Source organism: Micromys minutus (assembly GCF_963924665.1).
Source record: "Micromys minutus genome assembly, chromosome: 20".
Lineage (NCBI taxonomy): Eukaryota > Metazoa > Chordata > Mammalia > Rodentia > Muridae > Micromys > Micromys minutus.
The window spans coordinates 23,685,241-23,829,419 of NC_137955.1; the positions used below are offsets into that span (position 1 = coordinate 23,685,241).

General features: G+C 43.0%; 1 protein-coding gene across 1 annotated transcript; it reads right to left on the minus strand.

The window, feature by feature from the left end:
* Positions 1-1,194: 1,194 nt before the first annotated feature.
* On the minus strand, positions 1,195-59,091 carry OSMR (oncostatin M receptor). Its single transcript, XM_080933879.1, has 18 exons — positions 59,005-59,091; positions 44,707-44,791; positions 37,364-37,533; positions 31,984-32,155; positions 29,479-29,757; positions 28,053-28,188; positions 27,271-27,422; positions 23,245-23,387; positions 22,474-22,627; positions 18,493-18,569; positions 16,999-17,221; positions 14,391-14,570; positions 13,584-13,688; positions 11,884-12,057; positions 10,828-10,995; positions 4,640-4,721; positions 4,319-4,391; positions 1,195-3,687 (listed from the first exon to the last, which is right to left on the minus strand). The coding sequence occupies exons 2-18, from the start codon at positions 44,777-44,779 to the stop codon at positions 3,130-3,132; spliced, it is 2,919 nt and encodes a 972-aa protein (XP_080790005.1). The 5' UTR covers positions 44,780-44,791; positions 59,005-59,091; the 3' UTR covers positions 1,195-3,129.
* Between the last annotated feature and the right edge of the window lie 85,088 nt (positions 59,092-144,179).

The window sequence follows — 144,179 nt, forward strand, 5'->3', positions numbered from 1 at the left end:
GCACTGACACAATTGTATTTGTATACATTTATGCAAAAATGTTTAAATTTTTTTCTTTTATCTTTGTTTTTTAAAATAAAGTTTAAAAAAAAGAAATCGGAGGTGTGCACTAAGGGCATATTTGTATTCCAGCTAGATCATACTGTAATCCAGGCCATGTGTGTATTCTGGCCAGATCACATAGACCTAAAAGGTCTTTGGATGTGTTCCCTTTCTAGAGTAGCCATGTTGCTGGTTTAAAATTCCTCTGCACTATTATCGTCAATTTCTAAAGATTGAAAATTAAGATCTTTTATTTCTTTGTTTGGGTATGATATTTTTTTCTGCAAGTCCATTATTGGCATATAGAAAAAGCTGCTGGGTTTTTTAATGTTGATTTTGTATCCTGCAGCTTGCTGAATGTGTTTATCATACCTAATAATTTTCTCAAGGAGTCTTTAAGGATTGATGCCAAGAGTATATAAGGAACTTCAAAAAACTAAATTATCAATAAATGGGATGAGTAGACATTTTTAAAGGAGGAAAAAGATCCAAAAAAGTATAAAACCTTAGCCATCAGTACAAACCAGAGCTTTGGGATTCCAACTCAAGCAAGGAGGTGCCTGCTATGAAGAAAGACCATAAGCTAGAGAGATGGTTCAGTGGTTAAGAGCACTGACTGCTCTTCCAGAGGTCCTGAGTTTAAGTCCTAACAACCACATGGTGACTTGCAACCATCTGTAGTGAGATCTGATGCTTTCTTCTGGTGTGTCTGAAGACAACTACAGTGTATATAATAAATCTTAAAAAGGAAAAGAAAAGAAAAACGTTGATGAGGATGTGGGGTAGAGGAACCAATTTGCAGTGTAGACAGCTACAATGTCAGTGCTGTTTTCATAAGCTGCAGATAGACCTGACTGTACCACTTTACATGCGTGCCTACCTAGCAGATTACTTAAGTCAGCATGGCATAGAAACATATAGAAACATTTGTGTATCTGTGTTTATCACTACAGCTTACACTAGCTAGCTAGGGAACTAGCCTAAGGAGCCATCAACACATAGATACAGAAATTGGGGAATGTTCACATTGGACTTTATTAAGCTGTAAGTTGTATGACACTTGCAGGGAGATGGGTGGTACTGTAGTCATTACATTATGTGAAATAAGCCAGACTCAGCAGAATAACCCTTTGTCTCCAAGTGTCCTATTACATCTGTTGCTGTTGGGGTGAAGACCGTAACAAACATAGGAAGAGGACCATAAGAGGAACAGAGGAAAATGGAAAACTGGATGTCCTATGTTTCTAAGCACAGATGTGTGCTGAACAGACTCTTTTTTTGGGTTGAAGGGAGGCAATTCACATCCTTTTTTTTCCCCCCATATAGTTCAATAACTGTTGAGCTCTTATTCTGTTAAGGTTATTAAAACAATGTGATTGTGAAATATTTTTATTTTTACTTTATTGAAACAGCAAAAAATAACTGATGTTTTGTGGATTGTATTTTAAACAAAATTGAAATTTAAAAAATCACAAATCAATGTCATTAACATTTCTGGGTGCAAGTTTCCAGTGAGAAATCCATTGATGGAAAACACAAACAGGGCTTTTGCAATACTGAGCAATACTTGGCCGTCTTCTCCCACCTAGACTGTTCAAGACACTGCCTGGTCCTAGGTTAGGTTGTAGTCATGTTTTCTAGCAGAGGTTTGGTATTCTATAAAGAGAAGATGGTACAACCTGTGCAGAACAGTCGTGATTGCTGTTACTGTGTTCTGTGGCCATATGCCCTAGCACATGCTATAGCATTTAACAGCCGCGCATGTGCACAAAGTCATCATTCCTACCACGCTTAGCTAAGAACAAGACAAAAAACACCTCTCTACCTTGTTCTGCAATGTGACAAGCATTAAGAGGAAGGAACCAACGCATGTTCAGCTATTACATATAGTCATTCCTCTATGGCACTTTCCTGGAGTTAATTACCAAGATCAGGAGGAGTTCAGACCTTACCTAGAAATACATTGTGTACAGTGGGTATTCTGCCTGCCGTGCCCTAGTACCTGGTGCCTGTGAGTGCTACGAAAATTATTAATACCTTATTTAAGGAATAACAAAAATCTATAAGTTTAGTACAGATGTGTGTGTGTGTGTGAATATCTTCTTTCTGAGGTTGGCTGAATCTCAATGTGGAACCCAAAGATAGGACAAAATGTATTTTGTCAAAAGACATGAATTTAGAGCCAACACAACTGATTTCTTCAGTTTAAAGTTCTAGCTAAATTACACCCAGTAGTGGGGCTTTAGTATTTTAGCATGTCAGGAACATGAGACAATTCTTTTCAACCAGACAGCCAAACGTGCAAAGAGCAAAGATTAGTTTGTGAAATAGATCATCCAAATACAGCTTTCGTGGGGTGGGGTATATTATATGTAAAAGGCATCGCTCCATAAAATGTCCTTTTTTTATTTTCTGAGGTAGTCACAAACTAAGGAGGAAGACTGAAGTCTGTTGAACAGGCAGTCACCTGGACAGCAAGTCTGGAACCCTTTGCAATCCTGTTTTATGGCAGTAAGCTGGACAGTCTCCTGTCCGTTTGCCCAGCTCATTAGTTGGTGTCAGTGTAGAGTCTATTATAGCAGTGGCTGCAAGTTCTCACTTCAAGGTATGGCCAAAATCTAGCTTGTACCCTTTCCGTCAAAGGTGATAAATCTACACAAAGTAATTAGTCTTGTGGCATTAATCGAAACATCTGATCCACGTGTTTTACCCTTAAACTATTAAGGGTAAGTTTCCATGACAATGTTTCCTCACTGCAAACCAAAACCCAAGGGCCATAGCCGTGCTGTGCAGTCTTGAGTAGGTGGGCTCTGTGAAGTGACCAGTGTGTACCCTGTGTCAGGCTTGGGTGAGTCTGGGACAAATAACAAGGCCATGCTCCAGGGTCCTGCCGTTTCTAAGGAAGCCTTCAGGGTGAGCACCACGTTGTACAGTTCTGGTCTTCAGTCTGTCAGTCTGTAGTGATCATTGATAAATAGCATTGCAAATAATGAGCAGCCTGGAACCAAAAGCCAGGGCACTTGGCGTTGGCAGCTACATCCCCCAAAGTGCCTGTAGTGCATGAAGTGCCTCGGTGCTGCGCCGTGTTTACTGCTCACCTTGGCCTAAGAGGACCATTGAGGTCAAACTGTTATTCTCCTTCAGAGAAGGTGATGTGAAGCTCCCTGGAACTGCCATTTGCTGTTTATACTCTGAACCGTGCACCGCCATGGGTGGACTCGTGGCAAGCCTGTCCTTGTCTCCACACATGGGTGAAGCCAGCTGGGACACATAAACCAAGCTAGTTTCTTCAGTCGGACTTTCAACTAGGGACTTCATGTAGTCATTTTCTAATGCATTCTGTAACTTGTTAGGTGGAACCAATAGCCCTAGTTGGTGTGCTGTGTCCTTTAGGGGTCCTGGAATGAGGTGGTGGGAACCAGAATCAAAAGCTGACTGATCATAAGTAAAATTCTCAAAGAAGACGCAAGGCACAGGGCCCGAGGAATCCTTTTCTGTTGGCACAGATGGAAGCTTAGTGGGTACATCTTCAGCGTGAAGCTTCCCAGAGCCTACACACGGTGTCTTGCCGCCTTCTGCTTTGTTTATAACTTCGAGGACATCTGGAATGCAGTCTTTGACATTCATTATTAAGTGAGGATTCTTCTGCAAAGGAATCAAACATACGTAAGATAAAAGCACAAGAGGGAGTATCCAAGTGTATCATGTGTCCACTGTGTGTGTGCACTGAGAGTTTCGAATTCCTTCTTGACCATATGTTAACTTGAAGGTTGTGGCAAAAGCCAGATGGCTCACCAGTACAGAACAAGTCATTTCTGTCTTCGGAATTTGTGTCTGACTCCCAGGTGAATAAAGCCTTCCTCTCTCACCACTGATTTTTCTGGTAGCCCACAATGAGTAAGATGCAATCACATTTGTTTGATCTATGCTGGGATCGAAACCAGGGTTTCACTCGTGCCGGGCAGCACCTGTACCCTAGTTCAGCCTGCCTCGTCACTGTGTTTGTGCCTCTAATTTATTGTCTTTTCCTGAAGAGGTAGAAGAAAGCTTGATGAATAAAGCCCCAAACCATGATGAATTTTTTTTTGTCTCGAATACATACATGTGCGCGCACTTTCATCTTTTTGAAAGAGTCTCACTATATAGCCTTAGAACCAACTATATAAACCAGACTGGACATGGGCTCACATAGGTAGGGACCACAGGTATGAGCCACCATGCCTGGCTGGATTAGTTCTTCACAGGCATGGTGCACATGCAACATCCCCACATTTACCTTGGATTTTATGAGCGGCAGGATGCTGCTCCTGTATGGATTGGGAATGTCAGGATAGCACGTCTCCTTTACCCTGGAATTATAGTGAGAACAAGACTGAAGGGCAACCCAGCAGGACCAATGAGAGTGAATGCTCTTGAGCATCCTCAGAAATGGGTCTTCTTCCCATCTACTGACCCAGAAGGCAAACTAGTCAGCTAGATATCATATGCTCACCTGCATATCTTTGCTCTTCCCATCATTCTTCCCCATATTATTCCATATCGCTTCTGTCTCATGGTCTGCTTTTAACTCTTAGCTAAAGGCTTTCTCTCCACTTACCACTGACTTTTCCAGTAACACACGATGATGCTAAGTAAGACGCCAAGGGTCATGGGTAATATGATCTGCAGCAGCATGTGAGCTAAAGAAGAAAAGAGAAAGTAATTTTTTTTACATATGCATTGGCCTCCTTAAAGATCAAAAAGGTTATGAGGGTGAAGAATTTTCCATGTCACTGATATTTATCCAAGACTCTATGAGGTTTTTTTTGTTTTGTTTTGTTTGTTTTTTTAATGAGCTTTTATTAAAAATAAAAAAAAAAAAAGCACCACTTCTCACAAATGAATAGGTCTTTAACTGGGTGGAACTTATAGGGAAAATTTAATCTGAGTCTTGGCCTAACTAGAAAGAGAGAAGACCAATAAGGCTAGGTATGGTGGTGTGTACCTGCAACACTCCTAACATGCAGGAGGTAGAGCAGAAGTAGCAGGAGTTCAAAGCCAACGTGGGCCTTATGAGACACCAACCAATTCGGGGAGCCCTTTGCTGGGAGTCAACAGACACCCCATAGTTCAAACTCATTAAGTCTGATAGGAGACACCATGACCACCCACTTTCTTATTTCCTACCTGAGAATATGCTTGGCCCATGGGAATTGGCACCATTAAGAGGTGTAACCTTGTTGAAGAAAGTGTGACACTGTGTGGGCAGGCTTTGAGGACACCTAGTGCTCAGGTTCCACCCAGTGAAAAAGACCCTCCTCCTCCTGGCTGCCTCTGGATCTGTAGAATTCTTGACTCCTCCAGCACTAGATCTGCCTGCGTGATGCCATGCTTCCTACCATGGCGATAATGAACTGAACCTCTGAACCTGTAAGCCTGTCCCAGTCAAATGTTTGCCTTTATAAGAGTTGCCTTGGTCACGGTGTCTTTTCACAGCAAACTAAGACACTACCCTAGCTCTGCAGTAGATGGAAGTATTTTCCTGCCTCTTGCCTGGGGGCTTAACCACATGCCTTAGTTTGGCCAGTATGAGGATCAATGTGTCATAGCTGTGGTCTAAGGAGGGGCTTCAAGTATGTTGTATAGTCATTCTATTCTTTCATATACCATGAAATGAATATGCCCAGTATACAGCTAACTTTGGATAACAAGTAACTTTTTATAACGAGTAATGTTATATGACAAATACCTGCACTAGACCCAAGCCCAGAGGTCAGTGTGGCCCAGGTAGACAAGCCATGTTGACATGGAACCTCTGCCTAGAAGATAAATACCTGTTTGCCAATGAGATTCTAAGGTTGCTTATCATACATTAAAAATTGGCAGGCTGGAGAGATGGCTCAGTGGTTAAGAGCACTGATTGCTCTTCCAGAGGTCCTGAGTTCAATCCCAGCAGCCACATGGAGGCTCACAACCATCTGTAATGAAATCTGATGTCCTTTTCTGGTGTGTCTGAACACAGCTACAGTGTACTTATATACAATAAATAAATAAGTCTTTAAAAGTTTATTTTAAAAAAATGGCTAGGTACAGGAGTGTCTGGCCTTTTGGTATTGTGACAGGGTCATTCCCTATAAAGTACACACTCAGGAATTATGCAATAGAGTTACAAAAGAAATCACATAAATCATAGTATTTTAATAAAGTTGGGCCACATTCAGAACTGTTCCAGGGTGTGTGATTAGTGGGCTGAAGATTAGAGGAGACAAACCTTGGCCTATGTTCCTTTACCTTTTGCACCTTAGCCTCCTTTAAAAATTCTGCTTGATTTCTCAAATGTGACGAACACAACTTTTTTTTTTAAATACCCCTTTGTTCCAGTTGCTTGGTATTCAACTCATCAGTTGCTTAGACTGTGTGTAAAGAATGTCATAGGAAAATGGCTAGGAAGGCTCCGAGAACAGTGTGATGAACACATGGTCCTGCTCAGTCAGTGTGCCTCCCTCACCCTCCTCACCCCTCCTCGATCCTCATCCAGCCCCTGCCTGGAGTGGAAAAACAAACAAACAGAGATCTAACTACAAAATTCATACAAGAGTCATCTGCATGGTATAGACTGGAGGTAGTTTTATTCAGTGAGCGCAGTGTGCCCCTTTAAGCACAGCCAGAAGTTGAGTTTTCCACTTGCATCATGAAAGCCCTCAAAATGTTTTGATTTAGATGTTCAAATTTAGCATATTCAACGTGTGTGTGTGTGTGTGTGTGTGTGTGTGTGTATGTGTGTGTGTGAAAGAGAGGTAGATGGAGAGAGACAGAGATTGCATACAGTTCAATGAATTTCTTACTTCCTTGACACATGCATCTAACCAGTGTACAGATCAAGAGGAACTCAGACACTGTGTACCCCCAAGTACCCCCAGGCTGACACTTTCTCTTCCTGCACGCTGAAGTAGAACCTCACAGCAGAACCTGTGCCAGCCTCCTGTCACTCCTTGCGGTACTTGTATCACCAGATTAGTTTATAACTGTAGAAACATTTTCATTGCTGTGTGATTAGAGCAGAGGCGTCTATCTTTCTCACAGAACGGATAGTTGTGAGTCTCAGGAACTGTACAGATGTGGGCAGTCTATCCAAATACTCGTCTGTAGGTGTTGGTGGTGTATCTGAGTGTATACCCATACACAGACATTTCTTTAAGCTGTATATCAGGGAATGAGGGTTTAAGCCCCACACTGAGCACACACTTTCTTTAGGAGACACCTACACCACCGGTTTCCCTAACTTACTTTTGTGCCAACTTTTCCCTAGCTATGTCCCAAGTATAAGAGTTCCAGGTTCTTTACATCTTTGCCAATTTCTTGTTTTCTTTTTTTCCATCTGTTTGATTTCTACTACCATCAGGTGAGTTTTGGAAACACACTTTCAAAATATAACGTACTTCTGAAAAGCTAACCCCAGGTGCCTCCGAGGAAAGTGCAAGTTCTAAGTACTGCAAGAAGTAGAGCATTCCCCCACACCCAGCCTGCCAACAGCCCTCACGGCAGCTACTGCAGACTGCTGCATACACCCCTCAGAATGGCCCCACAGTTGGAGCTGTGGCTTGTGCCACCCGCCCTACATTCCACCAGCCTGAGAAAAGATCACATTGCAAAGGACATCTTCAGAGTGTGTCCTGCTTTTACACCTCAGCAATTCAAAGGAATCTTAAGTTGACCATCATCTATCTGGTAGGGAACTACCTGACCCAGTGTGCTAGTTAAATTAGATGGAAACACAGTTGCAAATTCAGTGGAAACACGGTTGCCACTGTGCAGAAGCAGAGACAGGAATGATTTGTGGGGCGGTGAGCTCCCCAGAGACCTCTAAACAGGCTCGCAGACCTCCTGCCTCACCATCTCTATTTACTAAGCCAGTCTGTTCAAAGTAGCAAATCACAAAGAAAGAGACTTGTTAAAAATTCCCACCATAAGGAGCAAAATTTCTACACACTTTGGTATGTCAGCATTGCATTTTGGGTACTTTTTAAAGTTTTATTGTTTAACCACATCAGTCGATTTCTAGCAAATGTAAGCATTTCTCAGTCCTAGTTAACAAGAGCACAGGTATAGTTAACAGAGTCCTATAACATTCTATTTCAAAAATGTGCAAAGTGTGTTGTGGGTTGTCCTGATGCTGTTTGTATTCTGATGTTAATTCTGCTTTCTAAAGAGGGGCTGCCCAGATGAGCTGCTGATCACATACTCAGATGATCTCATGTGAACCTTCTCCCCATTTTAACTTTAAGGTCAGTAAAGGCTAGAGCCTGTGATTGGGCAATGAAAGAATTGGGAAAGGTGGGATGGAAGGTGTTTGAGAGTCGGGACAGGTGGAGAAAGGAGAAAGGGAAGGGAAGGGAGAGGAAAGAAGAGGAGGAGGGTGGGAGGAAGTGGAAGCAATGATGGAGCAGAACCATGTGACCAGGGGAAACTGCAAGTATCAAAGGGTCTTGTAGCTGGGGAATAAGTTAGTGTAGTGCTAGGTCTGCCCAATCAAGGCTTACAGCTTATAATTATAGTAACTAAACAGTGTGTTTTTATATGGGCTTATTGGGGTTTGAAATTCCAGCAACAAAAGAGTCTGTCAGGGAAGTTGTAGATAATTGAAATACTTTCTTATCAATAACATCATTAATAAAGATGAGGTCGTAGGTTTACAGCAAAGATTAACGAAATCTTGAAAATATAAAATTATCCTTTTGTGTCTATGCATGTGCACACTCACACAAAACTAATAAAGTCAACGTGTGAAAGAAAAAAATATAGAAATAAATGTAAAACTCACTCTAAGAGCCGGTGGTAGCAATGCAGGCCTCCAACTCCAGCACTGGGAAGATGGAGGCAGGAGGACCCTGAGTTCAAGTTCATCCTCAGCTATGTGCCCTGTAGCCTGGGCTACATGCACCCCATCTCAAAAAACAAAAACAAACAAACAAAAAAAAACCCAAAATAAAACAAGAAAACAAACAAACAAAAAAAACCCTCTGCATCCAATGAAATGACTTCAAAGTGATACGAGTGCTCAAATAATCAAAACCACTGACTGCAGTCTTAATATGACTCAAACTATGGACAAAGGCTTAGAGGCATCAGAGGATGTTTTGGGCATTGCTAACATCTGCTGTTGCAACTGTATGCAGCTGTGACACTCTGTGACAAGCACCCTAATTAGTGTGTCTGTGCCATCCACAGCCCACATTTCAGTGAGTGGATGCTGCATGCAGGAAGCTGGGAACTTGCAGCTTGAGCCTATTGCTTCTTCCAAAATGAGTGTCTCCGAGGTTTCGTCAGCCTGGCCCTCCTGTGAAGTCTTTAATGGAAATCACCATCGCCCTCCACACACTTGCAAAATGCTCTGAATCCTAGTGTTGGCTCTGGTCCATCGAGAGAGGGTCCAGGAGTGGCTTCACCAAGACTTCCTTCAATCTTTTAGGGACTGCTCAAGGCTGGGTCTTGATTCTGAGACACCAAATCTTTTAGATTCGGACTCCATCTTTGCGAACCAGACCTAAGGTTGAGCTCAAGTAAACTATCACCACTTTCCAGGTACCCCAACAAATCTGCACCCCAGGTTACAAGCCTAGCCCTGACACGTCACTTTCTAATAACCACCAATGGGGGAAAACAAGTTAAGTTTATGGTTTAGCTCCAATCCTAACCAATTATGTTAAAGGCTACAAAGGCCCCACAATCAGATGTGTACCAGGCAAGATACTTGCTTCTTGCCTTTATAAATGCTTGCCTAAAACTAGGCTCGTGGGCCCACCTTCCTGCTGTGTCAAGGTTAGTCAGGAGCCTAAACTCTAATAAAGAGACTCTAATGCAATTGCATCAATCTCAGCTCCTTGGTGGCCTTTTGGGGTTCACAAACATTTCATGGCACAACAACTTCACATCAGAAAAGAATTTCAGGATGAGCCAGTTGAAACAGAATTGAACCTCATCTACCTTATTATAAATTTTAAGCATTAGGATTTTTTTTTAAAGTGTTCAGAAAGGAAATGCAAGCCACTCAAGAACATTGGTATGAGCTTCTTTAAGGATAAGCATCCCAAGGGTTTCTCCCCGACGCCCTCCATCTGGAGCCCGTTCTCTCCCTAACTTTCTGTCTGAGTTCCTGTCGGAAATGCAAAGCCCTTCTTTTGCTTCTCTTGTGACCGATCTGAGTTACTTTCATTTTACTTAAGTCTTTGTCTCCATCCATAATTGTGTATGAGAGAGAATTTGTGTGCATGCGTGGGTGCATGTGTGTGTGCCTGCTTCTGGTTGTCTTAACAATCAGACTCTAAAATTCTTCCTTTGAGGGAGTTGATCCAGTATTCATGGCCTGACCTAGTGCATATTTCCAACCTCTAACTCTTATCGGAAGCCTTAGCATAGCCAAAAGTTGCTGGTCAGCCCAGAAAAGGCAGCCAGAAGGAAGGCTGAGAAAGAAGGCGACCCACCATCATCCAAGGCCTGCTGGAGTGAGAAGCTGGTAGCTCTTCTGACATCAACTCTAAAATTTGCTGTGACTTTCAAGTCACCCTGAGACTGACTCCCAGAGCCAGACCTCCAGTGTCAGTGAGAAAGATGAGAACTTTCTAATTCATAACAGGTCAGGTCACTACAGATTTGACCTGGGGTCTGGAACGGAATTCTGAATAACACTTATGTGTGGAAAAAGAAGTGGGGGCTGGAGAAAGAGAGGAGAAATTATTGAAGGGTCCTGATCTGGAGAGAGCATAGCAACTCATCCCTGAGGGAAACATTTGCTTTGGAGAAACTCACAGCGTACATCTGGAGTTGTGACCTTCGAGAACGTTTCATTGGGTCCCTGGCCAGCACTGGTGTATGGAGTGATGAGAAACTCATAGAGTGACTCTGGCCGAAGGTTTCCCACAGTGAGTGTCTTCGTCTCCGAGTCATTGATGTCATATTTACAGAGCACTGAATCATCTGTGATTGGAAAACATTGTCAAGAAAATCATACTCAGGGTGTGGCAGAGGCCTGCTTGTGGTCAGCAGAGTGCTTACCTAGCGTGCACAGGTCGTGGGTTTAATTCCCAACACCATAGACACTGGACATAATGTCACATGCGTGTAATCCCAGTGGGAAGAGCAGAAGCTCAAGGCCATCTTTAGTTACCTAGTGAGTTCAAGCCAGCCTGGGATTCATGGCTCCCGGACTCATTAAGAAAAAGAAGGAAAGAAAAGATCGTGGCAGAGACCTTGTTGTGGGAGCCAGGTATTGCTACCCCAGCTCTCTCCATAACCTCAAATCAAATAATTTCAGTAATTTTCAAGGTCTGTCACAATAAACAAAATATCCACTAAGCAGGGAGTGGCAGTAACACAGGGAGAGGGTCCTGCCAGCCATGATAAACAGGGAAAATAAGCTGGTGTCAGAGATGTGGCTTACAGACAGACTTCTTACCCATAGTGTGTGGAAGGCCATGCGCTTGATCCTCAGCACCACAAACATATAAGTAAATCTAATTCCATTTGACAAAGCGTTTGGGTTGTTTTGTTTTGTTTTGTTTTAGGAGAGTCTGGGAAAGCAAGCGGTTTTCAAAATGGAAGGGCTTCTTTAGGGGCTGATGGTCAGATCCACATCATTTTGGAACTGAATTAAAATTCCTCTTTCTCCACTCACAGCCTTTTTTGTTTTGCTAGGTTGCAAAATGGCCTGGGAAGAGAATCAGCCTTGTCCCCAGCCTGGCCCTGTCACACAAGGGGCCTTTTCTGAGCCTTTCCCTAACTCTGCCAATGAACTCAGCCTCGCTTCCATGACCCCCAAACTGAGGTCTTCTGAGTCTAAGCAAACACCGAGAGCGTGAGCATCACCTGGAAGAGTCGTCTGTTCCCAGCTCTGGTTGCACTGCAGCTCCTTGGATTTCAAATACACGTAGTACCCTTTTATAAAACCAGGCTGGAAGTCGCTGGCATAATCCTGCCAGTTTAGAACAAAGGAGTCTGGGGTCAGGTTGTGAATCATCACTTCTGGATTCACCGAAGGAGCTAGGAAAGAAAGACGGAGCAAGAACAAGTCATAATTTGCAAATGGTCTCAGGACATTTAAAACTAAACACAGACCACAGGCAGCCCTGGATGCTGAGCTCCTGTCAAGGTAAGGGGTTTTCTCTCTTTCCCTGGATGTTGTGGACAAGACACAGTTCTGAGTGCTGGGAAGGAGCTGGACAATGATCCCATTTAAACCTTTCATAAATGAATACATAAATGCCACGGGCAGATTAAGTCATTTGTGGAAAAGTCAAGGGGGAAAAGTGAAAAATAAAAGGTCTATCTTAGGCCTGATGCTGGCCTTGAAGTCTCAACAGTATCTTCTGAACGACAGAATCTACAGACATGAAGAAGAGACAGAAAAGGCAAGATATGTTTAAAGATATGAGAGGAGATTTAGAGAATTCAGTTTCCAAAACAAGGCAATGTGTATTATCAGACATTCTGGGAATATACTTGGTAAATCCTCTCCTGCCCCACCCCTGCATACATACATTACACACACACACACACACACACATTTGTGCACAGTGTCTGCACACAGAGACATGTTGACTAATGGTATGCCCCTTGCTTTCCTCTCTGCTCACCATGAATATTAAATCAACCCCCCCCAAAAAAGAATTTTATGGTTAGTCTGATTGGTAAGACAATCAGGAACGTGCTTTCAGAGTTCAGAGACTACAGTACCAAGTATTCCATTGAGAAGAGCACACATCCCACCCTGGTGCTGGGACAGGAGTCAATGGTTACAGGAGGCAATTTCCTGGCCAATTCTAAAAGAAATGAGTTGGTTTTTTCTTTTTTCTTTTTAAGCTGAAACCTTTTGACCTAAGGAGTCTCTGTCTAGGATTCAATCCAACACATCATCATAGGCATGGGGTAGACCTTGCACACACACACACACACACACACACACACACACACACGTGCACTCGTATGCACATGATTATGGATGGAAACAAAGACTTAGTTAAAATGAAAAGTAATTCAGATTGGGCACAAGAGAGTGGACAGCAAAGGAGAGATTTGTGACTTAGAGCTACAAGATACTTGAAGATACAGTTTCTGGGTGAAAATCATTGCAATCATCCTAAACTGTCCAACAGTAGGTTAGGCATCTGCAGAGGAGTTTCTTCCCATCACGGAAGTAGCACAGGGGTTAGGTAACATTTTGTGGTATATATCAAGAAAGAAATAAAGAACTTGGTTGACTATCCCATGTTTATTTAAAAGAGTATATCGCCATAGAGAAACGGTATCAGTGAACACTATAACTAGCTGATCTATAACTATAACGCCCTTTGGGTGTTAAAATTAGCAACGATTCCATCCTCTTTTATTTGACGTTTTATACAGCTCCTGTAATGAAGATGTTTCATTTATATGATTTTAAAAACTTAATGCATTTTTAAAAAAATCAATGGAACCCCAACATTAAATATGGGAACGCAGTCTTTCTCAACACAGAACATTGGTCCTGCACAAGTCTTCCTGAGTCATGCCAAACGCCTTCTACTTACGCAGTTCCTGGGTGTATCCTCTCTGTTTCTCTACTAACCGAGCACGCTGTTCCGCAGATCTTTCGAAAATTCTGAAGTTGTAACGGACCCCTGGTTTAAAAGCGTCTGGGGAAGAGAAGTCAAAGGTTTCTAAGAAGACACGATGACATCATCTGAGCTGAGCAGGAAAGGATAGTCGGTGAGCAAGCGTTCCCAAGTAGTTTCTCTCTCAAGACCTTTCCGCTCTTCCCTCTGACGTTCCCCTTTTTCCACTAGGCCTTAGAACTTGCTGTTTTGCAAACATAGTGCTGTCTCCAGTCCATAGAGACTGCCACCTGCTCCCTCACCTGTGCTCTCGGCCCCTGAATTTTGTATGGGTCTCCATCACTTTCTGGATCTGTGCCTCCTACGGAAGCCACCCCCTTGAGCTCCCTTTGACCCCTCTAAACCAGCGGGCATTGTCAAGTTGTAGATTCGCCGCAGGAGGGGAGAGCCCATGCCTAGAAGTACTTTGACACTGAAACCCGATTCTGCTTCCATCAGCCTTAAACGTCCCCGCTCTCTCCATCTGCAAAAGCTTTCTGCGCACGGCTCAGACGCCCCTCTCATTTAGAAGGAACAGTTATCGAAATCTGCGCCATGGGTCTGCATTTCCTTACTCTGCTGCAGTAGATTGTAAGTGCAAAGGGCAGAATCCATCCCCAGAACGTCAGATCTCCACGCTGCACTTCAAAACCGCTAGCCCAGCACAAAGTATCCGTAGATCAGAACTGAGGTCTACGTTGAACTCTGCAAGGGGCATATGCAAGGACTGCTGAGAGCCCTCACCTGAGGTGATGATGGTGCTTGTAGTATTGGGACCTAGGTTCTGCCACTGCAGATCACAGTGTTGGTCCTGAGATTGCGCACACCAGTCCACAACATAGCCAATTGTGTCTCCAGATACAGGCTCCCAAGAAATATTGAATCCATTCTTTATACCTTTAATTGTTTTTTCATGGACCTCTTCTGTGTGGAAACAAATAGAATATTTCAGATTCAGATCATTGTGCTAATTTTTCTGACTCCCAAAGAAGGAAGGAAACCAGCTCTTGCAATGCTTTGCTTATGGTTTTGCTTGAAAATGTCTCTCGAGGGTTTCTGCACCTAAAGCCTTGGTTCCCAGATTGTGGCACCCTTTGGAAGTAGTGAAACCTTTTATATGTTGAGACTGAAGTTACACGACTGGGCAGGCTATGAAGGAAGACATTGGGACCCTGGCTCTGTCCTTTCTCTGCTTCCCAAGCACCATGAGCTACCCACAATGATATTCATCCTCCCCACAGCCCCCAAAGCAACAAACTAACCGACCATGATATCAGAGTCTACAACTATAAACCAAAACAAACTTTACCTTCTTATAATCTGTCTCCCGTTACTTTGTCATAACAATGGGAAGCTGACTAACACAGTAAGGACCCCTAATGGCTACAGAGGATGGAGTCCAGGGATTTCTCAGCATCCCTCTTCTTTAACTGTGTTTCAAACCAGCTTCAAAGCAGCAGCTTGCAAAGTCATGGAACCCTAAGCTTGGGATGTCTAGTGTACATGGTTTACTTGTAGTGTATTTGTAATGGCTCACTTTCAAAACTGCCTCCAGCCAGCTTAGATGCAGCTACAAGTGAACAGAAAGCACTGGAACCTTGCTGAGAAGCTTGCTAAGGACACTTCTCACTGCCACTAGCCAAACTAAAAGCGTAGAGTAGCAAAGGACTAGCAGCCAAGCTTTCCTGCTAGGCCATCCAACTATTATGTTTTAACTAAACAGGATGCAAAACATTGCAAAGAATCCAGCCCAGGTTTTGTCTGGGAAATGGTAGTGATGTGTGGCAGAGGGAAAGGTAAGACCTGGATGACCTGTGAGATTTCATTTTCTTAATTGCTTAGCCAAAGTGGAAAGGAATGGGGGAGACAAAAATGTGTTAGGGTGACAAAAGCTGTCTTCCACGACCCATCAATGGCCTTTCCCGATTCACACTCCATTTTGTAACGTCATGAAGTAAAACCTCCTTGTTCCCACCACCCTGAGTCTCCAGTGCTCTTAAGGAGTGAGGGTCCACATTCCTGACATCTCTGCACAAGGGAAGAGGAAATGTCAGTTCTGGTGTGAGACAGATTTCTTTCTTTCTTTTTTTTTTAACAACTTTATTTTACAAAGATTTCTTTCTTTAATGGAGGAAGGGGAGGAAGCTGTGTGGGTCAGCTTCAGCTGTGTACCAGCACACTGAAAAAACCATCTCAATACCTTTTACTTTATGCCTGGAACTGTGCTCCTGCTGTGTGACAATTTCAGGGTCAGGAAGATAAGCAACGTCTTACTTTCCTGCAGTGATGAACTAGTAACTAGAGCTTCCAGGTGAAACAGGATGCCCAGAGAAATCTGAACTTCAGGTTTTAGTGAAATTTTGTGGAAATGGGTAAAAATCTTCAGTCTCAAGGTTAAAGTGTTACCCTACTCCAGAGCAATAGAATGGATTGCACATAAGGCAGTCTTTTTAAAAAACAAAATACCTTTTAATGTGGTTCACTTAGCCTAAACTTAAACTTTACTGGGATAGAAGCATGCAGTCTTTCCTAGCCCCATGAGAAGGTCCTGGCACCTTTACAGCAAGACCCGCAGGACAGCATCACCAAAAGGTACATTAATGACCTCAGCAGGTCAGCTCCCTTTTGCCTTTTGTTATGGACAGTTTCATAGCAGGAGACTAGGGAGATACTATGCCCAGATTTTCTATGGCTCAGTCAAGAAGGACATTAATGTCACTCTTAGCTTTAGATGTGACATCACGTCTACTTTGCCCACTCCTTAGCTGGCTGAAAGATTAGCAGGTTATCATCTCGTTATTTTACAAACCTGACCATATGACACTGTCTCCTGAACGAGTACATCAGCTGACCTTATGATTCTCATAGGCTCCTTACCAGTGTTCTCTCTCAGTGCAGCCTTCTTAGGTAACAGAGGCTGGCCTCAACCCCATCCTGCCTCAACCTCCTGAGTGTCGTGGCTACAGACATGCTCTGTCATCATGGTTGTTCCATAAACTCTTTATAGGTGATAAAAGTTGGCAAACGTTGGTAACAGCACGGTAAATATGGCCCATATCTCTTAAGATAAAATCCTTAGGGCACTGCCTTGACTCTCAGGGAGAATTGCTATGAGATTGCATTTAATTTTAGATCACCCCTTAAGTGTGCAGAAGCACCCAAGGACAGAGTCTGCTGGACCACTGTAAAGGTACTGTAATATTGCAACCTGCTGACACACCCAGCTCTGAAGGAAATGCCTAACCACACACAGGGTTGCCTCAAGTTATGGCTTTATATGTCTGTCACTATTTGGAAATATCATCAGCGTTTTCCTCAAGAATGGAAGGCAAATCGACCAAGGCTGACTCACCATGTCCAGAATCATTAGAAATGACCACCAAGGACTCAGGAGATGCCCCCACGCTGTTGTTGGCTGTGATGCGAATCTCGTAAGGATGCAGGTCAAGGCTCAGGTTTGTGCCAAGGGCTGGTGGCCAAACAGAGTAGTGTTCTGACTCAGTTGGTTTGGCTTCATTTTCTACAACTATATTATAGGATATGATTTTGCCATTGGCCTGTGATTTTAATAGTGGCTGAAAAAGATGATAATTCTTTCAAAATGGGCTTTATTTTAAAATTACTTTTTCATTTCTTCCATCCCTTAGCTGCCCCATCCACATATATATAAGAACATATCCACTCATATGTATGCACACACCTATGTGCACGTACATAGGTACATAGGAACTACCACATTCACACATGCACACATATAAACATATTAGAACAAACATGTCTCCCTGTGTGTGCAAATGAGTGAGGGCATATACACTAGCACATTCATCAAATTAAATAGAGGAATCATCTCAACACCAAGCTTAGAATCAGGCATGTCAATCTAACTGAAGAGAGTGGAGCCAAAACCATTTGCAGATTATATTAAAGACTTATAGTGTATCCAGAGAGCAGGGACTGAGTCAGAAGTCAAGAGGAATATGTAGACCCCTTAGCTCCAGAGGAAATAAGATGTGGAAGGCAGCTGAAAGAAGACACAAGAGGGGGACCAGCACCCAGAAGTTTGTGTAAGAAGAGCCTGTGCCCGGGCCTCCTTTCACTTGGTCTTTTCTCACACTGACCTCTGTCCCCTAGTTCATATTCCCTCTTCTAGAGAATGCTCGTGGTTGCAGAGAAGTCCTGACCCTCACAGTCCCAGGTCAACATCCAACTTCCTGAGGTCTGCTCGCCCTGGAGCAGGCTATGTTGTTCTCTGTGGCCCCCTCAATCTCAGATTAAGTGGTAGCTGTCCTCTCAGGGACTGGACAGAACTCAGCAGAGCCAAACATGAGTATTCGAGGACCCGGAAGACTGTGCCAAACTCAAGGGGAGAAGAAACGCTGGTGAGGCCGTGACAATGGGCCAACCATCTCCTATTAACTACCATGCTTTGGCATGAGACATTGAGGAATCTCAGAGCCCTGAATACAAAGCTGGCCTTCCAGGTTGTCATGCTATGGATTGTAGGATAATGTTGATCTTCTATTATAAATTAATAGCTTGATTCTAAACCTTTGTATTTACATATCCATAATTCAGAAGTAGGGTATGTGACTGTAGACATGAGCCTTGCAAAGGTTACAGGGCACCTAAGTAGAACATTCAGAAAAGCATCTCACAATCAGAAACAACCGTCAGCCATCAGTTGGGCTCAGGGAAAATTGTAGCCCAAGCACTAGAACCAGGTATGGAGTGGGTCTTTCCCCCTGATAATCAGCCCTGTGAGGCTGACACGGTGGTTCCTCCTGGCTGGGGAGAGCACTGCTATCCAGAAGCAGCAAGACAGGCCTTCTGAAGCTGCAAGTCTTACCTTCCAGAACAAGGTCACAACAAGTCTTCCGTTCTCGGCCCGCACTTGTCTCCACACATCAAGAGCCTGTGAGGGGGCTGAAATGAACCAAAGACAAGTCCCAAGGTCATCCTGTCTGCAAAGAAGGTCAAACTTTGCATGTCCTTCTCAGCCAGTGGTTCTCAGCCTCCCTAAGGCTTCGACCCTTTAATGCCCTTCATACCTGGAGATCTGCATCCCCCCCCCAACCATAAAATGTCATTGTTACTTCCTAACTGTAATTTTGCTACTGCTATGAATCATAATGCAAATATCTGCTATGCGACCTCTGTGGGGGTCACGGTCCCCAGTTTGAGGGCCTCTATGCCAAGCGTCTCACTGTCGGTGACTTCCGTCCGTGGGTCCACAGCCACACTGCTCACCCAGAACTCTCAGTGTGGGTTTTAAACACGTACACGGTCTGTATTAATCGTTTAGGATGCCATATTACATCAAGAACCTGTTCATATAAATTTACAGTGGATGCTTTAAGGTGCTTTCGAAACAAAGCTAAGCCGCCCCAAACACAATTCTAAACTTGAAACCTACTGATCAGTGCTAGAGCCTCTGGAGGCCAGTAATGATTTTTTTTTTTTTTTTTTTTTTTTTTTTTTTTTTTGTGGTCAGAACAATTAAGAGGATGTAGGTCAGTTTCCCATTTTTTCCCTAGACAGCAAGAATTGCCACGTGCAAGGCTAAGACACTAACCTAGGCCTTTGAGCCAGCAATTCAGGGGCCCCGCCTGGCTTCCATAATTCCCTCTGCTGGCAACCTGGAAATACTTCCCTGACCCCCCTGCTTTCTGATCCTGTCAGCCGTCTCCTATTAGCACATAGGAAGCTGACCGACTGGTCCCCAAATCATGGCAGTATATACCGTTGCCATTGATATATTAGAAAGAGGAATCACTCTCTTCCCTGTCTGTCTGTCTGTCTGTCTGTCTGCCTATCATCTATCTATCTCTATCTTTATATATCTATCTGTCATCTCTCTCTATAGTCATGTATCTATCCAATGTACCTTTAATTTATTACCTATCAATCTATTGTATATCTGTATTTTTTTTTCAGTGCTAGGATTTGAATCCAGGTCCTTGAACCCCTAGCCAGCTGGACCACTCTATTAACTCAAGACTACACTGAGTAACTCCCTTTGAAGCTATCAGAGGGCAGATCTAATGTATTTCAAACAGTAGACAAAATTTATAAAAGGATGATTAGGTACCATGCCCGTAACTTTTATAAGCACTTCTTCCTTCTCTTTCCTGCAGTGTAGGCATCCTTATTTACTCCGTGCTCTAGACAAGGAACGTAAAGCTCGGAGACTGCACTGGTTGTTCAAAACGTGCAGAAGGGAGAATGAAGCTGCTGAAACTCATGATTGACAGCTTCTCAGTTATGACACTATTCAGGAAATCAATTCAGGAAGTCACTTTCAGGCCTGAGTTCAACAAAATGCTCATAAGCCTGCCTCTGTGATGGAAAATAATAATAATAATAATAATAATAATAATAATAATAATAATAGTGATTTCTTTTAAACTTCTAAAAATTGTATTTTTCATTTGTTGCCCTTTGCTTTTAGAAAGTGGATGCAGGTACTACTAAGACAGGTATGAAGTTTTCAGTTTACAATTCACTTTGCTTGGTACTTGCGTAATACTGTGTATTCAACATAGAACCAAAAATTCCACTTGTTTTAGAGTCATACTTTGACATGAATGAGAGAACAGAACAGAGAGTACAGGCTTCCTCAGCTAAGGTGAGGGTACCTGCTGAGGGCACAGATGGCATCCTTTCAGCTGGTCCATGGAGACTCACAGGAGTGGCTTCATACTGCAGCGAGGCCCTACGGATGCAACCCATACTCAAACGCACTCTCAAAAACTCTCTATGGCTGGCTGTAAATGTGCTGAAATTCAGCCTCAGCTGAGCCAGGAAGTAAAACCCCAGCTACTCTTATTAAACTTCTACCTTTGCCTGGAAATTCTTCTTCAAAAAATGTGTCTGTAGCATGGACATGTCATACATGTATAATACTCAACAGAATGAGGCAGTTTCACTGTTTTCTATGTTCTGTTCGTTTTTGGTTTGGAGAGGATAGTGTGATATGAGATAAAGGACCATGCAAGCACAGCACACGAAACTCGACCTCTGTGTTAGAAAACTGTGGTCTACCCCATCACTAACCGGCTTGTTGTTTCTTTCCATTCCCGGCATCACACAAAACTTCAAGGTGCTCATATATGTCTTTAAATTGTTAGAACAGGTTTTTAACTGGCTAAACAAAAAGCTTGAGAAATAGGCACAGCATTAAACCTTCTCCCAAATCTTGTGCTGATCTGTAAATCATTACTTAAAAAAACAAACAAATAAAACAAAACAAACCCCCACAAGGTGCAGACAATTGGTATTGCTATATATTTTACATACAGTATATTTTACATACAGTACAGTTTCTACTGTCCTCTCATTTAACCCCATGCGTGCTATTTCATGTTTTTAAAAATCCACTTAAACACTAGAGTTTCCAGCTCTCAGCACCGAGGAGAGAGGACAGTACATCTACAGAGTCACTTTAGATTGATCTCACTTGCTCTAAAAGCTATTTATTACTTTATTTATTACTTTATTTATTTATTTATTTACTTGTCTGTGTGTGCTGTGTTGTGTGTTTGTATGTATGGGTACCAATGTCTTGATGCCTACATGGACAGAGGACAACATGATGAATTTGGTCCTTTTTCTCTACCTTGTGGTCCCAGGGACCATACTCAGGTTTGAAATTGAAGGAAAGCAAAGGCAGGCTCTGTGGCAACCACGTTGACCCACTGAGGTATCTCCCACCCTCCCCTCATTTTCTTGTCATCCAAAACAGGCAGACATCTTTTTGGATTTTCTGTATCATAACCCAAAGACACCTTCCCCTTGGCTACTTTCTCTTTACACAACACTTTAGCTATAACTGAAGAAAATTTGCAAAGATGTAAAGCAAGTTGACAGTATCCAAATTAAAGTCATGTAATAATTCAACAGCCAAGGTGACTATCACAACAAGTTTCTTGGGCAGTCTGCACACCCCACAAGATGGCCAGATCCTTGATGGGTGTGAGGTAGGAAGCAACCACAGGGTAGAAATGGAAGGCTAAGCCCTACCATGGCCATCTGGTGTATAGATCTGACTGAGGATTTGCCATTGTTTTTCTCCTTTAAAATGCTACTTCTAGAATGCCACAGAAGCTCCACCTACTACACATAGATAGCAAGAAGGAACAGACATACATATAAAAGCTTTTCTTTGTCATTAACAGAACCAGAGCTTGAGTCCACATGGTACCATGATACAATGGAGAGAGAGGAAGAATGCAAAACCAACAGGACAAATGCAGCAAGTCCCTTCAATGCTTGGGCACAAGTTGCCTCCTCCAGAAAATAGAGAGTAGCCATGATCTTATCTTGAACTGGAGAGGTTTGAGAGCTGGACCAGGCCATCTCATCTCTTGACAGCCAAGGTTTTTTGGAGAATATTCAAGCATGCTCAGGACTGAAGAAAACTACCGAGGTCAACTGGAGAGGACCCCAGTGTACCAGTACTGAGAAGAACTACTTACTAATAAAGATGACTGTCCCAAAGACCATGACATACCCAAGAACAGTCTGCTGCTGTTTGGAATGAGGCCAGTGCTTATCAAGGTACTGACATATCATTTGTGCTTAGTCCTGAGTTAAAAATCCACATAGAAATCCAAAGCAACCCCAGCAATAGCAAAGAAATAACTTGCAAAAACATATACTAGAAGTAACACTGTTACCAAATGCCTTTAGGCATTAAATCCAGCTGTAAGGTATGACATCTGCTTTGGATGTTCCTCTCAGCATTTGGAATAAGAGAAATCTCTGAAGGAAGTCAACCCCATATCCCAGGGCTTCGACCGTGAGATCAGTGCCAGGGAGTCACACGTACCAGCCTCGGGTGTGCTGAACCCTTTTTGTGTCCAGTCACTCCATTTCCAGAAGTGGTTGGCACTTGCACAGCGCACCCACGCCTTGTACTCTGTGTCAGGCTCCAGATCACTGAAGAGGTAGTTGGCACTCATGTGGACGGAAACGTTGTGCTCCTGGTTCAAGAAAGCAAAGGAAAAGCAAAGACTATGGTGGCATTTGTGTTGCTAGGACAAATCAGAATACTGCAGTCTCTAGTTTGAATTAAGACCAGGTCTTTCAAGGGAATTCCCCCCCCCCCTTAGGTTTTGTTTGTTTGCTTGCTTGCTTTTTTTTATGCCAAATATTTAGATCAATTGCAGGGCCCCCTTTCAGCAGATCATCTATATTATGAGTCGATGTTGAAGTAAGTGCCCGATTGATTGATTTATCTTATTGTGGGGTTGTTCTTTCTGTTTAGTGGTAAAGTCTTTCGATGCAGCCCTGGCTGGCTTGTGTATCACGTTAGCCTCCAACTTGTAGTAATCCTTCTGCCTCTGCCTCTCCAATTACAGGTGTGCACTACTAGTATGCTTGGTTTGAAATAAGGCATTTTTTTGTTTGTATTTTAGTTGGTTTTGCAGATAGAGTCAAATTATATAACTAAGGACAGCTTTAAGCTTGTGATATCTTAAGTAGGCCTCCTAAATGGTAGGATTACAAGTGTGTGGCACCCATACTGAAATAAAACTTATTCTGTATCTCTGCTTAGCTGTATCAAAGAATTTTAGAAGTAGCAAACGAATGTTCTTACATGTATCACTTCTCCTTCACATTGGAGTTCAACCTGACACAAAAGTATGTAGTTGTTTCCATGGGTGTGAACCTTCCAAGTCATGTTGGCTTTTGTAGCACCTATAGTCCTAAGGGTGATGTCATGGGGAGCCTTTGGATGAACTGTCAGTAAAAGGAAAAGAAACAAAAAGAGAATTGAAGCAGATACAAGTTAACAGGTAACTCATTTCACCTTTGATTCAGCCACCAATGCTTTTTGCTTACATTTGGGAAAATGCAGACAATACTGAGCTTGCTGACAATGTGTACTGTGTCAAGTACATGATCTCTTTCATTCACTAATTGCCTTATATATCTATACTAAGTATATTAATCCCTGAAGTAAAACACAAAAAGTAACTATACACAGACTCTTAAAATTAAATATAATCAGTAAGGTTGTGGAAGAGAGTCAAACTTTAAAGAAGGCAGTCAATAAGGAATGGTTATATTACAACCTAAATCTAACTAGAATATTATTCACAATATTAAGAAAATAACCTCAAAACAATCCAATATATGAAATATTCAATAAAAATGTCACCAACTGTCAAGGGAAAAGATCATTAACAAATGCCAGCCTCCAGATGACCCAGGAGATAGAACTTCCTTCCATAGGAAACCTTAAAATAGGTCCATGAGCCAAAGCTACAGTTGAAGTGAATAGAAGGAAACAGTCCTCAGCAAAGAAACTGAAACTAGGAAAAAAAGAAAGGGGGATTAATGCAGGAGCGAGCTACATCAGAAGAGAGATGCTGAGGTATGGTGGAGGAGGGGCAGGGCCATTCAGACACTAAGGATGTTTAAGAAGCCATCGAGAAAACAAGTATTTTAGAAACACCATATACATAATTTTCCATTTAAAGGAGTATCTTACACTGGGGACTATGTTCATCCCAGGCACCATACCTTGGCAAATAAAAAACCCAGCACATTCTCTTAAACTGTTGATCAGAGGCACCCCAGAGACTCTTAAAATAGCCCAAGTTATTCCCAGCGCTCTTGGCTGTCCACTAGAACTTGATTGTAAGACCTTATTGCTGAAGCTACAACACACATTAGTCACAGGACATGGAGAAATCAAGTCAGTAGTGACAAGAAGGCTTCCTGTTACTAGGTATCTTTCTGGAAGGGGTTATACAGACTGTTGTGGGAGGAAAGGAAGTCCGTCAAAAATCTTACCAACTGTGGACCCAGTGAACTGTACTAATGACCAGTGCGGTAAAGATGCTTTTAGATGTAGTAGTAGTAGGAGTGCTGTAGGAGTAACCAGCACCTTTATGCTTGGATTGATGGCCCATCACAGAGGAAGAAACACATGCATGGTACCATAAGTCTGGCCAAGGACAATTCTGCACTCTAAATGACCACCTCCCTGCCCATAAAGTGGTGTGCGGAATGAAGGGTAAACTAACCATAACAGAAGGAAGGGGAAGAGGAAAAAGAACCAACTGAAAAGTTTAGAGTCAGAAAGTGCAGCGTGGGAAATGAGACCCTGCTTGGGAGTCAGCTGGGAAAGATGGAGAATGGTTATGGGCTAAAAACATCACCTGGAAAATCAGGAACTTTAGACTTTTCTACGGTTTTGGATAGTACAGACAACAACACATTTCTTAGTTGCCTGAAGAAGAAGACAGCAATTATAAAGCTGATGACCTCGAGCAGTTAAAGGACCAAGAGTGAGCCCTGGTTCTGCTTACAGGCTCCTTTGTTATTGGCTGCATTCTAGACAGAGGAATATGGACCAGACATTATTTCCTTTGTCTGAGCAGTGTCCCTCTCACAGCTGGAACTGTGAACCACACGCTGGCCATGTGTATGTGCTTGTCATCTGAGTTATAGATTACTCAAGGAGTGCTCTCCTGCCTAGGGAGTGTGGAACAGGACATGACCTTGTTCATATGGAACTTAACATAGATTTTTTAAAAAAATGTTTCAAACAACCCGGTCACCTTGTGGCATCCAAGTTGACCATTCAAAAAAGCTCTCTGAGCATGAAACCCAACAGCAGACTTCTCATATCATGCCAAATGCCAGGACCATATGAGCTGAAAGCCAAAAGAATATCCCAGAAAGAAAAATGGTCGGTTGGCCTGATAAACTCAGAAATGGGAAGGAGGTAAGGAATGAGTGAGTTTCTCTCCAAGAAGCATACGTACAACCTCCGTGTTAATTTGGTCCTCTACATTAAGGTGATGAACAGCATCTCCATCTTTAAATGGAGCCTCCTGTAACAGGATGCCTTGCAAGCCTCTCAGCAAGTTATGGTCCAACCTTCACACCCTCACCCTCAGAACCTTTAGAGTCCACGAGCCTAATGCAGTCGAAGATGTTCTGAACCTCCAGGTGTTCTTGAGTACAGAGGAGAACAACAGAAAACTGTCACAAGGCATATATAACTCTCAGATTTGGAGCAGGTGCATTGACCGCCACCTCCTGTCCCAACTCTTCCTTCTTTGCGTCATTCCCGGGTTTCATTATATTACAAAGGACAGGCTCAGACTCGTGCTCATCCGTCTCAGCTTCCCAAGTTGTTGGGACTGGCTGACATTGGGAGTTCCCTGCTTGCTGTTGAGCACCACTCTCAGACCAGGCATCAGATAGCCAGAGCTTAAGTGTGCCACCATGGCCTGAACTACCGGTTCTTAAAGGTTAAATACAAATGCTACCAGTAAAAGGGAACAGGGCTAACAGAGCTTAATTATTCAGTGAAAGTGTGCATTTAAGATGGGGACCAATTACCCCATAAAGACCTCACATACCAGAAGGGTCAAGCTACCCATCAATGATACTTAGGTATATGTGGAGAATTAAAAACCTACTGTCAAGGTTTTACTGACAGCTTTGTCACACCAAAACCAGAATGAGTGTGGTGGTGGTGGCTGCCATCTGGCCAGTAGATGGCAACCTTTTGACTGAAATTGGGCGTGGATGGTCCAATCTGCCCTCAGGCCAAACTACATCTGGTGATGACAGTCACAACGTTTGTCCCTGTCATACCCTCCCTCTCCCCACAATAAGGGATAAAGGTGGGAAGTAGGGATAAGGCTTGAACCAAGCCTGATGGGTTGCTTGTTATAGAGAAGACTGATTAATGACATCCTCACCATGCAAAAACCCTAACAACCTCTAAAGGAATGAATGAATGACATGACCAAAGGAGAAAATGGATGTGTTTCCAGTGTAGAAAGAGATATTTAAACTGATAACTATCAAGAAATACTGTTTTATGCTCAATTCAATTGGTGAAAATAGAAAGGGATCCTACAACCTTAGGGAGAGTAAGTAGGCCCATAGAGTGAGCATTTAACTAGGAAAACTACTCTTTGGAACATGAGTTGAGAGGAAAGCATTCAGGAAGACTATGTCTTTACCAATTTCATTCTTAGGTACATGCTAAAATCATGGATATGTGTACAGGCACGTGTAAAATCCTAATAGTAAAACTCCACCCCAAGCAAAACAGGATACAACTTGCAAACTATTGAAAGAGATGAATGGACAAAACAGTACACACTCACAGGAAGTGCTACGGAGTAGTGCAAAAAAGATTACAGCATTGTTTCCAGGGCAAGCACATCATGCCAACTTGACATTATATAAAAAGTAATTACTAGATTACTATAGATGCCCTGATATCCAATAAGGCCTATACTCTCCAGATCTTTAGAACGAACAGGAAATGCTAACACACATCCATATTCCTACATACAACAGGATGCAATAGACAATCTGAGCAGAAGAGGAGAAGAGAGGTTCTGCGGTAGACCATGCAATAGGCATATGCCTCGTTGCTAGTTTTAAAGTTTGTTAGAGAGCTCACTGATATTTGAGATGTGATCAAAACAAGTGCTTCAGAATATGTGCATCCATGAGGGTAAGGCTGAGCAAAGATTGGCTTCACTTGGGTTGTGAACTAGGCCAGAATCTACAGCACATTCACTGGGTCACATTGTATGTAATGGTATGCCAGTGGCCGGCATGGGCTGTGGCATTGCTGTCTCACCTCTATGGGTCAGGTTAAAACTGATGTTGACACTTCTCTTCCTTAGGTTGTTTTCAGCTGTGAGAGTGAAGTTATATGTCTCCTGTGAGTCTTCAGTGATTTTCCAGCTATGCCAGTTTCTGTGCTTAGAAACTTCATGTCTTCCAGAGAACCTTAAAAAACAATGGGGAAAAAAAAAGCAAGACAGCAAAAATACGGTTTAAACGCTTCCATCAAAGCAGATATATCCTGATTCTTTGGGACATTAAAACCATAAATTCATTGATCTGTCACTAAAAAATACCAACAATGAAACTGTCTCAATAAATTTCTGTATATGATGAAAGGAGGGTGATATAGGCATCAATTTATCTATTTGAATGTTCTTAAAAATTTAGAAAAATTGGGGAAAGTCATATCAACAGATAAGGCTATTTTAATGTAAAGATACACAATCTATTATTCTTATTTTTATTGTGCATCTTCAGAGTACATCAGGTGGAAGGATCTATCCCTGGGTAGACACTAAAAGATTTTCTTGTGATCCTGGAAGATGGTTCTAAAGTATTGGTACACATTTTCTGAAGTGTCTAGGGATATCTCTTTCTGCTCCATGTGTCTTCTTTTTATGCGTTAGAGATTTTATAAAGACACAGTAATATAGGCTTAATTTTAAGGGCCGGAAGAAAAGATGTACCCAGAAGAAAGGAAGACACACAAGACTATGTGTGTCTCCTCTAAGGGTGCCACATGACCATTAAACAAGGAAGACCCTGCAGATGATGTAACCAGAGCAGACTCACGATTCATATAAAATGTAGTTTTGGAAATGTTGCTTAAACCAATCCAACGCCGTATCTATCCCAGGTTCCCACGAACAGTTCAAAGTCTTAAAGTCTTGAGTTTCACAGGAGAAGTTCTTAGGTTCCTCAAGCACTTCTGTTATTACACGGGAAAAGATGAAAGATCAAATTAACCCCTTTCATCAAATGACAAGTCAAAAGGAAAGTTCTGTCCTGGGGTCTCCAATCACAATCCCCCAAACAATGAAGGGGTCAAAAGATGGAAGTCAGCAAATCAGTAGCCCCAGAGAGGCTCTTTGGATGCTTCCCCGTGTTAGTCTCTCCTCATTCTGGGGTATCTTAGGCATAAATAGTCTGTATTGTGCATGGGGTTGGCATTGTGTCTATCTAAAGGAGGGCTGGTGTCCCATGTTGATCTGTGGCAACCAGGCTGTTAACTGGTTCACTTCTACAGTAGGGAGCAGAGAGTCCTGGAAATGGCAAAGCTCCTCAAAAAAATGTAGAGTTGCTTCTGTTTCCAGAGCCTGGAGCAGAGGATTCAGATGGTGGGAGCATCTAGGCCTGGAATTACCTCCTACAGCAATAGTGAGGGATGTTACAGATCCTGCGCTACGGTCTAGGTATTTGAAAGTTGAAAGTAAACACAGAAGCCCACACAGCACAGGCATGTTGTGACCTAGAAAAAAATCAGCACGTTCTCACTTCCACTGAAGCAGGCCACTCTGTTAAGAACACTCTTAGCCACTACTGGTAAACTGATACATTGTGGTTAGAAGTCTCTCATATTCATGGATTCTCTAAATCATTACTATGCAATTTCCAGAAATGACCAAGAGGAGAGGCCTAGCCAGGAGACAAGGTCATCATAGATCTTTGAAGCTTTGTGCACCCCCTTTCTGTAGTTGGCTGACTGACAGCAGCACCCCTCCCTCCATGATCCGGAGACGATTCCAGTTCAGCTGAGAGGAGGCAAAGAAGGATATTTTACAGTGGTTAAGTCATAAACTGAAATCTCTTTAATACCATTGGTTCTAGGAATAAAACTGATACCAAAGGCCATGGATAAATAGGATATTCTGGGAGTCCTGCTGCTGCCTACTATGTTCAGAATCTCCTTTTGGAAAACTTGTGAAAGCAAAGAAAACCAAAACCACGTTTGAATATGCTTCTTTGCCTTCTGGTAAATGAGAAGGAAGGAGACCTAACACAGTGGTTCTCAACCTGTGAGTCACAACACCCGCAGGGGTCCCATATCACATATCCTACATATCAGATATTTACATTATTACTATAACAGTAGAAAACTGCAGTTGTGAAGAAGCACTGAAAATAGTCCTATGGTTGGGGGCAGGTCACTACAACAAGAGGAATGGTATTCAATGGTCACAGCATTAGGAAGGTTGAGAACCACTGCTCTAATACTTACTTGAGACAAAGAGAACAGTACCAAGTGTTGTTTTGGTAGCATTCATGGCTTGGCAATTGATGTTTGTCCCTGCGTTGCTAAGGAAAACTACATTATTCAATTTTATTAATGACACGTGTGAGTCAAGTTGTTCTCCATAGAGTGGCTCTTCTTGCAACTTACAGGATACATTATATACATTCTCTCCATACATCACACAGATGGAGACATTGGAGCCTTCTTCCAACAGTTTGTCTTCAGGAAATATTAATACTGTATCAGGTTCAACAGAAACTTGTTCTGCAAGACAAAAGGCCTTGGTTAGAATAGTACTCAGATTTCAAGACACACTCACTTCCACTACTGTAGGTAATATGGTTTTATTCTACTTTCTGGGGAAAATAGCAGCCTAAACTTCCATGTGATTCCTTTTGGTAGGGGGAAAACAATCCTCTCCACCGAGGTACCTTGTGTCATATACTGTCCCAGCTAAAACAGCATCATTATCGCTTCTGGTTATTGTGATGTTGCTGTTGTTTGAAATTGCTCTCTGTGGGGCTTCCACCACTCAGGAAACCCTTCATGAAGTGTTTGGGTTCCTTATCTCAAGTCATTCTCAAGACCTCTCAACAGCTAGATAGGCAGGGACTTGGAGCTAAGTTTGCTTAACTCGTCAGTAGTAAAGGCATATTCGTATCTCCTAGGTCTCTGTGATTGTCAATTTGAAATTCAGAATCCCTGGGAGATCCTCTATTGTCAATTGGAGTGTCTGGGAGATGAGTCTAGAGTGATCATATAGATTAGGTTAATCAAGATGGAAAGACTTTGTCGCTGTGGTTGGCACCAGTCCCTGACTGGGATCCTGGACTATAGGAAATGGAGAACATGAACCGAACACTAGCACTTCTGTTTCCTCCTGGCTGGTGAGATGTATGTGATCAGCTGTTGCAAACCCAAACCAACCTGACTGGCCTGCCATTGTGGACTGTACGCTTGGAGTAAGAAATCTGTCTCTCTCTCTGTCACACTGCATCATATCCCCTCCTCCTTCCCAGAGATGCTGCTCACCCAACTCCCAGTCTTCCCTCCTGTGTGACCTTTGACATATGAAAGTCCTAAGGGCTCTCCCTCTCAGAGGAACTTTCTCTCTCCTGCCACCTTCTCTAGTGTCTCCCTCTAGGGGGCCTTCTAAAAGAATCCCTCCCACTCCAACCCCACCCCTGCTTCGTCACCTCAGCTCTCTCTTGAGCCTGATGTAACATGGCTGGTGTCCTATCAGGCCACCAGGCTTTGTTATTGCTGACCTCACCTGTGCCAAGTGCATAGCTCTTCTGAAGGTTTTTTTAGATCTCTAAATGATTCTACAGAACAGTCACAGTGGACAACCAGCCCTCAGTTACAGTTTTGAGGAGTCTAATCAATTGTACAAAGTTGTTTATGAAGTGTTTACTTCTTTCTCCCACTGTTGTTGGGGTGTTCAGAGATGGGATTTCACTATTTATTCTTGGACAGCCTTGAATTCTCTATATAACCCATCCAAGATGACCTTGACTTTATCTTAACCCCTGACTCAGACTCCTGAGCACTGATATTATGAGCCAACACACTTGGATTTCTTACTATCTGTCTGCATTTTTCAGCAGTAGATGTAGTTGTGAAGTGCATAGCCTATGTAGGTTCTTTTTTTCCCTGTACATAATTTATGATGTCATTCATGTATGTATCTATGAAGTGGGGGTAAAAATGAAGCCTATTTTGGGTGTTAATGTGATAGCTAAACCAATGTCTAGTGTGTACAACGGTTAGTACACTTAATTTTATTATTATCAATGTATGCACTAAACTAGTCCTGGGTTAATGGGTTGCCACTTAGAGTTAATAAATTTGCATCAATGATTGGCAGAGGAACTGATTATATTGGTAGAATTTCATGTAATCCAATGAAGAATAGAAATGCTATTGCTATAGATCTGGCCTATAGCCAAATGGAACACGAGAAGCTATGGTAAAATCCACAACAATGTTCAATGATCAAAATTAAAGGATAACTAAAGTTATTTGTCCAAAATTCTATCACAATAATGAAAAACTGCTTTATTCTCCCCATATTACTCCCTGTTTCTAAATTGAGAATTAAAGAACCATAGCCCATGAGCTAAGTCAAGCCTGCCATCTGCTTTTATAAATAAAGTTTTATTGACACACAGCTGCCCTCATTTGTTTACACATTGCCTAAGCCTACTTTATGAAGACAGAATTTAAGGTAAATGTGTTGCATATTTGGAATATGAATACAGAATTATCTTATTTACATAATTACCTCAATGGAGATATTTAGAGGTAAAATTTCAGACATCTAAATCACCTCAGGGAATTTAAAAGCCACTTTGACCAAAGGAAAATAATGCCGTATCAATTCAGAGTCTTTCAAAGGGGATGAGCATCCTCCAGTTGATTACTGGTCTGAGTTACAGTAAATCTGGTGATTCTCGGAGCCACTTCCCTTATAACCACTTCATTTCTTACCACTAACTTTTTTCCAAGAACTCCAGCTGCTCCAGGAACTCTTTGGAGGGGACTTGGCATCATCTACCATAGCCCTTATTCTTATGAAATGTGTGACGCACTCCAAAGGGATGTCAGATGTCCAGTTCCAATGCACGGCTTCTTTGTGCTTCACAGAGGTGCTATAATTCCCCTGAAAAATAAAGGAAAATATCTGTAAATATACATTCATTACAATCCTGCAACATAGGTTAACCTGAGTTACTCCAGAATGTCTACCCTACTTTAATCCCACCATCTAAATTAAGTCCATTTCTAACCCATCACTCCCTTGGTCTGATGCCTTGGCAGTGGCAGCTATGCCCTCCTGTGTGCTCAGTCCCCATGACTGTCACATTCTCTAGGGGTCCATACATATCAAGAGAGAGAGGAGAAAAATCATTCAAGATTTGCATCAAAGATACGAGACAGACCATGCTGGTCACATTCTAAAAATCTAGTTAATTAGAGTACTGACTTTTGAAAGTAAGCAACATTTATTGGTATTTTTAAATTTTCATTTTAGTTCAGACTAGCTAAATCTGAGTGAACAGGATAATTCTCCATGTCACTCCAGGAACATTAACATCTCCAAGTGTCCCCCGTTTCTTCTTTCCCATCTTTCCGACATAGTGGCCAGATGGACCACATCGCTCCATTAAGCTCCAGGTGTCAGAACCGTAGGCCCTAGAGACACCTATCAAACAGCATTTTTATGCTTCTCTTTGACCTTACTCAAGGTAAACTGGGTCTTAGTCTTTCTAAGGCGTTGAAATCTCAGGTTGCAAATTTGATCAACTTCAGTGGTGCCATGACTTCTTTCTCCACTTCTCAACGGCCCCACAGTCCGGTTCCCACTAACTTGAAGGTATTTCTCTACCCAACACTTGAGGGTTTAGAGCATCTCAGTATCTGCTCACGAGGCATTGTTGGCTTATGTCTTCTACCTCCCTCTGCACTAGGAATTTGCTGTATTATTGGAGCCCAGAACATTTTCTATCTCTTGCATGAAGTCTTCTTAAAATATCTCAGTGTTGAAAATAGAACCCAGTGCCTTACACATGATTAGCAAGGGCTCTTCTGCAGAGCTACACCTAGAGAATTTCTTCCCATCTCTACCCACCACAAAACGCTCTTGGACTTTATCTATGATGCTGGCAACAACCCAAGGGAGCTGAGATTACTATTTTTCTTTGACTCCCCCATAACTCTAGGAATTAATTTTCTTCAGTGTAGCCCTCCACAATCCTTGCCCTACCTCGAAGTCTGTGCTGGATAGTGTCATGCCAACTTAACACAGGCTATAGTCATCTGAAAAGAGGGAAACTTAATTGAGAAATTTACTCTATAATATTGGACTGTAGGCAAGCCTGTAGAACATTTTATTAATTAGTGATTGATGGGAAAGGACTCAGCCCATTGAGGGTGGCTCCATCTCTGCGCTGGTGGTCCTAGGTTCTATAATAAAGTAGGCTAAGGAAGGTATGGGGAGCAAGTCAGTAAGCTGAATTCCTCTGCAGACATCAGCTTCTGCCTCCAGGTTCCTGTTCTTTGTGAGTTCCTGCAACTTTGTTGATGAACTGTTACATGGAGGGGTAGGCAAACAAAATAAAACAACAAACAGACAAACAAACAACAACAAAACCCCTCCAAAACAACAAAACAAAACAATCAAAAAAAAAAAAAAAGAATAAAAGAAAAACCCTTTCTTCCCCAACTTGCTTTTGGTTCAGTGTTTGATCACAGCAATAGTGACTCTAACTAAGACACACTCCCTGCAGTGGGGGAGTGGAGATGCCAATCACCTTGAATCTCCTGGGGAAGCTAGTGGGAGTCTGTACTCTTATACCTTAGTGTAAATGATAGGTCCTCAGTTTATGGAGCACAGTAACCTCATATCACACTTGTAGGTAACAACTCTTACGTTTTTGCCCTGCTGAGATCACCAATCTTAAAGCATGTACACTGCAGAATTCACTCCACTGTGGGATGAGAACACTGCGGTCTACCCAGTACGTTCAATTGTGAGCCTCCTTTCTACTCTATATGAAATAGAATTTTTAAAACTGTTAATATTTTATATCAGCTCATTATTTTGCTTCACTTTTAGATCACAAAACCTATTTCCGTCTGTCTTGCTTTTGATATCCTGATTCATGAAACTTTTGTTACTTAATGAACAGCCTTTAGATATTACATTTGAATATTCTTAAATCTAAAGTAAATACTCGTCAACAACAAGAAGAAAACATCTCGGTATTCTTATTATTGCCTTTGTTATAAACACAATCCGAGTGTTCTACCTATTTGCTTGGGTGGTCTTGTCCTGCACCCGCCTGCCCCAATCTGTCTCATACGCTCTGAGCCCACATACTGCATCCTGCCTTCAAGCCTGGCAGCCCCCTACACCCCTCTCTCATGGCCTCTGATGGTTCCCATTGGGTTTTCCCAGAGATCTTGCTCCCACCTTTCACATTAAATTAACTTCATCTTCTCTTTCATATTTTGGCTCAAAGAATCTAAACCGTGGGAGAAATTAAGCCTAACTCCAACAATCACACATTCACTCATGACCCTTACACCCCACACGAATGTAGAACATCCCATTTGTGTGCTCAGCTTTTAGATTCCCCGTTCCTTGCATTATGCCTGATGCAGGTCTACATTCCAACACTCTGAACTGAGTTATTTAGTCATTTGATTAATGTGCAGTGGATCATGTTTCCCTATAAACCGTGTGGATTTTATCTAACCTCAATTTACACTCTGTGGTCTTTATAGCCGTGTCAATGAAGAAAATAAGTTTGGACTATGTCAGTCAAATCAGTGATTTAAAAAAAATATTGTGTCAAATTTTCTTTGTCTTGTTTTCAGTCATTGAAGTGGAAAGTTGAATACAGCCCTTGCAGACATTAGTAGGTTACAGAAATTGGCACACACAGAGACATAGAAATATATCTGAGGTCGCTGACTCATTGCTGAGGCATGAGTCCTACCCCTCCATGATTCACACCACAGGCCTCTTTCCAGGCTTGAGCTGCTCTTCTGCCTTCTCTTGCTATTAAATAAGAATATAGGCACTCTCTTAGAGGGAGGAACAGAAGTTCGACCTGGGGCAGTGCCGTGTAGTGTGCCTGTCAGCAGGGATCTGAGTGTCCAGCACTGTCAGGGAGGTGCCCTATTCTAACTCAGAGCATCTAGGTCAAGGTGCTTTTCCTCTGGCTTGTCGGGAAGTGCAGTGAAGGATGAGACTCTAAGTTGCCCTCTCAGCATGGGTTGTGATGGGATTCCTGGCTTGCACAACAAAGAACCGCTCAAGCAAAGAAGAATTTCCAGAAGGAAGTGTGCTCTCTCCCTTAACTGAAGGAAGATCTCATGTCTCTCCTCAACTTCAGCTACAAGAGGAGTCATACCAGGGCATCACCTAGCCATAGCATGCGACTGTCTTCCCTCTCTGGCCATGGGGATGAAGAATGGGGACACCCCTCTGCCACTCTCAACTGAAGTGCACACAGATATCTATGCACTGTTGTTTGTCTCTGTTGTGTTGGGGTTGTGGCCGCACGTTCTTGAATTCAGTGAAACAAACAGATGGTGAAATAGTCCACGCTTTGAGATCTTAACTCCTCACAAATTACAGAATAATTTCTGCTGCTTTCTTGTTCAAAGAGATATTTCGTGAAGCTAATAGGAAATCAGATTTACGAAAGAAAACAAAGAACGAGCCCCACTTGTTTCGTGACTAGAGTGCCTTGCCTCTCCTAATATGAGAAATAATATAAACTGTCTTTTAGAGAAATACAAAATAGGATGTCCTTGTTTCTACACTAATGCTATTTTGTTACGGCGGTATGCACTAATGCTCCAAAATACTCCAACACATGTCTCTCAACCTTCTGATTTTGGAAGAGCATCTTTGTTCAACAAGACCTTGGTTGAATGTTTCCTTAGACCCAAGTGACCAAGCAAGGCTCATCAGAACTACAGCGCTCAAGTTTCATAGTATAAGGTGGGATGGTGGGGAGATCTGAGACGTGGCAAGTGGCAGCTCGTTATTAGACATATGTACTACTAAGGTGACGTATGCTCAACAGCTACCGTTGTGGAAAAGGGCAGCCAAGTAACAGACCTATAAGTCCCATGGACTGAGTCAGATTATATTTATCTTTGGCTAGTTGCTTAGACCTTGTATGTAGTAATGGATATGGGGGGAAACTGAAGACTTTAACATTAGTGAAAGGCTTATCTGAAAGGATAGACTTTCTTGATCCCAATGCACCCGGCATATGCTGCCCAAGAAAAGGGAGACCTTGATGGGGCTGGTGGGGCTTCGTCTCAGATTCTATGTCGTTCACCTCCAGAAAACTTCTAAGGCCCCTCAACAAACTGTCCTCAAACATCTCAGAACAATAGCTAATGCCTGTGGCCAATGTGCTCTCAGATGAGACACTTTTATTATCTGAATCAAGACAAGTGAAAATATACCCCAGACAATTCAAAGCAGCAAAAGAGTTGAAAGATTTTTCTTTCATTCAGGCTCATGAAGTCCAAGTTGGCCCTGAGCTTACTCTGTAGCACAGAGTGTCTTGAACTCTGGCCTTCACCTCTCAAGAAGGATTTAATCAATTAACTTATTTATTAGCAAATTCGCATTCCAGAAAACAGAGGACACTTAGTCACTATCCAGTGCAGTCCATGAGAAACTCTGCATTGGCCACATAATAAGTGCTGGGGGTTTCTCTTCTGTGCACTGAGCTCAGGGCAAGTAAACAGGTCCAAGAAGGCTCACTGTGAGAAAAGTGTGGGTAAGTATTTATATCTTATTCAGGACAACCCAAGTTTCCTGGGTAACCCTGGGTGAATAGAGAAGAGAGGAGGGAGGATGAGACACAGATCTTCACGGAAAATGCTGATCCAATATTTACAAGGACAGACACAGGAACTGCCCTGAGCACAGCAGAACGGAGAGAATAATCTAGTCTCTTAAGGACCCATCGAGTCCGGTGGGCCATGTTAGTTTGTCTTAACTCAGTGCATTTCAAAATGTGTGTTGTGACCCTCCCCAGGGTCATCTGAGGCCATCAAAAAAGACAGATATTTGTATTATGATTGATAACATAGGAAGATTTAAGTTATGAAATAACAAGAAAAAATAATTGTATGGTTTGGGGATCAAAACATGAGGGACTCACTTAACCTGTTACGGTATTAGAAATATTGAGAATTACTGTCTTAACTAAAAACTCAAGGTTGCAATTGTTTAGAAAACCTGTATTGAGAGGGAAATGTTCCTGCATGGTATAAAAGACAAATCATAGCACAGGAAATTAATTTTTAAGACAGTAAGTCACAAAGTACTTACCACCCAGATGATGTTGGATGTTTCCAGTCTACTGATCTCTATCTGAAATATCATGTTCAGTTCTTGATGAGTAAGGGTTTGGACAGTCCATTCTAAATTCACTTTTTGAAGTTCAGATTGAATAGAAACTGTATGTATCTCAGGAATCAATGGTAAAGGCTCCCCCAAGACTGAAAGACCAAAAACAGGCAAAAAACAACTATCAGTGGGTGTGTGATTGAATAGCCACACATCAAACAGAAACACTAGTGAGCTTTGAAAAGCATATTTGCATGTGCATCCTAGCGTCAGAATCTGAGAGAAGCTGGAAAGGAATTAGAAGTTATATCAGCAGAGGAAGAAATTAAGACCCAGATGAAACAACTTGTTGGACAATGCAGAACATAATAATATAATCTGGAGGGAAAAAAAGCACAGAAGTGTCTTTCCTGGGTAGTCAGACTTTAATTCATAATAGAGACAAAGAGATTTTTTTTCTAAAAATCTCATATTTTTAAATTTAAAAATAAAAATTAGGTTTTAGAAATTCAGGTTCCCATGGCTTATGAGAAGGCTAGAAAATGAAAACATAATGTGCATCTCGACCAAGGTTCCATGTATTTCAATGTACTGAGCTCAATCACCTCCAGAAAGAATTCCCTGAACTTTCTGGACGGGCAGCAATGACTATATGCACTAAGTGTGAATCAAATCACTTGCCACATGGTTCCTCGAAGAAAGAGCCTAACCGGTGAGACACAGCAACGTCACAGAAATAATTCAGACCGTAAGCTTAGACCCGTGAGAGGTGTAGTGAGTCAAAGGACAGGAATTCAATCACAAACAGATTTGTGCAGGCCGCTGACCCCGAGAGGTGCCCAGTGTCTCTCAGACTGTCTGTAAATCCTAGCTAGCACCACAGCCACAGCACACACACAGAGCTTCAGATGAGAGAGAGGGTGGGTCTGGATCCCCTTGGGTTACTGCCAATAAGAGTAAGAAAGAGAAACAGCATATAGAATTGAAAAAAAAAAAAAACACATTTCGTATGTTGCCAGTTCAACTATCCATACTGAAAGGGTCTGAAGTAAATGTTACAAAGGTTTTGAAAAGTTAAAGACTCCCTTCCTAAAATCCCACTTCTTGGCATTTGTTTTTTGTTTTTTTGTTTTTTTTTTTTTTTTTTTTTTTTTTAGTTTCTTAGAAATTGCTGATCTGAAAGCCCCTTGTACCACATTTAAAGGCAAGAGATTGTTTAGGGAAAGAGCGGCTTGGTGGCAGAAGACATATTTATCATGATTAAAACCCTGGGTTGGATCTCCTGCAGCCTTTCCCCTCCACAAAGGCAAAGGAGTATCTTCCTAATAAAAATGTTAGCAATCTGCAAACTGTGAAGGGTCCCCAAACTGCCAGAGCACGTGTGCTGTTTTTCTCATCGAGGACAGCAGTAACAATCCTAAGCATCCGTTACTTACTAGGCACTTACTGCTTCCCTTAATGGTGTGTCGAGTAACACTGTAAAACCACAGGACAGTTTTTACTATAGATAAGGAAATCAGAGCGCTACATAAAGTGTGACTCTGCTGTCCAGTAGTAAAATGGGAGAAAGCAGTGATCCGTGCTGCAGACTGGATGGAACTCAAAACATCAAGATAAGTCAAGGGAACTCGAGTTACATATATCATACGGTTTCACTTATGTGGAATATCTAGAAAAGATACATTTGTAGAAATAGTAAGAGGTCTGGTGGTTGCCGGCACGGGGGAGAGAAGAATCAGGAACTGTTGCATAATTAGATATTAATGTTTCAAGCAGCCAGAGGCGGTGTCTCCGGGGTTGTTAGGTTGCCTGGGCCCTGGCAGCATGAAGAAGCAAGCCTCCAGCATCCATCTCCAATTGGCCAATGAAATACAAGAGCAATGGCATCCAGCAGAGGAAGCTGGCTTACTCAGTTTGTCCGAATTGGAAAGAGAAACACTTTAGGTCTAGCCTAAAATGAGTGAGGTGTCGGTTTCGAGAGAAAGGCAAGAGGTATGTATCACACTAGCTAAGTAATCCCATTCAAGGAGTGGTTCCGCCCATCACTACCTTAACTCTTGACTTCCTGTAAGGTGGACTAACAAGTCCTTAGAACTGGGAATTCGCTTCTTGGGAAACAGCACAAAATCAGACTATCTCCACTCCCACCAGGATGGTTACAGGAGTATTGTGAAATATTAAATGCCACTGATGCCTGGCTCACTGTAACCATAAAGAAACATAATTTTATGTTATGTGACTGTTACCTCAATAAGGAATGTTGATACATGATTACGGTAAAAACACACACACACACACACACACACACACACACACACACACACACAAGACGTTGAGCATTTGTCAACTCCACTCCTGATCCCTTGTGGAGCTTGAGTCATGTGTTTTGACTTAACTTTTCCATATTGCTGTGGTTTGTATATGGTCTGAGTGTCCGACAGGGGATCTTGGAAGCTTGGTTCCAGTGTGGTCAAAGGTAGTAGAAGCATTAAGAGGCAAAGTCAGTGGAAACCAACAGCTCTCTCTGATCAGACATAAGGCCTACTCAAAAGAACAGAATTCACACTTGGTACTGGAAACCCAGCCAGACTCCCAGGGCCAGTGAGGTCACAGACCTTAAAAAAGAATCTACTACAGCTGCATTGCTAGGCCAGCATAATTCTTTACTACATGTTAAATTATATCCTTACACCCACAGATACTGGAGCTACCACCCTCTATCTAAGAAGCCTTTCTTTATACAGCAAACAGAGAGCATCACAGAAAAACACATTCTGGGGAGCCCAACCTGATGGAGAGAGATCTCTATATCTTCTCCTGCATCTATGGCTCCAAGGACAACATCTCAGAAGAAAGAATGTATAAGAGGCAGAATACCAGAAAGTCAGTGGTAAAACACTTTCTCCTAGGCATGGCTGCATAAACAGGACTAAACTAACAGCAATGACAATGGATATATTAGTGTGGGATGGGGGATGGGGAACTTTATGGGCTTCTACTCCTAGATTAAGAACTACAGGTAACTAATGATGCTGAGAGGAGGAGAATTAATTCCCAGGGAATTAATTAGTCCTTCCCAGGAATGAGCGCCCTCATTAGTGGTCGCCCTGAAAGCATAGATACAAAGAACAAAGGTGGGCTCTGCACATTGTATTTATATGGTTGTGTACATGCACATGTATATGTGTAAGTAAGTATGTATGTAGCAATAATAAGAGGCTATCAACTGGAGAGCATGGGAAGGTTAGAGGGAGGAAAAGAACAGTGGCTAGTGGAAATATAATTCTATTTCAGTTAAAAACATGTTTTATGAATGAGTAGATAGACAGACAGACAGACAGATAGAGGGATAGATAAATAGATAGGTGGATAGAGGAATAGATATAGATAGATAGATAGACAGATAGACAGATAGATAGATGGATGGGTAGATAGATATATAGAAAGATGGATAGATAGATGATAGATAGATAGAGAAATAGATAGACAGATAGACAGACAGACAGACAGATACATGGATAGATGTATAAAGGAATAGATAGATAGATAGATAGATAGATAGATAGATAGATAGATAGATAGATACGAGGGATAGATGAATAGATAGCTAGATAGATGATAAATAGATATAGATAAACAAAAATAGATTATATATATATATATATATATATATATATATATATATAGATAGATAGATAGATAGATTGATTGATTGATTGATGGATGAAGGTAGGTCTTAGTGAAAGGTGATTAGTCATTGCCTAGGCTGCTGGTAGGATCAATGTGGTTCTTTGGAACCCTGGTTCATTTTGTCAGTTTGACTGGATTTAGAATCAGCATGGAAAGACAGTTTTGGGAGGGTTGATGAGGGTGTTTCCATAAAAGGTTTAACTGAAGAGGAAAACCCACCATGAATGTGGGCAGCAACAACTATGGGCTTGCAGCTCAGACTGAATAAAAGGGACAAAGCCAGCTGGCTACTGTGGCACTGTGACCATCCACCCCACAGTCCTGCTTCTAGGACCTCCATACTAGGGCAGATTGTGTCTCCACTGGGAGACAAAACAAACTCTTCCTTAATCAGCTTCTTTTAAATATTTTGTCACAGTAACTTGAAATAAATAATGTCCATGTGCTCGCTCTGTCCCCTGACCCATGGCTTTTCCCACCCCTGGTCCTAGCAGGTGGTAACATGCTGCTTTTCTGTGGTAGGTTGTGACGGAAATAAGACTGTGACTAAGCCTTACTTAGCTCAGGGAAACTGAGATTAATAACACGGTATTAATCTCAGTATGATCATTGACAATTAATCGACAAATGAATGAGTCAACTCTGCGTCTAACCTTATTTCTGCAAGCTCTCGCCACTTGACCTACGTTGCTTCAACAAAAGGGAAGTTCCTTAAATGGACCATGTTATCAACAAGTGTGCAATGACTCAGGGATTTGCATAACATTAGTTACTCAAATGTGTGTGTCAGGGGGTGGGGAGACAAAACTCCAAGGTGAAGCCAGAGAGATAACAGGGCCCACGGAGATTAATAAATCCAACCCCACTGGTTTTTTTTTTTTTTTTTTTTTTTTTTTGGTTTGTTTGATTTTTTTTTTGTTTTTTTTTTTTTTTTTCCAGAGAAGCTAGTTGAGCTTAAACGTGGGGATGGAAGACTGTGACAAAGCTATGTTCCAGAACAGACCTAGGCCTTCTGGTCCCAAGCCAGCTTTCATACCATGTGGCTAAAGGGGCCATCTGAGGACTCAAACACAGGCTGAGTCACAGGCACTCCCCCCTCCCGCTTTTCCCACAAAAGTTTCTCTGACCAGCCCTAATACTGCTGAAGGAAATAATATGTGGCTAATTCCCAGAATGAGATACCATGTATTTAAAACAAAAGGAAAACATTTCTCCTACTTAATTATTTAAATTTTTTAAAAAAGAGTTCCTTGGAAGAGAGATACAGATTATTGTGTTTGTTCACACACGTACTTGAAATTATGGGTTTTTTTTTCTATGCATCATGATTTAACCCTTATTATAATGTGTACTGAAGGAAAGATAGCTCTGTGTTTAAAGGTACTTGCTGCTAAGCCTAATGATGTTAAGTTTCCATCCCTGAAACCCACATGACGGGAGAAAGGAACCAACTCTTTTTGTCTTCTGACCTCCACACATTCTTTGTAACATGTGTATGCACGTACATCAGCGTATGTGCACATATACAAGCTAAATGAATGTAAAAATTAATTTTAAAATCACCACATATTTACAACTGTTTTTATACATACCCCATAGACAGAAAAATACATCAACTCTTCCAGCTGATGGAAACATAGCCAGGGTTAACTGAAGGGTCTTACATCTATTCTATTGCTTAGAAGAAGTTAAATCGGGCTATCTGAAATACAGTCTCTGACCTGAACCCGGCTAGCTGAATAAGTGGTAAGCCCACTAGTTCCAGTGGAGATGTAGTAGGCAGCAGAAATTGAAAGGAGTTCCCACGGTTCAGGTGAAGACAAAGACCTACCAAGGAAGCCCTGATTCATAAGTTGGAAGCAGAAATGGAAAAGTGGTTGCCAGGAAGCTAGGGAAATGTGTTTGTTCTCAACAACAGAAACAGAGCCACAGAGACTGATCCGAGAGCAGCAAGTTTCACATAGAGAAGGTATACTGTGCACAGTCAGGTCACATCAGGAGAGTCTGCTGGGGGAACAAGCTGTGGCCAAGCTTTGTGGATGCTCAGGAATCCCTCAGCACGACGAGGGAACCAGAACCAGGGGCCCTGATCTGGGCTGGAATATCTCCAGGCTCAGCCTCTAGTCAGTTGCAGTGAACTTAGATGCCAGCAGGCAAGACAGACTGAGGGAAGTACATGTGCCACCAGGTGAGAACCTTGTCACCTTGAGCCCCAGCTTATAGAACTCAATTAATGGATATTCAACCTCCCCAACAGTATATCCCCACATTCAGAGACCAAACCTAGATGTAAAAGACACGAGGCAGAACTTGAGCTATTAGCAGTAGTAATTTCCCTCTTTCCCACGTATCTTTTCTTGCAGTTCTAAGAGATAAGTGAGTGTGATTCTATGCATATTTTTTGCAAGTGTTATTTTCATAAATACATGCATGGAACTTGGGTAGGTCATTCTGAAAGCAAATGCAGCTAGGAGTAAGTACAAGATGAACAAAACGTAAAGTTTTGTATAATATGGACAAATGCAGGGAAAATTTATGACCTAACAGAAATTCGTTCAAGTCTAAAAATCTATGTTTAGCGAAGTTCAAAGTAGTAAAGTATCCATATACATTTGATAACGTTTCCACTCACGTGTGCATTTATGAAGTTGATTTATTCCAAACTACTGTCTGCTGGGGGAGAGACAAACATTATTTCTCTGTCGACAGAGTTCAGCATTTAAGATAGTACCTTGTATATACTCAAGAGTTTCTACTGCTTTACAAACTTTAGTTGCTTTCAGCCACATTTTATAAGCCTAACAGCTTTCAGCAAGTATGGCTAAGGGGCATCGGAACTCGTCCTAACTCAGCAGCCAGAACTAGTCTGGGCTGTTCCATCGTGCTCAGCAGGGTTCAGAAGGAAATACCTTGGCAAAGGTCTAGATCAGACAGAGCAATCATGAAGCTCTGTGGGTTCAGGTTTGCTCACAACGACACCAATGAGTACATCACCGAGCGGGAAGCCAGGGCTAAGGAATGGGTTTATTAAATGTGCTACCAGTTGATGGAAGACATGTAGGCAATTGTGGCTTCCAGAAATGTGCAACATCTCATGTGATTTAATCACCAGCACTGAGGAAAGAAAATGTTTAACTGTTCTCCAACACACCTGTTTGGGTATCTTTATACCTGCTGAGGCATTTTTACACCTGTTTGGGTATCTTTATACCTGCTGAGGCATCCTTACACCTGTTTGGGTATCTTTATACCTGCTGAGGCATCCTTACACCTGTTTGGGTATCTTTATACCTGCTAGGGCATCCTTACACCTGTTAGAGCATTTTACACCTGCTGAGGCATCCTTATACCTGCTAGGGCATCCTTACACCTGCTAGGGCATCCTTATACCTGCTGAGGCATCCTTACACCTGCTAGGGCATTCTTACACCTGCTGAGGCATCCTTACACCTGCTAGGGCATTCTTACACCTGCTGAGGCATCCTTACACCTGCTAGGGCATCCTTACTCCTGCTAAGGCATCCTTACACCTGTTAGAGCATTTTTACACCTGCTGAGGCATCCTTACACCTGCTAGGGCATCCTTACACCTGTTAGGGCATCCTTATAAGCTCTCTTCTGTTTTTGCCTCTTACCTTCACTTTTGGATGTCCTCAGGGACAGCACTGCCAGGAGGAAGGCTTGATGTAGGACCACAGAGAAAGCCATTGGTCTGATTATCTGAAAAACAAAAACAATGACAAGAAAAGCCTTTTATATAGGTTTTATATAGGTTTAACTCCTGGTATGCTTCCTGAGGCAGCTGACATCAGAGGTGGGGCTAAAGTCTCCCATTTTTCTCCCCTGTACCCGCGTCTCTTGTCATCTGCCTTTGGAGGAAGAATGTACTTTTCCCTGTCCCTCGAAGTGTTTATCTGTTCTTCAGAGAGGTACAGCTGTCAGTGTGCACATCAGAAGCCTAGGTTTCAAGGGACCTTGAGTCAACTGTGAAGGTGTCCTGCTATGGATTATTGAGGCCTGGTAGCAATAACTTAATGACTAGTCGGTTCATTTGAATAATTCAAACAAAGCTGGTAAAGACAAAAAACTTAAACATGAAACAGAAAAAACAAAAGCTGGTTGGAAAAAGGACAAATATAGTCTCAAGAAGGCTCAGTGTAAATTAACCCCATGAAGGGCTGAGAGAAGCCCTGGTTGGAAGCCCTGGGTGCCGGAGTAGAGAACCTGGGTTCCATTACCAGCATCCACTCAGTGGCTCAAAACCATCGGTAACTCCAGGTCTGGGGATCTGACACCCTGTGCTGACTTCTGTGGGTGCTAGGCACAAAAATGGTGCACAGACATACGTGCAGGCGAAACAACTGCACAGTAAAATCAATAAAGTATTCCAATTGTTTTAGACAAATAATATTAAAAACTCACTTGAGCTACCTGCACTGTCCTCTCTCTCTCTCACCAAAATTCAACCTGGGAGAAGATAACATATCCCGGGAAATGATCACTTTCATCACTCAATGCCATTTTCCTTTCCTTTTGTTTTGTTTTCCAGCTGAAGAGAATTACAAATTGCACTTTTAAAAGAGAGCCATTGGACTTGCTCAGTGGTTAAGAGCACTGACTGCTCTTCCAGAGGTCCTGAGTTCAAATCCCAGCAACCACATGGTGGTTCACACCATCTGTAATGGGATCTGATGCCCTCTTCTGGTGTGTCTGAAGACAGCCACAGTGCACTCACATACAACAAATACATAAATCTTAATAAAACAAGAGAGGGCCACTGATTCTTCAGGTGCTTTGACCAGAGAAGCACCTGATGGCAGAGAGCAGGCTGGAAGCTCTGAGCTTCACTTTTCTCCTTAGGTCTCTGAGCGAGCCGAGATCCATTGAAAGCCGAGTTCTTGCCTTTGCCCTGCTGCCCAGATTTCAACCAGAGCTAGAACTTCCCGGAGCCTGTTTGTGAGTCCCACTGCCACACCTGTTGTTTTCAAACCATTCTGCAGGTAAACTGGAACTACAGCAAGGACAAGAACTGGATAAAGCAGCTGACTATGGTCACCAGCGCCTGAGCGTGGAGGCAGCAGCCAGCTTTCCTTCACATTTCTGTCAGCACCGCATTCTACTCTTGGCAAACACATCATTCCATTCATAACTGATCTCTACTTACAACTGCACACACTGACTGAATTCCAGAACCGGGGGAGGGGCGATAACTCGGGGAGAAACAGTGTGTGCATGTTCGTAGAACCCAGGGAGCAAAGGAAGACGCCTACTCGGACTAGATGTGTGTGCCCTTCTGCTGAGAGTGACTTCAGGCCTAGATCCAGGCAACTCACCACTGTCCCCTCCCACTCACTCTTGGGACATGAAGGGGCCACCACGGGGAGGAACTCTCACATCAGAAAGTTGAAACAGAAGGCTCTGGAGCTGGTATGCAGTTCAAACGGTTTCTCTCTGACCGGGCTACTTACAACAGTTCTAAACACATGACATTACATCAAGAAGTTAAAGTCATAGGTACAGAAATAGTCAGCTGAGAGATTCAGAAGTCATGCTAAACAGAAGTCGGAGGTGAAAGGTCACCAGGCAGTGCAGCTGGAAAACACACGTATTCACAAAGACCACCGTATAGGTCTCACAGGTCTCCAGAAACCATAAAGACAGAATTTCTTCTGATTTCTTGTCATCTACAATCTGCCTTACTGTCCTGACACCTGGTTCTGCTCAATCAGCCGCAGTCTGACAATACAAGTGGGAAAATTCCAGAAAAAAAATAGGTAAGCTTACACATTTTCACATGTATTTATTTAGTGGGTATGCATGTCTCTGTGTATATGTGTATATGTGTGTGTGTGTGTGTGTCTGTATGAGTATATATGTGTATGTATGTTTATGCCTGTATATGTGTGTAAGTGTGTATTTGTATGTATATATGTCTATATGAGTGTGAATGTGTCTGCATATGTGTATGTATGTTTATGTGTGTGTATGTGTGTGTATTTGTATGAGTGCTATGTGTGTATGTGTATCTGTATTTGTATTTATGTGTGTATATGTGTATATGGGAGCTCTCATGCTTTGGTGTACACATGGAAATCAGACAACAGCCTCCGTCTCGTGAACTCCAAGGTCAAGCTCAGGTTGAGAGGCTTGGCAGTGAGGTCCCCAGGCCCCTGAGCTAATACGTCTTAAATGGCTGCTATGTGTCTGTGGTTATACTTGTGCTGTGCCATTGCTGCTGCTGGCATCTTAGTGCACGACCATGCGCAGTACAGGAGATGACAGCACAGCATGCGGGTCCACCGCTGCTTTGGATTATCCCCTGAGATTATCTTAAGAATGTGCTCTCTGCGGACAGAGGACCCCAACAGTGTTTGCCGTGACTTTGCCGGACCATCACCATCAACTGGAGGACCAGGGGCAGCAGGACCATGAGTCCTCACTGTTGTCCGCAATCCCCCTTGCAAAAATCAATAAAGTTCTTAAAAATGGGCAGAATGAGAAGTTAGCAGATGCAACAACTCAGAGACTCAACGGAGCATTTCTTCTGACCCATCAGCCAGAGGCTATGGAGAAACAGGCATTGCTAACTTGCAACTCCTGGAGACAGCATTATACCTTCTCAAATTACCCTACTTTGAGGGTATCACATATTTTTTTTGATGGGACCATGAGGAGAAAGAAAAGCCAGAAGATTCAAGAACAAATAGGAGAATGTGGCTGAAGGGAGTAGATGAGGAGGAAAGGAAGTCAGGGGGGTGAGACTGAGGTTTGTGGAGAGCAAACAGAGCAGGTTTGATATTTGAATACTGTAGTACCACAGAGGTATATTGAGTTGCTGTACATAGAACAGAAACCAGAGATGCAGAAAAAAATGGAGGACCAGGAATGGAAGGAGAGACAGAGTCAGAATCAGCAGTCCAGGTGAGAGGAGAAGACAGGGTTTGGTCTGTGGAAGTGTGGTGGTGTTAGGGAGAGATTTTAAAGGCAGAGCTGATGAGCCACAGGGTGGGAATCAAAGGAACCATCAAAATTTTCAGCTCATGCCCTTTGGGTAACAGACCCATACTCAGCAAGGCAGAAGACTCGAATGGATGGACTGAGAGTCTATCCAAAGCTCAGCTTCAGATAAAAGCTAAAGATGCTTATTTGATCCGAAAGAGAAGACCTTAATCTTCCATCTAAATACATGGAATTCCTGTCTCAGTAGAAAAAAAAAAAAGTCACACGACTGTCAAAGCAGAAATCAAGACAGAAACATGGCATACGCTGTCTCCCCTGATCACACATGCACTCTGCAGAGAAAAATGAAAACCCAGGGGAAGCTTGGGTAAACAGCCCTCTCAAGGATGAGCCCTGTGGGTGGGTAGGTGGGTGTGTGGGCTGGTAAAGCAGTAGCGACTGATGGAGCAGAGATTTCCCATTGCTCAGGGTACACCGTGTTCAGGCACCGAGCCTTGAACTCACCCAGGAGGCTCAGAAGCTCCAGGCTCTCAGCAGTACTCTACTCCGCAATAAGAAAACGAAGGGGAAGGGTGTGCCCGTCACACTTAGTCCTTCCCCAAATCTGTTGTTTTTTGCTTCTCGACATTACCAAATGACTCTATGACACTAGAGAGCAGCTCTGTGTCTGAGACACACTGTGCACCAGTCTTAGGACACAGCTGCCATCCAGGAAACATCTGGGGAATGAAGAAAAAGTGATACCAGTTCCCCCCCCCAATCTCTCCTCTCTGCTTTCAACTTATTTTAATGAAAACACCAATTAACTTTTTTAGGTCTTTTTTTTTTTTTCTGTCACCAAATATTACCCAGTTCAAACCTTTGGCCCACATGGGGTTGGAGAACTGGGAAAACTGCTCCCCACGTTTCAACTTACACTTTATCCTCCACTCCCTCCTGCCTCCCCAAGTCTCTCATCATCTCTGGGTTCTGTTCAATTTGCATCAACCTAATACTCCTCTGTGAAAATCTTGCTTGCTTTACTGTGTTCTTTGATGGTCATGGCTGCTCTTTAAATCTTATCTGAAAACTCCTATTCTTTTTTTTTTATTGAAAAACTTTATATTAAAAAACAAAGATAAATGTACAAATTTAAAGCATTTTTGCATAAAAGTATACGAATGCATTTTTTAAGGTTGTAATTAAGTATTTGTGGGTACATATACATACACATATGTATATATGTAACAATAATATAGGAAAAGAGGTTATTAATTTGAAGGGATAGGAGAGAAACTGGGAGGGGCTGTAGGAAGGAAAGGGGGATGTGATACAGTTCTATTTTAATTAAAATATATTCTTTTTTTTTTTCTTGAACTTCACACAGTCTGTGAGTTGTTTCTGGGGTGTTCAGAGCTTTCTGGGGTTAGTATCCCATTATCAGTGACTGCATATTATGTCTGTTCTTTTGTGACTGGGTTATCTCAGTCAGGATGATATTCTCTAGATGCATCCATTTTCTTAAGATCCTGAGGAGTCTCCTTCCGTGAGAATATTACAAGCATGCTAAATGCATTGCTAAGGAACACGTAGTCCGCCTTCTCTTACCAGAATGTCTTGCTCAGCCACAAGTAAGATATTTATTCCTGGGAAGTTTCTCTACCGCAGATAATCCTCATGAGACATAGCAACAGTCCTCTGCTTCCCAAAACCTGGGTGCTGTTGCCAAATTCTTAAAAACTGGCTGGGTGAGCCACTGTTATCATATGCAAACATGCAAATGCTGTTTTAAGGAAGGAAGCTGTTTGTGGAGGGATCCTCTCTCTCTCTCTCTCTCTCTCTCTCTCTCTCTCTCTCTCTCTCTCTCTCTCGCGCGCGCGTGTGTGTGTGTGTGTGTGTGTGTGTGTGTGTGTGTGTGTGTGTGTATGTGTGGATGTGTGGATGTGTATGTGTGTGTGTGTGTTTGAGAGAGAGTGTGTGTGTGGATGTGTGGATGTGTGTGGATGTGTGGATGTGTGTGGATGTGTGTATGTATGTGTGTATGTGTGTATGTGTATGTGTGTGTATGTGTGATCGAGAGTGTGTGTGTGTGGATGTGTGTGTGTATGTGTGGATGTGTGTATGTGGATGTGTGTGTGTGTGGATGTGTGTTCAAGAGTGTCTGTGTGTGCTAGAAAGTTGTTTTTAGATTAAACAGTCTCCGAGGGAGGTTAGATGGTAGACCACATGTCTCAACAAATTTCTAAAAATTGAAATCATAGCAAGAATCGGTTTCAACCTCAATGAGGAAAAACCGGAAACGAACAATCCAAGTTTGAGCTTCACTGTGGAGCGATGCATCATCTCCTTTCTCAAGGGCTCTGCCATTAGGACTGAGGAGCTCCTGTGAAGGGTTCTCATCATTTCTCTCTAAGACTGATGACTCGCAGCACCCCCTTCCCCAGTTTCCCTTCTGCCCCACGCCACCAGCCCCACCAGGAGGTTCCAGAATTTCTCCCCACCCCCACTTTACATCTACCCAGTGGATAACAACTGTCCACCAAGTTCGTAAAGTAAATCCTGACTTAAGGAATTGAATCAGTTTAAAATCAATGTTCAGTTAAACATTTTCTAAGACGTGTGACCTCAGCCGACGCTTGGTCTCATGGAAACAAAAGAAGAAATGGAAAACCCCAATCCAAGGAAGAGTCTTGATTAAAAGAGATGCAGGAATGTAGTATATGCTAAATGTGGTATCAAAATCATTTGAGAAGAGCTATACTGTTCCCAAGGAGCCTCTGCCATGTCCAGGACTGTCACGGGATACTAGCTGTATGACCAAGTGAGAGTTGTTTCTTGCCTCTTCTGTGAATGAGCATGAAAGAGGCAGGATTCGTGTACAGACAGGGGGATTAATTGAGATTAAGAGAGACTTTACACAGCAAGTCCAGTGAGATCATTATTGCTACTGCTTTAGTCCTTCCAGCAAAATACATTCCAGATAGACACAGATACAAGATGCAAGACAGTAAAGGTGACCTAATAAAACATAGCTGCTTTTTTTTTTTCAATCTGATGGGCATCATAAGAAACCAAAAAGCAATCAAGATAAGGGTTACTTTCCTGACCACACACACATTTTTAAGATTTAGTACTAACTAGAAATGTATGACGAAGAGTTATGATTCCCAGTATGCAAAAATCTCCTAAAATAAGATTAAAGGGCAAACAGCTATAGAAAATATAAAAAAACACAAACATGCAATTCAAGGAAAGAAAAAAAGGCACATACAAAAAAAAAAAAAAAAAAAAAAAAAAGAAAAGAAAAGAAGAAAAAGAAAAAGAAATTAAGGAAGATTACTAGAAATTAATAAAAGTCAACTTAAAACAGTTATGTGGGGCAGGCCCATTATGCCAGCACTTGGTGAGGGGGCTGGGCAGAGGCAGGAGGATCACTGCAAGTTTGAGGCTAGCCTGGTCTGCATAACAAGCTCCAGGATAGCCCATGTCTGTGCAGTGAGACCTTGTCTCAAAACAGTTACAATAAACAAGCAGAGCTGTAATTGTACATGCAAATGTCTGTGCCACATCAAGTTGTCAGGGATAGAAAGGCTCTTAATACTGCCAGTGCCCTTTGCCAGTGTGTTCACCGCATAAACATTGCTGCTCATTGGGAGTCAAGGAGGGCAGCCAACAGAAGTCTGCTTATTCTGTTAACCTGTAGTGTGCATCTGACTTGATTCAGAACGGATCGTAACTGTATCCTTAGGACTTTTCCCTACAGATGAAACAAACATATCAAATGCTCATTAAAGAAAAGAACCCGCAGATTTCAATAACTGTGCATCCCACAAGGGGAAACCACACGGTGTTTACGAAGGTTAAAGTAGGCATGTGTACTGAATATGAAGGAATCTTCCAAAATACTTAGTGGGCAAGCTAGTTTCAGAACAGCGTTTGCACTGGAGATCTCCACAGGACAAGCAGGACACCTGTGCCACAGGGTTGCTCAGAGCTCCGCCTTAAAGTACCACCATCCTTAAAGGGCTTCTGTCCAGGGACGAAGATAAGCCTCCTGCCACGGACACCTCTGATAAGTAATGTCAGCGGGTCTCCCCCTGTTCTAGCCAAAGCTTGCACCACGGCAGGAAGCATCCTCCACACCTGTCCTCCTTCTCCTTACTGCGCAGGTGTCAGGCAAGTATTGCCCCCCCCCCCCCATACTGGCTGGTTTTGTGTCAACTTGACACAAGCTGGAGTTATCACAGAGAAAGGAGCCTCAGTTGAGGAAATGCCTCCATGAGATCCAGCTGTAAGGCATTTTCTCAACTAGTAATCAAGTGGGGAGGGCCCAGCCCATTGTGGGTGGTGCCATCCCTGGGCTGGTAGACCTGGATTCTCTAAGAAAGTAGACTGAGCAAGCCAGGAGAAGCAAGCCAGTAAGTAGCATCCCTCCATGGCCTCAGCATCAGCTCCTGCTTCCTGACCTGCTTGAGTTCCAGTCCTGACTTCCTTTGGTGATGAACAGCAATGTGGAAGTGTAAGCTGAATAAACCCTTTCCTCCCCAACTTGCTTCTTGGTCGTGATGTTTTGTGCAGGGATAGAAACCCTGACTAAGATGGCCCCCGTCACTGCTCTGTCACTCAAAATGCCTCTTACACTTTTACTGTCTTCGGTCTTCTAGTTAAACTAGCCTGGAAGGAAAGAGCCATCTAATCACACATACAAACACAGCGTGAATGGAAGGTTGAAGGTGGAGAGATGAAGAAAATCTCACCTTTTTTGAATCACATGGTCCTGTAACAATGTATTCTTTAAAGTGTGTGCTCGTGCATGTGCGCACGCTTACACACTGACCTTGGGTGTTCATACTTGCAAAAGCAGTGTGAGTTCTATTATTTTTACATTTGCACCATATATACCAGGAGAACTAACTGTTGGCTAACATTGCTTCCTGAGTTTATTCTAAGCAACTAAGGAACCTCTGAAAGAGGTCGACAATTTTTAGGATCTGAATAAGCCTAAGGAATGTCATTTGCTATGTTTTAAACCTGTGAAATCTTAGACCCTCAGTGCAGTTACTAAAACAATACATTCCAATTGCAATAAGTAACCAATGTCCTAACAAGTAGCCAGTGTTCTGAGTGGAAAGACATTGCCATCCTTCTCATGGACAGATGCCAAATGTATATGTGAAGTTAAATTAATTCAAACAATTTTAACTTCGTTCTTTAGCATGTAAGACTTGTGTGTGTGTGTTTATGGTTACGTGTATAAATGTGGGGGGCAGTGATCAACCTTAGGTGTCGTTCCTTAGGATCTGTCTACCTTGCATTTTGAGACAGGGTCTCTCATTAGGACCAGATGCAAGATGATTTAGGTTAAGATGGATAGCCAGTGAGTCCCGGGGACCTCTCTGCCCATAGCCACTTCCACAGCGCCAGAATTGGAAGCCACTGCCACCATGCCTGGATTTCTTTTTTCTTCGTTTCTTTTTACATCACTTGGGTATCAAAGATCAAACTCTGGGGCTCATGCTTTCTCAGCAAACACTTTCTTGGCTGAGCTATGTGATAGTCACGTCAGTCACACATATTAGAAATAAGCAGTACAATTACTTGTAATGTGATTTTAGACTTCACTGAAAGACTATGTACTCAAAAGTGCGGATTAGGGACTGACAGCAGCTAGTCACTTTTTAGATATCATGGAAGCCATGCGATTGCTTGTTAGGAGTGAAAAACCCAGGCCACACTTTAGGCTTGGTAGAAAAATCTGCAGATCAACCACATCCTCAGGTGATGAAACAGCACATGAATGCTCGAGGTACTTTATTACAGCCAACATTTATTACATATCTGTGTTTTCTACAATACTATTGATAAATAAAGGTTATTTTATTTGGTTAGTTCCCACTCTCAGCAAGACACTCAGTAGGCTAATCAATGAAATGTGAAAGCGCCCTCAGGTACTGTGTACTGCAGGTTAATGTTCTGCCTGGTGCTTTGTTAAGTGTGTTAAAGTAGAGAGTGAATTTCCCAGAAGCCCTATGGAGTTGAGTCTATGCCCAGAGGCAAAGGAGGATGCTGAGGGTAACAAATAGGTCAAAGGTAAGTTGCCCTGGGAAACTGCTAGCCACCATCAAGTCAGTACTTGAAACCAGGCGAGTCACTTGCTAAAGACCAACCCCTTCTTCCTTACCACTGCCTCCTCTGTGTGTGGTGTTAATATTAGAATGAACCGGGAAAATGCCACTGCCGATAGCTGCAGACTCAGTAAAAGTTTCCCAGAGGACCTTATTTATTAAACCAAACTGATTAGAAACATGAAAAGCACAGTAAAAAATGCAGGAACAGCATTTTTGAAATCTGCTTTGAAAAAAAAATATAAATATATATTTTAGACCTGAAAATATATAAATACTAAAGTAAAGCTTTGGTATTTAAGATCATGGTATTGGTGGAAGAGTGGCTCAAGTATCACTGGGAAGAACGCAGGTCAGGAACAGGCCTGGCACAGAGAGATCATTGGTTTTATGATGAAAACCAAATTTCATCTTGGTACAAGCATCCCAATATTTGGGAGGACAGGGGAGTTCTGAGTTTAAAGCTAGTAGTCTTGGTTACAGTGTGAGCTCTGGTTTCATATACCCTTTCCCAAACAGCATCAAATGACAGACTATTAAATAAATTCGTGAGATGAATCATCTAAAATTTTAGAAAAGAATTAAGTCCCAATCATTACGCTCAGTTTATTTTTTTTCTTGGAAATGTGATGTGTAATGTTGCGATATAAAAACCAAAATAGTAAAAGCATTAGCAGAAATAAGATCATTTAGGTTTTCAATGACCCAGACTTTCCCAAATTACGCAAAGCCCAGAAGTCACGAAAGCGTGCTGATGACGTGAGTTAAAGTACACACATATACATACACACATCTACACACCAGCAGCATATGACAAAGAAAATAGACAGTTAGACAGTAGAGTGCTGACAGCCTCAAAAACATAGAGATGACCAATAGCCGCTACAGCAGGGGGTTAAAAGTATTACTTGAAATGAGACAGACACAGAACCACAAACACAGTGTGACTCCACTCCAATGAGGGCCTTTCATCGGTCCAGTTACAAAAGACAGAGCAGACTGAAGGCTGATGCCGAGATCGGGAGGGAACCACGTGACTACTGTGTCATGCTTCAGACTTGAAGTTCTGCAAAGTGGAAAGAGCCCCCAAACCACATGCTGGAGAGTTGTGGACACCCTTGATGGCACCCAGCTCTGTACGTGAGGTAACTACTGGGATCATATGGGCAATGGCTAAGATGGGAACTGCCGCGATATGTCCTATCCCATGATTAAATGAGACACATTAATGACTAAATGAGACACATTAAAATGAGAAGAGGCAACATTATGGTAGAGGTTGTTGCATTGTCTACTGCACACAGAATATTATGATTTGAGACAGGGCAGTTTCTACAATGGAAGAAGAGGCACCAACTCCCCCAAAGCTTTCCTTTCGCCTCTACCTGTTCAATGTGGCATGAGCAAGCTCCCCCCATAAGTCAATAAATAAATGTAATCAATTTTTTAAAGACTTAGTAGTAGGAAACAAAATGTAAATTAAAATGCTGTCCTGGATCTCATCCTCTTAGGAGTTTGAAAATACAAATACTTGTGTTAGTCATGGTAAGAAGTATGAGAACTTCTTCATCCATTGACTTGAACATTTATTTGTAAAGTAGAGGTGTGTGGTAAGATTTTTACCCTCCAAACAGCTCTTTTGGGATTCTACTCCACAGCAGTGCTTATATCTGAGAGCAAAGACCAGTTCATTATCTTCCCTGAGGCATTGTTGCTAATCTTAGCACAATAGCCATCAATAAGGGAAAGGGTAAATAAACTCTATTCTGCTTTAGGTTAGCAGGAAACCCTTGACAAAATACCTAAGTCCAGATATAGAATAAAAGCTCTCCAACTCAGAATGTAAAGAAGGAAGCACTGTATATACTGCAGTTAGGAAATTTACATACGTAAACATACATGAAAAACTTGTAGATATGTCCTTCAAATCATTCTAAACGAACGTATCTTACAGTGATATTTATCACATGTTATGACTTAGAAGTGATGTTGGGGTGTCAAGTCCGTAGGTGGAAACGTGACAGTTAATCTGAACTGCCAACTGGACTGAGTTCAGAATCACTCAGGAGATGCATCTCTGGATGAATCTTTCAGGTTGTCATAGAAAGGAAATGATGAGACTACCTTCCTTTTCTGAGGCTAATACTACCCCAAGGCCTGCATCTCTTACAGAATGGAAATGGGGGGTGGGAGGAGGGAGAATCTGGCTGGGTAAACAGCATTCACCTCTCTCTCCTCCCTAACTGCCAACACAGCGTGATCGGCTGTCTCATGGTGGACGCTCTTTCAAACTGTGAGCCAAAGACGTTTCTGATGTTGTTTCTTCTCCAGCATTTGTCACAACAAAGGGAAAAGTAATGTCCTCTACTGTATGTCCATGCCAGACTGGTAATGGCTGATGAGGTCGGGCTTTCACGGGATCCCCTTCCCTGCGTCAGAGTCCACAGTCCCCACTTCAAAGCAACCCAAATCAGATGGAAACCCTGGGAAGCCAGAGAACAACGTGTGGAGAAAGGAAGACTTTGAAGACAGGGTTGCCAAGCACAGGAAAGAAACTCTCAGGTAGGGAGGGACAAGGAAGTTTACTCTGGGGAGAGTTTCTCTAGAAACACAGATGCTTTGATTCCACCTCAGTCTGCACTGTTTGTTTGGTTCCTTATTCTCCCTTCTCTAAGAAAGGTTTCCTGTCCAGAGAAGAGAGCCAAAACCTACTGTCCCCATGAACAAGCACGAGAGCGCACACAATCGCACTGTGATTTCCTCTCAGAATCTGTAAACATCCAGCCCAGTTCCCACCAGCAAAGCACAAACCTTGTCAAAGGCAGGACAGTCCGCAGCCAGTCTTAACTGGACCAGTGTGCCAGACTGGGTTCTCGCCTCGGGACTAAGGAAAACAAAGCATCAACACCCACTGACTTCCTGTGCGCTGGAGTTGGGGTCCCCTGGCAGGTAATGATGGGGTTGGGGTGGGTATATGAACCGGTAGAGTCTGGGCTGTGCAGATGAAGGAGACAGGGAAAGCCATCCGCTGTGTGTCTCAGCTCTGGACACTCAGCACCAGGACCACTCTCTCACAGCTGCCTCTGATGAAAGACTTAGAACCCAAGAGTCCCAAATGGGCCAGTGGTGGCACAGACCCAGCTGTGCCCAGCAGTGAAAGTAACTGACCTTCCCAACCTGGGAGCGGTACTGAAATAGATATCCCCAAGAGGTGTCAGATGTAGGTGTGGTTGAAAAATGCTAAGGATGATTCTGAAACACAGGTCAACTGGGAAACTCCCATGATTCATCCCAGGCGAAAGAGAACAAGCAGACAGAGACCAGGCAGGGTCATCTTCTCCCGCTGTTAGGAAAAAGATGGGGGGGGGGGTTATGCTCCATGGAATTGTGGTGAGGCATGGGGGTAAGGGGGATGCTTCTGGGGGACTCATGTTGGGAATCCCTTCCCCTTAAGGGACCAGCCACATGGAATAGTACAGAATAAAGTTTATTCAGGGCATGGGGAGGGGAGTTAAGAGGGTAGTAGGGGCAGAGAGAGAAGAGAGTAGAGAAGTAGAGGCCGGCCATGAGCACATTGTGGGGGGGGGGGGGGGAATGGGGAGAAGAGGAACAAAAAGGGTAAGCGAGGAGGAAGAGAGCAAGGGGCCAAGACAGCAAGAGAGCTGGAGAGAGAGGAGGGGGCAAGCAGCCCCCTTTATAGTGTCAGGTAACTGAGGTGGAGCATACCTGCCTATTACCAGGTAACTGTGGGGTGGGGTGGGGTTTACAGAATCCCAACACCAGCCCCATTCCAAAAATCCCTAGCACTAGAAGTATAGCAGAGAGGCTTTGAGACTGGGAAATACCCACTCTGTCACCGATTTGCCTGCCATCCGGTCGTTTTACCTTTTAGTTTTTTCCTCATTGATAAAATGAAGCGCACAGTTCCCGGTCAAAAGTTACAGCAAACTTTATTATGTCAACAAGAGAACTGAAACTAAGACTTGAAAGGTAACCTGACCCAGGTTCCGGGTCTGTTTACATCAGTGTTAGGACCTGTTGTTGCTCTCGCTGCCCCCATCCTCCACCCTGGGCCCCCAGCAGAAAGCCCTTGTAATGCTCCTAACGTTCAATTCAGGCTGCTCTGCTTACATCCATTCTCACATCCAGGTGTCCTGAGCTGGAAACCCTTGATCTCAAAGCGCTTTCACAGTGTCCTGCAGGCAGGCAGCGTCTGTCTGAGAGCAATCCCCACCTCCGAGCTCTGCTCACTCACAAGGCAGGCAGGTGCATGAAGAGTGTGAATATCTGATTTCAGCATCCTTCTGCTACCTAGTCTCAGAGACGCTGACCGTTATGGGCGCCCTTGCCTGTTAATGGTGCCACCTGCAGCTTAAGAGGTACCCGCTCTCCCCACCTGTGCCCCCTACATCCGTCTCCCCTCTGAGTGGAGAGGGAAGCACCTATTCCCGGAGAAATGGCAGGGATGGGTGTTAAAGATTGGGAAGCAAGAGGCAGGAAAAAGCCATCAACTCTCACTCACACGGGATATTGGGAGAGAAACCCACATTGGCCCAAACAAGAACCCTAACTCAGAACGTGTTTTTCCAACCACTGGAATGAGAGGCCAGGGTAATTAATGGTGAACCTCAGAGCAGGCCTGAACTGGTGTCCCGGCGACGTGCACGCTGAGAGCAACTAGTCTTTTAGAGTTAGTTACCCACCAAGTAGGCGGCCCTTGTCTGGCACACCTCTTGAGGCCCCCGAGAGTGCAGTTGGAGAGGCAAAACCAACTCAGGACGGAGCAGAGGCTGCGGGGTACCGAAGCTCAGGGCTCGCCCATCAGGGAAGCGGGTGGAGGTAGCGCGGGCGCGCGGGTCCCATACTCACCAGCCGGCGACCTGCTCCGGAGCCCGGCCGGTCCTCGGCTTCGCAGGGGCACGGTCGCGGACGTCTGTCCCGTCGTGTGGAGGCGGCCCCGCGCCCGGGCTATGAATCAGCTGCGGGGCAAGTGTCCAGGGGCGGGAGTTACGGGAAGGCGCCGGGGGAGGGCCGAGGGGCCGGTACTGTTGCAATTTCCCGTCTTGCTGAGCACTTTTGGCACTCCTGGGACCCACAGGAATTTGCCTCCCGATCCCAGGGGGAATGTGGGGGGTGGGGGGGGACGATCGGGACCCTGCGACAGGCGCGGTTCCCGGGACCCGGCGGGCCGGACTGGTGAATAGGGAAGTGGGAGCGGCCAGGGAAGGAAAAGCAGCTCCCTGGGCATCCCGTTGTTCCAGGAGGGAGAGGGGACGAGCTGGGACCCAGTGCCCCGTGCCAGGTGTCCTGCACAGAGCCACTCGTGAAGCCTCGGAGACCCAACCCCAGCGCTCCATCTGAAAGTTACTTGAAATGACAAACTCTTGGAGCAAACTTGTGCTCGTGTTAACTTCAGAGCAGGCGTTCAGAGCCAGACAAACGTGTTAGAACAAGTTCTATGGACCATGCTTCCTCTGCGCGACCTGGAAACGCCCTCTGACCACGCCTCCTGCAGCAGCACACCTGAGTTCTTTGTCCACGAAGAACCCATTTCCTTTCTTAGAATGCCATCCGATCTTTACTGCCTGGGCGCTTGAAAGGCATTTTTGACCTCTTTACGGCTGCATGGTAAAATGTCCACAGCCACGTTGACTTTGGGAACTGGCTTGAAACGGACGATCGCCACAGGTATGGCAATTCCCACGGTGGCCAGGTCCCGAAGCCGAGAGAACCACCCACCTGCACACTACACTTTGTCCCAAGCCAATTAACACTAGTTCACTTTTGGAAACCACCTAAAAGTTACAAATGGAAGGGAACTGAGGAAAATCCTGATAGATCAGGACTTGGGGAGCCACAAATCAATCTTAGAATCAGTAACTGAGATATCGGGACACCTCAAAACAATATCAGAAACATTTGTTATTACAAAGCCTTACTTTCATGTATTTTTTTTTCTTCCCAAATGATATTTCAGGAAAGGATTTTTAAAAAGATATTAGTCCTCTCAATACCTAATGGTGCCTCGAAGACTGGAGTGCACAGTAAATATTTGAAGAGAAACAGGAAAAGGTACATCGTGTCTAGTAAATAAATGTGTGTTCCTTTGCCACACCTTTTATTATGCAGTTTAAATGGGTCCATTAGGGTGGCTGTGAACAGCCTCTGAAACATTGTGGAGCCAAGTTCTCACCCACTAAAAAGGCCCTTTGATTCTATTTAACCGAGAAAATGGTGTGTGGGTGTGTCAGTATCTCTTTTATAGGAACATTTGAGTGAGGTGTTTCCTATAACAGATGCTCATATTAAACAAGAGTCATCGATGTTAATATCGTTTTTTGGTTTCCATGAATGTATGTGGAGTGTATTGTCCTTCAGATCTCCCCTTCTTCCTCCATCCACTAGTGTCCCCCTAAACCAGTTCCAATCCCACTTCAGTGTCATATATGAATGCAAAATTTTATGTATCTATATAAAATCTAGGAACCACAAATTAAAAAAAAAAAGGTGACACTTGTCTCCCCGAAATCGCCTTAATTTGCTTAGTATTACTATCTTCAGTTGCATTCATTGTCATATAAGCAATATGATTTTCGTCTGTGTTGGAAAAATAAGTTTGATTGTGTGCGCATACATGTTTCCCAACCCGCTTCTGCTGGGCATCCATGTTGGCTCCGTAGCTCAGCTCCTGTGAACAGTGTTGGTGTTGCAATAAACACGGATGTACAAAGACTTCTGTGGTCAAGTTCTTTAGATAAATATCCTTTTAATAATAATGGGATCCTATTAATAATGTTGAAAGAGATTATGTCAAAATGTAGTAGTGAGGCATGCTTTTAATCCCAATATTGAGAGACAGGCAAATCTCTGAGTTCTAGATCGCCTGGTCTACATAATTCCATGTACAAAAAGAAAAAAAAGTGACTTTATTTAATCCATTAACTCATTTACTTTTGTCCCATTCTTAGATATGTTCCTTTATTCAACATTCTAGTTGTTATACACATTGACTATTTATGGTTATAGTTCTTGCTTGCTCCCTTAACCTAGAACTGACCTTAATTAAAATGATGTAAAAGCAGACTTGGAAAAAAATAAACCTACCTCAGCCTCCGAACTGACTAGGGTCAGCTACAATGTTGCCTAAATGTCTGTTTTCTTTTTAATCCTCACTCCAGCACTGGGGAACCTGTTGACTGACTGAGCGGGTTTGGTCAGTTAGAAACAGTTGTCTCTTAGGGTTAATTGAATTAAGACAAGGTCACTGTGGATTAACACAGTGATGGCCATGTTTATGAGAAAATGTTAAGTCTGCACATGAATCCGCAGGATGAACAGTATATGCCTGTGAAGACAGACTCTGAACCTATTTTATCTCATGCCAAAGTCAGACAGGTCAAGAACTGCTGATGCCCACCAGAAGCTGGGAGAAAGAGGCATGTACCGGGTTGTCCCGTGAGCCACTGAGAGAGAACCTATGCCAATAACAGCTTGGCTTTACTCTCCTGGCCTCCAGAGATGTAGGAAGACATACTTCTGTAGTTAAATGCTATCAAGTTTGTGCTGCTCTGGCAGCCTAGGAAACTCTACCATAGGTTACCTGCCAAAGGTTAGTTTTTAAAAGGGGCCTGAAAATAGCCCCAACAAAAAGATGAAAAATCCCAGTGACTTATTAAGCTAAAGACTGAAATCTCCATCCTTGCTTAGCACTGGTAAAACTTCGGCAGGAGCACACCTTTATTCTTCTCTCAGCCCCACTCCTTGGCCCTCTGTCTGCCTTCTGATTTCCACAGGGAGGCACTCTCTGCCTTTCATTTCCAGTGTCCCTGTCTGTCTTATCCTTTTTGTCTCTGTGTAGCCCTGGCAGTACTGGAACTCACTTGGTAGATAAAGTTGGCTTTGACTCCACCTGCCTCTGCTGAGACTAAAGGCATGCATGTCACTATACCTAATTCTCATCCCTCTGTCACCTTGTCTGGCTGCTTAGTCTCACGTGTCCCCAAGAACCTGATGGGTCATAGGATTCTTCCCACCAACGACATTTGCCTTTTCCTTCCCAGTTTCCTGAATGACCATGTTCATATATGACACATTTGACTTACACACAAATGAGCAGACCATATTTGTTTCCACTGTGGGTCCTTCATCTGTACTCCAGACCAATGTGTTCCTGCTTCAAAATCAGCATGTTCAAGTTCAAGGTGGAGGGAGAAGGTTTCTAAAAATTGTCATCTGACAGCCACATGTCCATCATGACAATCACAGCGGGGTATGCGCTCTCTCTCTCTCTCTCTCTCTCTCTCTCTCTCTCTCTCTCTCTCTCTCTCTCTCTCTCACACACACACACACACACACACACACACACACACTGCACACAAACAATATGGAGCAGGGTCACCTCTGAGGACCCAGTGACTCTTTGGAGTAATGGATGGTGCAGAGATGTGGATCAAGACTCTCCCTGGCCTCACCATTATCGACATTATGAGGGTGCGCTTGATCATCCCCGGGGTGTCCATTGCATACATCCACATGTTAACAGACTGGGGGAGGCAAGGAAAGAGAAGCTGCTTGAAGTCAGTACCAATGGCATTTGATGGATGGATAGAATTGTGTCTGGAGTCAGTCGCTACTATGTGTCCAATGCCTGGAGAACATTGTCTAAGGAAACATTTTCCTGATTGATGAAAAAAAAAATCTCATTTATGGTCATCTGTTGCTGCTAGAAGACTACACAGCTTATTATATACTATGTGCCTGTTATAAAATGCTCAATAAACATTTTTTAAAAGGGAAAGAGAATGTGTCCTATTTTTCCCTGATTACTTTGAATATCTTCTTCACATCTTCAGTTGGCATTAGCTTGTCACCCACGCACCAAAGGTTTAGAGTATTGCTTTTATTCATCCTGACTGACATTTCATCCTGACTGACATTCACTGATCTTCTTAAGTTTATACATTTATGTTGTTTTCAGTCAGTGTGTCTTCAGATGCACCTTGGGCTCACTTGTCTTGCTTGTCTCTTTCTGAGACGCCAACGGTAGGATCAGGGACCCACCACTTCTACCAACAACACAAGACACTCTTCTTTTATATACAAGATCCATGGGCTCCCAGGTGGGAGACAGGAGTTGTTGGTAAGCTCTACCATAAAAACCCACCAGGTTCCCCTATAAGTACTATCAAAACTCAGAGAAAATACGTCTCAATTGTCCAGCCCCTAGATATCAAAAGGGTAAGAGAAATAATCAAACACTCCTCTGAGGCCCTTACTTCCTTAATATCCCCCCTCATAATGGCACCAACTTGTCCTTCCGCCTTTTGCTTCAGACTTTGACCTCAGCATGCTAACTTCTTAATGTCACGGGATTCGGTCGCTTTAAAGACTGCTGGCTATGTGTACCTCCTGGAATGAGCTCAAAATTGCCACTTACAGCCCCTCTAGTGATGCCTAATAACTTTACCTCACCCTTTGTCAGCTGCCCTGACTCTGATGTCGCCATGACTCCATACCTTTCCTCTATCTCTCTTTTTGACATGGCAAATTTGAAGACATTTGGGACATGTTCTGTAGGAACACTAGGCTCCCTAGACTGCAATAGAACCACAACTGTTGATACCCCATCTCTGCCACAGTGCCCATCAATCCAAAATACTCCAATCCTCTGTGGCACGCAGGTATACCATCGTTTGCCTACCAGCTGGTCAGGAAGTTGCACGTTGGTTTTCCATTTCCCTGAACTAGGGGCAATCCAGGGAAACGAGCCCCTGCTGTTCCAGCTGTAGATATGATGGTTGCCCAACATAAGAGGGCAGTTCAGGTCGTGCCACTCTTGGTCGCTGCAGGAATAGCTGTAGGTGCTGGCACTGGGATAGCAGGGATAACTACTTCCATGACCAAATATAATGAGATCACTTCCACACTCAACAACAGGTTTCAAAATGTGTCTGAAACCATGCTTACTATCCAGAAACAGATTGATTCCTTGGCAGCTATGACTCTTCAAAACTAAGGCTGGACGTCCTGACAGCTAAAGAAGGTGACCTTTGGTTGTTCCTCCAAGAAGAATGCTGTTTCTATGTCAACCAATCTGGGATAGTGAGAGATAAAATACAGGGGCTACAATCAGACTTACACAATTGCAGGGAATGTGAGACCTCCGGTTTCTGGACCTTTGAAAACCCTATATGGAAGTGGATACTCCCCTTCATAACTCCCCCTTCTAGTCACCTTTCTGGGTTACTATGTGCCCCCTGCCTTATCAATCTTGCTTTTACATTCCTTCAATAGCAGATACAAAAAAATTTCTAACCAAACTATTAATCAGTTGCTATTACAGGACTACCAGCCACTGTCCATGGAGGAGCCTGATACGAATGTTTACCAAACAGATTCCACAGATCCCGATGGTGAAAACCAACTACACCTCTGTGCTGCTCTAAGACAGCCGGAAGTAGTTTAAGAGACCCATCACCGTATTTCCTTTTCACCATCTGCCTCCCTTCCCCCACATGAGTCCAGGAAATTTTAATCTTGTACTTCATGATACATCTGGGAGGCTATAGTTTATGATAATATGTTATGAACTTTATAACAATCTTAAAAGAGAGACTCAAAAAGTCCTATCATAAAGGAATTATAAGGGACAGGGATACTTGACATGATCATTGTATGCTCTTTGAAGACAGTAAAGTAACCACATCTCTCTGAATAATATGTATAATTATTGTATTAATAAAAAAATAAAGACCCAATTTAAAAAAAAAAAAAAAAAAAAAAAAAAAAAAAAAAAAAAGGAGGAATGTTGGCACTACCCCAGCAATGGTGCCACCTACAGGTGAGAGGGACCTGGCACATCTATCACCATGGGAACAGCCAAGCATTCCCAGGATACACCAGTTCAGAAGCCCACCTCTATCTGGAAGCACTACCCCTATGAAAGACCAAAACTCCCTCTCTCCCCCCTCCCTCCCTCCCCCCCCCCTCTCTCTCTGTCTCTCCCTCCCGCTCTTCTCTTGACCCTGACCCCTGTCTCGTTGTTCTATTGAAGACTGTCCACGTGGAACCGTGTTGGTTTGGTGTGGTTTGTCCCAGCACAAGCCGAGAAATCTATTTAATGACACCAATTATACGTTCAGTTGACTCCTTGATATGGATTCAAGTGACCATAAAGTCCCCCCTTTTCCCCTTTTCCTTTGTAGCTCATCATCATGCATAGTTTCTGTTGAGTTGTCCTTAAGTCTGCCTATTTCTCCATAACTTTATAACCGTTTTAATGACCTCAGCCAACACAAATTTAGGATAGCTTTAGGCAAAAGGCATTGGATGTGAGAAACTCATTCTGACCTTTCCTTTGGACAGACAAAACCTTCTGTTCACAGTCTGCTGCCAGTAGCTCACTCTTTGGTGTCTTTAAAAACGTCCTTATTTTATGTGAACACAATCTTTTGTGCTTTATGTTAGGATGGTCACTTTGACAGAGCTGTTCAGCTGTGACTAGGGGTTTGTGTCTTTACATCTGTAACTTCTAGCTCCTTCCTCTCCTAGTTAGATTTCCCTCTAAAACAATGTTACGGGCCCCAAGCCTGGAGTCAGAGGGTACTTCTCAGCTCAATGAAGCTGATGTTAAATGAGCTGTGGGGAACCACAGGAGACCCATAGAATCCTCTGTTATTTCTTGACTTAGGGTTTGTCAGTTTCCCGCAACTGTAAAATAATCTGAGATGGTCAACTTATAAAGAGCAACTAGGGAAGGAATTCCACTCTCCTCTGCTAAGTCTTATTCCCAGTAAACAAAATGCTTCCCACAAAGCACCACCTTCTTCTTCATCGAAATAAAAACCATCTGAATTCTCCCTCTGGCTTTGGGTTGAGAAAAGATATTCTGAACTCTCTCAACATGACATACTTTTTATTCCCCTCTCTTAAGGGTTAACACAGCTGGGGCTGCCAATCACTTGGCCATGAGAGAACCCCTCAGGGAAGCTCATTTACCTGAAGAAATGCTAAGGAGATGAGAGGAATAATTATCCCCAAAGAGAATGTACGTTCACCCCCTTTCTCCTGCTTTAATGCAGCTGCTTCAGGAAGCCTGCCTTCTCTTCTGTGTTCTAATTCCCAAAGGGCAAATCTTCATTTTCCACTTTTCTCCCACGTGGTCACAAGACAATGTGACCTGACTATGCTTGCTCTGACACTCAAGGATCTCAGTCTCTTTCCTAAGTTCATACACCTACTTCCTACAGCAGCTTGCTGACCTCCATTGGCAAATCTGTCTTTTTCTTGGATCCTAAGAGAAAAGAGTATGACTTTTTCTCTTCTGATCCATACCCCTTCTGGGAGTTGCAGATATTTAGAGAATGCCTGCCCTATGGTTTCTTTCTCAAATGTTAATAAAAGCTTCCTCCTGAGTCTGTTTTTAAAGCCTTTGATTTATGAGATTATGCATCCATCAACTGGAACACCAATGCCTTGTTAACAGTAAGAACTTGTCTTCCTAGAAAGTATTGGAGCATGAGCCTAAAGATCAAGATGTAAGTGTTTCACAAAAGCATTTTTCCCCTTTCTGGATACTTTTCTTTTTCTTAGAAACAAACATATAGACTTGTTCAGTTGACTGTCGATTTAGACTTAGAGGCATTCATGCTTACAAAATCACAGAGTTCACCTGCACCCAGAATAATAGTTGTTTGTAGTAGTAACACAAAACAGAGTTTCTGAGCTATGAGGGCAGAAAAGGGACAATAGCATCCTAACACAGATGATGCTATGGTCCCCAAGCCTGGAGGCAGATGGTACTTCTCAGCTCAGTGGAAGTTGATGTTAATGGGCTGTGGGGAACCACAGAAGACCTGTAGAATCCTCCACAACTCTCAGTCAGAGAAGCAACTATTACAGGTCCAGAGAAAGACTCTAACACAGGAAAACAAAGCTTACTGGAGAGGCAGGCCCAGACTCTGCTGTGTAGCCCAGTGTTTGTTAAAAATAAAGAAAACTTTCTTCACAAACAATATTTTGATTGTTCATTTTTTTAAAAAAAAGATATATTTATTTATTATATATAAGTACACTGTAGCTGCCTTCAGACACATTAGAAGAGGGCATCAGATTCCATTACAGATGGTTGTGAGCCACCATGTGGTTGTTGGATTTGAACTCAGTACCTTTGGAAGAGCAATCAGTGCTCTTAACCACTGAGCCATCTTGCCAGCCCTGTAAGTTGTTTTTAAAAGTCATCAATTATATATTTATTGACTTAAACATTTTATTTATGTTTGCCAATGACCACATGGGTGCTGGTACCTATAGAAGCAAGAAGAGGACTCTGGGTCCCCTGAAACTGAAGTTACAGTCATTTTTGAGACCACAGAAATGGGGACTGGGTACCAAAATCAGGTCTGCTACAAGACAGTAACTGCAGAGCCATCTCTCCATCCCCAGAGATAGCAACTTTTAATTCAAGATGTTTTGTGGTCAATTCTGTCACTACCCACAGAAGGAAGTCATCTTAGTTTCTCCATAGAAGAAGTTCAAGACTTCTCTTCATGATTAGCCATTTTGAGAAATGATGCTTAATCCAGTGCATCGTGCCATGGACCTTATCTGAGGTTTTTTTTAAATCTCTGTGTGGACCAAGGACTTAAGATGGATAGTTTTACAGAGCAGAGGTATCCAGGGTGGACCTCACCTGCCTCAGGTGAGGTGAGCACACTTTCAAATGAGGCTGCAGCCTTTGAATCATGCTTGAGTGCTCCTGCGCTATCGAGGTGCATTCTTGGGTCCTCGATGGCAGAGAAATGGCTGGGTACCAGGTCCATTAGCAGAGGTTTGGTGCCTGGGCCAAGGAGATGGTGAAAATTTCCTGTTCTAGGAGGCCAAGAGCATTCAGCTCCTGGTTGGAAGGCAAGGAAAGCCCTGCGTCATGGAGGCCGAACCTCCCCAACCCAACGGCACCCTCTTCTATCCTGTGCTTTCTGGACAAGGACCGCCAGCACAAAGCAGATTCAGGGAGATGCGAGGCATTCTTTCTTTGCCAAGGGCTACATAGAAACTGCCACGGTTATCCCGAATAATGCTCCAGTTTACTAAGGATCGAGACGAAACAGCGACGGTGATGACAAATGATACTTTTCTTCATGTGTGAGCGAACACAGCATCAGCAAGCAGACAGCCACGGTTTTGTTTGTTTCACGTCTTTTTACTGATTCTTTGTAAGTTTCACATTGTGCACCCCTAGTCCCTTTCACCCACCTCTATCCACTCAGCCTTTGCAACACTCCCCCCAAAACAAACACCCCTTCTACATCCAAACAAACAAATAAACAAAACAAAGCACAGAAAACATCTTGTGGTGGAAACTATAGTGTGTCACAGTGTGTCCCACAACACACCCCTCTAACATCTTCACTTGTGAATGCTCATCGCAGTGAGTCTGGTCTGGCTTGAGGTCCGGATTCTATGACCCTGTCAACATTGGATCCTCACCAGGATCCCTTTTGGAATTCCTGTTGTTGCCTTGTGTCAAGCAAATCCTGCAGCTTTGGATCTGTAGCTCCTGCTCCTCCATGTGCTCCAACAGTTCATAGATGGGGTAGATGCTAGGGTGTGGCGTGGGCCAGCTCAAAGCCCTGGATCTGGGCCTGGATGTAGCTGAGCTGGTGAACCTGACAACTCTCCCGCACCCATGCTACAGGGCAAGCTCTCCGGCACTGCTGGGGCTTGGTCACCCGATGCTGCGACAGGAGGCAAGGCCAGCTCTTCAGCTCCAGTGCCCTCGGGCCTCCGGAACCAGCTCCATTGTGCTGCCCAGTGGTAGGAGAGGAAGTTCTGCAGCCTGAGAGGAGCTGAGTCAGCAGCCTGTGAACTCTCATGCCCCGGAACAGCTAGCTCACCCACTTCCGCTCTACCAGGGCCAACTCTACTGAGCTGCCCAGGTGAGATACGGGGTCTACTCTCTTGCCAGTGAGGGACAGGGCCAGCTCTCCTGCCTTTGACTGCAAGAGAACTGAGGACCAGGCCAAAGGGCTTGGATATTCCAGTAGGGAAGTGTTTTCTGGAAGCCACATTTATCTATGAATCAAGACTGCTGCTTAAAAATCATGATTCACAATTTCTATACAGGACAAAGAATTGAGACAGATTCTCAACAGGCGAAATACAGTAAGCTGATTAAAACCAAGGACATTTGCTCAAAATGTATTTATAATCAACTGTACTGGAACAGTTTATAGAGATGACCATGTCTGATGTGGATGACCTCCTGTTTTGGCAGTTTAAGACTCAAAGGCATCAAGTTGGAATATAAATTAGCCAGTCTTTAATCAACTTATATTTGTAATAGAGAAATTGTTATTCTTAGAAGCTCCTTTGCTCCCAAGACAACTCTCTCAGCGCAGATACTGCAGGCAGGATGATGAAACCCCTAGGGTCCCCCTGTGCACTTGACACCAGCTTCAGAACTCACCTCCCTGCAGTGAGAACAGGGCAAGGAAAAAAAGGAGAAAGCCGCCCTCTAGTGGCTGCCTTTTAGAAAGCAGGCTAACAGAAAGAATTTGCTTTTAGCCTCATTTACATATAGGCTTAGTCTCCTATGACCAGCCCCTTACTCCCAGGCACAGCCTCTGACTAGATTCTGTCCCATATAAAGCATTTCTTGGAGAACATGTTTCAATTTCATTTTGATTAATTGTGAAAGAAGTGCACAGTCATTGTCATTTACATAAGAGTAAAGACAACAGTTCGGAGACCATCAAGACAGGAAGAGGGAGCTGAGCAATGGACTTGTGCGCTTTAGAAGACAGGCCAGACTCGACTCCTAATACAGCATGGAGACATAGGGTCAGTGGATGGAAAACTGCTGAGGGAAATATCATGGCGTTCTGCTTAGACTGACCTAATAGTGTTCTTGCTGAAGACAAGCCTGGGTTAACCTGGCATGGAAGAGGGTATTAGATGGGTATTTATCGAATTGCATGGAGTCAAGGACTCTGGCAAAATCCTCACAGATGACATCACTGTGATCTCTCTCCCCTGTAAAGAACAGGGGACACACTCAAAACTAACTTTTTCTTTTAGTTTTTTCTTCTCCCTCCCTCCCTCCCTCCCTCCCTCCCTTCCTTCTTTCCCTTCTTGTGAGGGGTATGTTTAAGACAGGCTTTTCCCCCTGTGTAGCCCAGGTTGTCCCAGAATTCACTCTGTAGACCAAGCTGACCTTAACTTGGAGATCTGTCTGACTTTGCCTCCCAAGTGCTAGGATTAAAAGCATGTGTCACCATCCCCTGCCAAAATTAACTTTTTAAAATGACCTTAAGTTATAAAAGACTGAGCAAACAGAGGATCACATAGATTAGAGAGAACTGGGGCCCCCAAAGGAGCCTCTATGTTTATGAAGAGTATACTGTGTGCTCGGGATGACTACTAAACAACCCAGTGGCAAGTACCAGGTCACTCAACTCCAAGGTACCTCCATTCATGTTAGCAGCTCACGGATGCAGGCTCAGCAGAAGGACGGAGGCACCACGGTCTATAGATCCTGTTTCCTTAGGTGAGAAGCTGCAGAGACACACTGTACTAACTGGGAATCTTGAGGATGCTCAACCACACAGCATGAGTTCTTCCTCACGTACCTACCTAGCAAGGAAGATGGATGCAGGCAGAGGTCCAGCCCTTGCTCCTCTGGCAGTCTGGAGCCTGGGCTGTTCTGGAAGTATGGTTTTGGTGAAACAGGCACAGAGGTACTTGTGATGGTTAATTCCAGTTGTCAACTTGAGATCCAGAATCACCTAGGAGAGGAGTCTCTGGGCGTGCCTGGGAGGGGCCATCCTGACTGAGTTCATTGATGTTGGACGGACCCACTCACCGATAGCGGCCCCAGACAGGAGAAGGTGGGCTGGGCATAAGCATTCATCACTTTCTGCTCTCTAGTTGTGGATGCATTGTACTCAAGCTCCTGCCGTAGGACGTTCCCTCCGTGATGGATTGTGTCCTCTAACTTAGTTCTTAAGTTGAATATTTTATCACATCAAAAAAGGCAGCTATTATGATACCTTCAGTGCTGGTGGCCTTGTGTGTGCAGTGCGTCGTCCTTGTGTGTGCAGTACATCATCCTTGTGTGTGCAGTGTGTGCAGTGCATCATCTTTGTGTGTGCAGTGTGTCGTCCTTGTGCATGCAGTTCGTTGTACTTGTGTGTGCAGTGCATCGTCCTTGTGTGTGCAGTGCATCGTCCCTGTGTGTGCAGTGTGTGCAGTGCATCGTCCTTGTGTGTGCAGTGCATAGTCCTTGTGTGTGCAGTGCATCATCCTTGTGTGTGCAGTGCATCGTCCTTGTGTGTGCAGTGCATAGTCCTTGTGTGTGCAGTGCATTGTCCTTGTGTGTGCAGTGCATTGTCCTTGTGTGTGCAGTGCATCATCCTTGTGTGTGCAGTGCATCATCCTTGTGTGTGCAGTGCATCGTCCTTGTGTGTGCAGTGCATCGTCCTTGTGTGTGCAGTGCATCGTCCTTGTGTGTGCAGTGCATCGTCCTTGTGTGTGCAGTGCATCATCCTTGTGTGCGCGGTTCATTGTCCTTGTGTGTGCAGTGCATCATCCTTGTGTGTGCAGTGCATCGCCCTTGTGTGTGCAGTGTGTCGTCCTTGTGTGTGCAGTGCATCATCCTTGTGTGTGCGGTTCATTGTCCTTGTGTGTGCAGTGCATCGTCCTTGTGTGTGCAGTGCATCGTCCTTGTGTGTGCAGTGTGTGCAGTGCATCGTCCTTGTGTGTGCAGTGCATAGTCCTTGTGTGTGCAGTGCATCATCCTTGTGTGTGCAGTGCATAGTCCTTGTGTGTGCAGTGCATCGTCCTTGTGTGTGCAGTGCATCGTCCTTGTGTGTGCAGTGTGTGCAGTGCATCGTCCTTGTGTGTGCAGTGCATAGTCCTTGTGTGTGCAGTGCATCATCCTTGTGTGTGCAGTGCATAGTCCTTGTGTGTGCAGTGCATCGTCCTTGTGTGTGCAGTGCATCGTCCTTGTGTGTGCAGTGTGTGCAGTGCATCGTCCTTGTGTGTGCAGTCCATAGTCCTTGTGTGTGCAGTGCATCATCCTTGTGTGTGCAGTGCATAGTCCTTGTGTGTGCAGTGCATCGTCCTTGTGTGTGCAGTGCATTGTCCTTGTGTGTGCAGTGCATCATCCTTGTGTGTGCAGTGCATCATCCTTGTGTGTGCAGTGCATCGTCCTTGTGTGTGCAGTGCATCATCCTTGTGTGTGCAGTGCATAGTCCTTGTGTGTGCAGTGCATCGTCCTTGTGTGTGCAGTGCATTGTCCTTGTGTGTGCAGTGCATCATCCTTGTGTGTGCAGTGCATCATCCTTGTGTGTGCAGTGCATCGTCCTTGTGTGTGCAGTGCATCGTCCTTGTGTGTGCAGTGCATCGTCCTTGTGTGTGCAGTGCATCGTCCTTGTGTGTGCAGTGCATCATCCTTGTGTGTGCGGTTCATTGTCCTTGTGTGTGCAGTGCGTCATTCCTTAATGCGGGCAGAGCGTGCACACTGGGACTTACTGTGAAACTAATGACAAATATTTCTCCACGGTCCGGGAAGAGTCCGAAGGCATGTTTCCCATGCTTATATTTTGTCCTAAAGCTGTGATATTGGGTAATTAAACTAATATAGATGTTCTACTTAAGCATCGTGATAGCAGCTTATGGGGCAAGTTCTGTTATTTCTCAGTTATTTCTGATGGAGACACAAAATCATTTGAAGCAGCAGAGCTTGGATCAGTCATAATCTCCCTCACGCTAACGGCAGACCACGGAGACCAGGCACAGTGCTTCCTTCTTTATTCACGCTTTGTGATTATCACATCACCTATCCCATTCCCATTCATCTGCCTTCCACCCTTGTAACCTCCTCCCCAAGAAAAACAGAAAAAAATTAAAACTAAGTAGTAACTAAAAAAAATTGCCAGAGAAGCTGTGGTGTCACACAGTACACCCCTTTGCCCAAACAGCCTTACTTGCAAAGGCTGAAATGCAGTCATTGGTCTGGTTTAAAGCTTTTGTCTTCTGTTAACATCATGAATACTCGGTCCTCACCAGGGCTCCTCTTGGATATCCTGTGGTTGCTCAGAGCCATTGAGATCCTGCAGCTTGGTTCTGGTGAACCAGTCCCTTCATGAGCTCCAGCAGCTCATAGGTTAGGTAGATGTCAGGGTGGACTAGCTCTGTTCAGGCAAGGGGCGGAGCCAGTTCCTCTTTGCCCACTTTACCGCTAGTAGTGACTGACGAGGGCGGGGCCAGCTTAGCACAGCCGGAGAACATCGACGTGGATCTAGACCACAAGCATTCACATGACCTGTGATGGGAACATGGAGCACGGACATCATCACAAACTCCTGCTACTGCCACGAACCCAGACATGGCCCTCAGTGCAGCCCGAACTCAGACCTCGCCATAGCCTAAGGTGGCAGCGCAAGCCTCCCACATCAAGCTGTTCCTTATTAATGCCCAATCTTCAGTTCCGCCTCCCTTCACAGTGGACGAACCACTCTCTTTCTTTTCCATCTCTTCTCCACATTCTTGCTCAACTTCGTGGTGCCTACCTGCCTGCCTGTGCCACGATGCAACAGTTGGGCCCCTAGGCATATTGTTTCTAAGGGACAAAGATCCCAGGAACGTTGTATGTTGGGGAAAGCTTTTCCGCCCTACCTTCAAGTTCAGTCTATGGAGGACTATGAGTCAAACTAACTGAAGAATAGATGGACAGAAGAAAAAGCACGCGGGTTTCAGATGGATACAGACAGTATACTATATATTGGGATATAATGCGGACGAAGGAGTTGTTAGAAACAAAGCAAAACTCAAAAGAGTTGGTTAGACCCGGCCATTGTTTTATCATCTCACAAGGCCAGGTCATGAGGTAAAGATCAGGAAAGGCGTGGTAGGAGCTGGTGGAAGATGAAGGCGATATTTTAAGGTTCGTTTGTAGAGATTCCTGTCAGCATACACTCTCCATATCTGGTGGTAGGGAGAGGGCACGTTCGCAAAAGAAACTTTCTGCATTTACGCCTTCTTCTCTAAGCAGAGAAAGGGAGGCCACAGGCCTCTTCCTGCACCTGCTGATTTGCTATTGCCTTCAGCTCAAAATAATTGCTTTACTTCACATGTGCAAACTCCCCAGTCTCCCACAATTCGAGGAAGAAAAACAAAACCAAAACCCCAAATCGATGTCAAAGTAGCAGATCTTGATCCCCTTTGAGCCGAAAAAAAGATTCTCTGGATCACATAAAATCCAAACTAATTGTACATGTGCTGGGGTTTACAATAGCATTTTATATAAGTAAATGCTACACTTTGATGGTGATCTCCTTAATACACTCCTCCTCTCCTTTGGCCACGTTCCCATTCCTGCCAGCCCACTTAATTTTTGCTTCTATCTTTATGTAACATACACATACATGACTTTATGTTTTATGAAAAAGCTAGATCTACAGGGTGTAGAAAGTGTGTGATAGTTGTCTTCCTGGTCCAACTTACGTTTTATTAGTACGATAATCTTTAGCAGCATCCACTTTTTTTAATAGTCTAGAGCAGGGAGGTGGGGCAGTTTCAACATGCTCACACACGCTTCCCAAGATGCCTACAGCTGGCCGCTTTCATCTCTGTCAGAAGAGCGAGAGGATGGAGTGAGAGGCCTCTGATCCGGACCTACTATGCATTCCTATCTACTTGCATGAGGGTCTGTTCTGTATATGTGCATTTTGAATTCTTCTACCAGGGCTTAGATTTTTTTTTTTTTTTTTTTTTTTTTTTTTTTTTTTTTTTTTTGTTATGGAAACTCGGTACCTAGGGAAGCAAGTTGGGAAGTGGCAGACCTTTGAAAGGTCTATTAGAGGATAACAGTCATGGGGTGCCACCCCAGAATGGTCTTTTATTAAACTCTTATTAGTTCTTTGTGAATTTTACATCAGGCACCCAAATCCTATTGGTCTCTGCCTTCCCTCATTCCCACTCCCCACCCTTGCAACCTCTCCACAACAGAGAAAAAATAACCTCATTGTAGTGAGTCACAGTGTGTCCTACAGTACACCCTTTGGTCCATACTTCTTTGCTTCTAAATGTTCATTGCAATGACTCATTGAACTGGTCCGAGGGCTCTGGCTTCTGCTATCAGTACTGGATCCTCACTGGGAACCTCTCAGATATCCTGTTGCTGCCCTGTGTCATGGAGATTCTCTAGTTTTGGATCTGTAGGACAGGCCCCTTCATGCACTCCAGTAGTTCATTGATGGGGTGCATGTTGGAGCGAGTCATCTCAGAGTCATAGATCTGGGCCTGAGAGGTATCTGAGGTGGTCAACCAGCTGCCTCTTCCGTTCTCAAACCCTCAGGTTTGTTCACCAGTCATCCCCACAACCATAGCCAACTCTACTTGCTGCATAGGTGAGGGGCAGGGCCTGTTCTCCCAATGCTGCAACAGGTGAGGGGCAGGGCCTGTTCTCCCAATGCTGCAATAGGTGAGGGGCAGGGTCTGCTCTTCCAATTCTGCAACAGGTGAGGGGCAGGGCCTGCTCTCCCAATGCTGCAACAGGTGAGGGGCAGGGCCTGCTCTCCCAATGCTGCAACAGGTGAGGGGCAGAGCCTGCTCTCCTGCTCTCATAACCCCAGGGCCAGGTCTCCTGCCTACTGCAGGTGGTGATGGGTGACATGGGAGGCTGGTATTTCTACCTCAGCCATGCTATCACAGGAGAGGTAAGTGGTAGGACTAGCTCTCCCACCCTCATTTCCTTGCGACCGACTCACCTGCAGCTCCCACAATGTGAGGCACCCCCTTTCCAGAGTACTGCAGCTGGCTAGGGGTGGATTCAACTCTCCCACTCCCATGGCATCCAGGTGAAGGGTGGGGCCAGTTCTGCACAGACCTCAGACATCAACATGTCCTTTAGTGGCAGCCTAGCCTTTGGTGGTAACAGACTCCTGCTGCTTCAGGGCCATGGGAAGATTTGGGAGGCCCGTGAAGAAGACCATTTGGCTCAGGAAATAATAAAACCGTGTGAAGAAGTGTCAGAGGAGAGAGACTGGCACTCTGGTTAGTCTAGACAGACAGCTCCCTGGGGAATCTCGTACTATTTCACAGGGTGCACGGGATGGTGACCTTATCCTGGGACTCATCATCTATATCTTCTTATCAGTCATGTGTTCTAATGAAGCTGTTCCTGCTCTTACTTCCAGACACATCATCAGTGCCCAAGTAGTCATACATTTTACATTATTACACAACACCAATCTACACCATCTAACTTGACATTTTAGTTGGAGTCTAGACTATAACCAGTGAACTGGCTCTCTAGCTCTGCACCACTTAACTTAAATGGCCATTTGACTCTCACATAACCACTTTCTATCTGTGAACTCAGTTTCTTCAAGTTCTCTGTAGTTTCCTCTTCGCATTCTCCTCCAGAGCCATCTCTTCTGCTTATGCACAGTTATGTTAGGAAGAATAGAATGAGCCCCTCAAGTCCAGGGCAATGCCTTCCCGGATGTCTGGGGCTGGAAAAGGAAAATCTGCATGTGCCAAATTCCCTTGTGACTAGGATTCCAGATGAATTATATTTAAATCCTACTATCATATATTAACCAATGATGTACTCAATGTGTTTCATTATATTCTCATATATGTATATATTGTACGTACGCCCTGTTTGTGGTCATTGTACTCTTGAGCTTCTCCTCCTTCTGCTCTTCCCTAATGGTTCCTCCACCTTCATATCTGTTTTCTTAAGCTGCCTAGTATTCCTGTGTATGTGTTCTCACACTGTAGAAGAAAGAAAACCACTACTACACACCCTTTCTATAGGGGTATTAATCCTAAACAACCCCCCAAAGGGGGACTGTTTCCAACACATGGGAGGGGACACATAACAACACTACCTCCCACTGTAGTCAGTGGCTTGAAACTGAATGGTGCATGCGTGTGTGTGTGTGTGTGTGTGTGTGTGTGTGTGTGAAGCTCACACACATGTGTACATTTTTTTCCTTCAGAGGTCAGAGCCACTGCCTTAGGCTACAGGTCACTGGCTGATGATCAGGGTCAGGTCTGCTCACTGTTGCCTCACACGCTCCTGAATTGAATGTTACCTGTGAGGTGTGAACTGAATGTTACCTGTGAGGTGTGAACTGAATGTCACCTGTGAGGTGTGAACTGAATGTTACCTGTGAGGTGTGAACTGAATGTCACCTGTGAGGTGTGAACTGAATGTTACCTGTGAGGTGTGAACTGAATGTTACCTGTGAGGTGTGAACTGAATGTTACCTGTGAGGTGTGAACTGAATGTTACCTGTGAGGTGTGAACTGAATGTTACCTGTGAGGTGTTCCTCCCATGACAGAGGAAAAAACCAGCAGGAAGCCAAATTACAGACATCGAAAGCATCTGCTTCTCTCAGAGTGTGCTGAGCTTCTCTTGGTCAAAGTTAGCCATCCAGCCTTGTCCGACCAGTGCAGTGGGGAAGCATGAACCTAGAGACAACAGGAAGGGTGCTTCATATATATATTTTTAATTTAAAAAATCGTGGTCTAAGAATGTTGCTCTGTTGTTAGACTGTTTGCCTAGCATACACAAGACCTTGGGCTGGATCCTCATAAACACATAAAGCAGGTGTGGTGACACATGCTTGTTGTAATAGACATTTAGTCTCAATCCAGGTTTCTACCCTGCCTTTGATAATTTAGTTTCCAGATAAAAGACACAGAACCTTTATATTCAAGCTAATATTTAACAGCCTTAGAGCTGGGCAGATATCAACCCTCTAAAGTATTTTGCCTACGTCTCTCAATAACCCTGAGATAACACTGGCCACGTTCTGCCTGGGCCACACTTACTCCAACTGGTCAGCCCTCGTGGCCAGTTTCTCATGATCCCAAACCCCACAGTGTCTTCTTCTCTTTCTCCACTTTCTCTCTTTTCCCATGGTTCCTCTCTCCAACCCCAAGCCCAGGAACCAAACCCCTACCTATCTCTCTTCTGTCCAGCTATAGGGTGTAAGCATCTTTATTCAACCAAGAGTTTTAAATTAAGTAGCAAGGTTACATAACATCACTTGGTGTTCATAAGGATCTCTTCCTCTCTGGGGACAACCAGACCTTGGGGGCCAGTATTTAGCATTACAACACACAGCAACAAACCAAAGGTCAACATACATCTGTAATCCCAGCACTTGGAAGTCAGGCAGAAACATCAGTAGTTCAAGATCATCCTTAGTCACACAGTGAGTTTGGGCTATATAAGACCTTGTCACAAAAATTTAATTAAATTAATGTTAACAAAGACTGTAGATGTCAAGCTTAGAATATTTCTCTGTGTGAGGGACACAGGCATCTCCCCTGAGTTTATGCCGCTTACAGGCTGTCTGCAGAGATGACCTCTGACCTGTCTGCAGTCGGTGGTAGGGGATAATTAATAATTGCCAAATCACCAAACGAATTGGAAAATGTTACCATGGAGTGAGCTGGCTTCTGCAGAGTGAGAAAGAACATTCTAGAAACATGCTGGACACCCATCTGTGTAGATGGCCGAGAAGGTACACGCGAGTGTGGTTAGCTAAGGTTCATGCTGTAAACCCCACACCCACTTAGCCAGAAGCGCTGATGGCCCAAACAAGGGTCACTATTGAGTTTTGTCATAGGAAACTGTGATTTTCTTTCCCTGTGAAAGGATTTGACTCCTTCTGGCCACCTCTGGTAACTGCGTATGTAATCTTCACATTACTCCTCACATCTAATGAGCTCTGATTGACAGCTTCACGCTGTGCATTTAGGATGGGAAATGCGGTGATGAGTGCATCTCTCCATCACCATTAAAACTTACTCAAGGCCTATTAGCCTATCATTCATAGATTTTATTTTCAGTTATTTACTCCTGCAGCAAATTTTGTTTCGTTTTATTAGTTTTTAACAAAAGTCATTGTGCTGAACAGTCATTTCTAGAACTTACGCATATTATTAAAGTGATAGATTAGGACCTTCCATCATCACACACACACAGACACATACACAGACACAGACACACACATTCACAGACACACACACAGACACAGACACACACAGACACACACACAGATACACACTCGGTGTAGAGGTCAGAGAACAACTTAGTGGAATGTATCTCTCATCCTGGGGTCCTGAGGATGGACCTCATGTTGTCAAACTTCCAGAGCAAGTGCTTCCCACAGAGTCGTCTTGCTGGCCCCAACGTTTTTAACTTTTGGATCACAAGCCCACTCCTTACTTCACGGTGAATCTCCTTTACATTTCTCCCACAGCATCTTTTCATATACCCATTGCCCATATTTATGTCTGTCTTGTAGAGAAATGTCATTTTGTGTCACTATACATAATAGTGTTACATGTCGATAAGAGGTTTTTACTTTTCCCTTTCTCACTTGGACATCTTTCTTTCTTTCTTTCTTTCTTTCTTTCTTTCTTTCTTTCTTTCTTTCTTTCTTCCTTTCTATTTTTTTAAGATTTATTTATTATATATAAGTACACTGTAGCAGTCTTCAGACACACCAGAAGAGGGCAGAAGATCCCATTACAGATGGTTGTGAACCACCATGTGGTTGCTGGGATTTGAACTCAGGACCTCTTAACCACTGAGCCATCTCTCCAGCCTGACATTTTTATTTCTTTCAACCATTTGTCCAGTTAAGATTTCTAGGATGTTTAGTTTTATTCATACAATAAACAATAGCTCTATGCAGAACAGAATTGGAGAGAGTGGACATTCTTCTCTCCTCTGGATCATAGAGGAGAGGGCTCAGCTTCTCACCGTTGAATATACTTCTCTCTACAAGCTTGTCTCACTTTTGCTATGGTGCTTCTACCTTAGTTTGTTAAGATGTCTGTCTATATCACGGCAGAAGGTTGAATTTTGTTGAATGCTTTGCCTACGTCTTTTGTGATGACCATATTTTTTAGTCCCCTGTACTGTTAATGTGGATTATTGCAGTTTTGAGCATGCACACTCCTGTGACCTGGAGACTATTCATTCCCACTTGATCATAGTACATGGCCAATTTCATAGGTTGGATTGCTGGAAGTTTCAAGTAAGAGTTTCCTCATTTATGTTTTTTTCACTGGTATTGGTCCATGGCATTTTTTTCTTATAGTATTTTTTTTCTTTGGTGTCAGGGAAATTAAATAAGCCTAGGGACAGACATAACCTTCTGTCTTTTGAAAGATCCCAAGAAGAGCTGCCATGGGTTTTGTTAACACTTTTGGAAGAATTCAACAGAATGCTGTCTGGTCCTGCCTTGGCTTTTCTTTCTTATAAGATTTTCAGTTGCAGATTTGGGTTCCTTCCCATTATTAGTCTGTTTCAGTTTTGTCTTTTCTTCAAGGTTCAGTCCTCATAGGTATTTCTAGGATGTTTTTCCATTTCTTTTAGGTTGCCCAACTTTTGGCACTCTTAAGATGCTTTGCACCTCTGCAGTATCGCTGGTAGAATTTTCCCCTTCCTTCCTAATTTTGTGTTGTTCTAGCTGTTACGGCTCAAGGTTTGTCACTTTTGTTTATGTTCAAAAGCCTGTTCTTTGTTGATCCTTACTACTGCTTTTCCCAGTCTTTGTTCAATTACTTCTACTTTGATTTTGATTTTTTTTTGTTTAGTTTTTATTTTAATGGTTCATTGAGTTGTGAAGTTAGTTTGTGTATTTCTCAATATAGGCAAAATTCATTTAAACAAACTTTTCTCTTAGAATTGCCTTTGTTGTAGCTTACAAACTTTGATATAGCCTTTTTCCAGCTTCTATCACCTATTTATCTATCAATCTACCTGCCTATCTGTCTGGCTGTCTGGCTGTCTGCCTGCCTGCCTGCCTATCTGTCTTCTATCTATCTGCCTGCCTGTCTGTCAATCTGTCTGTCTGTCTGCCTGCCTGTCTTCCTTCCTTCCTTCCTTCCTTTTTTCCTTCCCTCCCTCCCTCCCTCCCTCCCTCCCTTCCTTCCTTCTACCTAACTACCTACCTCTCTGTGTGAATGTATTGGTGCGTATGCTGAAAGCCAGAGTGTGCAGGTTGTTTTCTATAATTTTGCCCATCTAGGTTCTCCCCCTAAACCTGGGGGCTAATTTCCTCTAGACTGGAAGACAATGAGCCCCAGAAATCTTCCTGTCTCTGTTCCTCTTAGAACTGGAGTTGGAAGGACTTCCCAGGATGCCCAGTTTGTTAGGGGGTTGTAGAGAGCAACTGAACTAACAGAGTACAGTTCTCATGATTTCACAGCAAGCACTGTTAACTGTTGAGCCAGCAGAGTGTCCTTAAAAGTATTGCATCATGAAAAGCAAGGGGCATTTCAGAAACTGTTTCTGGTACTGAGGTGATGAGGTAACAAGAGGTACAGTACGGGCAACACAGGATGCTCCCTTGGTTATAAAGAACATCACACTGGGACTTGGGAATACTAGAAAAGGACCTGAGAAATACATAAAAGTTCCTGTCAATGTCACTGTCCCAGTTTTTGAGATTGTATTTGGTTATGCAGAATACTCGTTTTTGCAGGAAGTACATATAAAGTATTGAATTTCCCATACACACACACACACACACACACACACACACACACACACACACACATTTGTACACTAAACTGGCAACTGGCAATTTGTTCTTAAAATTGCTCATGATAAAAATGCATATTACGCTCTCTATACCACACTGACCATGATTAGATCCTGAAAGCCATCCCTGGGATTCAGACAGAATGATTCTACACATGCATGTGAAGCTGCTTCAGACAAGTCTTGCCATTCATTGGTCAGAAAATGTCTTCCATCGGGCGGTCCTGTAGAGCTTCACCTGGTTAGGGATGTTCACATTCTTACACAGCTTCAGTTTTGATTCTCTTAGGCAAGTGACACAATAAGTGGTAAAAGTTCCTATACAATGGGTGTGCCACATCCTCCCATGGAGAGAACTGCTGAACATGCTGCAGGAGACAAGGACAGTTGCTTCACATCCACTTTGAAGGGTAAATACACACAAAGAAGACACCCTCTGTTTTGGACACTTGGAATGTGCAGACAGGAAGTATGTTCAGGAAGCTCTGTTTCCCAAGAGAATCAAGACCCCACCACTACCCAAGAGCCCAAGACACACCCATCAACCTACCCAACTTCATACCAACCTGAGATCAGAAGGATTCCCATGCTGCAGGTGGCATCATGGAAGTCTGGGATGGCTCAGTGAGTTGGCTTCTGCTTTGTTCTAAAGAGAATGAAGAACCTGGTGGCAGATGAATGCTGATTAGATTTTACTTCCTGAGAGAGAAAACAAGAGTCCAAATAATGCTTGACACTTGGATGACCGTGACCGACCCTTCTTAGTGTATTTGACCTCACACACACTTTCTTGTCTATTGTTTTGTTTATATGAGAAATGTGGAAACACTCCCTTAATAAATACTTGATACTTTATATATACCTGTGGAGGGGGCAAATCTGGTGTTATTTTTATTCTTTCGGATATCAAATATCCAAATAACTAAAAACCACTGAACATTCCCTGTGTTGGAGGTCTTGTGCAGTTTTCATGTAAGAATCCTCTGAAAATTCCCCAAGATCAATTGTCTTTGCAGGTAAGTACCGCAGAATCTTTTGCTGTAAGATGCTTGAGGCAGTAAGTTCATGCTTTGCTTCATACAATGGGACAATACCATGAAACACCATAACATAGCCATGATTAACAAAGTTCCAGAAGTGTAGTACCATATGATTATACTGCCCATGTGGGGGGTCTAGGTGCTTTTGTGAGTTTTGGTTAGAAGTGTAGGTTGGGAAGACCCTCTGGGGCTGGTGACTTGACAATACACACAGGCTCAGGTCCTCAGCAACTATCCTTTGGGGAATTCACCATCTGTCCACGGATGTAAATTCTCTGTTGAGTAGTAGTGATCAAGACAGCATCATTTATGGTTGCAAATGACTGGAGAGAAGATTGGATGTTTATAAGCAATGCACAGATTAAATAGATCATTGTCAAATGAATCATTGCAACCACAAAATGGGAAAAAGAATGAGAGAGAGACATCTACTAACGTGAGAATATCTCTAAGACATAAAATGTGGAAAAGACGAGTTATGAATGCTGTGACGTGCTGTCTGCCACTGAAAAGGCAGGGATGTACAAACTCACCTGGTTATCCTGCTTCGTGCTATGGAGTCCCCGCTCTCCAACAACTGCTCACTCCAGGGGGTACATTCTGTACACCGGATATGATGGGAATTTAAGTATCAGCAAGGATGAGTCAAACCAGCCTAGATGTTGCTTGTAAAGTTATTTAAATATATGATTAACATTTGAGTCAGTATGCTTTGAGAAAAGAGAAATTACTCTTTATCTTGTGAGTGAGCCTCCTCCAATCCCTTAAAATAACAACGAAGAACCTGCGTTTCTAGTTGGGTTCAAGGGAGAGTGACCCCTTTGCAGCTTGGATTTGGTGCTCATGTACTAATGGTCCTGCTGGCCCTGGGTTGGAGTGACTATGTCTCAACAACATAGGGTCGTTGCTGACGTAGTTCATGTTGGACAGCCATTACTAACTTCTTGCCTTCTCTCCTAGACACATCCTGATTGCCATTCTCAATCTACAGCTAGCTCTGACTTTCTCCCTGTTGCCAGCTCCTACAAGTTACACTTGCATTTGTCCCACTCATTCCCTTTTGAATCATGTATCCATTATTCTCCCTTGAAGTTACCAACAGATTTCTAAGTTGGCTTAATGGCCATTAAAAATCTAAAAAGAGACACAGTATGAAACACTCGGATATTTCTTTAACCTACCTATTTTTTATAGGTTTACTAAGACCTCTGAATGCCAAGAAGGAATTTAAGATTCTTCACTAATATCTATATATGGTAGTATATGATTTTTGAGGACTACCAATGAAGCAAAACATCTATACTTAATTAATGAAATAAGTTTGTGTTCAGCTCTAAAAAATGCCTACCCCGTCATCTCACTACTGCAGGCTAATGTGGCTGTGGCATGTGAATGCTGAGGGTATATTTAACATATGAAGTTAAGTCTCTATTCAGAGATTGCTTTCAATTATGGAGGTCTAAGGAGATTAAATGGAGGGTGAAAGCTCTCCAGAGGACAAGTGTTTAAAGGTGGAGGAAGTAATCATCCATCACTCCTCTAAGTCAACAGGGTACAAAGGTAGACTATGGTATGTGGTACTTTTCAAACACGCAAGGTCTCCAAAAAAAAAAATTTATCTCCTGGGCATTCCCCACCACCCCTAACCACTAGAGGAAACTGAATTAAAAAAAAAAAATGAAAAGAAAAAGAAAAACCATGACTGCTCCTAGGTATGACGGGGGAGGAAGTTTATTGCAGATATGAGGGACAGTGTGGGTAGAGGCAGACATATCTGGGAGAGGCCAGAATGGACATGACCAGGCTGGACTGGGCCATGGGGGGAGAGGGGGGTCAGAGAGGGAGAAGGGAGAGAGGGGAACAAAACAGATTGTGGGTAACCAAAATTTAGGGAAGAACCTCTGGGAGAAGGTGTGAGCCAGCAGAATAGGATGATAGGAAGCCAAAGATCTCTTCCAGGAAAGACATACAGGAAGTCCTTGAATTAATGGGAAGGGAGGGTCCCCGAAAACAGGAAGCAGGCCTAGAGATCTATCCCCCTAAACAATTTCTGCCCAGAGGGCTCCAGAAGAATCTATTTCAAGATAATGAGATTGGCAGAGCAATTAATTTCCTTTACTCTATCCAAAGAAGAGTCACGGGAGAGTATGCAGGAACAGACTGCTGGTAAATACGGGGGGGATTAAACAAATGGAAAAGCAAGGCAAATATGAACTTCGAGGAAGGAAAATGTGAGGGGAAGAAGGCACTTACACAGATGACATTTCTGAGCCTTATAGTCGATGTGTGCCATAATCGTGTGTTTGCTAAATGACTCTGCATCTGCTGGGTTGACAGGTAGAGAACATGTGCACTTATGTATGAGCAAGCCATCTTCAGTCTTCACAGAGAGAAGGCCACGGTCCATGCCTAAAACAGAGTAACAGGATGCAAGCAGTCTAGGCACCCCACCCCCACCCCAGAAATCTGGAAAAAATAGATCAAAGGAGATGACACTGATCATTGAAAGTAGGGTTAGGGGAAGGGGAAGGCAAGGGAGGCTGCTTTTTCTCCAAGATCTGCAGAGTAGGAAGAGTTCTACAGGTCACATGGATGTAGAGGGTTGATTGGGACCAGCATATGGAGGAGAAGCCTGAAGGGGCCATGACTGTAGGTCCACCATGGGGTGGGTTGGAGAGGTATCTGAGTGAAGTGGCTCTAAGAGCAATCAAATGTGTCTGCTCATGAGCATGCTTCTGTTTTGTTGTGGGAGTTGGAGAACCATGTCTTTTGCCCTTCCACTTTGTGTGATAATATGACCCACTGTCTCCCCAGGATTACCATAATTCTTCGGTTGCTCTGTCCAAGATGGCTGCCTGTAGGAACAGACGCTCTTTCCCTGCTGGTTCTTGCTAAGGCAAGGCTTAAGGTCCCCTGTTACATCCATTTCCACACAGATGCACTCGCCCAATGTCCTTTCCCAAGTCTGTCTTCAGGAGCACGCTTTAATAGGCTCAGCTAATTAAGGGTCGTTAAACTTTCTTAGGAATGCGACCTCTAACTCAAGCATTGTCCTTAGGAGGAAATGCCACATCCCTGATGAGGGAGAGTCCAGGAACTCATTGATTAGCTGGCAAATTTGCTTCTACCTGCCTGGTTGTCACTGTCAAACTGAAGCAAATCTATACTGATCACAACTCAGCTCCAGTTAGAGAAGGGTTGGGGGTAAAGAAGGCGAAAGGGGCAGAGACTGGCTTGAGTCAAGTGTGAGAGACAAACGGCTTCTAAGGGCCTGCCAGGGAAACAGCTTTGTTTGTTTTTAGATAAAAAGGCACAAGGAAGGAAAGGGCTTCAATCCTCAGGAGGCTGGATGGAGGAAAAGGAGTTCATTAAGGACCAAACAGACTGGATTCTGAGTGAGTGAGACACTTAAACTGGTGTTTCGGTGGGTTGGATTGTTTTGTGCTGGAAGCAGCCACATACGAGGAGTCTGAGACCTGCCCGGGACTTTGTATGTTCATGAACTGATACATCCGATGAAGGGGGGAGAGGGAAAAGGCAAGGCAGGACTTAAGTGTCTGACTTGGGCAGCCGAATATAGCGCTACTCTGTGACTCTGTTATATTTCTACTCATGGCTGGTGACGGTGTGTCGCCACGCTCATAGACGCGTGAATCACTCAACCCTCACCAGAGAGGCTTCTGTCTGTCCTAGATGATGCTTAACACAGAGGTTCACACCTGGTCAAGAGAATACACGACTGGGGAGTACGTAGCTCTAAATGGGACGTTTATATCACACACCCCCTCTGGCATCGGGAAGGACGATTTTCCAAAAAGATGGTAAGAGCAAGAGGCGGAGATAACTGTCGCATCGCATTCTGCTTCTCTGCGGAGGTATCTGGGGCACCAACGGCGCGCCACTTGGGGGATGCAGAACAAAATCTGGGAATGGAGTTCACAGCCCTTCCTTCTCCGACGGGGAAGGGGAAATAGCGGAGTCTGGGGTGATGCTGTGGTTCTCTTTCCTCTCTGGGTCCTTGGGGTCCACAGGTGTACCACTAAGAGAGTCAGGAAGAGAGGTCCAAGGTCTGCCATTCCCCGCTGCGTCTACGCCCCGGGAGAGAGGTGGCAGAGACCGGGACGAGCGAGGGTGGAGTGTAGTATACGGGAGGTGCTGGAGATCGTCTTTCTCGTGAGTCTTAGGACTCTTTCGTCCTCATGCATTTGTGAATATACTTCTGTGCTCTGTAGTCTCTTGCAAGAGTCCATTGGAATATTTTCTATGACATACCATACCATCTGTTATGCTATTAGGTAAGGTTTTAGTCTCCGGAAGAACAGTTTTCCCATATTCTTCTTTAAAGTGTCCATTCTTGGTCCTCTGACATTTTATTCGCATGTTGGGATTAACTTATGAGTTTCCTCCAAAGCCAGCGGGAACTCTGGAGTTTTTCTGCGTACATGGAGTCCTATGTCTCCAGGCACATGTACCCACAGAACTGATGGTTTATAGAGCATTGTATTTCACAAGGCCTTTTTGGCTCTTCACCAGATCCAATCTGTCAGCCTCAAACGCCACGGAGGGAGATGCTGTGTTCGAACAGCCACCAAAGGCTTTGCTCATGGCAATCTATGATAAAGTGAGGCTAGCTTAGCTTTTGGTACTTTTTTGCCAGAGCAGAGGAATACAAACCCAAACTAGACACAGAAACAAGTGCTGTGTGTTCCGGTAGTAAAAACAAACCGCCACCACCAGCTAAAGGCTCTCTGAGTTTGGTACAATTTATCCTGTCTTCTCATTGGAACTTGAAGGACTGTCAACCCAATCATGGAAGAATTGTAAGTGTTCATGATAACATAGAGGCTAATGAAAGTTGAACAGTCAGTGAAATGCCTGCGGACCTGAGTTCTGTCTTCAGAAACATGATCTTAAAAGGGCTGGGCCTTGACTGTAACTCCCATGTTGGGGAGAAGACATGTGGATACTAGAAGCTCACTGGGCAGCCTAGCCTACTTAGTGAGTTCCACATTGGTAAGAGGTCTTATCTCAGCCAATCAGTAAATAACACACACACACACACACACACAGAGAGAGAGAGAGAGAGAGAGAGAGAGAGAGAAATTGATTTTATGTAGACTATTCTGCTCTTAAAACCAATCTTTTGTTTAGTTATACCTGATTCTAATCAGGTATAACTAAAGTTGTCATGGGAACGTATGGTGAGATCGCACAGATGGAATGCGCCATTTTCCACAGCCACGGTCTCCGTCATGGAAGCTCGAGGAAGCGTGCTTGGGTTCAGCAATGCTTCACACGCCGCCGATGTGTGCGATGTCATCTGAGGACAAAGTGAGCTTTTCTGTTATTGTTTACAGTGCCGACGGCTTTCTCGAAAAATCCTTCAGGCATTTGCTACACGAGAAAGAAATTTGTTTGACACTTTATTCCTAGTACTGAATTTGAATTACATTCTTGTAAGGCATTGATTGGAAGCGTGGGACTACAGGCCATGGCAGTGGTCAGTGGCGGCTGCGTAAGCACTGAAGGCTGTGCTTTCATTTGACTGCACAGCTGGACCAGGGACAGCTGGTTGATCACGTTAGCACGATTCGGAGACAAACCTCACTTTTCGAACTGAGTATTAATTCAAAGTGTTTTTAGTTGCTAGTAGGCAGGGAGTGAAAGGATCTTTGCTCTCAAGTTGGACCAAAGAAAAACAGCTCATTCCAGGAAATTCACGGACTCAAATCAGGGGTGGGGCGGGGCGGGGCTTCGAAAATGATCACAGTGGAGATGTCTTTATCAACTGGCCAACTATCCCAATTGACAGTTAATCCGTGAGCTATCCCTAAGTATCAATTGATTAGTCAGAGATTATCGGTTGTCAAATGATCAGTCATCTAGCTCTCCCTGATTATCAGTCAGCTTCATTAGCTGAGCATCAGAAACGGTAGGTTTCAAATACATTCATCTCTTATCCTGTCTTTTGGCCACTGTGACAAATACCTGGGGAACAACATGGGGGAGGGAGGGCTGCTTTGGTTTATGTTTTCAGTTCCTGGTGGTGGGCTAGCTTCAGTGTTTCTGGGTCTGTGACTGATCTAGCACCATGACAGAAGTGTGTGGTGGAACAGAATTGTTCATAGCATTCCATTCAGGCTGAGGGTGAGGGACGTCCCCCAACTTCAGGCCATTGGGGCTCCCAGCCTACACACAGCACTGCATACACTTAGCTTTCAATCCTATCTGAAAACCCCTTCACAAACGTAAAACAAAATGCGTTACTACTCTGTTTAGCCTAATCCAGAGCGAAATCGAGAAATCCTAAGAGCCTCTGAGAGATCCTTGCAGAAGACGCCATCCAGAGTTCAACCTGAAAAGGAAAAGAAAAGAAAGGGGGGAAGGGGAGAGATAAAGGACCTTCTGGTTTGTCATTGACTTCACGGGCTCTCACAAAGTGGAGTTGAGTTCGGCGTTGTCACAGAGGTGAGCAAAAATGAGAGTCAAGTTTGATAAAAACGGATGCTTGTCCTCCTAAGTTTGGATTAGAATTGCCTTTGGGCAAAATTCCCTCATTAGCTTCGAATAAATGTTTTTCCATCATGAGTAAAAAAAGGTTTTATACAAATTCCATTTCCCAGAACTCCGTGAAAGAAATGGAAACTCCCTTTTCTGATGTTACAAAACAACTTCCCCAACTAAACCTGCTTTCTCCCTATCCCCCAGTTCACTCTGAGTCCGCTAGGTGGCGCTGCAGGCCACTGCATGAGTCTCTTAGCTCCTGGCTGGCGGCTGTGCGGGAGGCTAGGCAAAGGGAAGGAAACAGCTGCCACCGTTTCTGTCCAGTTAGGGTATCTGCACTGCGAAGGGAGGAGCTCTTGCTGACACTCGGCTTCTGCCAACTTTGGAATCGCTCCTCTTCTTCTGGATGTATTGCAGCTGGCACTGAAAGGGCTTCTGGACCATGTGCTTTGTAATTCTTTAGGGAAATTCTGGGGGACCCAGGCTTGGTGAGAAACGCTGTGATTTTCTTTGTCCGAGTTTCCAAAAGGTGTGTTTAGTAACTTTGGAAGAAAGACTCGGGAATGAAAGGAAGACATCAGAATTCAAAGGTTTGGGGGACACCAAGCTGTTCCCTGCTTTAAGTGATTGCATGTTGTGTACAAGAGTGGCTTCCAGACCATACTTTGCCTTGAATGATTAATTGTATTTTATAAAAAGCAGTCTGCACCATTTCGAGGGCACTCATCTCTGTCTCTCCTTATACACAAAGGTACCACAACTTGTCCACTGCTATCTACAAGAAAAAAAAAAAAAAAAAACTGACAAAACATGAAACTTAGTTTTTAAAGTATGAAGAGATGCCATTTACAAACTTAATGTAGTAGATTGGCACATATGGGCACATGGATTCATTCAAACCACATCAGAAAACTTGGGCCAAGAACTTATCAAACATACCAGACAATGAAAGCATGCAACACCCTCACTTGGATTCCACAAACAGGATCCCTAACTCTGGTCTCCTATTTCTGACTCAACCCTGTAGCCTCTGGCTTAGGCCTGCCGCAGCTGTGGACCTGCATAGGGCTCTTTAACATTTCCCCTAACGACCAGCAGTGACTCTCTTTGTATCTGGCCTGCTTTCTGTCTCCAGAAATCTGCAAAAGCTGATTTGGCTTTTTTGACCCTTCGTTGCCATTTGGTTATCTGCGTCTATACAGATAGATACAATTACTAACTGCTGTGTTACTTGTGATCCAAGAGTTAATATTAGTGACCAAGACCAAAATAAAATAATTCATGTTTGCCAGTGGGCAGTTATCAAAGGACAACAGGATTATTTGGACAATCTGCACAAACAACACAACCTGTGAATTTATGGTTACTCAACAAACTATGACGTTGTAGAAAGACACAAACACGTCTGTGTTTCTGACGTCGTGTTCTCAAAGCTGCACTGATGCCCAAACATCGGAGCAAGGTCTGGAGTGGAAGGTGGAGATCCCATTTCAGTCTTTCCCTAAGCAGCTGATGCTTCCCTGCAGAGGCAGGACCTGGGGCAACCTTTCTCACCGTCTGCTGTTTTCAGAGCCAGCTGCTGTTGACGCCTGGGAAAGCACAGAGGTATCGGTCCCAGGGCTGGAGGACCCGAGGGTATTTAGTGACTCAGAGAACTCTTTTTCCCACCTTGACGAGGCCTGGAGCTCTGAGATTAGACCTTAATGGAGTAAAGACTCCTTTAAATATATATTATAAAATATACAATGTAAATATAACAAATATAAAACAAGAAGGTTTAACTGGAGAAGCTAGAGAAAGAATCTACAGCCTGATGGCAGTGGTCAGGAAAAACCCTGGGAGAAACAGGATCTTGGTCGGGCTAGGTAGGCAGGGTGCTCACCCAAAAGGAGACCAGGTGTGTGTTCTTTCCCCCCTCCTTTCACTCCCCTTTCCAGTCACGCCTGGGGCAAAGTCCTGAGCTCTGTGGGTTGGATTTGAAAACTCAGGACTGAAGAGGAGCCTTAGGCAGAGGGAATCTCAGCAGACATTTCCAGAAAGGAGATTTCCTTAAGACACAAAGGTTCCCACCCAGAGACAGAATACACACACTCCTACCCACTGTAGGGCTCAGAAAACACCAGGAGGCACAGAGGAGGAAGGAAACACTGCACAGTAATGTGCCAAAGGTCACAGCAGGGAGGAGGATAAAGGTTGGGGAAAATAACCAACAGGAAGCCCCCCCTCCATACACACACACACACACACACACACACACACACACACACACACACACACACACACACACACACGAGAAAGAGAGAGGTGGGGGGGGGGGAAGGGGAGAGATTTGTAGCCACAATAAAGTAAAGAGAAATACTAAAAAGTCCAAAAGTAGGGGCCATGAAATGAATATAAAAAAATGGACATGTGTGGGATTCTGCGAGTCAGTGTGTGCCTGTCTTCTGACGCTGCCCTGAAGATTTGTTTGAGTCAGGCTAGGCATTGTTACATGTCATATCCACCCCAATAATCAATCTGTTTCAACCTCAGGGACCTACAGCCCTCCCTACATTTGTCTCTGCCACAGCAGTGATACTTCTTTTGGCAGTAAACATCAGTAACCTTAAGTGCCATGAGTCATATTTCCAATTTTTTAAATTAAATTACGGTCTGGCTACAGTTTGATTTATTTCAGACTAAATTAATTTAGAGTTGAGCCCACATAAATTTACATAGTGTACTTAATACAGCATATGATTGTTCAGATTGTAACATCTTGTAGGTGGATACAATCTTCTAGCAGGCAGGTTGGTAGTCATTGCAATTAGGGGACAGGTTTACCTTACTCCTGAAACTGTCACCATAGGGTAAATCTGCTCTATTCCTAGTAAAGACAGTGGGGAGCCTACAAAATGCTCCGTGTTCCATGTCTACACTTTAAAAGTTGTAGCAATATGGTAACGAACAGTGATGTGTCTCTTTCCCAGAATGTTAGAGATCATAAATTTATACAGTGAGCATCCAGGAAAAGCAAACCCATCTGTCTCATGAAAATCTACTAAATCCTATTTTAAACAGCGTGAGTGTGAGTCATGCCGATATGGCGTTCCTAGAATTCTGATAAAAGGAAAAAAAAAATAGGGTCACATTAATTAATGTTCCTGAGAAAGGGTCACATCTTACAGGAAATGAATTGGAAGGCGACAGGAAGAAAGGGTGGGACACAGAGTGCTTTGGCTAAAGACAAGTGACAGCAGTCACCAGAAAGATCTGATTCGAGGGGTGCAGGGGTTGAGCAGGAAAGGCAGCCGGGGCTGAGAAGAGGATAGGCGTGGATGATGCGGGACGCTGGTTGGAGGGTTGAAGGGCGCAGTGGGGGGAGCTGAGTCAGGAAGCAGGGCCTGGAGAAGAGCAACAACGCCCTTTCTCCTGCTTGTCTGTGAGCCAGGTGATTTGTGGGATGGAATTTTCTAGAACCTCCGAATGTTAAAGGGGACTCAGTGGAGCTAGCAATTCAGGTGACTCATTTGACTTTGCAGTCCAAAAGGGTCAGTCAAAGAGTTAGTTCAGTTCTGCAGGAGGCAGAAGAAGCGGCCTTCATCTACACGGGCTGGAGTTCAAATGTTCGTTTACTCTTCTACCGCCTCGGGGACTAGGGAGAATAGGAAGAGGTCACCATTAGTCTGCATGTGCCACTCAGCTGCTTTGTCCTCTTCCTGTCCGGGGTGACATCGTGCTGGGTTACAGTCCATTTCCACGCAGACTAGACCCAAAGTGCAATACAGAATGACTTATCCCCCCCCCCCCCCGTCTCTAAGAAACTATTGCATTGTTATATTTGTGTGTATGTGTGTGAGCATCAGGCCCACAGCGGGCTTACAGGAATCAGAGGACAACTCGCAGAAGCTGGGTTCTCTCCACCATGTATCCTGAGTACTAACCCTGGGTCGCCAGGTTTGGCACCGAGTGCCCGTCTCCGCTAAGCAACCTCTCCCCAGCTAACTCTCTATTTTCTCACAAACGGTTTAATAAATGGGAAACATTTGCAAAGCTCTAAAACCCAAACAAACAAACCTTTATTCTCCATCCGACGAGCTTACTAGTCGGAAAGAAATCAGTGTTCTTCAAGGAAATCTACGGTATCCTGCTTCTAGCAATTCCTGAAAATTCTCATAGATTATTAATTTTCCTGGGAGTGGGAGGGCTGTGAGGATGCTTGTGGGTTGGCAATTCCAGGAACACCAGTAAATCCATCTCCAGAAGGTAGAGTTTTTTTGCTGTGCCTATTGCACTGGGCTGGAGGGGGGGGGGGCAGAGGAAACGATTGGTATATAATTCAGTTAAGGGGTCAGAAACTGCAAATCCCTAATGGTTGGGCTAATGTGTGCTGACCCCTAGGGGTTGGGAAGAATCAGCAGACTCCTCTTCCTGCTTTATGCTTGGCCAGGGTGCTGAGGATGCAGTGGTGCATGTGATTAAGAGGAATGGAGGGCATGTATCTAAGTACCATCTGCCATACCGTCAGGAAACACTGGAAAGTCCCATTTGCATGTGATACTGTTTTGGTAAGACGAACGGCTCGACTGAATGAAAGCAGGGTGCCAAGAAAACTTGAGTAATGCTTGGGAGGTGTCATCATGGGAGTCAGGACTTCTGAACCACGACTAACTAGCTGTCAGGGCTTGGACAAATCATGTTATTTCTCTGAGTCTTGGATTTGCACAGTGACTGGGCTGCTTTATTGTATTTATTTTCATAGTTGGTGCAAGGCTGCTTGGCTCTCAACGATCAGCCGAGAGTTTGAAGTTTCATTTCTTGTGTATTGGATCCACCCGAACAAGGAAATACAGAAGTAACTGATTTGCCCCTCCCCCACCCCATCAACCCCCCCCACACACACACACTGACACTGCTATTTATGATTTCTTGATGAAGAACTTATTGTAACTTATTACTTCTATGCTCTCTAGTAAAATCTATATTTCCAGTGATGTAACTTTGGTCTTGACATTTTTATATCTAAGAAGGCTGTAGAGCCATGGTTAGCCCCGGTTAGTGTTTGTTAAAAGTAGACACATGGTCTTTCTTCTCCTAAATCCAGTCCTCAGGACCATTAGTAGCTTTCCAACAGAACACCAGCTGCAGCCTCCCCTCCCCTGTCCATGCTTCCTGTGGTTCTCACAGACCATTTTCCACTACCACACTGCAGTGCCCCGGCCCCCAATGTGGGTTAACATTTCCTGCTCAACCACAGGTCATGGCTGCCAGAAGGCCAGGTAAGCTGTCCAACAGGCAGCCTTCTTCATTCACTCTGTTTTCCCAGATCCAACCCTCAGGGTTGCCTCTAGGGCTGCACCAGAACACCAGCTGCAGCCACCACTCCCCCATCCGTGAACGCAGTGGATCCCGCAGACAATCTCCTGTTGGCCCCCCTTCCCCCAGCCTCCAATGCCAGCAAGCATTTTCTGTCAGTGCATCAGCTGAGCAGCAACACACAGCCAACACACTCTCTGAAAATCCACAGAGGAAACAGAAACCGAGAAACAAAACAACCACCCAAGAAAGACAAACCCAGAAATGAGAATCTAGACCTATAATCACCTCCAAACCCAGATGCCTAGATGCCAGCATAAGAGCACAGTCAATAACAACCAGGGCTATATGTCTCCGCTAGAGCCTAGAGGTCCTACCACAACAGGGCTTGAATATTCCTGACCTTAAATCATCGAAATGAAGATGATAGAGGTCCCTAAAAAGACATGAATAAGTCTCTTAAAAAATTTAGAACACAAGCAAACAACTGGAAGAAATGAATAAACCCCTCAAAGAAAGCCAACAAAAAGTTGAAGAAAATGATTAAACCCATTCAGAAATAATAACGAAAACACAAAGTGAGGGAATTCTGGAAATGACAAATAAAGAATGTGAACAGGGACTACAGAGGCTACGCTTACAGAAAACTAGAGATAAGAAGAAGAATCTCAGGCATTGAAGATACTATAGAAGAAAACATCCAGAAAAACTTGGACTCAATAAAAAGACCAAACCTAAAAATGACAGGAATAAAGGAAGGAGAAGAGTCCCATACAAAGGCTGATAAAATATTTTCAACAAAATTATAGATTAAAATGTTCCTAACCTAAGGAAGGAGATGCCTATAAAGGTACAAGAGTCATATAGAACACCATAGACTGGATGAAAAAAGAAAGTTCCCACCCCACATAATAACAACAGTAAAAGAATATTAAAAGCTGTGGGAGGAGAAGACCAAGTAACATATAAAAGCAAATCAATTAGAATTATATCTGATTTCTCAACAGAAACTCTAAAGGCAAGAAGAATCCTGCAGACTCTAAAGGATCACAGATTATTATACCTAGCAAAAAAATTATTATACCTTTCAATCACCATAGATGGAAAAAATAAGATATTACATAGTAAAGTTAAATTTAAACAATATCCATCTACAAATCCAACCCTGCAGAAGATACAAGTAGAAAAACTCCAGTCCAAGGAGGTTAACTAACTACACTTATAAAAACACAGGAAATAAATAATCTCACACCAGCAAAACCATAAAAAGGGACACACACACACGAGAGAGAGAGAGAGAGAGAGAGAGAGAGAGAGAGAGAGAGAGAGAGACATACACACACCCTACCACCACCACCACCATCACCAAAACAATAGGAATTAGCAATCACTGGTGACTGATATTTTCCTAACATCTATCAGTAGACTTAATTCCTCAGTGGATTTAATTTCTTAATAAAAAGACACAGGCTAACAGAATGGTTGTGAAAAAAAAAAAGAACCCAGTCCCTTTTTTGCATATAGAAAACATACCTCAACATCAAAGACAGACAGTACCTCAGAGTAAAGAGTTGGAAAAAGATTTTTCAAGCAAATAGGCCTAAGAAACAAGCTGGTATCACCATTCTACTAGCTGAAAAAATAGACTTCAAACCAAAACTAATCAGAAGAGAAATGGAAAGATATTTTGTACTTATCAAACAAAAAAATCCACCAAGATCTTTCAATCTTGACCTCTATGACCCAAATACAAGGGCACCCAAATTTTCAAAAGAAACACCACTATAGCTTACCTCACACACTGATAGTGGGAGAAATCAATACCCACTCTCACCAAGGACAGGTCATCCTGACCAAAAAACAAAACAAAACAAAACAAAACAACAACAACAACAACAACAAAAACCAGAAAAATACTGGCACTAATAGATACTGGGAATCAAATTGCTCTAACAGATATCTCCAGAAAATTTCATTCAAACAAAAAAGAATATACCTTTTTCTCAGCACCTAAAAGAATGCTTTCCAAAATTGACCACATGTTTAGTCACAGAGCAAGTATAATCCTCCTCATTCTTTTATACCATCATGGATTAAAACTGGGCTTCAAAAACAACAGAAAAGCTGCAACTTATTTAATCTGAACAACTCTACTAAATGATTGCTGGGTTAAGGCAGAAATAAGGAAGAAATTAAAAACTTCCTAGAATTCGATGAAACTGAATACATAACATACTCAAGCTTATGGTACACATTGAACGTGGTGCTAAGAGAAAAGTTCATAGCACTAAATATCTACATAAAGAAACTGGAGAGACCTCACACTAGTAACTTAACACCACCTGAGAACTCTAGAACAAAAAGAAGCAAACACACCCAAGAGAAAGAAACAGCTGGCAATAGTCAAACTCAGGGCTCAAATCAATAAAATAGAAAGAAAGAGAACAATACAAAGGATCAATCAGTGAAACAAAGAGTTGGTTCTTTGAGAAAATCAATAAGATAGACAAACTCTTTCCAAAAGAACTAAAAGATGGAGAAAATATTTGAATTGAAAAAATCAGAAATGAAAAAGGAGACACAACAACAGATACTAGGGAAATCAAATAATCCTTAGGTCACACTTTAGAAAATCTATATGAAGACCTGAAAATCTAAAAGACCAGAAAATCTAAAAGAAATAAATAATTTCCTTGATAGGTACAATTACCAAGTTAAATCAAGATCAGAATTCTCAACAAAGGAGTCTGAAATGGCTGAAAACCCCTTAAAGAAATGTTCAATGTCCTAATTAGACATTAGGGAAATGCAAATCAAAACTACTTTGAGGGCCAAACCATGGTGGTGGCATACACCTTTAGTCCCAAACAGACAGATCTCTGTGAGTTCAAGGACAGCCTGGTTTACAAAGCAAGGGACACTCAGGGATATAACACAGAGAAACACTATCTCAAAAAACCAAACCAAACCAAACCAAACCTACTTTGAGTTTCCATCTTATACCTGTCAAAATGGCTAAGAGCAAGATTAGTAACACAAGTGACAGCTCATGATGGTGAGCATGTGGAGCAAGGGGAACACTCCTCCATTGCTCATGGGAATGCAAATTTGCATAGCTAATATGGAAATCAATATGGTAGCTCCTCATAAAACTGGAAATTGATCTACCTTAAAACTCAGCTATGCCTTTCTTAGTCATACACCTAAAAGACACTCCATCCTACCACAAGGATACTTGTTCATAGCGGTTTTACTCATAATATCCAGAAAATGGAAATAACCTAGAAGTCTCTCAGCTAAAGAATGGATAAGGAAATTGTATTTTTACAAAATGGAGTGTTACTCAGCTGTTAACAACAATAATAACAAAAGGTGACCTCATGTAATCTTTAGGCAACTAGAAAAATTTTCCGGAGTGAGGTAATCTAGACTCAGAAAAGCAAATATGACATGTACTCACTCCTAAGTAGGTATTAACAGCTAAGTGATTGATAGTCAAGCTACAATCAATCCACAGAACCATAGAGTCTAAGCAATGACAAGGGCTCGAGGGGAGGACACAATTCGGGGAGGATGGAAGGAGGAGAGATCAGGTTGAGGGGAAGGAATAGAGGGAGAGCTCTCAAGGAGAAAAGGCTTCAAATTGGGGGAATTTGGGGGTGGTGTGGAAATCTAGTATGGTGGAAACGCACTGGAATCTATGTGGGGGACCCTAGCTAGGACCCCTAGTGTTGGAGGTTCGGAGTCTGAACCGGCTGTCTTCTGTAGTCAGCCACAAAACATTCAACCCACAACCTGTCCTGCCTGTAAGATATTCTGGGGCAATGGTGGCACAGAACTTGTGGCTCAGTCCATGAGGAGAACCCTCACCCTGCCTGGATGATCAGGAATCTGAGACTAGATAGCCCAGAGACCTGGGGTAGAACCAAAATATGACTGGCAAAGATACCAATGAAGTGTTTCCTGATGGTAGTCTTCTATACTCATAGATCAGTGCCTTCATAGTCGTCATCAAAGAGGCTTCTTCTGGCAGCGGATGAGAGCAGGTACAGAGACTCACAGCCAGGCAGTATGCAGGGAGAAACAGGCCTTCTCTTTTCTGAGGGAACATGGTGAGGGGGTGTTTGGGGGGAGATGGAAGGTTGGGGGCTGCAGTTTATAACAGAAGAAAAGAAAAACACAAACAAGAAAGAGGAATGACTGCCTTTGGTTGTTTAAGTCTTCTAGATCCTCAGATCTCAAAAACAAGATAAAACAAAGCAAAGAAAAGCAAAATACCCCCCCCCCCGCAAACTCTCAAAGAAACAAAAGAGTAGACATTTAAGAGTAGGCATTGTAACTGAAGGTGGATCCCCAGTATCTAACAGGAACCCATCCAGTGGAAGGAAGGAGAGTTGTAAGTAAGCAGATACTTGAAGAATAGAGTTAGGTGAGGAAACCTGATAGAAGGGGCCAAGCCTTGAACTTGGAGGATATGCTTTTGGTTAAATCCCACCACTGGTCTCTTGATGTGTATGGGGAAGGGGAACACGTTACCTTTTCTGGTCCAGTTATTATTGTTTGCATGCAGATGCTTCATGGCTCAGCTGTGCCATACCCTGTTCTGATGGGAGATGCTTCCTACTTTTGAACTGGCTCCTGAATTCATAAGCAGTGCTCAGAAGATCTCAAAGATAAAGTACTCCATGGAGTTTCAGATTCACAAAGTGTGGTAAGGGGAAGTAACGGGGCAGCATCCTATTGCCCACCACGCATCAGGGGACCATGCGTGTATGTGCTTTATGGGGTTCCCACAAGGATCTTCCTGGGAATTAAGATGGCTCAGTGATAATTGGTTTTTTTCTGTCAACTTGAGAATATGTTCAGATGAAATTATCACGAACATTGAGTAAAAACTTGCCCTCCGAATTAGGCATGGCTCAGAGAAGGTGGAGGGCAGGGTAGAGTAGAAAGACAAGATTACCCAGTAGACTGTCTCCAGGCTGTCCTTGTCCCAGTACCTTCTCTGATCACTGAATTAGAGCTACACATGGCTGTCTCACTCCTGAGAACCACATCCTTTGAATTTTTCCGTCTCTGTGTGTGTTCAAGTTTCACTGCCCATACCTGATTGGTTGGGGTTCTCTATCTGACTCTGTTGATCACGGTCCTATTTCTCTGAAGTACCCTAAGATCTTTCCATTTTCATTCCTCTGTCGCTCTACTCTTTATCATGCAGCTCCTTCCAAGTATTCACCTTTTTTGTAGGTCCAATTTTTTTCAGTCAATTCTCTGAGACAGTTTAAACACAGGATGACTATTAACTATTCCTGTGCTCAGTACCCGGAAAGGTGATGGATTAGAGGAACAACTGAGACAAAGACTAAGCAATATTAAGTCATCCCGTAATAGGCTCAACCAAATACCCATGTTGGAGCTTAAGTGGCCTATCAGAGTTGTCCTTCATGGAACTCAATACTCTCTGTATTCCACGGGCCAGGTGCTTCTTTGCAGCTGAAGCAGGGTTAGAACTGTATTATGTCTGCTGCCAGAGCTTGCTCAGTGAAGGCAATGAACCTCTCCTTTAGGTGGAAGCTGACTGGTAAATGTCCACATCCACTAAACCTGTACACTGGAAGCCATTTTATTCTGTATATTGTAGATTTTAATTTGGAAGCTTAATGGAAAGTAGTACTACTTTATGGTTCTCTTGCAGCTAGGTGTAATGTTGTTCCTTTGTTTTCCCACACAGAATGTTGGCACAAGTGTGTATAACTTCCACATTGTGTTCTGAAATAGAAGATGTGGGTTCATTTTTTTTCCCCTTCTGAAAGCATGTATATTGATTGGGTACCAGCATCACTCAGATCATGAAGTTTCCTTGGGAGTGGCTGGGAAGAACAAAGACAGAAAAGTCTCCCTTCTGTGGATTATTTGACTACCTTGAGCTGGCTACTTCCAGGCCTCTTTACACGAGGGAGAAATGCCCTTGTTGCTTGTTTATGTCATTTCTATTCAGAAATTATGTTTCATATGGATAAAATGAATTCTGACAGTCTTCTTTATCTCCTAAGGTAAAACTCAGCACTGGATACACCACAATCAAACCCCACTGCAGTTACTTCTCTTCTGAAGCCTCCAGGCATCCTCGTAGCACATCTTATTTTTCCTCTAAATAATGGCAGTTGATTAGCATGAAAACCTCATATTCCCCTTAGTCATATTCATTTGACTATTTTACAAAAATTAGTGCTGGATTCCTTTCAGTATCACTCAACCCTTCCTTGCCCTGGGAAGTATTGCCAAACCTTAATTTGCAGATGCTGGATTTCTGTCCCGTTGCCCTTCCCAAACCTTTGGACACATATATAATCTAGTCCACCCTTCATTTCTGTTTGTATTTCAAATTCAAGACAACTGGAACAAAGGCTGAGAGTGAGTGGAGGTTGGGGGTAAAAGGAAAGTGAGAAGGGGGAGCCCTGAGGCTTCTCCAGCCTGTGATAATAAGCTCTCAGGTAACCTCATGTTCTTTGCGTCTTGAAATTCATGCCCAGATCTTCCCTGAGAAGGTAGCAGATAAGTGTTGGTAAGGCATAAGGAGACTTGCTGCCCGCACAGTGTGGGTGGATGGTGGAAAGGACATCATATGAGACAGGCTAACAAGAGGTAGAATAGTTTAATGAGCTCACAGTCTAGTTCCATTGCTCTGTATTTGACTCCTAAATCTCACAGACATTAGCTGTGTCAACTTGGACAGATGGCTTCATCTCTTCAGGACTTAGGTTCCATATCTATTAAATGGGACCCATTATAATGCTGGCTAATAGTTTTATTGTGTTGGGTAAATGAGGTAATAGATGAAAATCAGCCAGGCTGTCATACAATAAACACTTAATCAAAGACAGCTTAAAAAAATGACACAACAAAACCGCTGAATAAGGAAGCTGAAAATGTATCAATCTTTGGTTGACCAAAGTATTTGTAATGCTTAAGAGAAAAACTATTTAGAGTTGAAATTTCCCATCAAGGTGGATAATCTTAGGCTGATATACCAGAGTTGATAGGATGCTTGAAGTCCTGGGTTTGACCCCTAGTATCTGATAAAACTAAATGTGGTAGCACATGCCTTTAATCTCAGACTTCTGGGCAGAGGAATAGAGATAAGAAATTGAAAAATTGAAGGCTAGTTTGGGCTACTAGACTATAGGAGACCTGTCACAAAATAAAACCAAAACCCAAAACTAACCAAACAACCCACCAACCAAACAAACAAAATATGTGGTAATACTCATGAGGCTTCAACTCTACACAAAGACTGGCAACTAAGGAATACTAAGAGCAAAAAAAATAGTCCTCTCCATGGAAGAACACCAATTGGTTATCCAATGTATGTTTTCATGGCTGACCAATGATATAACAGTATACACAGCAGGTTGTATTTACGTACTTAGGATCACAGACTCTTCAGGCTAGAAGAACACAAGGCATGGAAATCAAAGCCACAAGATGTGAGCTCTCTGTTTGCTTTTTCCAAAAGACTTTGAGATGCTGGACCATCATAAGATTGGGTACGTGCTGTACACCCTTTCCAACTACTCCGCATGTATTAGTTGTTGGTTATTTTTTTCTACAAACCTAGGAAAACAGGGTCTATGACTCTCTTCAGGGATAATACAATAAAGAAGTCAAATAAATGAGCTAAGGTCATAATACTGTGCCAGTAGATAAAGACCTAGGGAATCTGAACTTCTGCCAGATGCCAATCTACTTTTTAATTTTGTGGTTTTAATTTTATGGAGCATGGCCATTCTCCAGTTCTACTGGCCCATTAGCATCCAGTGAACACATTAAATTGTAGGTCGTGTCAATATGAATTTGATTGTAAAAACTGAAATCAAGGAACATATCAGAGTAGACTGGAAACACCAAGGCAAAGAGAAAAGGCAGGTGGTAGCCAAGACTGAGAAGCATGACTCTGCTTGCAAAGGTTATCACTCTAAACAGACAATGTAACCTTCATCATCAACCCATTTTTCCTCTGTTCTTTTGGTCTTCTGACTAGTCAAGCAAAGAAACACATAGATGTGTTAAAAGTCAGCCAAAAAAAGTAACTCAGTCCTAGAAGGGAGACATGAATTTTGCATGACACAATCAGAATTCGGTGGAGCAGATCGGCTATAACCACAAAATGAAATTATAGTAATAATTCCATCTCTGGAATTTTCTATGGTTGCTAAACTTTAGGATTGTGATGTCTACTTTAGATCTGAACTTGATGTCTGTGTTGGCCAATAATTCTCAAGGAACACAAAACTATCTATCAAAATCTATGACATGAACAAACATTGAGATGCTCCCAGGACATCAGAAGGAGAAATGACTTTATGTTAAACATCCTCACAAATGAACATATTTCAGACTAACAAGTACCTTTCACTATTACCCACCCAAGCCTCTGCAGCTGCAAGAAAGCCCCCAGTGGCTGGTTACCTTGAGTGAGACTCAATCCCAATACCAAGAAGCACTCCCTGTTCCTGTTTCACCCAAAGAGGTTTCCAGCTACCTTCAGATTAACAGGAAATTAATCAGCAAGTGCAAAATTGAAAGAAGATCCCTGTCCGGTGTAGGAGTCATTAAAATAAAAGCAGATTTGGCAAAATGGCTGTTATTTTAATCTTTCTCCTAGCTGTTACTTAATAAGTTGAAGATTCTAAAGCTAAAAACCAAATGAACAAAAGGTCCTTGGAGAATCAAGAACACACTGTACAAGACCTGTACCCCTTTACCATTCAAACAGCTACCCCTTTGCCTAGTTAAAAAGCCCCTAGAAAACCTGGCAGGCTCTGACACAGTCTATTTAAAACTTCCTGAACTCATCTCGAACCACAACTTCTCCATCTTGAATCATTTCATGTGTCCCCATCTTTGTTTTGAAACGATATTATTTGTCATTATAAGTCAGGGTGGAGAGTACGCTTCTTCTTATCACATGGTGATGTATGTAGAAATATTAAAGTATAAAACCCGGATAGAGCAGAGAACATAAAACTGCTCATCATGTAACTTTCCTGTTATGGTCAGTATCTGGGGAAGCAGCTTCTCGAGTTTTCCTTATTATAAACCCTGAAAACCAGAGGATCTGATTTAGAGCAGTGACATGTATGGTGAGAGTGAGAAGTATTTCTCTGTCTGCAACGTCTCTCTCTCTCTCTCTCTCTCTCTCTCTCTCTTTGTGTGCGTGTGTGTGTGTGTGTGTGTGTGTGTGTGTGTGTGCATGTGGTAGATATGTATGCATGTGGGTGCACCTGCCTATATGTACTAACATAAAGGTTGAAGCTTAGCAGTGGGTGTTTTTCTTAATACTCTCGATCTTATTTTATGAGATAGGGTCTCTTCACTGATCCCGAAACTCACTATGTTAGGAAGACTTACTAACCAGGAAGTTGCCCCCTCTCACGTGGTTCTTCCTGTCTATTCTTTCCAGCACTAGAGCTGCAGGTGCTGTGTTTGTATGGGTGTTGGGCACCTACACTCAGGTCTTCATGCTTGTATAGCAACCAGGGTATTCAGAGAGCCATATCTCTTGCTCTGGTTTCTTGCTTTTTAAAAGGGACTCTCCTTCTAATCTCAAAATGATGCTGAGGAGTCAATGCTCCTCATGTAGACTTGTACTTTGGACCCTTAGAACTGCAAGTAACAAAAGCTGATGACAGCAGACATTAGCAAGGCAAGGATTGATGGAAGAAACGTGAGTCTTTATTGGTACTAAGTGCACACGCTCTCTCTCTCTCTCTCTTCCTTTTTCTTTTTAATGTTTCTCCCTGGCACTTGCTTAACATTAGGTTCATATACAAAGGGATTGCAGGGATTGTGTCTGCCTTGTTTCCTGATGGTTTATCCATGCTTAGAACTGTGACTGTCATATAGATGTTCAAACTATTAATTACTGATTACTTGTCCTAAATTGCTTTGAGGTTGCTGTGAGAACACACTGACCAAAAGTAACTAAGAGGAGAAAAGAGTTCATTTTAACCTACAGTTTCTACTCCATCCCTGGAGGAAGCACATGTGTGAGATAGAAACCTTGTAGGAAACCAAACCCTCCAGAACTCCCAGGGACTAAAATACCAACCAATGAGCACACATGGACAGACCCATGACTCCAGTTGCATATGTAGCAAAAGATAGCATTGTCTGGCATCCATAGAAAAGAGGCTTTTGGTCCAGTAAAAGCAAGTGTAGGGGAATGTCAAGGCGCTGAGTTAGAGAGGGTGGTTGGGAGAGGGAGCACCTTCATGGAAGCAAGTGGAGGGGAGAGGGAATGGGAGTTCTGGGAAGTGGGGATAACATTTGAAATGTAAATACAGAGAATATTCAGTTAAAAATACTCTAGTCCAAGCTGCCTGCAAGTAAGTATTCTGCTAGCAGCCTTCAGATACAGATGTAGAACTCTCAGCTCCTCCTGCACCATGCCTGCCTGGGTGCTGCCATGTTCCTACCTTGGTGATAATGGACTGAACCTCTGAACCTGTAAGCCAGCCCCAATTAAATGTCTATATATATATATATATATATATATATATATATATATATATATATATAAATAAATAAATATATATATATATATATATATATATATATATATATATATATATAAACCTTGTAGGGGACACAGAGGTCCCCTCACAGAGAAGCAGCGGGGGAACCGGGAATGTTAAGTATACAAGGTTGTCATCTGCTCAGAAGGCTGGGTGAGGACTGATTTCTAACCTGGTGACATTTGTAATTTCTGTGTAGCCTGAGACAACACTGGACCCTCCCCAGATTCTTATTAAAAGCTTGTGTTTCTCACTCTACAGAGCCCATCTCTCTGGAAGGTGCTGTGTACTTTACACAGAGTTTTGACATAGTCACTGTGCATCTTTATTTAGCTTACTTTGTGTGCTTTGCTGTGTATGTGAACTGTGTTGATTATCAGCAGAAACATTGCATAAGCCTAAAATAAACCAATGGGAGTCAGATTCCTGAAAGTTGAACCAACACTGGCTACTAAGTTGTGTTGAATAGAAGTTAGTTCTTGTCTCCCTCAGATCATCTATGTGCAGGCTTGGGAATGTCACTGAGAACTCTACAGAACCCGGAGGCAGCGGCTGAAGCAGAGATCATGGACGAATGTGACTTACTGGCTTACATCCCCTGGTTCCTCAGATATCTTTTTTATACATCCTAGGAACATATGCCCAGGGAGGAAACTACCCACCGTTTCTGATGTAGGAAGCTAGACATTCCTACATCAATCAGGAATTAAGAAATTACCCCACAGATAGGACCAAAAAAAAAAAAAAAAAAAATCAGTCTGATAGAGGCAATCATTAAATGAGATTTACTACTCCCAGGTGACTCTAATATGTGTCAACTTAATAAAGCTCACCATAATACGAGTGTTACTTCTTTGCAGAACAACTTCCTATGAACACAAAGAAAGAAGCAACCCTACATCATTTAAATTTAAAAATTTGAATTTAAGGCTGTTATCAAGCAGATGCCCACACCAAGTCAGTCAACTCTGGATGGAGATGGGGCATTCCAGATTGAGAATTGCTATTTGCATGAAATGAGAGTCTTCAGAGTCAGCAGACACTAGCAGGTACGTTTACACTTGGACAGGTAGCTGTGACGGTGCAGGTAACTGGTGGGAAGTGGTGCATAGAAATGTCTAACCGCATCCATGTTTTTATGAATCGCACACTCACTGAGAGTTTCATCCTTAGAACTTGTAAATTTGATGGTATCTTTAGAGCCAATCCCCAATTTGGACATTTTCAAGAACAAAAGGAGGACTGTCTTCAAAGAGTTGTTTAGTTCATTATAAAAACATCTCAGGGGATCCACACCCATGTCTTCCTTAAATCCTGATGCTGTTGTCCCGAGTTCTACTTTTTGGAACTAACTAGAATAAAATTCTCTTGTAGGTGACAATCCTTCAAAGAACTAAGAATACTGTTGGGTTGTTCTGGGTCCTTTCCTGCAAGTATGTTGTTGTTTGAATAAAAATGGTCCCCATAGGATCACATATTTGAATACTTAGTTCCCAGTTAGTGGAACCATTTAAGAAATATTAGGAAGTGTGGCCCTTTAAGAGTAGGCTAGGCCTTGCTATAGGAGGTGTAACTCTGGGGGTGGGTTTTGAGATATCAAAAGCCCATACCAGGCCCAGTGTTTCTCTCTCTGCCTGTAACTTACAGATCAGATGTGAGGCCTTAACAACTTCTCTAGCACCAGGCTTTCCTTCCTGCTGTCAGGCTTCCACGACGATGATGATGACCTCACCTCTGAAACTATAAGCAAGTCTCAAACCAAACGCTTTCTTTTATAAAGGTTGCCTTGGTCATAGTGTCTCTTCACAGCAGTAGAACAGTAACTAAGACAATGTAAGACATGCTTTTGTATACTCACAGTATTGCAGACCTCGCATGATTTCTCTGTTATTCTTCAAAAATAATACCAGTATGTTGGTTTGAATAGGTGTCTCCATAAATCTCAAGCATTTGAATACTCAGTCTCCAGTTGGTGTGACGTTGCTGAAGAAAATGTGTCACTGGAAGAGGACCTTTAGGTTTCAAAGGCCAGTTCAAGTTTGCCCTCTCTGCATTCTGCCTGCAGTTGAGGTGTGAGCTCTCAGCCTACAGTTGAGGTGTGAGCTCTCAGCCTGCAGTTGAGGTGTGAGCTTTCAGCCTGCAGTTGAGGTGTGAGTTCTCAGCCTGCAGTTGAGGTGTGAGCTCTCAGCCTGCAGTTGAGGTGTGAGCTCTCTGCCTGCAGTTGAGGTGTGAGTTCTCAGGTTTTGCTCCTGCAATCCTGCCTTTTCTTCACCATCATGGATCCTACATCTTTGGTATGGTAGGTCCAGTTAAACACTTTCTTTTATAAGTTACTTTGGTCATGGTGTTTGATTACAGTAATAATGAGAAACTAAGACAATCAATAAGTTAGCTGTGAATGGGAAGTAGGCCCAGACTTTATACTTTATGATCTTACTTTCTACCCAAAAGGAAGCCATATAATGTTTTCTCAAGGCGTCTTCATTAAAAATATTTTTGCTTTTTTTATTTTGTTTTTGAGATAGGGCTGGCATTGAATTTTAGACCATCCTTTTTCAGCCTTCTTAGTGCTTAGATTCCAGGTATGTGTGAGAACAACCTTTGTTGGTCCTTGTCTTCTACCTTGTTTGGGGTAGGATCTTTCAGGCTCACAGCTGTGTTTGCCAGGCTAACTGTCCTGTGAATTAGCAATTCTCTATCTCTAATTCCCATCTCCTCAGAGTGACATACTGTAGTGTTTTGTATATGCTCAGCCCAGGGAATGCACTATTAGAAGGCATGGCCCTGTTTGAGTAGGTGTGGGCTTCTTGGGGTAGGTGTGCCACTGTGGGTGTAGCTTTAAAACCCTCATTCTAGCTGCCTAGAAGCCAGTATTCTGCTAGCAGCCTTCAGATGAAGATGTAGAACTCTCCTCAGCTCTGCCTATACCATGCATGCCTGGATGCTGCCATATCCCCCGCTTGATGATAATGGACTGAACCTCTGAACCTTTAAGCCAGCCCCAATTAAATGTTGTGCTTATAAGAGTTATCTTGATCATGGTGTCTGTTCACAGCAGTGACCACATCCTTAGATTACAATGTCTACTGTGTCTGGCTTTACATGGATTCTGGGAATCTGAATTCGGGTTCAGCAAGGACTTTATCCGTAGAGTTATCTTTTTTGCCTTTTCTTCTAACATATGTAGCTGCTGTTTTTGCACAGCATCTTGAACTACCACCTAACTCTCTGAATACATCTTACAGTGTTGGGTCAACAACATACAATAGAAGCTCACAACGAACTCTGATGCCTCTTAAATGCCTTAAATGAACACCCCCGCCCCCATACCCAAGCTGCTATTTTCTTAGTTAGCCTTGTCACTTTTCCAAACTTCTGTGTGAAGAAGCGGTTGTGAGCCAGAAGGACTCATTGCATATGTTGCTCTTAGCTGACCTTACCCTTTCTTACCACATAACGAAATGCTCTGAGTCCTGCTGGTCTCATTGAGTTTTCTTTGTTCACTCTTAACCACAACTGATCTCTAAATCTGGGAATGGTTTCCAAGTTTCTGGAAATAGAAAGTAAACGGCTTCCCATCTTTCTGTTATTACAGTGCATCGGTTTAGGAAAGAAACTCAACCTCAAAGCCTTAATTCCTCCCTTTCACCCGGCTTCTGACCCTCATATCCAATTCAGAACTGTAATATTCTCAAACTTCTCCTATAGCCTACTTTTCATTTTTTCCATGGTCAAGACAAGAAGTTCATGCTTTAAAGCTTTTTAACTGAACTTTAAAAAATTACTTATTTTATATATGTGAGTACACTGTATCTGTCTTCAGTCACACCAGAAGAGGCCATCAGATCCCATTACAGATGACTGTGAGCCACCATGTGGTTGCTGGGAATTGAACTCAGGACCTCTGGAAGAGCAGCCAGTGCTCTTAACCATTAAGCCATCTTTCCAGCCCTTAACTGAAGTTTTAATTTGGACTAATATCATGACAACTCTCCATTCTCCTTCTCCTTCCAGGGTCTGACTTGGGAGTGGGGATGCCACTCAGTTGTGTAAAATAGCTTGTGTTGAGGCATTTACTATGTGTCAGACTCTAAGAATTGTTTCCTCAATCCTAAAAGTCAGAACTTCTCTCCCTGACACTGAGAATATGTGGTGTCCACATAGGACGGCACTGGGTGTGACAGGGGTGGGTGAGAGGTGTAGGGGTGAGGGCTTAGGAGGTCAGAGCTCTGTGTGTGCACTGTGGGTGTGGATGGCTTTGGGTCCGAGAGCAATGGATGGTAGATATCTGGTTATGAACTGTTTGTTGAGTCCTTTCAGTCAACATTTATTGAGTATTCGTTGTAGTGCATCATGTCAACCTCTGGATGTACAAGAGGAGAATGAGTAAGAATCAGGTTCTGCCTTGAAAGAGTGTCTAGTCAGATAGAGAACGGCAGAGACAAATGCTGTCTTCTCAGTAGATTCATCTCTCTCTCATTAATGGAGCCTGGTTTATTCAGTGATGCGTTCAGGATGGGTGATCTATAATTGCTCAGGAGTAAACACACATATAAAGATAAACTAGACATCAATAGGACTTGAGAAATGTTTTCCCTTAAACCTCCATTTCCCGGGTTCCTATTATACAAGACCATGATGTCTGAAGCTAAGGCAGCCTTAAGATGGAGGGAAAGCACAGTTATTAAAGGTCTCATCATTGGACTATTGATCCCACATTATGATTGTCTGCTTGCAAATTTAACATTCTATAGAATAACCAAAATGCCCTTTTTCCTAAGTTAAGCCACGGTTTGTCTTTCTAACAAAAACAAAGCAAGAGGGAAAACCGGGTGATTATCTAATGTGATCACAGAGTCGTGCTGGGAAGACAAAATACATTGAAGATAAGAAACATAATTTTCCCCTTATAAACACAGATCAGGTGGGAAGCAAACCCTATCCGTGGATAGTTATAATTCACTTAATAAAAGCAATACTAAAGATGACCTCACAGTAAATTGGGTGGACATACAGTAAGGAGAGCCTGACCTCAGGGTTCTGTAGTGTTTGCTCATGAACTGTGTAAGCAGGAGCATCTCTCACGGCATCACATGTGTCCTTCTCAAATGCCTCTCATCAGTAGGTATATGGTGTCTATTTGTTCTGTTATCGGTGACATTCAATTGGGCTGTAAGTATCAAAAGGCATTTTTGAAGTTTTTCCCTCTAAATTTAACATTTGCATTTGTTATTTAAGTATTCTGCAAGAAGATATTTTGTAATTTTACCTGTTTGTGTATGGATGTTTTGCCTGCATGCCTGTTCATATACCACATATGTGCAAAAAGAGATTTTAAGACTATATATAGACCTACAGCTGTCAGTCGGGATCACTGGCTCAGGGAATAAGAGTGCTAACTGCTCTTAGCAGAGGACCTGGGTTCCATTCCCAGCACTAACATGGCAACTCAGAGTCATCTGTAACGTCAGTCCTAGGGGATCAAATGCCCTTTTCTGGTCTTTGCATGCATGTGTTTCATAGATACACACAGACACACATACAGATGGAACATCCATTTGCTAGTTTTAGCATCTGCTGTCAATTCTTACCGAACTGGTTCTTACAAAAATTGTCATGAAGTGATTTTTTTAAAGACAGGGTTTCATGTAGCCCAGGTTGGCCTCACATTCTCAACCTAGCTGAGGATTGACCAAATGCTCAGATTATAGGGATATGCTATTACACTTAGTTCTGAAGTGACTTCTAAAGTTCTTCTGCTGTTTCTGTATTTAGTAGCATTCCACATGGAGGTGTGTTGCTCCTGATACATGTATTTATTTTCATCTTGTGAACTGATTTATTCCCATTTTGTGAAGTACTATTTATTTAACTTATTAGGCAGGATATTACTTACATAGTGTAAGGCCATCTTCAAACTTGTTTTGTTGCCCAAGATGGGCTCAAATTTATACTTCTGCATCACTCTACTGAGTGGTTACAGGTGTATGCTACCACACTTGGCTAATGAGATTTATTTTTATACTCAAATTATCCAGGATTGAGCAACATGAGATGTTTCACACCTCTTTTGAGCCTTTACTTCTTGAGAATTTCCTTAAATCATTCTACCGAAAGACATCGTGGGTTCATTTACTTTTCCTGCTCTAGTCATGAACTTAGCCATTTTCTAAGTGATTCTGGCCTCTCAAGTGAAGGATGCTGAGTGTTTAGAAGCTAAGCCTGGGCACTAGATTTGCTTATTCCTACTCAATATCATAGCTTCCAAGTCTTCTCAGTGGCATATTTTTTTACATATTCACATTTATATATCTATAACTCTGTAGATATAACATCTGCATCTATCCAGCCATAGATATGTACAAACAGAACTAAATGTACTGCTAGTACTACTTTCTGTTCTTAGAAAATTCAAGTCTTCATTTACTAGATTTATGATGGTACTAAGGCTTGAGAGACTGCTCAGTGGTTAAGAGCACTGACTGCTCTTCCAGAGGTGATGAGTTCAATTCCCAGCAACCACGTTGTGGCTCACAGCCATATGTAATGGGATTCAATGCCCTCTTCTGGTGTGCCTGGTGTACATTGGTACTCATATGTACATAAAATAAATAAATGAATGAATGAATAAATAAATAAATCTTTAGAAAAAAGTTATGTTTATGTATGGTTTATATCAATGTCCCCAATTCTAAATGCAGCATGCCATTCTTTGCCAGTGAGAAATCCAGACTTGCTTTCCTCAGTGGTCTTACCCATCTCGTCCTAAGATTCATGGGGATATGCCTAATCTTAGGGTAACAGATTCACAGTCCTGTCCCATGTGACTGTGACAGATACCTAAGCTTATATACTTGTGCATAGCTCTTGCTATCTTCAATATTAAGTGATACCTTTACTATAGAGCTTTTCAGCAATGTTTGTGGATAGTTTCAAGCAAGAATATAAATGCATTAATGGTAAGAGCACCATCTTATATTTCTTCAATCTCCAAATCCTAGCAGTGGGCCAGGCACATAAGGGAAATGCTAAATGAACTGATAAGCGAACGAATGAAGCAGAGAGCAGACTTCCTTTGGACACTGAAGTCTTCTAAGTCTCTTAACAGAGAGGCAGTTTTTATCTGTAGTGGGCTAAGGAGATAAATATGGTCCACTCTGTTGGCTGGTGTGGGTAGGTCTGTCACCAAGCAGCCACTTCTGTTGTGTTCTTTCTTCTTCCATCTATTTGTCTGACAGCATTGGTTTTCAACCTGCGCGGTGTGACCCCTTTAGGAAGTTGACCAGCCTTTTCACAGGGGTCACCTAAGAACATCTAAAACCACAAGTACTGAAAGAATAAAAATATAGCCTAATCCCTCCAAGGACCCCAAGCGAAAGGAGCCTTAACCCCGCGCCTAAGAACCTTCCCCCCGCCCTAGTGACTCTGATCACCATTGCCACCCCCACCCAGGAGACCATGCAAATACAGACCTCTGTGAGAAATGATTGTTTTGTGATTCACAGGTTTTGCAATGATTGGTTGTAACTCACAGGCTGTTGCTATGAAATGATTGGTTTGTGATTCGTGGGCTCTGCCATGATTGGTGGGCTTTGTAGTGAGCCATATAAAATCTGTCCTGATTCTGCCCTCGTGGTCCGCAGCCCTCCAACATGGCATACAGGTTGTGGGCCCCAAGCGCGCTTGGAATAAAAATCCTCTTTCAGTTTGCATCAAGACTGTTTCTCATGAGTGATTTGGGGTGTCACCTTTTCTGGGAGGTGTGGAGAACCCACACTTTGAGGACGGAGGATCCCTGACCCGGGAGTCCAGCCTTTCAGTACTCACATTAAGATTCACAACAGTAGCTAAGTTACAATTATGAGATAGCGATGAAACTAATTTTGTGGTTGGGGGTCATCACAACATGAGGAACTGTATTAAAGGGTTGAAGCATTAAGGAGGTTGAGAGCTACAGTCCTACAGAATCATCCTTTGACCCATCTTACCTGAAAAGTGTATTACATACCAAGTAAATGCTATCATATGAGTTAAATGTCAACTCAAGTACAACTTTCACTTTCCCAGGCTAATTGAAATCTCTTTCATGATTCAACGTGATCTACAAGCTGAACTTTTATAGGTTTTATCAGAAGTCTCACCTTCAAGGCCAATCTGCCCTATGAAAATATTATAAATTCCAGACTTCAGATCTGAGGTCAGCATTCCTGGGACGAATTTTAATGTCTCTTCCCCAACCTAAAGACAATGTGAACTGTAAATTCCCCAGAAGGATAAACATCCCAAGTGCTGTGTTTTTTAATCAGCCATTTCCAGTCTACAGCACTCAGGCATACCTGTCCAACATAAACTACCTCCTCTCCAGAGAGAAAGGAATGGCTTGCTCCACCATGACCCTCATGGCATCCCTCTCTCAGGAGAACCAATCCAGCCCTGGTCTAGTAACAAGGAAGACATGGACTAGTTCAGAACATGCTCTCTGCTAGTCAAGGAATGGGGCATCATCCTGAAGGTAAGATCCATTTTACAGAGAGGTGTGACTTTTGACTGCAGGCAAACGGGAATGGGGAAGCAGGGATACAAATACTCATCTATCCATTTATCAGGGAGCAGTACATCTCCAGTTTACATAACAGTCTTGTCAGCCTGAATGAACTCTTTTTCTTGCATCTTGGGAATCTAACTTTTAGTAACTACAGTCCACAGTGTGTGGTGTGTGTGTGGGGGGGGTGGGGGTGGACCTCAACATGAGCATCATTCTCCCGTACTTATACCACAAATGATTATCAGCCCAACCTCACATCTTACCGAATTTTCCAGCTGGACAGACAACAAGCCTCATGAGGTTAAGCAACGTAACCCTAGGTTAGCAGTGAGTCAATCATTCAGCTATGCTGTAAAACACAGGCCTATTCCAGGTCTGTCACTTTTTTTTTTCCAGGCAGCAGACCACATGGTCCCCCTTCTGCAACAGAATCGGCTTGTCTGCAGAGAAAAGGAATTAAGCTATTAGCAAGTGGTTTCTGACTTGTGGGAGCACCAGCAACAATAGCCACTTCCCCATAAAGTTTTAAGAGAGCTGCTTGCTTTGGCAGGGCTTCACTATATTACACATTCCTGCCACTTAATTTTCCTTGCAAAGATAAACAATGGCCTTCTGAAGCAGAGCAGAGGAGCTGTATAACAGCCAACCCAATGTTTGTGGAGTGGGGATGCATATGGGGTTTGCTCTGTGTATATATAGTTGGCCCCTGGAAAGCTCCATCTTGTTCACACAGCCAGCCATTTCTTGAACTTCCATTCACCTACTGCTGTCTTTCCAGAAAGAATTACACTTCTTTTTAATTCTTGATTTTTTTATTATTGATCTGCTCTTTTGACCTTCAAAGTTGTTTGGCAAATGCAAAGCTAATAAACAGCACAGCATTTATATATTCATGGTTTTCCTTAAATATAACACATATCTTATGGTGATGCTGACAAGGGTAGTTGTCTTGGTTAGGGTGTTACTGCTGTGAACAGACACCATCAAGGCAACTCTTATAAAGAACAGCATTTAACTGGGGCTGGCTTACAGGTTCAAAGGTTCAGTACATTATCATCAAGGCAAGAGCATGACAGCATCGTGGCAGACATGGGGCTGGAGGAGCTGAGAGTTCTACCCCTTCATCCAATAGAAGACAGGAGAAGACTGGCATCCAGGCAGCTAGGATGAGGGTCTTAAAGTCCACATCCACAGTGACACACCTACTCCAACAAGGCCACACCTAATTCAACAAGGAAACACCTCCAAATAGTGCCATTGCCTGGGCCAAGCATATTCAAACCACCAAGCAATGAAATAGACACCTTCAGATATCTTCTTGGTCATTGACAGAACACCTCATCATCATGTACGGAACATGGGCCTGAACACCTGCTGTGCCATCTATTTTGGCCATGGTTCACCTTTCTATCAACACCCCCCCGTGTGCTTGGTACGTGTGTATAATGCCTCATATGTTCTGCCAGAAAGCTCACAAACTATAAAGTAGATATTTTGTGAACACAAGCTTGGAGGCATGGGAATGTGACTTCCTGTCTCCAATTTTCAACTACTGATCTTCTACAGAAAACCACTGTTGGGACAAAAACAAACAAACAAACAGACAAAACAAAACAAAACAGAAACCAAAGATGTTGGACAGTGCAGTGGTCCCCCAGAGGAGCTGAGAAGACCACGTACCACTCATCCCTCTACCTGGATCACCGTTCTTTATTTGACACACTCTGACAACCCTTTCAACTTCTCTGAGATTCCTCTACCCAATCTTCCTTTCAACGTTGCATGTTTTTGAACACTGAGCCCAGCTGTTGCTTCTTCTTTGTGCATGGGAACAGGGCCAGCCACTGGAGTACGGACAATGTATCTGGGACCACATCCCTGAAGGAAATGGATGCTCCCTCCTAAGGCAACTTTCAGCTACCACTACCTCCTCGGCTAGGGGTGGAACGTTCTGAGGACTTCCCCCTATGTATTGAAATTTGGTGTGGCTTTGTTTTATGTAGGTCTGTACCTGCAGCCACAGACTCTGTGTGTTCACATAGTTGGTCCTGGTATTCTGGTATATGCCATTTCACAATATACCTAGTGCCTCTGACTCTTACAATCCTATTGACTCTCATCTACAATAATCCCTGAGCCTTAAGTGGGGGAGATGTAGCATAGATATCCCATTTAAACTGACCACTCCAAATTTTCTGCAGTTTGACTGACCAGGTGTGGGCCTCCACACTAAGCTATTATTTTTAGGGGAAAAACATATTTAAAAAGAAGTATAAAATGTAAAATACCCATCAAAGAACAAATGTGTGAATTATGTATGTGTGTGATATATCACATATATCACACTCAATTATCTATCTATCTCTATCTATCCATCTATCCATCTATCTATCTATCTATCTATCTATCTATCTATCTATCTATCTATCTATCTATCTATCTATCTGCCTTGATAAGGAAAGGGGGCTTTGAGAGGATTGTTAAGGAGTTAAAAACCTGCATAAATGAATTAAGATGAAGATATTTGATGCTAAATTAAAAGCAAAAACAAGCTTGAGGGGGGATTGGAGCAAATATATTTAATGTATATTAAAGAAGCACAGAGCATGTGGAAAAGTGCAGAGAGCAGGTTGGTCTACAGGGTGAACGTTCTCCTTTCCTTCATGTGTTAATGTGGCTGGGGGTTCTGTCCTCCTAAGTCTTTGTTGGGACTCCTTCCTAGTTATTGTTTTAATTGTTGAAACCACGAAGCGCTTTTCTGTATTTGCTAGTCATTGTGGAACATCTAATTATCTAGACATTCTTTTGGAAAATCTAATATCCAATTAGATTCCCCCTTCAGACTACAGAGTCACTATTGGCCTTCTTTCATTTTCAGCGTCCAATCAGTAGCCGATAGATTCTTTTAGTTCTCTTGTATTCCAAATGCCTTGTAATTAATTTTTTATTTCACGCTTCCCTAACAGTCAACTTTTCTGACAACGATTTCATTTATTACTTACATTCTTTTTCCTGGTTTCTTTTTTAAATGGCCACGGTGCTGGGGGTTGACAGAGAGCTCTGTACATGCTAGATAAGTACTCTACCACTGTGCTATGTTACAGCACCTTCTCCTCCTCCCACTTTCGATAATGCTCATGTGTTTTAATGTCAGTCTCTGTGTTCATTATACTTGCTGTTTATGTTGAATCTTTAAATTTCTGCCTTTCAACAAATTTGAGAAATGCTTGGCCACTGTTTTTCTTTTCTCTTGCTGGGACTGCTTGTATGTGGAACCAGATGCCATGCTTGTACATGTTCCCTGTTCGTTTTTCCCAACACGCCACCCCCCCCTTTTTTTTTGTCCTGTTCATCCCCTCAGATGATTTTATTGATTTATTCTCGAGTTTACCTCCTTCCAAAATCTCCATATGAGAACTAAGATCTTCCAGTAAGTTGACATTTTGCCTTCTCATTTTTAGAATTTCCTTTTTGGTTCTTTCTATTGTTTAAATATCCCTGTTGAGTTTTTTTCTGATGCCATCCTTCAAACAATAGCTTTGAGATTCTTCTTGGTTAGTTGTAGCATGGGGATCATCCCAGTGTCAGACCGGGTGGCTTTCTCTTCCATTGAGGATGTGCCTCATCTTCTTGAGTCTTCATATACCCAATTATTATGAATTTTCTCCTGCCTTGTGTGAATATGGTACCTACTAACATCTTTGTTTTAGTAAGCAGTTTGCCTGGATGGGCTTGATTTCTCTGGCAGCAGCCCTGAACTTAATTCAAACACTTTGCTCAGCTGGGTTGTTCTGTTCTATTTTGTGCACACGATTCAGAAATCAGTCTGAGAAGGGAATGGGTATGACTGAGAAGTGGATGTGTGTCCTTCATCTCTTCCTCTGCAGGATTACTGTGCTTTGGTAGTAGTTTTTCCAGCTTCATGTTTCTCAATTGACTAACCTGAGAGCCTGTGGATTTTCCCACTAGTGCCCTAACTCCTGGGTTGTTAAATGCCAACTGGAGCTGTGCTGGAGAAATAGGGACCTTACACTAGAGCACCTCCCTCATCCAGCCTCAATGCTCCAGGCACCGTGGGTAGCGGATGTTGACTTGTATCTCTTATCACTATTTCTGGGTGGGGTAGGAGTGGAGCTAAAAAGATATCCTACAGGAGAAATTTGTTGCATCAGAAATTCGGCTTCTGTTTGGCTTGTGGCATTGCTTGTAACACTAAAATATTGGCAACAACTTGAAGGTATCTCATGAAGAATATTGCCAAAAATACTGTGGTATATCACCCTGGAACCCCATGTAGCCGGCTAAGGATAACAAGGGCAGTTTAGCTACTAAATGGTATAGCTCTCCAGGACCTACTTTAAACTTAATGGAACTTTCAGAACTCCATGTCTGGCTGGGAGAAATACTGTAATGAGCTGCCTCGGCCCTCCCTTCAAGGTTACCAGAGTCATTTCTCCAGAAGTATTGGCTCCCAAAGGATCAAAGCAAAGTTTCTTTTTAGGAATTGTCTCCTGCTGAAGGCAGCCATATTTCCTAGAGGATGATTTCTCCTCCAGCCAATGACTATTTAATCAGTTTGAGTCAACTCTGGAGACTCAGCCTTCTTATCCATGAGGGTAACTGAGACATTGTCTAAAACTTTCCCTCTCTCCCTCCCTTTCTCCCTCCCTCCCTCTCTCCCTCCCTCTCTCCCCCCCCCCCCCACCGTCTTATTCCAGATATATCCTCCTACCTCTGAACATATCTCTCTATCTCAAAGCCTACTTTCTGAGTAATCTGACCAAAGGCAGCACAATACTTTTCTGGTTATCAAGTGGGCAGGCAACACATAAAGAAACAAACTAACAAAAACCCAAAACAAGTATATGAATATATATGAAAAACTTGTTTTCATAACCATCTGACCTTTTCCCCATGACGAGGCAGAAACATCACAGCAGAAAGCCACGATGGAAGGCCATGGCTACTCACTTCTCCCTTAAGCAGAAAGAGGAAGAAAGGAAGGGCTGGGAACAATGTCTGATCCTCAAGTACATGCTTCCAAGGATTCACCGATCCAATGATGATGTCAGAGCCCCCATGATTTAATCATATCTCTAAAGCTCCACACTGCATTGGGTGGTCAACCCTCAACACAAACTCTGGGGACACATTTCAAGTTTGAACTGTAACAATGCAGAACGTTATCCAAGAGATATACTTAATTGTATAAGCTGTTTAAACTTATCACAACCCAAATATATTTGTTTTTGTGGAAAAACCACATTAAACACATTAAATGTAAGTCAAAGTGGAATTCCCAGGACACATCTTTATTCCAGATCTTAAAAAGCTGGGGCTAGGAGGCCACACGTCCAACAACCTATTGCATTCCTCCACTTGGCTGGACCTCAGAATTTTCTCACCAAAGCATCCCCAACACAACCTAGCATCTACTCTTTCAAGATTTTCCTCTGCATTTGCTATCTCACTGAACAACATAACCCAGCAGCCACCCTAGCTTCTCTTTCACCTAATCAATCACTCTTTCCAAATGACTGAGTTCTTCAACTACTACTTCTTCATGGAGATTTTGGAAGATTCTAAAGTTTCTGGCACAGCATGTAAGACGCTGCAAATCTTTCTCTTTCTTTCTTTCTCTCTCTCTTTTTTCTTTCTTATTTTATTTTTAAAATTTTTGTAATTATATTTATGTACAGAAAACTTAGTGTACGTTCAACCCAGTTTAGTGGCGAGTTCTTTAGACTCTGCCTTTTCCAGCTTGGCAATGTGAACACAGACTTTGGACCCAGAACATTGCCGGGCCAGTTTGGCAGATCTCGTCGTATCTGTCATTGTAATTGGTCCTAATAGCAGCTTAGCCAGAGCACCCTTGTCTTCCATGTGAACGCATCAGTAGTGCATGTCTTCCTGTGGACCAGGCACCCATCCTGGCCTTTCCCTTGATAATGCAGTAGGGTACCCCCATTTTTCAACACAGGGCAGGCAGAAAAACCACCAGCTCAATGAGGTCTACATTATGGGCTATCACCACCAGCTGAGCCTTCTTGTTCTCCACCAAGGTGGTGGCTGTATTGACTCCTGCTTGGAGGACAGGTGATCTTTTAGTTGGGACATCCCCTTTGTCAACACCTTTCTTCTCAGCATGAGCCAGTAGCCTTTGCTTCTTCTCTTGCTCTGTCTCTGGTCTGTACTTGTGGGCAAGCTTAAGCAGCTGAGTAGCTGTTTGCCTGTCCAGGGCCTGCATGAACTGGTTAATGGCAGGAGGTACTTTGAGTTGCTTATAGAGGATGGCTCTTTGCCGCTGCAGCCTGGCTTAGCGTGGCCATTTGACAAAGCGTGTTAGATCTCTTTGGAGCTAGATATCCTGCCCAATGCCAAAGTTCTTGGGCCTTTTTTCAAACAAAGGATAGGCCACTTATATGGTGTCCTGCTTCTTGACAATGGTGGGGTCCAGGACTTCCCCTCAGCCTTCGTTCCTTTGGGCATCTTGCTCAGCTGGAGGAGAGCTCTCTCTCTCTCTCTCTTCCAGCCACATTGTTCCTCTCATTCATATTTTATTTACTCTTCTCTTCTATTTATGGCACTGACTAGCACCTCTGGACTGTTCTTTTAACTCTGGAGTTTTCCTACATTTGATTTTACCTGAATTAATACTCTACCTTATCTGTTGTTTAACTGGATTGCTTCTACTTAACTTTTAGGATTGTCTAAGTGTCTTCTCTTTCCCCAACCACATTAGGTCTCTTCTGTGTCACCAAGTCAACATGTGCCCACCCCACAACACTGCCCACAACACTGCACAGCTTTTGCTATTTGGATGTGAACTCCACTTTGAATTCTTTGTTGCTTTATTCTCTTACCAACCATCTTATTCTCAGCATCGAGTGTATAGGGTTGTCTGGCTTAGTGCATAAAAATAAGATATCCAGTTGTCTTAGAGTTTTACTGCTGTGAACAGACGCCAAGGCAACCCTTTTAAGGACAACATTTAATTGGGGCTGGCTTACAGGTTCAGAGTTCAGTTCATAATCATCTAGGCAGGAGCATGGCAGCATCCAGGCAGGCATGGTGCAGGAGTTTCTGAGAGTTCTATGTCTTCATCTGAAGACTGCTAATGGAAGACTGACTTCCAGGCAGTTAAAATGAGAGAGGGTCTTAAGCCCATGCCCACAGTGATACATCTACTCCAATAAGGCCACATCTCCTAATAGTGCCTCTCCCTGTGCCAAGCATATTCGGGCCATCATACCAGCCAAATACCAATTTTAGATAAAGAATAAATACTCATTTACATTACATGTATACTGATGTACTGCATGAATACATTGTTGCTCAAACAAGCTATTTGTTGTTTATTTGATATTGAAACTTTACTGGCTATCTTATGGTTTGTCTTATAGGTCTTTCAGCATCATCTCCAGACAAGAGCAACTACTATGGTTTTCTCCCCATTTCCCACTTTTGCTCAGGCACTTGGTGTCATGGCCCCCTCATCTCCAGATGCCTCAGCATGTGTCTTCAATATCTGTAAATTTTTAAAAATTTTACACAACTAGCATGGCATTTACAAATCTAACAAAATTAATATCAATTCCTTAATGCATTTAATAATTAGTTCAATTCCAGATATAAAAAGTGACATATGACATGGAGTCAAAAAAAGGTAGTTACCACACAAGGACAGACTTTTAAAAATCATAAAATCTCCAAAAATTTTACTCATGTTGAGGCTGTTCATAGAGGAGAAGGGAGTCCTTGTAAAGACAACGGTGGATGTTCCAGGCTATGTGAATGGCCCTGGGCACCAGCCAGATGATTTGTATGAGTTGGATATCTTCTTACTAAATTCCTTAAGAACATGAAGGAAGGAAGCATCTTTGGTTCCCATCCAAGTCCAGAAAAACAAAACAAAGCCAACAATGTGGTAGGGACAGGAAGATCCATGATATGCACAGAGAACATTGAACTGGACCTTTGTCCAGTTAATTTCGTGACTTGAATGATCCTCTGGCAGGATTTGAGCAAGTAGTACCCTTCTCTCTGACATAAATCTTCATCTCTTTCCCAGGAGGAATGTCTCCACTGCCAAATACTGGTTTTCATAATGGAAGTCTTAGTGATTTATTTATCTTCCTAAGATTCTCCAAACATGAGAAACTTAATTGGACTTGTCTAAACACTGTCAGTCACCCATATACATCCTCACTCTATGTTCAGAACATAATGGTAATTAAAGACACAGGACAGATGCCAAAACTCTAGTCTCTGGTAGAGGAACGAGGAGAGACAGTGAAAAGTGATCACACCACTTCAAAGTTGTGCCAGTTTTTAGGTTAATTTTAAGGCAGGATACAGAGAGTAGAAAAGAAGAACTTGATAACTTTGATCATTTAGACACTTACATTCTTCTTGAGCCCCCTAGGCCATCCTGATACTAAACACGACAATCTGAGTCACAAAACAATTTAAGTATTTGATGATATTAAATTCTGAACCACTAACAACCATTCTGTGTTTGCAAATTGTTTTTTACTTCTCACATCATATTAGAAGGAACTGCTACAGCTTGACTGAAAAGGGCACAGAATATATCTGTTTTGTTTTGTTTTTTAAGTTGGAAGTCTAGACCACACCAGAATATGATTCTTGACTATTTTCTATGAATTGTGAATTTCTCAGTACATATATATGATGATTAATCTACTATGTCAGATGGGTTGGATTGTGATTTTTTTAGGAGATATGCCCCTGGCATGTTTGTAAGACTGATTTCAGAGAGGTTTAATCAAGGAGGAAAGACCAACGCTGAGTATGGATGACCCCAACCCATGGGATAAAGTTCCAAACTGAATAACAAGGGAAATAAAGGCAGCCTGCTGAGTGCCAGCATTCCACATTCTACTTCTTAATCTATTGAGACATCAAGATATGGTCTGCCTGTTCCCATCAGCATAAGGATGCCATGATGAACTACACTCTTTCAACTGGGAGCTGAAATCATTTCCTCTTCCTTCTTGTTATTTCTCATTAGGCATTTGATCACAATGATAAAAACAATAACACCAAACTGGTATCTTGAAGAGGGTTTCTTGCTGTGTTAATTCTGACCATGTGATTCACAGGCTTCATGGTTTATAGGAGGAATGTGGAAGAATTTGTAAATACAGGCTAGAGAAACCCTGGAATGCTGTACTCAACAGTCAAGTTACCATTTTGGTGAGAGGGTGAAAGACCAGAATACAGACAGAAAGGTGGACGCAGATTCCAGGCTCTTCTAGTGTTAGAAGGATGAAAGAAATATCCTAGTAATTGGTCTACATATCATTCATGTTCCATTCCGGGAATGTTTCAAAAGTAGTGGTTAAGCTGCTCTGTGGGGGAAATTACACGTCATCCTAACATGCAGATTGTGGTATGTGATTATTGCTCGCTGAGTTTGTTGCGGTTTATAGTGTGAATCCAAAGTAGGAAGATATGTGAACAGTACACCGGCTTGCAAGGAAAGGGACACAAATGCAGTAAAAACTGGTCAGAGCAGATAGAGAAGGTGCTGTCAGTGTGGTTACAATCATTAAAGACATTGGAATATTAGGCTTGGGAGCTAGAGAGATGAGGTGGTTCAGAAGGTAAGAGTGCTTGATTCTCTTCCAGAAAAAACAAAATTGGTTTTCAATACCCATGTCAGGCAGCTCACAATCACCTGTAACTTCAGCTCCGGGAAATCCAGTGACCTCCAGTGTCCTCTGAGGTTACCCCCTGCCTCATACAGATACACACAGGAACATGTGCTAGGACAAGAGGAAAGGTTCTTTGAGGGCAGGGCCACTCATCTCAGGCTCTAGCTTGTAAAGATGCAATTTTATTTGAAAAGAGAGAGTCTGAACAGAGAATTCTACCACAGGAGTTTTCTTCTTCAAAATGACCATCTAAGAAAGTATTGCCCCAGGTTGGCAGCAAACACAACCTTATGTCTCCATAGCTGTGGTCCAAGAAGGCCAGAATAGACTATATCAAACAGTAGACATTGTTCACATTATCCTGTCCCCCCCCCCCAGGCATTTAACATGCAAAAGGTGTTAGGTCCTGAAGACATGCACTCAGTTTCCAGAATGTATACTAAGGTTGAATTTCCTGTATGAGCTCTTGAGCAGGCTGTGGACAAAGCTATGATGATAAAGCCCATGTTTCAACCGAGACTCCAAGATACTGGAGATGGCAGAAAGGTATGTTCATCAAGGAAAGATATAGGCACTGACTGAAGTAAGCTCAGGAAAGAAGCTGCATACATCATGGGGAATTGAACGGGATGAGGGGACATTGGAACACAGAAGATGTCATCATGAGCCTCAGATGTTGGATATCATTGGCCTGAAGGTTTGGTGTTTATTGTGTTTGGTATTATCTTTCCTTGCTATGTGTCCCTGTTTCTGGGGAACTGCCCATATTGATTTCCAGAGTTCAAGTTTGAACTCCCACCAGCAATGATGGGGTGTCCCTCTTGCTCCACATTCTTAATAGCATGGGTTGTCACTTGTCTTATTATTTTTAGACATTGTGACAGGTGTAAAAATGAAATCTCAGTGTTGTTTTGATTTTCATTTCCCTGATGGCTAAAAATACTGAATATTTCTTTAAGTGTTTCTCAACCAGGACATGATGGCATACAGATTTAATTCAACACTTGAGGTAGAGGCAGGCAGATCTCTGAGTTCAAGGCTAGCCAAGTCTACATACAGAGTGAGTTTCAGGGCAAGACAGCTAGGACTACACTGAGAAATCCTATCAGGTAAAACAAAAGTCTTCACCATCTGTTTGACTAGATTTTGATTCACCTAAAAGACACACTTTGGGTGTGCCTATGAGAATACTTCCAGAGGTGTTTAGTTCTTTGAATGTAAATAGAATTCCTTCAAAGATGAGGGACTCAAGCAAAATAGCAGGAGGAAACTGGCCGAGTACATGTCTGTCTCTTTATTGACTTCAGACACAATGTGAGTACTGGTCCTAGCCTTCTACTATGGGTATCTGCCACTGAGGTGGATGGTATTGAAAGACCCCCGAATTGGGGAAGCCCCTCACTCTAGTACCGACACATATCTCATGCAGGAGATAGAGGAGTCGACCCCAAACTCAATTAGGGGGACATATTTATAGGGAAAATTACATAAGCAGTTAGCAACAGGCACCTAGCAATTTCATTGGTTTATTCAAATTGGCATTCTCTGTCTGCTTTTGGATACAATTCAACTCCAGATCACCCTGTTTTGGGGTGCACTGACCTTCATACTAGTTTTTCTCAGGACTGCAGAGCCAGACCTTATCGAGACCAGATGGTCTTCGGTTTTTGTTCTCAGCCGTGAGACATACTTGTCCTCAAGGCAGGGTTAGTGGGGCTAACTTAAAATTTTAACCTTTTCAGTATCACTCTAAGATGAGTCAAATTACAGCGCTCCCTCTGTTCATTGGTTCTAGACTGCTATTTGGTTCTAGCAATGAGAAAAATAACCAACAGTCTACTTAAGCTACTACTTCCAAAGATCTGTGGTCTCCTTAATCTTATCAATGTTTTACCATATGTTTGAATTCATGAAAAAGACCAGATGGAAGACCAGGGTTTCACCCGGGCTCTGGTTCTTCTAACATTCCGAATTGGTTAAGCCAGATTGTGCCAACATTCAATTTCCTTATCTCTAATACAGAAATGGAAGTGGACACTTGACTTTTCGTGTATAAGGATAGGAATAATGAAAGGAAATAAGACTCATTTAAAACTAAATAGTTACAGTCATATGCCACATGCAATAGCTCAGTCAAAACTAGTGGTCCAGAAAGACTATAGAGGAGAACAATTCCTGTTACTTAATGATTCGAAACTGATGTGTCGTCATCACAACCTATTACCCAGGTGTTTGTGAGATGCTGGCTACTGCTCCGAATTGTGTATTCATTCAACACATGGAATTAAGTGTAGCATATAATCCTTGATAATGATGACCTCATTCTAAGCTTACGCATTCCTATTCTTCACTCTTTATCATTGCTACAATGTGTATTCATTTACTTATGAAATGTTATGCATGTGTCCTGATAGCAGCCACCTCACACATCTCATGGTTATTAAAGCTCAGCTGTATCAAAAGGACACATGACTTACTCTGTTTGTAATGTTAACACAATGGCAAAACCAACAAGCAATGGACTTCCCAGAATGTATCTTCACAATTGAATAACATGTGACTGAGTTGGGGAGGTACCGTCAGGATCACTTAGCGATTTGTATAAACTAAGGTTGCTTCTGATCATGACATTAAGACATTCTTTCACTTTCTCGTTTCATAATTTAGCTGAAGAAAAAATGAGGATCATTAACTCCTGTCCCTGCCTCCCTGTTTTGGAACAGGCATGAAATGAAAAGTACTGTAAATTCCGGATGTCACTTTGGCACTGTCACCAACTACGACAACAGGAAAGCTTGGTACTAGTCAGAAATAACTTTTCTCTTTGCAAGGAAACGTAGACCATTATCTCTCAGAAGCAATCACTACCATCCGGATCTGCTACCTTCTTAGCTCTCCGTCTGACATCCTGGATGCCTAGGAAACATCAGTCCAGTCAGCCTCTTGTTCTCTTACAAACATCTCCCTCTACCATCTCCACCACTCCATACCCTACTCTATAACTGAAAGCTTGGTTTCTGTGTATCTGTTCTACAAGAATATCTTTTCTTCGTCTGTCTTCTCCTCTATGTTTTAGTTCTCCAAGGAGTGAGCGATTTAACCAGGTTTGTTATTTGAAGTTCATGCAGATGGTCTATGGACATACCACACTGAATGCACCCAGTGTCATCTGAAATTAGTGCACATGGTATAGTATTCACGTTTCACACCCAGATCTAAAAACTCCAACTTAGATGTTGATGGTATGTTTAAAAGGTTTTTTTGTTTTTTTTTTAAAGATGTCTTAATTTGGCTTTTGTTATCCTTGACTACAAAGTGAGTTCTCTAGAGGCAGAACTGAGTTGCAACTTTTATAAACATGCTGTCAGAGACCAAGGAGACAGACGAAGGCTCTGGAAAGAGTGCTCAAAGTATGTAACTTCCCAAGGTTTAAGTAAGCATATCTAGTTGGTAAATTTTCATTCAAAGTCAAACTCTGGCTTCAGGGGAGTTTAAATTAAGAATTTGAGTTTTTCAGTCCTTCGCCATTGCAGCATCTTGACCCAACTCACTACACCCTCAATCCTGAGGCCCCTTCTCATGTGTGCTGACATCAAAAGATCTTCCGAGTTTCCATCTATTGACCTTTTCTTCTGAATTTCTTATTTGGTTCTTTTCCCTCTGATTTTCCTTAAATGATGATGTATCTTGTATCTGTGCACATTATACATTGTATTTCCTACCCTGTTTGTTTTTCCTGCATAATTTCACTTGTGTTCGGGTCTCCAGTTATCATCCACTTGCTGTTGACCAATATGCATTGCTTTCCTTGACGTGACTAAGACCGAGTGCATTGCTCTTCTGTGTTTTATAATATATATAGCTACCCCACCCACACATCTAAAACTGTGTCCCAAAGATTAAGAAAATTCAAATGTTCTATAAGTACACTCTATTTTCTGCTAAAACATATATTATCTATATGTTTGAATGCCCATCCATCCCAACAACCAAGACAGATATCTGGTGGTAAAAATCTGTAATTTACCTGGTAGCTGGCTTCTAAGAGGTAGGAAGCAGAAGTGTCCTGGTTAGTTTAGGGTCATGTTTATAACTAATGTACCTTCGCTTCTGTGAATTCTATTGCTCAAACGAAACAAAGTTCACCTCAATTTGGTACTGTGGTAAAAATTGACTGTATTGTGATGGAGGAGTAGTAAGGAATACAAAAGGTGACACACAAACGTGTTAGGCAAGAATCCACTAAAGGGTTTACAGCTGTCAGCCTAAGAGTTAATTAAAAAGTGTTTAAGAGTGGGCCATTGCCATTTTGAGTCATGTGGTGCTTCAAGGACGGGAACCTTAAAGAGACAGCCTTTGCTGACAGACTATAATATCCTGTGCCTTAAAAGGCAGGCAACCCAGGTACACTCAGAGATAGAGAAAGAGAGAGAGAGAGAGAGAGAGAGAGAGAGGGGGGGGGGGAGAGAGAGAGGAGAGAGAGAGAGAGAGAGAGAGGAGCGAGAGAGAGAGTGAGAGAGAGAGAGAGAGAGAGAGAGAGAGAGAGAGAGAGAGAGTAAAAGAGATTAGTAACTATTTGATTCTTTAAAAAAAAAGTTGTTCGGGACAGAGGTGGAGAACAGGCAGTAGTAAACCTCCAAGGGAAGGGAGTTGTGATCCGGGTGGCAGCTTGGACCGGGTGTGGGTGGCTCCGTATCAGGGTCGGGCCTGAGGAGTGAGACCTCAGGGCAGATAAAGAGATAAACCACTTTTTATTTTTAATATTTACTGCAACAGTAAGGTTACATTGTGGAAAAGAATGTGGAATGGGACAGTCTATAAACATCTTCAGAAAAAATGAAATCTCCAATGATGGCAAAATGAAAAATCAAATTCAGACTTTAATAACTCCAGGGCAGAGTGCTTGATCATATGCTCAGGAGAATGCTTCCTTCACTTTTGGAAAAGAGCTGAAACGAAGGAAGATTGGTGCTTCTCATTAGCTACATGTTCACTTATCCATTCACTCACTGTCTTCAGAAGCTATGGCTTTCCTGGAAATAAAACAAACCATGCTGCTATTGTATGTATACAAAAATAACCACTAGCCTTAGGCACCCACAGTCCATTCCTCCACTTTCGTTTTGAATAATGGAATCTGGATTGGTTGTCACGAATGGTGGAGAATGATTGACTTTTGGCCATAAAGAATGTTGGGCTGAAGCTCTTGAGGTCTGCACAGAGTTTAAAATTTATACTTGACCCAAAGTTCATAGTTGCTTGCTGTAGCATATATACAAGGAAGACTGTAAATTTTAAATATTTACAATCTGACAACTATTTTTCATTATGGGACAGTACTTGACACATAACCACTTACAGGAAAAAAGTCTTGAATTTAGTATACAAGCCAATTAATTTTACATCCTGTCCTAAGGTCAAACTGTGGCTATGTGACGACCAGTTGGTAGGACAATGGCCAAGACAATCAACTGGGTTGCTGTGCAATTGAATTCCCTCATCAAAATAACCGAAACAATAACAACCAAATCAGATGGGCTCTGTGGCAATCTAACCGCTTGCTTCATAGCCAGAGCTTGCCAATTAAATGAACTTAGTTTTATATGCTTTAGATACGTGACAGGTACGACTTTCACAATGATCTGTTGTCTCCTCTTAAACAGTATGACATGATGTGAACATTTCAAAACATTATTCCTAGGAAACGTTGGGGGCTATGCATCTTACACTGGGGAAAAGGTATGATATATACATTAAATTGTAAGCAGAAAGATAATACTGTTAAGTGTTGTGGATTATGTATGCTCTGGTAAGCAAACCTTCCCAATCTGGATGCCTTAGAGCAAAGCTCATTTCTCATGTATACCATATGCTTGGCAGCATCATCTGGGGACTGGCTCCAAGCTGTCTTCATTCCAAGATGTAGATTCTTGAAGTGGTCTAGAACTTACCCTGTTGCTTCAGAAGAGTAGACTATAGACCTGATCTCAGCATGTCCTACTGAAACTAGAATCTGACACTTCCCTACACACCTTTTTGGTCAAAGCAAACCATGAAAGTCACTTTTCTAGAAATCCATTGAACCATTCATTGCAGCCCAAAGCCAGGTTAGGGAGTGGAGAGATGGCTCAGCAGTTCAGAGTACTGGCTGCTCTTCCAGAGGCTCTGAGTTCAATTCCCAGCAGCCACACAGTGACTCACAACCATCTATTAACAGAATCTGATGTCCTCTTCTGTCAGATAGGCACACCTGAAAATAGAGCAATTCTAAATATAAATAAATACATCGTTAAGAAAAGAAAGCCACTTGTCTTTCAGAAGAGGTGTCCCATGATGTGATTGGGGTAACGGAAGTATTCAGTGAGCAGTGTGAAATGGAAATCATATAGAAGGGTGCAATATTCATGATTATTACCATGAAAAGTAAGTGTCTTTGAAACTTACACGCTGCCATTAAAACTTTAGCTAGAGGACAGAAAGCAAAGCATAAGTGCCCTTTACAGTCTTTATCTCCGGATTTATAAATTCCAATTCAGCAGTTACTCCATCTTCCACCACCAGCCCGGGTTTTCTCTTCGGATAGGTTTATCAGCTGGAGTTCCTTGTTTATCCCTCTTGCTTTTTAAAGTACATGATAAACGCATATGTACTGTGTACATGTATGTGCAGCTGAAGCAGGCTCTACAACACAACCCAGGCTGGACTTGAACTAACTATGTAGCCCAGGATATCCTGGAATTCACCACATAAACCAAACTAGCCTCAAACTCATGACTGTCCTGCCAGAGCCTCCCAAGGACTGGGATGATAGACGCATACTACCTCAGCTGTAAGGCTATGGGTCCTGACTCCAGACCAGTGGGGTATGAAGTTCGACTGTGGTATGTGACTTTTGGTAATTCTCAACTCCTCTTTCTATAAGACAAGGGAAACTGGACCCACTTCATCTGACTGTTGTGAGGCTAAAGGAGATGGTGGATGTAACTAGTAGATAAATGCTATTTTTTTAAAATAGCAACTGCCTTCCTCTGATGAACATTAGCTGTGTGGAAGTGCCTTGTGGCATGAATTGCCCCAGTAACACTGAAAGATGCGTCACAGCGTGATCTCTTCCCTCGTGCTATCTGCAGACAACAGTGAGGAGACAGGTAGAGCATCAGAGTTTTGAAACAATTAGCTGTGATTCAGATACCTTCTATGAGGAAATTCAAGGCAGGCAAAAAGTCTTTCCTCTCCTTATCCTCAGGGACCTGTACAGAGTCTGACTTAAACCCTGTGTGCAACAAAATCTTCCAGGAGTTAATCAATAAACATATGACTTGCCCAGAGAACATCTTATAGTGTGGCTAACACAGAGGAAGAAACTTGAGAGCTCCTGGGGCACACATGGTCCTGAGAGGCTCAGCTTCATTGAACCTCTGGGCCTCCCAGACTGCTTCCATTGAATGTTCCAGAAAGGCAACAACTGGTTTTGGCATAGATATGGATATGGAAAATAGGCAGTTCTTGATCAGATCAGAATTCACTATTGTTCGTCTGTGTTTGTGTTTATGGATGTCAAGAGGCAAGGTGTCTGATGTTGGTCATCTTTGGTGTTTAATAGGCACTTTCCTGTGACAACATGTTTCCTGGGGATATGTAACACACACACACACACACACACACACACACACACACACACACACATCTATTCACTCCAGATAGACAACCAATGATAGATCAAAGTACAGATACCACCAGAGTCCAACTTGGTGAACCTATGAATTTTACTAGGGCTACTTACAGGAGTAAGGTTGAGGGGTTACTTATAGTGTTGGGTTTGTGGTAGAAACTGAGAAAACTCACTAAAGATATCAAAGCTTTAAGATGAAATTATTTCCTGAGCACTCAGGGAGGCAGCCAGTTTGGGATCTGAACCATGTCACTGAAGGGAGATTGCACAACATTTTAAAGGATGGGAACACAGAGTGAGGGGGGAGCTGGGAGGAGCTGCCCTGTTATCCCATTGAGTTTTGACAACATGGGTTAAGCAACGGAGTACCTGGTGGAGACTGGGCTGCATCCAGGGCATCTGGCTTCGAGGTCCTTAATTCATTCTCCTGGACAATAGGTCTGAAGCTCAGAGTTATAAGGGAACAAGGAGCAGGCCAGCTACATGTAGTTCATTAGAGCACAACAGGCAATTGGTTACATATTTTTGTAACATATGCACCTTAGTTTAGATAACAGCAATATCTATGTTTTTTATCGGTTACTCGGTTAACAGACAATTAAGAAAACATTTGGAGAAGTAGGATAGGTGTTTGTTCCTAGGCCTGGGAACATGACCTTATTTGACCCTAACGGCAAGAGAAGTTGTCCTTAAGATGGCTGGACTCAGACAGTTGTTGACCTTGACTTTAGTTTCTCCCTATGATTAAATGGAGTCTGAGGATGAAATGGCGGTACTTAAAATATGTTTCTTTTGCTTGTTCCCAACAACAAAAACAGCTGCATCAGCAAAGCCCACCTTAGCATGGGTGACAGCTCACAAAGCTGGGAATCTGGGGCTCACTGCACAGTCTGCAGGCGGATCCACTGGTTGGAGAGTGTCCTTTCCGGGTTCTTCAGTTGATCTAAACCTCCTCCAGGCAGCTTCGCTGCTCTCTGCTTCTTCCAGAAAACCGGTCTGGACTTAGCACCTTCCTCACAGCCTTTCCCTCTGACATTTTTGTGTGAAGCTCAGCTTCACTTTTGTCTGAAAAAGACTAAGATTTTCTTGTTCACTTTGTTTGGGAGGGGCTGGTGAATCTTGTCAGTTTCAGGGACTTCCTGAAACTATTTTAAATTGTTGACCTACACGGGAGATGGAATATTTCAATCTTATGAGAAATTGTTACCCAACAAGCATAGATGGATCCACCAGAATTTGGCTATTTGGGATTGTCAACAGTTGACAAGGATAGCTAAGTTTTAGAAAGTGTATTCATGGAGCTGGAGGGATGACTCAGAAGGTAAGAGCACCGACTGCTCTTCCAGAGGTCCTGAGTTCAATTCCCAGCAACCATATAGTGGCTCACAACCATCTGTAATGGGATCTGATGACCTCTTCTGGTGTGTCTGAAGACAGCTATCATATATATATATATATATATATATATATATATATATATATATATATATATATATATATATATATATACCTTAAAAAAAGAGAGAAAGTCTATTCATCTGTGTTGTAGACTCTGCTGTTGTCCTCTGAGAAATCAGAACCACGTCAGGTCTTGTTCTGTTTTTCTCCTCTGAGCCTTTATCATTTCGGTTACCTCCTTTGTTTCTCTATCTCTTGTTCATTTCTTTCTTCTTGCTTTCCCTTCACTTCTCCTACTCCATCCCCCTTTTCTTCCCTCCTTCTTCTCTTCCCCAGTCATTAGAAATCTACACACCAGCTTTTGATCTTTGCCTACAGGTGTGCTAAGGCTTACTCACAGGGTTTCCCTCAGGTGTGTTTCCTAAGCACGCCTACTATTTAGGATTCCAGATCTGGAGATAGAGGAACTAATTAAAAACAAAAATCAAATAGGAGCTTCCAGACAAGCCCTTGACAACTCACAGGAAAGTTCTCCACAGGAGAACAAAGCAGTGTGGTAAAGAGGGAGAGGGGCGAGGGGAGTGAGGGGCTCTCCTAAAATCACAGCCAGCAAGCAGCAAGAACAGCAGTGGGAGCGCAGTCGGAAAGCCAATAGGAGAAGGTTCACTGAAACTTGGAAGTTTAAAATCGGGACACTGGATCTCATCAACTGGAAGAGTTGATGAGAGCTAAACTAAGAATCATAAAGTGGGTTCAAGCCTTCCGGTGGGATCCCCGGCTTGGCCTGCCTCCCCACTCAGTCGACTTGGTGCCAGCAAGCACATCTCCTTTTCATTTGTCAGCGTTCTGTTTCTTGTTAGAGTCTGGGATTCCCGGCAGTGGGAGAGACCATCACTGCTTGATATGCAGGACAGCCCCTGCATAATCTCCGCAGGCTCGGGAGTCTCTGGCTGATGCTGCAGCTTCTGAGCTGCTCAGAGTTGTCCCAACTACCTGGGAGGCAGCTGGATGTTCTCTGCAGGAGTGGGTGGCACCTGAACCAAACCTTTGCCCCACTTAAGAAGCTTCTTGGGCACCCACCCATTCTTTGTCCCCGACCTTGCCTGAGACACCACTTCTTTTGTGCACAACCAAAGGATTTGGTTAGGGTCCTGTTCCTTTTATGGGAAGGAGCCTAGTGTGCCTAGGGGTAGGGTACCTGTAGAAATCTGGAGTGGCAGGTGTTTGTTTTGGTCAGGGTGGTGGTGGTTTGACAGGATGGGTAAGAGAAGGTTGTATAATTAACGTTGTGCACTTCACGGTTTCTAAGTGGCTCTTTGGGAAGCGAGCAAGGTTTTCAGCAAATATGGCGTCAAGTCCAGTTAGGACTGCATGGCCTCTTTAAATAGAATTGGTTGTGCTATCTGATACACAGGTGTTTGCCTGGATAAAATGAAGCACAGCTGCTAAAGTACATGGTATAGTTACAGCTCAGTCATAGATCGCAAGTGTCACTATTATTTGAGGAAAGTATCCCCCCCACACACACACATATAGTAATAAATACAACTTCCTTGATTTAAGATTCCTATCAGCACATTGGAGCAAGTGGAGAACATCCTTCAAGGCCTCGACTCAAAGGTGTGACTAATGGTGGGGATCTCTAGCTGGGATGCAGGGGTAGCAGAGGATGGGGTTGCTGGGTGATATTTAAATTATATCAGCCATGCAGATCCGGTCGCCTGGCCCTTGCCTACAGACTGGCCTCCTCTGTATTCCACACTCACTGGACCTATAGTCCCTGATTCCTGAAGGCAAAATTGTGAGGAAATTCTTTTTTGGCAAATAAATGCCACTTGTGTGCAAAATGTAAACTCTTGAGTTATCTGCTCTTGATCTCTTGATGCTAAGAAAGTCAGCTATGACTAATGGTGTTAGCTCAACCCAGGGGCTGAAAAATGACAGCCTTCCTAGTTCCGTTCTCCCATCATTAAAGTCTGTTTGATTATGTTGCTTTGATTAACACCTCCCTTCCACAAAATGGCTGGGCCCCTCATAATTGTCTTTGATCTCTGCTTTCTGTGTAAGTAGCTAGAAACTCAGAACCACAGAGTGCTGTGGGGTCTTAACAATGAAGTGAAGCCTCCCATTTTGTAGATAAAGCAGGAGGAGAAATCATTTGCCCAGAGTTCATTCATCTCCCAGAAGTATTTAGTCTGCAACTGTGCGCCAGGACTTGTGGTAGACCCTAGATTATATAACCTGGCAAGGAAAATTTCATCTAACTGTCCCAGAATTCTCACAGGAGAGACAGCTGTGCTCGGATAAGTACTATCTGATATGAGTCTCAATGAGCAGCTTGGGAAGAGTGGTAATATAGGCAGACGCAAGGGCTAAGGTGCCTAGTTAAATAATCCTGAAGCAGATGGGTGTCTTGAAAACTGCCCCAGCAGTCCACATGGGGTTTACACATGACTCGGATGCTTAGACTCCGTGTTACGTGGAGGGGGTGTCTTACACTGCCTCTACCCTGTCGTGTTGTATGTAGCTCTTAGGGAAATAACCTCTGTCCCCTGACTTTCAGATCAATAGGCTATGCTGCAGAGTCCTTCCAGTCTGAATTCAACAACTTAAGGATGCTCCAAAGAGCAGTGGAGCCCATGAGTGGACAGACCCGTCTCCAACGCTCATAAACCTGAGATGTTGAAGATTCTTATTACAGGGCATTATACTACATCATTTTGGCCCTATGGAAGGGGCCTCTCCTGGTGAGGCGGAGCAGGTAAAAGCACACAGAACAGCAACCAGAGAAGGGACAATTATAAAGGGACCGCAACGACTCAGTTCAGGAGTTTCCCACAAGGCATTGGGGAACCAGCATTGCCTCCTCATCAGATATTTTAGATAAGCCACACAATATGAGTTTTGGAAAAGATTAGCCTGTCATTTTTATTTTCCAAGTGTGTGTGTGTGTGTGTGTGTGTGTGTGTGTGTGTGTATGTGCACCTGTACACTGTATTCTTGCAGGCCAGAGGACATGAGAGCCCCTAGAACTGGAGTAACAGGCAGCTGTGAGCCACTTGATGTGGGTGCTGGGAACTGAACCCAGATCCTCTGTAAGAGCAGCAAATGCACCTAACTTTTGAGTCAGCTCTCCAGTCCCACAATCTGAGTTTTTGGTTTTCTCTTAAAGAGATAATGTGTCCTAGATTTCTAAATCATTCTGTAGGTCAAATCATCACCATCACCACCATCATCATTAATTACTATCATTGTGGATACAAGGTCTTGTGTATTCCTGGCTGGTTTCGATCTCTCTATGTAGCCAAGAATGACCTTTGACTCCTGATCCGGCTCTCCCCCTCCCCAGTGCTAGTATTGTAGACATGTGAAACTACATTTGGTTTATGTGATCCTGGGTCTCATAATGGTGGAAAAGCACGCTACCAATGGAGCTATATCCCCAGATCACGTATATCAAGTTAGTAAAACATGTGTATGGAATCCTAGATGACTTCAATTTTCCTCCAACCATTACCTGGAAAAGAGGCCCCGACAGATTGTCTTAGTCTGTTATAAGAACCAAGGACCTAAGGAATGGGGAGTCTGAGACCAGGAGTAAGCCCGGCCAGGTTCCTGCCCATTACCTGCTCAGATGCAGAGTCTTATCTTTCTGCTTACACACAGCAGAAGAGAGGAAGCAAATGTCAAAGGCTCTTACAGGAACACTTCATTCACATAGCATCTCCCTCCAGACTCCTCTAGGCCTCCTTATATCCCACCGTCCCTACTTTCTGATATAAAAACATTTGGGGGTAAGATTTCAGCACATAGCTTTTGAAAAGACACAAACATTTTTTTATTCCATGACAAGTTATCTCAAATTCAAATCAACAAAGTGACTGAACGAGGAAGGGCTGACAAATGTTTGAATATGGAATTTCTCACCTTAACTCATGGCCCAGGAACCACAGTTGCCAACACAGCAAAAGGAGCATTCTTTGATCAAGACAAAGAATTCAAGCCTTAAACCATCACTGCTCCCCTTGGAAAGGCCATGTAAACAGCAGGCCCCGTTTCTTTCCTTGACAACACATCTCAGTGACTTGTTAATCAACAATAGAAGGAGTGTCATTATGTTATTTCATCCATTCATCCATCCATTCAAATACTTACTTGCAGTAAACATCATGCTAAGTGCTTGAAATCTGCCATGCAAGGCACTTGAGTGTAAACACAGAGCTGGCCAGAAGAGCCGAGTTTGGGAGGGAAGGTAAGCAAGAACAATGCAGAGTATTAAAAACTCCAAAAGATCAGCCAACAGTAGCCACTCATAATCTGGCCTCTGGCTGGCCCTGTATTCCTCACCTCTCTCCTGGCTTGCTAGGCTCTTGCTATGTTGGGCTCTAAGCTACTTCCTGAACAGGCCAGCCAATTTATTTGCTGTCTTGACATCTGTGTGTCTGCTGTTCTCTCTGCTTGGAATGTTTTTTGTCCCCCCTCCCCAGGATGTCTATAGACCTGTCCATTTATGTCATCCTTCAACTAAAATAGCAGCCCTAGGCATGGGTTTCTCAGTCTGTCCTACCACGCTGCCTTATTTTGATAACACTGGCTGCCATGTGATGCTACTATGCCTTTCTATTGCCCTGTGCTGGCGATTGAACCTCCGGTGTTGGACGTGTTTGGAAAGCACTGTACTACTGAGCCACATGCCCCCACCCCATGTGTCTTCTCCAGTATAAGAATATAAGTTTGACGAGAGACTGGCCGTTTGCTTGTTCATTGCTTTCAGTTGCATCAAAGACAATGTGCTGGTTGCTATGCATCAAACATTTGCTAAATAATGAATGTGAGAAACACAGGGAGGGAACCATGGAGGCTTGAGAAAAACCTTCCTGTCAGGGATGATCGAGCCAATGAATTTGTTAGAGAGGAACACTTAAGTGTTCTGCAGAAGATGTGGTGTGTAGGAAGTCCTGGAAAGACAGAAGAGCTTGGAAGAAGCCAAGTGAGGTAAAGTCAGTGCCAACACATAGAAACTGGACATGTAGGAGAAACTGGAAAACCTAAAGCAGGGGTAAGGACGCAAGTGGTATAGTCACTTGGAAAATAGCTTGTGAATGTCTTACAGAGTTAGATACTCAATTACCAGACAAACCACAATACTTCTAGTATAGCGTCAAGTGAAAAGAAAACTTACACTCACACAAGAAACTCTGGGTGAGGGTTTATAATTGCTCTGTTTTAACCACTCCAAAGAACCATGTAATATTTTTTATGTGGTGGCAATATGACTGTATGTGTCAAACAGGCACAAACATACATTCAAGTGTGCTTTTTTCATGAGTATTTCTCTTTAATTAAAGCAATTATGGGAAATCATTGGAGAGTTTCAGTGGTGGAGACACCTTGTCAGACTGTTTCCAAAGTAGCTCCCTGGCCTGGGTGGGAAGGAATGAGACCCAGTGAGGTCCTTATGCAGTACAGAGCAGACTAACATTTGAAGGATGCTGGTCAGGGTGAGCGTGGGATGAAATGAAGCATGTGAGGAATATTTAGGGTGTGGAATCAACCGGAAACTGAGCAGATATGGGAAATAAGAATGAAGTAGGAGTCCAGAATGTGGACAATGGTAACCACAGCCTCATGGTTTTCACACCATGCTGAAAGGCAGGCTTTAAGAAAGTCTGGTAAAATGATTACATGAGACAACAGTGAGTTGGAACCCATTGGGAATGTACTCGATGTTTTTATCCATTTGATTATTTTGCCCCTCCCCACTTCAGTGTGTTTCTGAATGTCTATGCCTGTCTTTGGAGCCATGACCCCAAAACCTATTATTTTTTATGTTCACATGAAGACCTTTGTCCTGTAGTATCAGAGTACTTTGACCTTCTAAATGTGGTGTTTTCTGTTTAGCTGATTGATCAGGTCACAATGACCAATTTACATATTGAATCATTAAGGTAGTGTTTTTTGTTTAAGACAAGCTTCTCAATGGCCTGGTCGGGAACTCACCATGGAGACAGATGGCCAAGGAGCTCCGGGGATCCACCTGTGTTTACCTGCCTAACACTGGGATTATAAAGCATCCCACCACAGCCAAGTTTTTATGTATTGACTGTAGTTCCACGCATCAGATTTGGGTCTGCTGGTTTTAAAAGACAGACAGACAGACACTATACCAACTAAGCTACCTCTCAATCCCCCTACCATCAATTTTTAAGGAATGTTAGGAATAAAACTAATAATAATTCTGAAGAACTTCAATATTAAATCCTGAGCAAACAGAACTGTCCATTTCCTATATCTTTTAGCACCTGCTCTAGATGCTCCCTGTACAATTTTGGTGATACAGAGGGATAATGGGCTTCGACACAACTCTGCGCTGTGGCAGCCCCTCTCATTCTCTGGCTTACATAGAGCTTGCTTGTGCATCCCCTGCCAAACCACCTCTCCTATTTTCATGGGCCCAGATTCTTGTGGTCTGGCCTGGCAAGGCAAAACCCAAACTGAATGAGTGTAGTTCATGGCCTCAGAATTGCAGGTTTCTTTCAGAACATTGTAAATTCCCAACTAATGTCATAGTATTGATCTCAAAAAAGATTCTTCTGAAGTTAATTGGAAATTCTAGCCTATACTTATGAAACAAAGAACCACCCTGGACAAATGAGCCAGGGCTTCTAAATGAAAAAAAAAAAAAAAAAAAGGCAAACTTCTGTTTTCTTGACCTTGTCCTGGAAGGCTTTGGCAAGTTTATAAGTTGTTTGAATGTCAGATTTGATGAAATTGCTTTACAATGGTTACCTCTTGCTGGGTGGGATTACTGGATGATTTTGGTGTGTGTGTGTGTGTGTGTGTGTGTGTGTGTGTGTGTGTGTTTAAATGATGGTTGCTCTGTCTTTTCTGTAATAACACATATTACTTTTATAATTAGGAAGAAGATGAAAAGAATCATTAAAACGAGTAAATATTATGTGAGCTCCCTTTCCAACAAACATGAGACCACGCATCCAAATAAGAATCATGTCTGGCTGAGAAGATGAATGGCTTCCCTCTCATACCTTGTGCTTTCTGTGCTTTTCCAGTTTCCTATGGTGAACACAAATTGCTTTTATAATAAAACAAACAAACGTACTAACCATTCTTTTTTTTAAAAAATGGCACAGAGCATCTTTGATGGTTCCTGTATGCTTGGCCCAGGGAGTAGCATTATTAAAAGGTGTGGTCCTGTTGGAGTAGGTGTGTCACTGTGAGTGTGACCTTTAAGACCCTCATCCTAGCTGCCTGGAAGCCAGCCTTCTACTAGCAGCCTTCAGATGAAGATGTAGAACTCTTAGCTCTGCCTGCATCATGCCTGCCTAGATGCTGCTCTGCTCCCACCTTAATTATAATGGACTGAACCTCTGAACCTGTAAGCCAGCCCCAGTTAAATATTGTCCTTTATAAGAGTTGTCTTGGTCATGGTGTCTGTTCACAGCAGTAAAACCCGAACTAAGACACCGACTGCCCTTGCCCTCAAGGTTGTAGTACTCTCTGAGGGTGAGGAGATCTGGCTTTCAGACATGACTTTGACAGTTATTGGCCCTGAGATGGAATGAAAATTGCATCCCAAGGAAGTACATGTTTTTATGCAGGATGATGGGAGTGGGACCCATCCACTGATTGACATCAGCCAATGGGTGGCAGGAACAGAAGATTCTGAACAAGTTGAACACCGACCCTTCTGTTCTGAAATTTTATTGCTAAATATTGTTGAGGGGACATACTGTCATTTAAAGGCACATTACTTTTTTTTTGTGGAAAAAGACTAAATCATGGATACTAAGCCAATCTCCTGTGCTCTGGCACTTATGCTGACTGATGTCCTGTGAGTGCAGACAAATAAAGGCTTGTCCTGCCATGGCTGGGCATTCTGCCACCATACTGGCTAAAACAGCATGCCCTTGGGAGGGCTGTAGTGCTCTGGGGGGTACAGGAAAAGCTCTGGAAAAGGCTACCTCCCTTGTCCGGGCAGCCTCATTTGACCAGAAATTCTGGGAAGACCCCATCAAGCTGCCCTTCTAGCCTTGGTGGTAACTGAGCTTATATACCCAATCCTTCACAGAGAGATCATCAGACCCCACGACTGCTTGCTGACAGAAAATCTATGACTGAGTAAGTCGGCTCCATCGGAGAACCGGAGCCACTGTTCTCTGCCAGTTAAAAGTCCTGTAATTATCAATGTTCGGTCATATGGTTTTATAGTTCCGATGATTCACACAGACTCGAGGGGGAGAGGTGGAGAAATGGCACAGAGGGACTGGCTTTAGCATAGACCTCTCTTCTATACATCAAAGAAAAGGAGAGATTTATATTGCTTTGAATTTGAAGTCTCACTGGCATTTAAAAATATATTCTCATGGTATTGCCTCCCTATCCTTCCCTGGGGGGCGGGGGTTGGAATGGAAATTTAGTGTGGGAATCCAGCTTAATTCATTGCAAATTTCTTGAGGCTAAGCACTGTTGGAGGAAGGAAAGGCTGTTTACCAGTGCAGATGCTCTGATCACACTTTTGGTAAGACTCCTGCATTGTTAAATGGTTCGGGCACTGGAGGGTCGAAAGGTGTTTGTTTACTTAGTTTGCGTTTCTATATGGCTCTTAATTTCTTTTTTTCCCCTACAATCCTAAAAGAAGGAAAAAGTATTTTTCCCACATTTAAAACGATTTAGGAATAGCTTTTAATTGTTGGGAGGAAACGAATACAAGTTAAATTTATGAAAATTAAACCCAAATGCTGGGGGAGATGGAGGGAAATCGGATTGCTCTCAGTGTATCTAAGCAGGACTGTATTTAAGTCAACGTGGAGAGATGGCTGTCTCTGACTTCTGTCACAAGATTTTCCATAGGTCAGGTCCTGCTTCAGACACAAGTCCCAAAGTTGAGGTTCACAGATCTTTCAAACACACAAATATTCAGTTAGTAGGTCAGAAGCACTTCGGAACCCCACAAAGAACCCCCCCTTCACTTGTATATAAAGAGTTGCATACAAGAGGGGGGTGGCCTTGTTGGCCTTGCTGAGGTTGCTGGGATATGGTTAGTTAGGGAGGGCTACTTTGGATACACTATTTCCTTCTGTTTGACTCAAATCACATGTGTAATGGTAGAGGAAAAGGGGAAAGGGTGTGGAGGTATTGACCAGAGGAGAGAATAAATCAAGTCTTGCATGCCTGTCCCTAAACTAGTCACTTGTGTAACTCAGAATCCCAATATTGCCAGGAGGTCAGAGTTCTTATAAACATTTCTCAGTCCTGGGACAGTACAGAGCTTCCAAAAATTCAATGGGAAAAAAAGTCGATGGAGCTACCCATTGGTAGGGCTCAGGGGGGAAATCCCAAGGGAATGCAAATCACATTTGCATCTGAGGTGGGCAGCAGAGGGTATTGCCAATGAATCAGAGAGGGTTCTAAGGTATAGGCAATCTGACAATATCTACCTCAGCCAGACTCTGCCTACAGGAACTAGACAAGGGCCCGAGAGGGCTTTGAGAGGCCAGCCAGCAGAAACCATGATGCTCAGGGTTCTGTCCCCAATATGAAGAAACCTACCTCCAGGCCAGGTCAGGCTCAAAGTGCTTAGAATGAATACCCCAGAAACAAGAGGTGGAGGATATAAGCCCTGGCTCCTGTATTTCTCACTAGTTCCTATTCAAAGTGATCATGCAAAGGAACCCAGTGGAATCAGTACAGGTTGCTCAGGGCAGTGTCTCACTTCTGCATCCAGAATTGGGCTTCCTGCTCTCAATTCTCCATTGTTTCTTGAGACCGTGTCTTATATAAACCCAAATCCTTGTTTAGAGAGGAATCTTGGATGAACCAGAGTCAAGACATCTTTTTTACATGCAAGACTAATAAATTCTATCTTAACCATTTCTCATATTTGTTCATAGGAGCTGGGGAGCTCTCAACAGGAGTTCAAATACATGTTGATTTTAAATTCTAGATAGTCTCCACTTTGGCCTATCCCAGCATCTTCGAGAGCTCATAGTTAGATCAGTGTGTTCAGCTTTTCTTTTCTTAAGTATCTCCAACCATAGTTTCACTTTGTTTCATTTTGTTTTTAAAGCAGTGCTATGTTACTCAAGCCAAATACATTTTCTTATAATTTTATCCAATAAAAATTTTACTGTCCCACTAACGAAGCCTGTTCTTCACATCAAACCAGAGACCAGCTTGCTGCAAATTCAACCCCAAATAAACAGAAAACATCAGAAAATTTTAATGTGTTACATATTTGTATGTATTTAGTGCATCAACTAACATTTGGGTTGAGATGGGCTAGGCTTGTGCTAGCAAAGTATTATTTAAGCAAAAGTGGCTACTGAGCAAGTGAATTACAGTGGACCACTATATGCTAAAATTATAATGTGCACACAAGATTTTGAAGACCCAGTAACAACAACAACACCAACAACAAAATTGTCTTATTATTGATTTTTCATAGTTTGGCTATATTGGGTTAATTAAAATGCATTATTAAAATTAAGATATTTTTAAACTGTGCATATGGGTCACATTATATCGCTATTGGATGGTGGTCATCTAGAGAATGTTCTAACCCATCTCTGTTAGCGTTTGCTCTTTCCTGACTGGTTTTTATGGCTAACCATGTTCCTATTCACCTCATGAATATTGGGGGATTGGTCTGTGCTGAAACTGCGGGTACTAGAAAGCTCAGCACTGCCTGTGACTTGAGGTTAGAGGGAGAATGATTTCCACCATTGTCAGGAGCTACGAGTCAGCATCCTGCATGCCCTCCTTGGACCCCAAAGATAAGGTGAAATAATGAAAACCATAACATTAGTAACCAATCACCAGAGCCCAATGCTTTTGGTTTTATTGGATCATCTCTGTCTTTATTGACTCAGGTGTCTAAGTTGAGAAATTAGTGTCTGAAGATGTGGTTAGAGATGTAGCTCAATTGCTTGTCTAGCACAAAGCCTTGGGTTTGATCCATTGTACAGCATAAACTGGACTTGGTACATACCTGTAAATGCTGTCACTTGGGATATGGAGGCAGGGGCATAAGAAGTCCAAGGTCATCCTCAGCTGTAGAGATGCTCATGAACCAGCCTCTAGAATGTATTCCTAAAATTATCCCAGTTCAAGGAACTACAGAAGCTTAACCACTGAGGGTATCAGTGGCTGATGAACTATTTTCCTTCCCTTGGTTGAGTCTCAACAGAAAGAATAAAGATCCAAATAGAATATATGCTATTATTTTATGAGCTTAAATAGATGTCAATATGGCACATTGACTGATATGATAATCATCCCTATGGGTTTGTTTGTGTGAATGTGCACTCATTTTCACTTTTGGGAACCCCAAGGAACAAAATGTTATTGGCGTTCTCTCCAGAAACACAGAACAGCTGCGTTTGTTTGGGACATTTCCCAAGCTGCTCCTTCCTCCATGTCAGAAGGAAGGATGCTGTTTAGTTTTTCAGTTTCACATGGATGAGGGAGAGTGGATTCCCACCATTCTCTTCCCCATCCCCCCACACATTGCCGGGAATGCTAAGTGGGTACTTAAGGGTATCTTGTCACCCCGTGGCAATGACTTTCAGCAAAGCTAACACTATCTACACTGTAGGTTTTTTCCTACCTCTACCATCCAGAGAGGTGACTAGACTGCGAAACCACAATGGAGGAAATTTCTGGAATGCTGCTGCTTCTGCTAGAGTAGTTTCATTTTGACAGATGTTATCTTCTGTGGAGGAATCAGATTCTT

Coding starts and splice junctions, on each gene's coding strand:
- OSMR (XM_080933879.1), bottom strand. CDS start 44,779: ATGGCTTTCTCTGTGGTCCTACATCAAGCCTTCCTCCTGGCAGTGCTG. Junction 22,628..23,244: donor GTGAAGGAGAAGTGATACAT/GTAAGAACATTC, acceptor TTCTTGAACCAG/GAGCACAACGTTTCCGTCCA. Junction 3,688..4,318: donor TGCCGCTCATAAAATCCAAG/GTAAATGTGGGG, acceptor ATTCCTTTGCAG/AAGAATCCTCACTTAATAAT.